Here is a 144,179-nt window from a genome sequence, read left to right on the forward strand (position 1 = left end):
CCGGCGAGACCCAATTCAGCCAAGGCATCACACTGGACTTCCGCGCACCTAAGGAAGAGAAAGAGACATTTATTAAACCAAGAAAGGCATGCAAGATAACAACAATATACAACAGCAATAAGACCTACCTGAAAGACTCAAAGCGGGCCGGCATCAGTGAAGTTACTAGATCCCATTCGCCCACAAAGGACAATGCGCCCCTGCCAAGAAGGCAGGACGGAGAGCACACCTGAATTAACAACAAGGTGAGGAGAGGCCCAGAGGGGTTGCGGGCATACGGGGTGGTGGGGGGCTGCTTACCCCAGTTTCCCAGTCTTGAACATTGCCCACCTGTATTCTAGGCAGAACCTCCCCGCTGGTCACACCTGGGAACCGCAGAGAAGGATACCAGAGTTCCTACAGCTGGGTGGCATCCCCATGGATACCAGGTGAGTGTAACAGAACGCAAAGCCTGCCAAACCAATCCAGAATTAGACCAATTGGCCCAATTGTTAGGAGAACTTCGTGCCGAGGTTCATTCTGCCCGACAAGAGACTAACGCTCTCCGGAGAGACTTATTAGTGACCAAAGAGCGCACCGAAGAAATTAGCAGGCAATACTTGCAATCACAAGCAGGACAGACGCCTCTACCTGGAAACACCCCAACAATGCAAAATCCTACGATGCCATCCACTACCTCTACTCCGGTACAAATCATGTTACCGGGAACAGTTCCTTTGGCACCACTGGAGAGGTTTGCAGGCGATCCACAGAAATACGCAGCTTTCATGAATCAGTGTCGCCTTCACTTTGTTTGCAGGCCTGGAGCATTCCCAAATGACCCAGCTCGGGTAGCCATTGTTTTATCATACCTGAGTGGTAGCGCAGCAGGTTGGTCAGTACCATTGGTGACCCACGATGATCCTTTATTACATGACTTTGGGGGATTTCAGAGGGAAATGGAAAAACTTTTTGCTCGCCATACCCAAGGCATCACACTGGACTTCCGCGCACCTAAGGAAGAGAAAGAGACATTTATTAAACCAAGAAAGGCATGCAAGATAACAACAATATACAACAGCAATAAGACCTACCTGAAAGACTCAAAGCGGGCCGGCATCAGTGAAGTTACTAGATCCCGTAATGAACGGTCACCGTTATTTGCATCTTCCCCATTCCCATTGAGCCCTATGGGGGCTCATTTGGGAATGGGGAAGAGCCTTGGTGAATGGGGAATTACCGCCCCGCCAACCTTGGAATGGGGCGGTGATTCCGCCATCCACCAAGGCGCTGCCGGTCCGGGTACGGCATCAACCAAGGCGTTAATAGCGCCATTGGTTAGCGCCGTACTCGGAATGAGGCCCATAATCACTCTTCAATAAACCTGGCTGTTGTAGGCCCCCACATTTTATGGCTTTACAATTTACTGACAGCCAGCAGTGCAAGGCCCGAGAGGCCACCCTGGGACACCTCTCAGGGGAACTGCTGACCTTAACTAAGTCTTGCTTGGACCTAACAGTAATAGATTCCTTTGATGTCTCCCGGGGTGTGCTAGCGACCCATATTAACATAGGGAGAGAATACCTTTTAGAATTACTTGTTGGCAATGTCGATTGGCACAAAGGGCTGGGACCCTTGGACACTGTTCTTGATGACATCCAGACTTATGTGTTGAACTGGCGGGCCTGTGACCCAAGCAAAAAGGTTGTGATACTCAGGGACCTAAACTCTGATTGCCTCTCTTCTTCCAATGAACCTGAGATGACGTGCTCCACCAGTAATAAAGATATTAAAAAGAGGAATGGCCATAGTTGGCTGGCTACCCTATAGGGTTTGGGTTTATGGTCTCTGAATGAGGCATTGCATTCTAAAACCTCTCAATAGGCCATACATGGCCTAATGGCTCTTCTAGCTCAACACTGGATTATATCTTTGTGGATGATGGCCTTGGAATTCATTTAACCCAATTTCTGGTCACCTTTGGTAACTCTAGTGACCATGCTATAATCAAGGCCAAATTCATGATCCCAGGAATTTCTTTTTGTTTTTGTTTTGTTTTATTGGTCAAACACTAAAATGTCAACCTTTAAAATACAAAAATGTGCTATTCCAATCTCACACTGATCCTCTTTAGGTGACTTCCTCATTACCCTGTTTATCGTTAAACTGTTTGTCACCCTCCCTTAGGGATTGAAAAATCTGTTCAAGCAGTTTGTGGGCGTCCAATGTCTGGCCGACTTTATCAGCCATCATAAGGCGTTCCCACCACTCCTCCTCGGTGGTGGTATCCAGCGGGGCGGGAGTGTCCTTCCAATACAGACTCCTTATTCTTTGGAATTCTAGGCAAGAGAGTGTCAAATGCCTCGTAGTTACCAATTCTTCAGGGGTCTTACGTAAGCGACAGCATGCGTCTTGTGTTTTAATCATTCTTCTTAAACGCTGTACTTCTCTTGATGGCAGTAAGTTAAGTCTGCAGCGCGTCAATAGGTCCCTGTAGTGGGATGAGGGGAATCTTGTAAGGTACTTGCGGGGGGAGGGTTCCGTTTTTTCCTTTCCCAGATGATGTTATGACAGTAGATATGTTGTTCCTTCTGGGAGTCTGTTTCAACCCAGTCCTTCTCCCGTAGAAGTTTCTTGGCCTTATCCGGATTTTCTTTGAGTTTCTCTATTGAGATATTGTTCTGTAGTAATAAATGACAACATTTCTGTTTCCAGATACGAAAACATTTCTCACCCTTATTGTTCCTTGAGTTTACCAAAATCTGAAAAGGGATTGGAGGGTTGTCCAATAGACATTTGCGATAGAGAGTGTTTTCCATAAGACTATCGAGACCATGGATTGAAGTCTTAACTCATGTCTAATTGTTGCCACTTTTAGGCAGTTTGGAAGTCTGAGAATTTTCCACCAAAAATAGGCCTTGAGTTTCCCCCATACTAACCAGCACAGGTTTAGAAATGTCTCAGCTCCGTGGGTCTGGATAGATACAACCTTTTGTTTATAAAAGGAGATGATCGGAATCATGGAGTAAGTTCTGTATCTCCAGTGCAAGGCCCTCACCTGGTTTGTTAGTTTAGCTAGTCTTTCACTGATGAAATTATATTGTGCCTGTTCGTTGATGTTTTTATTAATTCTGACCCTGAGGTATGTTGTAGCATCAACGATTTTAAAAACCTGTTTTTCAATTTTCCAAGTGAAAGGGGTCTTTTCTTCCTGGTGCCTAGTGCAGATTGCATTACCAGGATTCTTGATTTATCTGCATTGATTTTCATTTTGTTTTGGTCAAGATAATTCTTGAATTCCACTATTCGTCTCTGGAGCCCTATTGCCATTTTATCAATAAAAATGACGTCATCTGCATAAAGGATCCAAGGGAGTCAGTCCCTTCTAGCTACGGTGGATATTGCTCATACTTTTTCCTGGGATGCTTTTATGTCCGCCAGGTACTGGACGAATAGAAAAGGGGTTAGCACACAACCCTGTTTGATCTCCTTAAATGTCAGGATCTTCTCTGTTGTGTCCCCTCCCTTTGAGAAAATTATTTGGATTAATGTGTTGGTATAAAGCGCTTTTATTGCTTCAGGAGGTCTTCTGGGCAGTGCCATTTTTCCATTTTGGCCCACAAATGATCTCTACTGACTGCGTCAAAGGCCTGATTGGGGTCTATGAATCCTAAATAAATGTTCCCTTTCATTTCTAATGCTCATAGCTTTAGCAGGTTTAGTAGAAACAAGTTTAAAGAAGTGCCCACCCCAGTCATGAAGGCTGTCTGGCGTTTGTCCAAAATATCTGCCTTAATAGCCCAGTTTTTCAAGTCTCTCAGCAAGATCGAGGGGAAGATCTTCCCAATGTAGTCTAAGAGGACGATAGGCCTGTATTCCTGGGGTTATTGCGGTCCCCTTTTTTGAAAATTGGGACAATCAAGGCTTCCTTCCAGGATTGCGGTATAGATCTGGTTCTTGTGATCTGTTGGAATAGAGTCAAGATAAACTCAGTCCATACTTCCCTATTTTCTTTTAGCATGTGATTATAAATGCCTTCGGGACCAGCTGCTCTTGAGGAGCTCAATTGTTTAAGTCTTGATAATATGTCTTCCCTGTCGATCTCTATGAGCCAGGGGAAGGTTTGCACTTACTTTGGGTGGGCATTGTGGCTTCTTGCACTTTAAAGAGGGCCGTGTAGTACTTCGTCCATTCTTCCTTTGAGACTTGGTTGGTAATTAAGGCAGGCTGGAAATATTTGCCCTTATTCATGATTTCCCAGAGGGACCTTGTGTTAGCGGTGCTGATCGCGGCTTGCATTTGTTCTGCATCTGCCTGTGCTCTTCAGATCTTAAAAGATTTTAGCCAGTTTTTATATCGTTATTTGCATTGCTTTAATCTTGCCTCGATGTCAGGAGAGTTTCTTCGTCAGATTCTTCTAAGCTCGGAACAATGTTCCCTTCTCCTTTTGACCAGATCTATGTTACATGCGTGTTTTCTTACATTTGCTGTGATTTTGTTTGTGTCTCTCTTAAGTTAATACTCCTTCAGCAGTCATCAATAGTCCACTGCATTTTTGTTTCTTTTTGATGTTATTGTCTAGGTGAGTCACTAATTTAGGGATGGCAGATGCTTTAATTCTATTTCTGCCCCATGATAGTTCTATTGGGTGTATGTTTTGTTGAGTCGCCTCTTTGGATTACCACAAACGTTCCACTTCCAACAGCGCGTGGTCGCTGGTAGGCTGTTTCTTTACAGTGAATGATTCAATCCACTTAAGTGTATTTCCTGCCACAAAGCAATAATCCAAGCAAGCACTACTTAGATTACAAAACCAAGTGTCTGCACCTGAAAGGTCGCCTTGTGTCTGCCCATTTAGCATTGTCATTTCTCTACTATTCATTTCTGTGATCCATCTATTTTCCCAGGTTTCCAGATGTCATCTTTGCTTCAATTGGCCTTTTTTGTCCAAAAGCTTCAAATTCAGATCTCCGCAGATTAGGATCAGTCGGTTATGATCTTTGAGCATGGACTCATCAATAGGTTCTGTGATATCTGAGAGGTACTTGTCAAAATCACAATCCTCTTTAATTAGTCAGTCAAGAGCCCAGCACAGGGCCTCCCCATTGGACCTTTCAATGAGGGGTTAATGAAGGCTTGGTATCCCTCACATAGTGGGCTTGTTCTTAACCAAGATTCCTGCAAACATATCATTTCAAACTTGCTCAAAAAGTCGCTTTCCCCTGAAAATAGATGTCCAAAGCCCCTGGTGTTCCATGAGGCCAGGAGAGGTCTTCGTTCGGTTCCATCCTGCGGGCTCTATTGCTTCTTTTTTTCCAAACGGATGTCTGGCTTTGTTGCTCTCTTTTCGCCCTGTGCCTGCTTGGTGTCATCAGTTCCTGAATGTTTCCCTTTTGATCTTGAGTTTTCAACCGTATATCTTAACTTGGTCCGAATGCTGCCCTTCAATCGGTGGATGGATTTCAGGTGGTCACCCATCTGGGAGTATTTACCGGACCTATCCCTGTGGGATTCTTCGGTACGGTGGATTTTTTTGGTTTGGGGGTTTGAAGGATGCATTTGCCGGTGCTTCGATGGATTTAAGTCCACTGGTTTGACTTTATGGTTGGAACTTTCTTGCCCGGTTCGAGAGGATTCCTTCGGCCATTGTCTTCCCCCCTCAACCTCCAAGATACTAAGCCTGAATCCTATGTCCCACAGCTTGTCCTTTGTTGACATCACAGAGTCCTTTACTCTCTGCAATCTTAAGTGATTGGTGATTACATCGATCTATGTTCGTCTGTAAATTCAATGATAGCGATATCATCGGGTAATAAGTTCCCTGGCGTTATCAGCTGATTCAGCAGTATTAGTGTGTTTTTTTTTCTATTTAAGAGGATCTTCTTATGATCTTTTGTAGTCCTTTCTAGTTTTACTTGGAAGGAATTTAGGGTCTTCTCTCTTGAAGAGTCCGGGCGGGCCGGCTCATCTCAGGACCTTTTTGGTATCCTCTCTTTCCCTTTCTCATTCTTACTGGACGACCTGGGGGATTTTGTTCTCTCTCGTTGTCTTTGTTGTCTTCGATATGCCAAACATTTTAGTAGATCCTGAGTTCTTGTATGCGAGTGGTGCTCAGTGTCGTTCCGATTAGACGGTCTTGCTGCCTCGACTTGGTGTTTAGTTCGTAGTGTTCTTTTATCCTCCATTTGTCGTAGGAGGTCATTCAGATTTCTGGCCTTCCTCAAAGGACTTTTACCCTGTGCATACTTCTTTCGGTCTTTCCCTCTTTTCTCATTCTTTTCCATTGTATTTCTGTCTGTGGGCTTTCTTTCCTTTTATCCACCAGCTTTGAATATTTGTCGATGACTTGCCAGTCTGTCAAACTGATGTTCTCCCAAGGTTCCTCCTCCTGATTGTTCTTAATTATTTCAATCAGGTCACTCAAACAATCAGAAGAGTCCAAGTCCACTACAGGGACTTGGTCACGGTCAGATCACCTTCGTGGAGCTGGTTCCGGTAGGGGCTGGTCGCGAGTCTTTTTACTTAGTTTCATTTCTCTTCTCCTCTTCTTAGCTGGGGGTATCAGTTATTCCTGGAGTGGGGTTTGAATATTTCTTAAGAAAGCTCGAGAGCCGTTCGCTTTTCATTTGGTTGCTTGTTTTTTGTTTTCTTTTGAGAGGACGTAGGGAGGGCTTCAGAAGGAGTGCAATCTATATTCATTGTTATGGGCTGATTTGCTTGATTTGGGTCTTGAAACATTGAGTAGCTTGGTTTTGCCTCGTTTTCGCCCAGTTTAGCATTAGAGGCGTTTTTTGCATTCCCAGTGCCTGCTTGGACTATTCCCAGAACCAGGGGTCCCCTGGCTTGTTTCGGAGAGTTCTTTGTAACTGGAAATTAAGTAGAGGCTTCCCCTGCTGGTTGTCTAATGGCCTCATACTCAAGGAAGCTTTTATCTCTGTGGATTTCCTGATCCACTTGTGATCTACCAAAATGGCCTCCATAAGTAGCTGTTTGTCATTTGAGACCTGACGGGCCAGATCACATAGGCAATTTTGCTATTGGCAAGAGATGTCTGATTCCTTCTCGAGTCTTGCATCCAGTCTGTTCACAAAACCGACAAGTTCATTTACCTGCTCCTTCACATTCCTGCTCGATTCATGGAGCTGTCAACGGAAGAGCTCCCTCGATCCAGTCGAGTGCTTAGATTCAGGTGGCTTTCTCTAGGTTGCACCTGTTCCGAGGTATTTGGTTCGGGGTAGGACTGCGGGGACATATATGCCAGTACGGCTGCCATATGCCGGCTTTCCCCTTCCACTTCATTCTCTCTGTCCTGAGCTGAATCATATTGCTTTTTAATTTGTGGCAGTATCAGGGGAAGGATGTTAATGGAGACGGTTGGATCTTTTACCCCTACTATGCTGGTAGTCAAAATCGAAAGTTCCTGTGTTGTGGTTGTTTTCGGCGCCACAACAGGGTCGATCAAGATGTTAGGCTGGTCTGGGAGTCTTAGAGTAAGACTAGGCTCCTCTATAGCCAGGCTCTCTACTCGTTCCGGTTTACCAACAGAGGGTGATGGGAGGTCCACCGTCTCACTTGACTCCAGAGCAATGAAGGGGCTGTCGTTGTCAAGAGCTCTCTCCCCCACAAGGTCACCTAATGACAACTGGGGCTGGACAACCAATTTGAGCCCCTCACCTTCTCTGGGGGCCATTATTTCAGGGGATGGTGAAGGTTCCACATGAGGCGAGCCAACTTCCCTGCCCTCCAGAATATCCAATGATCGATGGGTTGATGTCCCGTCCCTCACACCTTTATCTAAGTTTTTATTAGAAAAGGGAGGCGGGATTGTCTCAAGGGCAAGGGGACTTTGTGACTTGGCCGTGTGGCAGGCGACAGCGTGGGCAGGGAGGCAGGCACAGGAGGCAAGGCGCTTCCTTACCTGTTGTCTAGTCTTTATCCTTGATTCAGCCTCTGGTGCCGTTGAGCGCTCATCGCACACTTTCTTGGTCCCGTAGTGCAGCTCCTCTAGGTGACGATTCGATGCAATGGGGAGGAGAGTTCAGGCTTGCCTTCATCGGTGCCCCCGGCAACACTGTCAACACCACTTACGTACCACTTCCGCTCCGCTGACATGGAAGTGGGTGCTTTTGAGTGGTGGGCCAGGCTGCTGCAGGTGCCTCCTCTGGAGCCTTAAGGGGACAGGCTCATGGTGCAGCACGGCAAATCCACCTGGAAAAAATAGCAAAGTTACAGTTGCTAGGTTAAATCCAGGAGAAAATGTTCCAAATGATGCAGTGGTCACTGTGCTGCTGGTAGGAATCTCCCACAGTCAACACCACTTACGCACCACTTCCCAGGAATTTTCCATTAGAATCGGAAAATCATAAAATCTCAATGTGCCTCTGACCTGATTGTTAACATTGCTGGCTCCCAGGTCCGTTGGAACAAGGGCAAAGTGGATAGGGTGAATTCTCTTTTAAACAATTACCTCTGGACAACAGATTTCGCATGGAAATTCAAAATCTTCAACTGAAATTCCTGCTAATATCGGTGCTGCTATAGTGTTGAGGACACCGCAGGGAAATAAAGCCAGCCATAAGCATGCCCAAAATCATGAAGTGATTGAGCGTAAATGAGAAATACGTAAGAAGCTTAACCAATTAAAAAAAATGCAAAACAAAAAGCGCTGCCCAAATAGCAGAAGAAAGAAGAAGAATACGCCAAGGATATTGAAATTGGGTGAGGCAATTTAAAGCCTCTCATGAGCAATGGGACGGAGAAGCCATGCTCCTTTGCTTGAAGGATAAGAATTCCTGAGCTTTCTGACACATAATTAACACCGGTGAAGCACCACAATACCTGTTACAAGTAAATGGAGTCTCTGAATCAGGATGGGTCTCCTATTTTGGTCAGACCTTTTTGGCACTGGGGGACTCTAGTGGGAAAAGGGGCTTGACATCAGGGGACTTTAGTGCGGTTTTGCAACTCGACTTTGGAGACAATATGATTCTAAGTGTTATAAAATTGATTAGTTCTTCTAGTGTGCTGGGACCCAACGGCCTGGCGAACCTTGTGCTAAAGTCAGATATGAAATCTTGGGCCAGTGCACTTTCTGTTTTATTTAGAAACATTCTTGCCACAGGAACATTCCCTTCTACGTGGTCAACATCCCATGTCGTCCCAATATACAAAAGAGGTGATAGAGCCAACCTGGGGAATTATCGCCTGATAGCTCTGCTTGATGCAGACAGTAAAATATTTGCATCAAGAATACTTTACCATCTGGAAGCATGGCTAGTTGAGAAGGTATTACTCTCTAAATGGTAAACTGGCTTTAGATGAAATATGGGAACTTCACTCAATGCATTGATGATTAATACGATTCAGGATCTTGTACTAAATGGAAAATATACTGCTATCTACGGCGCTTCTCTTAACTTAGAAGTTTTTGATGCACTTGATCGTGAGTTACTCTGGAGTTACTCTGGAGGAAATTGGCAGGTTGGGGAATCCCCTATGATATTCTCAACCTGTTAATTGCGCTTCAGCACAACACCTCCATCCAGGTCTTATTAAATAACTACAGAAGGTTCTCTAGAGAGATCCCAACTGATAGAGGAGTTGCATGATTGCTATGTGTTTGTTTAATCTGTACCTGCCAGCTATCATGGAAGTTCTAAATGATGCTTCATTAATTGCACCAAAAATCTCGAATCTCTGTTTTCAGTGGCTTTCTCAAGCTGCCGGCTTCTTTCTATTTGATGCTACTAGAATAGGTCTTCAGTGTCTGATTTCGTCATTTGTAGCCTATATAAACTTCACAGACTCTCTGTCAATCCTGCTAAAACCCCAAAAATTTGATTTTCAAAAAATAAGAAGCGAAGTAGCTTTAAGTGGAACATAGGTACAACACCAATCCAGTGTGCAGGATCATTAGTGTATTTAGGATTCCCAGTATTTGCCAGACCAACATTGTATAAAAGCATGGTGTGGCTGAGTAATTTAGTCACAAAGTCAATCGTTCAAATGCGAATGATTGAAGCAATATTCGGTAAATTCTCCCTTAAACCTATAATTCGCTACTACGAGGCAAAACTTGTGCCTAAATTACTCTGACATTGAGACCCATCTCTTTGCGCTTCTAAAATACTTGCACACTGAGGACGGAAAGATTTGACAAGCTGTACTGAGACTCCCTTTAAGCCTGCCAGGAGCGATTGTGTGATACAAACTGGGCATCTCTTCTCTGCAATCACATGCCTACTGGAAAATTCTCTTATGGAAAATCCTGATCCCAACTAAGAATTCTCTCTTTGAAGATTTTAACCAACTTTACATCTCACAAGTTGGCTCACATATGACTACAATAAGAACTTTATGTTCCACGATACAAGAAAACATTAGCTGTATGATCCAAGATCTGACTGACTCTCCAGTAATGGTGAAAAAGCTGCTTTATCAACATGATTGGATTTTGACCATTGATCAATTTCACTCTTACTCTTATTTTGTACATTTAAAAACAGATTACAATAGGCAAGGAGTCTTGGCTCCATATCTTGGTATCTATCCCAATAGGATGACTAGAATGATCTTTACTAATTTTTGATGGAATATGTTAAAGTCCAAACACATTCTCATCAGATATGGTAGGGTTTTACCACCTGACAGACTTTGTAGGTTCTGCAAAAAATGAAGATATCACTGAAAAGACTTAACACTGCGTGCTAGATTGTCCAGGGCTGGGATCTATTCGAAAACGTTATCTAAATAAAATGATACGAGCCTCAACATTTGCGGATAGAGATGAACTCTAGAACAGATACCTAGCGGGTCAAACCACAGCTGTTGTAATCGTTTCATTTGGTTTTATTCTAGAACTTTGCTTGGCTGAGACATCTGGGATTTTAACATTTTTTATTACTTCTGGAAATTCCATTAAACGAATTTAATGAATCAAATTTAGAAATCAAGATCTGAATTGTATGCATACTATTCCGTTGGTCATATATAAAACTATGCCTAATTGCTGTATTTGATTAACTTTTGATTTTATAGAGTTTTGTAAATTATTGGATTTTGCTATTTTATTATGTTGTACTTTTTTAAAAGCTGTATTGCATGAGTTTCTTTCTTTTCAAAGGTTGAGTTTTACTCAAATGAAAAACATGAATCAATAAATAAATAAAATGACAACATTTCAATTAAAGGGAAAGGCCTATTTCATTTTGTGTAAAAATAAACACTGGTTTCTATGTAATTGTGGCCTATGTGTGAATAATACCAAAAGTGGACTTATATTGGTCCAAACAGTATATAAAGAAAGATTGTATTGTAACCCACATGCCCAGATATAATATTAAATGTTACATATAAACACATCTTGCCAATTTAAAAGCTGTACTTTCAGAAGTATGGATGCAGTTTATTCCTTTCCACTTATAGGAAACTGCGACCTTAAGGCCTTTGGCTGAGGCCCTCTAGGAGAAAACAGGCCTGGGATTCAGTTAAATGCAAAAGAAATATAAAGAACTAGATCGAAAATTCTGGAGGATTCAGATAAGCCGGCCAGCAGAAACTACCTTTAAGGTCAGATTTCCCCATTCGCTGTGCATTAGTGGCCAACAGAAATTACCTTCTTAGGGCTTACTCAACCCCAAGAAATGGCCTTCAGAACCACTAATGTATTTTCAAACACTGTGCAGGAACAGGCCCTGTTGATAAACAGATGTTCATTTCGTGTCACAGAAGAAAAATTAAACTTATAAAAAGGTGGGGGCTACATATGAAACTTTGAACTCCCATGTGCTGCAGTGCCATAGATTAACATTGGGCCACCTTTTCTTTAATGAAAAGAGAATCTTGTCAATTTAAAAGCTGTACTTTCAGAAGTATGGATGCAGTTTATTCCTTTCCACTTATAGGAAACTGCGGCCTTAGGGCCTTTGGCTGAGGCCCTCTAGGAGAAAACAGGCCTGGGATTCAGTTAAATACAAAAGAAATATAAAGAACTAGATCGAAAATTCTGGAGGATTCAGATAAGCCGGCCAGCAGAAACTACCTTTAAGGTCAGATTTCCCCATTAGCTGTGCATTAGTGGCCAACAGAAATGACCTTTTTAGGGCTTACTCAACCCCAAGAAATGGCCTTCAGAACCACTAATGTATTTTCAAACACTGTGCAGGAACAGGCCCTGTTGACAAACAGATGTTCATTTCGTGTCACAGAAGAAAAATTAAACTTATAAAAAGGTGGGGGCTACATATGAAACTATGAACTCCCATGTGCTGCAGTGCCATAGATTAACATTGGGCCACCTTTTCTTTCATTAAAAGAGAATCTTGAGTCCCATCGAACTCATCCTGGGCTCATGGGGATAAGAAGCCCGTCAGTACCATGGAAATACGTATTCTGTGTGATGAATACAATTTGAGTTATGAAGAAAATCATGGTTCTGGCCTTCTCATATTTCCGGGGAAATGGAAAGTTGGTGCGGTGATAGATTGTGAAATTAATGTATGGTTGAATATTGAAGTCTCGAATTTTTTACTATTTTGGCTGAAGAGTAAATCAGAAAAAAATTATAGCTCCTCCCAGGAAGGGTGTGCCAAAATAAGATTCGTATTTTCTGACTCGCCATAAAATATAGAACTCAAAAATATCGAAATGCCTACAGTTATCTGAAAAATTAAGGCAGCTGCCATGTTTTAAGATTTTAAGAAGCAATAAAAGGGGTGATGGCTGGAAGGTTTAGAATGAATCTTAACCACTGGCATTGCTCTGGGCAACCCTCCAGACCATCGTTCTTCGCCTGCCAAGCCATTACTGAAGGGAAAATAGCATATGCAAATCAGGCTTGGTCCCACCCCAGCAGTTCGGGATGGACTGCCCCTTTTGAGGTAGGACCAAGCCTGATTTGCGTATGGTTTTTCCCCTTCTGTAATGGCTTGGCAGGCTGAGAAACAATGGTCTGGAGGGTTGCCCAGAGCTTTGCCCGTGGTTATGATTAATTCAAAACCTTCCAGCCATCACTTTTCTGTTTTGCCAAAGTCACCCCAAGTGGGGCGGGTATGCCCAGATGTGGGTCCCGAGTCTGCCGGGCCTAGAGACCCAAGCTACTCTTCACTGATGACGCCCAACAAGGCTGAAACATGTCTGGGGATGCTTGTGGTCTCGTGCAGAAGGGATGTGACCTAGCAGTTCAGGCTGGACTGCCCCTTTTGGGGTAGGACCAAGCCTGATTTGCGCATGGTTTTTCCCCTTCTGTAATGGCTTGGCAGGCTGAGAAACGATGGTCTGAAGGGTTGCTCAGAGCTTTGCCCATGGTTATGATTAATTCAAAACCTTCCAGCCATCACTTTTCTGTTTTGCCAAAGTCACCCCGAGTGGGCGGGTATGCCCAGACATGGGTCCCGAGTCTGCCGGGCCTAGAGACCCAAGCTACTCCTCACTGATGACGCCCAACAAGGCTGAAACATGTCTGGGGATGCTTGTGGTCTCGTGCAGAAGGGATGTGACCTAGAAGTTCGGGCTGGACTGCCCCTTTTGGGGTAGGACCAAGCCTGATTTGCGTATGGTTTTTCCCCTTCTGTAATGGCTTCTCAGGCTGAGAAACAATGGTCTGGAGGGTTGCCCAGAGATTTGCCCGTGGTTATGATTAATTCAAAACCTTCCAGCCATCACTTTTCTGTTTTGCGTAAGATTGTAAGAACACAGAAAAGGTAAACCCACCTGTCATTTTGGGATGATTAATTTTTCTTCTCCCTCAGCCTCCATCATCCACACCTCCCAACTCCTTGTCGTATCAGCAGTCAATGGGCATATATGGTGGGTGGGGAGGGCGAGAGCTAGCCAATCCGTATTGTGGGAATCATAATATGTAAGTGTCATCAGCTCTATAAGAGATCAGTTTTCAAACTTAGAGGGGACTTCAATTTTTCCACTCTATTCCTGGAGGTAGTCTACTTCTGGACTTTTGCGAGGAACAGCTAGCAGTGAGACAAGGAGAGCTACCAAGGCCATCAGGGTAAGCCTTGCCAGGAGAATAGCTTTTTACCTGGGAAGGCCTTAAATCTTGCATGGGAAACAGAAACTGGGAATTCTAGAAGTTAGCTGGGCCTGTCATCTGAGGTGCCAGAGGACGACTGGGTGCTGGGGACAATCTTTGACCGAAGCCTTTGACCAGATCTGTGCTGTTCTCAGGGGAGCCCTGCTGTTTCCCTAGATGCCCCATAACCAAGGTCTCCCATGTAAGTAGATTAATCCAAATGCCCAGAAAAGTGTGGCAGGAATCTGCCAACCTTAATCTCCATCTTGCATAACGGGTAGGGGGGTGGAACTAGGTAGACCCATGGCACATTTTATTAAATATAACTCAAATTATTTCCCCCATAGAAAACCACTCTATCCATATAAATGGAATTGTGCTGGGAACTGCCTGCCTTAATCCTTTTGATTAAATTGTAGGGGAGAGGTGAAACCGTGTAGACCCTTAGCACATTTAATTAAAGTTAAATCAATGAATTCCCATATTGGAAAATCACGGGATGAGTGTTGTTAGAGTTCGAAAAAACAAAGTTCATGCCAAGTGTGTTAGAGCCGGTCTAGACAATAAGTAGTTGGATGACTATTTCTCTGAAACCCCCGATTTCTGTTCAGAATGGGGGGGGGGTGCCCAACACCAAAAAGAAGTAACCCTAAAACTCGGCCTTTCAAGTGAATGTAGAGTGTGTAAAACAAATGTTCCCATTCCTTTTAAACAAGATTCCCAAAGCAGTGCAGTTCCCTTGTATGAGTGGTGCAAAATTAAATGTCCCATTTATTGTCGAACCAGAATCCCCAAAGCCTTGCATTTCACCTTATTGTGTGTTGAAAAACAATGTTTCCCAGAGCGTTCATTCCCAAACTATACCTTTTAGATAAAAAGCCAAAATGATGTTCCCATTGCACTCCCACTCCCTGTACCTTGGCCTCACACCAAAGGGGTCATATATGCTTGATGTCTGGAAGGTGGGGGTTGCTGGAAGAAAAGAGTGTGGTAACAAACTAAGCAATCACTGTGTGTTTTACAAGTTTCAACGTGTTGAATTGCAAGGCATCAGATGTAAAGTGATGACTGCCCATCTCTAAATTGTACCTGTGTGTTGCAGTATCTGAAAGTCCATTAGTCAGTCAACTGGTGCAAGTAATTTGAAATGGTGATGTTGTGGAGTCTCACAGCGTTGGTGGCTGATGTTTTTGGGACTATTCTAGTATTCTTTGTAAACAATATATATTCTTACAATACACCGGCCTGCTTCCTAGCTTATTGGTGGTAAAGAGGGTATTTGCTGAATGGTGCTATATAGGTTGGAGGCCTCCCTAAAGTTGAATCTGCAAAGCACTTTGTTGTGTGCCACCTGGCTTAGGGGAGGGCAGGCGGACTCTTTGATTTGACAGTGACCGCCCAATAAATCGTGACAGTTTGTACAATTCCATTATACAACCAGTGTGCAGTTCCATAATGTCTGGGGTAATCTCACAAATGCGTTTGCACAATTCCATTTCCCCCGGTTGCTGTTAAACAATTCTATTACACCACCAGTTTGAATCTGTAATTTATAAATGCTGTTGTCCCCCCCTTACTTTCTAGTGACCCTCCCCTCTGTAAACTGAGTAAGAATACACATTTTGAAATAGTGATTTTTTGGGGGGCACCGTCTGGAGAACAAATATGCTTGATTGTTTTCCCTTGTCAAAGGGGGTTTATATTGGGCTAGCCTTTTTGACTTGTTTGTTTTCTTTTTTTAGCCCATGCTTTGTTTCCTGTTTTACATAGTTTGAAAAGTAGGTCCGGCCCGCCTCTCCTCAACCACCCTTCAGGAAGCTAGCAGGTTATTTTGAGAACCCCAGCATGCTTTGTTTTTTTTGCGTAAAGCGTGCTAACGTTCTATCCCAGAAAGCGGGAATGCTCACAGAAGTGTCTAGAGACATAGCTTAACATGTAGGTCTTGTATTTCATATATGTGTTTTAGAAAATTCAGCAACGGCAAGTCACGGTCGAATTGCGCGCGGCTCAGAGTCGGTTGCATCTACAGGATTTGGAGGTGTGAGTAACCCGGAAGTTGATGGAGACAGCTGGGGTTAGAGAGAAGTCATCGGAGACTGACTCGGTTTATTTTGGACATGTGCTGCAGCAGGCTCTGCCCATTGTTCTGCCCCCTTTGTTTTTCTTTGCAAGACTGAGGCAGTCCCCTCCTGGAGTGCCCCTTTTAATTGAGCTAACGATTGGCTGTTCTGAGCAGGCTGGGGCCAGGGGGGGGGGGGTGGGGGGTTCCCCTCCCTACCCCCCCGCCGGGGGCAAATTATCTGCCTTTCGATTTGTTATTTTGCCATTCACTTATCCCCCCGCTGGGTTTACACACGCAACAAAAGGGCCCATGTGGGCTTACAGTGTCTGCTCACTCGATTGAAGCTAAGGGCCCTCTCCAGAACCCCAAACAATCACCCCCTTGAACTGCACACACAGTCAGCCTTCAGCAGGCCATTCCGGGAGCATAAATGACAGTAGGCAATATAACGGGCACAGAATAAAGCGCCTAGAAGCGCATGAACGCACGCGAAGACCTTCATGAGTGAATTCAATACAATGAGAATACTACTATACGGCCTCGAACATACCCAGGGCCTGATCTACAAAAACTTTTTACAAGGGCGGAACCCCATTTATTTATTTATTACATTTATATAGTTCACCTAACCCTCAGGCAACTGGTGTAAATGAGGCCCTGCCAGTCTTCCTAGAATCTAGCTGACGTAGGCTTAGAACTGCGCGCTCAGGGCCTGATTTACAACGAGTTTTTTAATTGGGGTTTTCCAATTGAAAAAACGCTTTTGTAAAGCAGCCCTGTCCTGTGTCTTTTTATGATTGTCTTCTCCCACCCCAGCACGCTTCCCTCGTTCTCCGCGCACCCATGTTTTTTTGTTAATAACTGGTAACAGCCCACTTGTGTGTGAGGAGGGCTCCAAGTCAGTTCCGCTTCATCGGACTCCGGAGGGCTGTCACGCCGCCTCCAGCCCCTCCCCCTCCAGGGTCCGCCGCTCCGGGAGGGTCTTTGCAGTGCCGAGAAGTGAAAGTGATGTCATTGTGCGGCCCTGGAGGGAAGGCCCAGCCGAGAGGAAATTGAACAATAAAGCCAGGCGGTCGCTGGGGTGGGACAGAAAGGGAGGCGAGTGTGTGCTAGGGCCATTACTGCCGGGTAATTGCACCCCGTTAATCGCCCTCCCCCACTCGTTGATTTTACAGCCCCCCTATAAAGGCTACTTAATTGAAGCACTTCATCAGATAAGATCGATTCTCGGAGAGTAAAAGAAAACAGTCGCTGCGCTGCCCACTCCGCCGCCCACCCCCAACACAAGCACATGTGCGTGGGCCTGTGGAGTTCAATGACATGCTATCCTGCTGAGGGGGGCGGGGAGGGGGGCAATGTCCGAGTTTTGCGGGAATTGGAAACCGCCAGAGGTTAAAAAACAACCATGTTGGGCACAGACTTGGATATATACTCATATGTGAACGGTCTTCCCTGCCACCCCAGAAAGTAGTAGCAGTCTCCGTTGAACCTAACACTACAGACGGGTACAGGTGCACTTGACTAAGTCAAGGATCCTCGTTTTATCAGGTGCTGGGGGATGGAAGACCCAGGCGGCCTTGTCGGGTCTCGCTACTCTGACCTGCAGGTCTGCACGCGAGCCGCTCGGCGGCACGTGCAATAACCCACTCGCTTAGCTCACACCATCGCCAGAGCCTGCTGCCTCTGGTATTATATGTGTAGCGGGCACGCGGTTATCTGTAGTACCCCCCTTCCTCCTGCATGTAACCAGCATTCTGGCCTGGCTTCCCCAGATTTACAGTTCAGGGGGCACCTCCAGCCCTGGCAGAGCATAGCCCTCGGCGGCGCACCTGTCCCCGTTCTTGAAAAATGCGCTCTTTTATTTCTGCGACCTCGTACTTTTCCTCCAAACTCGGGCCACGCGGCACCCCCTCTGTTGCTCACATGAATCCCTTGAGAGGGTGACCGGTGAGTGCTTTCCGCTTCTTGCCCCGGGATCCGGCCGGACACCCCCTCCCCTCCAATGCAGACCCACGCAGCCGCCTTTCACGGGGGACATGCGCAATGGACCCGCTTATGTGTTAATTATAGGAGTTCTAAAGAGGGAACGCGCCTCATTCGTAACACTCCCGAGCGAAAAGAACCTACTATTGTAAAACATCAAATCCTGCGCCGACCCACTGCGGCAATTCTCTGCCTGTCCGCAGCACGTAAACGGCGACTTCTGTGCAAACTGAGGGCCGACCCATGGAACTTTGAGCGCAGTGCGCTGCACTACAAAAATACACCTTGCGCCGCTCTGTGGATCCGGGCGATTGTTGGCAATGCAAAGTCACTTTGCATCGCTCTAAAAGTTCCATGAATCGGGCCGTAAATCTCCCTGGATTCTCAAGTCACACACTTTTTTCCCTATTGGGTCAAACTAGTCACACCAGGGGTAACCCGTAAATATTACGCAGAAAAATATGCAAGAATCACCCCGGCTCAAATTATGAAAGAGTTTAATATAGGAATGTCAAATATTCATATTATTCTATGTATGGTAATTATCCGACAGAGAAGCCCCCTCGTCGGATTTCCCCCCTAGTACCTCCTTCCTGGGCAGAAGTCATGCAGAGAAAGGAGACACAACTCCGCATTTTATCCAGGGGCTCCGCGTCTAGCTTTTTTTTTAGAAATCGGAGTTGGTGTCCCCCGGACTCCTGGTGGCACCGTGCCGGCTGCGGTGCACTTTACACGAAATGCCGTGGATTCACGGTGTTCCTCCGTGGCCGACCCTTTGCTGTGTGCTTTGAAGGACGCGGTGGCGGCTTTTGAACTCGATATCGCGTGTTATTCAATTCTCTGAAGCGTGTGCGCTAAATGCGCAGTTCATTTTCTAAGCAAAAGAAAACGCGCTTGGAACGAATCTTGAGCGCGGGTCACACGAATTCGGTAAAATTCCTGGCTTCCTCCGTGTCCAAAAAGTTGCCTATTTTGGCGACAATTAACCCAAATGAGATAGGAAAAACTGCTAACAAACTTTAAAAAATATAACTAGCTTTCGTGTAGTAATATTAAAAGGTAGCCTCGTTGGCCCTGCAAAGGGGCAGTCACGGGAAATATGGAGTGTCTTTTTCGTTGGATTGGAAACTGGAAGCAGAACTTCAGCGCAAATCACAGCAAAACTTCTCCACTCGAGCAATGCAACGAGGCCGGGGAGAAAAGCGGGCTTCAGGCGCGGGCGGCGTTCTGCAGTCGGAAGGGACTCTAATCGGAATTCACCGGGGCAATGGAACTGACAGGTTCCGCCTCTGATAGCGCCGGTGAATTGCTGTGCGGTATTGGAACCCAAGAGGGGCGCCTCGAGGCGCTGCATAGCGGAGTAGTGGAGAGAGGCCGAGGCAGCGATGGACTCTGGACCCGAAAAATTGTATGTTACCCAACGGTGTCCGGCGAGGTGCATAGCGAAAGAAATGGCGGGAGGGAACCTCTCTTTTGCTACCGAAGAAACAGCAGCAACGCCCCCACTTTAACTCCACGATGAGGGGAAGCCCTGTCGAAACGCGATAACTGCGCAGTGCCGCCTCGCCGGGTGCGCGGGTGGATGAATGAACGCTCGGGTGCCTACGTCGGGGGACGCATGAACGGCCTGAGCAGCGGTACGTAAGAGCGGCACAGATTCTGCTGGGAACCGAGCTCCATTTTTTGATAGGACGTGCCCGTAGGTGTGAGGGAGGCCTCGGGTGGTAGTGAGTGTGTGGCGGTGAAGGTGTCTCTGATCGGGTAGGGCATGCCATCTGCTGCTCTCGTGGCTGTTGGCCTCGGCTAGGTGCGCTCGCGCGTCTCCGTGTTATTCCTACATCCCAGCCAAAAAGGATGGCACTGTGAGTTTAGCGGCGTGAAGCCCGCTCTAGAGTGGAGACAACTGCCTGTTTAAACATGGGCGCACACGATGCCACCTAAGCAGTCAGCCCCGCCCCACATGCATGTAACCCGTATGCTGTGCGGCAGTGGCGAAGATGTAGAAAACATTCCACATGATTGCCCCGTGCCCCCGCCTGTGCCGCTGCGCAGAGATGCAGGGGTGTGGGGGTTGTATAAAAGTTGCAGAAGCGTCGTGGGGAAGTGCAGTCGGTGACGCTGCAGTGCAGTGACGGCGCAGGCCCTACTCTCACTTGGTGCAGAGCGCACAGAGGTTCGCCAGGGGGCCCAGTGAGAGGGGCTTGCCCGTGCTGCCCCTGTGCTCGGCACGTCGGCCATTTTAGGCACTCTTGGGACCCTGGGCACGGACACCTGTTGGCCTCCCCTCTACCTAACCAAGACAATGAAGGGATCCAAACCGGCCACATTTTTTATTTCACAGCAAACATAAATGACTATGTAACTATATTGCAACCTGTATATATATATTGCTAATGACCATGTAACTAAGCAACTAAGCTTTGTACTGTAACAAGTGCCACGATGTCCTCGGGCTGTTGTGCGCTATATAAATACGAATAAAACAAACAAAAAATGAACTCCCAAAAATGGCACATTTTTTTGATACACCGCTATCAAATCGATACATCATTTTTAACACTTCCGATTTGGCAAGAGGACCAGGCAGACCATGGCTCTCTGCCCCGCCGGGGCGTTGCATGGTGGTGAGGCCCTGCCCCCTCCATACCATGCCCTTCCTGGGAGGCGTTACCGGGAGGCAGTTCCCTTTCTTACCAGGCCCATATTCCCCCGACACGCCATACCCTTCCCCGCTGGGAGCCTCTGGTCGCCGTGCCCTATTCCAGCTCCCGAGTCCCCCGGAAAGCTATGTGTCCCCATGGTCCTCCCCCGCCTGTACACCTCTCCCCTCCTCCTCACAATAAGGGTGGGATGGGAGGGGGAAAAAAACTCTCAAATGGTCAAGGGCTTCAGTCCGGCGGTGCATGCGTGGCAGCGACAATCCCGGGCAAGACAAGGTAAGCATCTGTGCTCTCCTCGTCCCCCAGGGGTTTTATTTAAGCCCCAGATTGGCACCAGCGCGCTCCCCCATCATGCCCAAGCCCGCAAACCACCACCTGCCTACCACTTCCACCCTGGATGCCGCCCCCTCAACCTAGCAACCCCTTTCTGGCAGGAATTTGCCATTGATAGCCATTGAAAGCATGTGTGAGGCTTTTTTGAAGACCATAGTCTGAGAACAAAATCATTCTGAGGGGTGACATTTTTGAAAGGTTTAAGGACTGGTCATTTTGACAGGCTAGGCAATATGAGATTAAATGATATGAGGATCAAACAATGGTCAGGCAGTGATGATGGGATTAGTGCCCATTCTACAATGTCTGCAAGTTTCTTTTCCAGTTCTTACCATGAACTAAAAAAATCACATTTTATAGAAGTGACTTGGAAAGTAACAAGTCACATCACCCAACTGGACAGTTTTAAAACATGTTTTTTTTTTTATAGAAGCGTATTATGCAAAATGGGGAGGATTCTAGCTTCATTGTGCCCACAATCAAGGGAAGTATTTAAGTACTAGCAGTCTAATTGATGGGATCTTAAAAGATTTTTTCTGGGTTTCTCTTTTGTATATTAAAGCTTTAAATATTCCAGAAACACAGGCTTGTGAAATTGTTACTTATAAACGTGCAGATAAACCTTTCAATTGTACAAAAATGCAAACCGTTTGTGTCAAACGAGCAGACCATAAAAAATGCTTGCCAGAGGCCTGCAATATCTGGTCAGCTTTCTTCTGTGTAGAACCCTTTCCACTAAAATGGCCTATATAATAAGTGAGATCAGGTAATGGGCTAAACAATGCCACCAGCATGTCTAAAGGCAAACCTTTTCTCACAGAAGATAGCACAGTACTGTTGTGATAGAAGATGATGTGTCCAGGATCACTGTATCATCTGCTAACAAAGACAGGACACGAGAATGAGTGCCTTGGTTTCACAGTCTTGAATATGGTTACCTCATCACCTCTCCAGACTAACACTTACGCTCATCTTTAGGGGGTGGCTGCCTGGGGTTTACAACCACCCGCCTGAAGAAAACAATTTCTGATTTCTAGACCTTCACCATACTGATGATTTTTGTTTTTATAGCAACCGTTATCTGGTGCAGGTACATTGCTGATAATAGCACCTGATGTGCTACAAAACAAAGCACATATCAATTTAGGTTTATCAACTTCAGACATGGGAAAGGCTGAGTCGGCCTTGCTGGAATTTGGTTTTATAATCTTGTATATGAACACAGATCTCAGCAATGAGTGCTTAACACATTGAGCTACCTTCTGAACCAATCGCAGCACTCAAATGTACCAATATGCATTTCAACTTTGGCTGTTGTACATATTCAATAGGGTCTCCACAGAATGGTGAGAATGCCACAGGAGATGTGCTATAGCGAACGCACAAACTATGTATACCACAGTGAACACAGAAAGCATTAGAGGATGAATTAATCGGAGCAGATTGTTCTTGTCAACAGACAGGCAGTAGGCTTAGCTTCAGAAGCATGCCATCAAATATCTGAACCTGTGCCATTTATGTTTGGTCAACAATGGAAACGGACTTCTAAAGATCATGCAGCCTTGTGGGGCCACCCTCCAAACTGGGGGCCTTGGATTGGATTTTGCACTCCAATAAAGACACCTTTGCTTGGCACTCTGCAAGGGAGCAGGGCAGTCCCCAGTGGCAGCCAGAGCGGGCTAGAGCACTGGGACAGGCACAGCGCTTCGACAGAAGCCTCAAAAGCCGTAATAAAGGTTTTGAATAACCAGACTCAATGTGGAGTGTGTTCTGGCAGTGTTGGAAATGGACACCATTTGTTTGGGGAGGAGTGTGGGTGGGACGGGGGGCGGACTACTTTTCTAATGAAGTGCGTGCCCTGAATATAGGATGCTGGCTGCTTTGCATAAAAACACAGTGCATTTTGGGAACATAGAAGGGCCATCAATGTACTGACATATCTGTGCTAGTAATTCAAACATTCATTTGATCTGAGAATGCGATGCACAATTGGTATGGTGCTCATGTCCTCTATCAGAATAGTTGCCCTGACAGTAATATGTGTGCCAAGCATGAGACATATATGCAGCTTTGGACCGTCTCATTGTTTGAGCTCGGGTTGTTGAGCAAAAGAAGACTTTCAGATGCAGACTTGTAGCAGTTTCCTGAAGCATTCAGGAGACTCGCGGCATTCAGCCAGGTCAGATTGGCCCCTCGGCCTCTCGGCCCGTGGCTGGGCCGAAATTGTCCCTGGGGAGTGCGGGCCGTCCTGGGCCGGTTTGGAGAAAAAAAATTTGAAAAAGATTTTTTTTTTACAATTTCCTTTTTTTTCTCCAAAAAGCCTTTCATCCATCCTAGGTCGATAAATGAGTACCAACACAGTTTGGGTGATATTTTATGCATATTTGATCTATAAAAAAGAGCTTAAGCGTAAGTTCTATACAATAACATGTTATCATTTGGCCTTGGACGTCTGCTTGGATTCACAGTAATTTAGTGTACTTAGGGACAATGCTATTTGATGCCACTAACTGTTTTGTCAAGGTGTGAAAGGTCATGTTTCATCGCTTCCCGGGATGTTACTTTGGGGTGGGGTCAAATGATATCACTTCCAGTGAGGGTTATGAGGCGAGAGGTGGGCCGCTTTTTTAAGGCGAGGGGTGGGCCACTTTTTTTTGGGTGACTGGGCCTATTTCTTGTGCCAGTCCGACCTTGGCATTCAGGGGCAGAGAGCTTCTTCAACTTGGGGGGATGGGGAGGTTTGGCCTCCTTTCTTCACAGAGCTGCGCTCTGGCACGACAGTCTTTGCCAGAGCGCAGCTCCATCTTGTTCCAGCCCAATTCCTCCCCTGCCTGATTGTTTCGCAACAGCCAGGGGCCTTCCTTGTTCGGTGTGGCTTGCTTTGTAGTCCGGAGCTAGGCCATGCAGCGCTTTGTGCACAAGGCCATGTTTTGCTATCCTTGTCCTGCATCCGCAAAGGTGCTGGGTCTGCAGCCTTATTTAGAAAGAGGCTAAGCGGGGACCTCATTTTATACAAACCCAATATATTCCTATGACATCACAACAAGTGATGCAAAACTATATATTGCCGAACCCCTGGATCGTGGCCAGTAGGTTGGAGACTCCAAATAATAGCTACGCAGGGTTCAACAACCTTTTTGAAGTCATTTGTTTATTCAATTGAAAAGGGGCAGGTGTGTTGCTCTTACAAAAGAGCAGATTACCATAGACATCATTATATGTAGAGTGAATGTCAGTTGAAGGAGTAGACTTCATGCGATTGTGTAAGTGGTAGGATATACAGTAGAAATTTTAAGAAATTGATAAACAGTGTACACATATTTTGTACGTGTCAAAAGAGGAGTACACGCAGGGCCCCGGTTCATGGAATGCTTTGCCGGGAGAAAAGTGAATTTTCACTGGTGCAAAGTGACTTTGCTCTGCCAACAACCACGCTGATTCATGGAACAGTGCAAAGTGTCTTTTTGCCATGCAAAGTCACTTCGCACTGCACAAATACATTTTACACTGCTCCATGAATCAGGGTGGAGTAGAGCAACGTGCATTTTTCCGGTGCAATGTGACTTCCCACTGTCAACAATCACGCTGATTCATGGAGTAGTGCAACGGGCCTTTTTGCCGTGCAAAGTCACTTTGCACCGTGGAGAAAATTCCATGAATCAGGCCCTGAGATTTTGAGTAAAGATTGCACTTAAAGTGAGACAATTAAATTGATATTTTTTCATATTTGTGTCAGAAAGAATTGGCTGTATAGGCAGAACATATACATAAACCTAATCTGCTACAGGCCAATGGGAGCAAACCCCCAAGGTTCTTGTATCACAAGAAGTGATGCTACACGACCTTTGACCCTGATGGCATCACAGGAAGTGGTGTCACATGCTCGTTGGTGACACACCCAGAAGTGGCAGTGTGAATGTAACCACAACTTAAATAGGCGTACACCTGACATCATAATAATGAGATGCTAAAGCAGACAACATATTATTATTAGTGTTGCGTTTAGTTTATTACAAACCATTCACATTATATTCCCATAGCGTACATAATCAAAAATACATCATCACACAATTCCTCTAAAATGTCATACTGCATTTAAATTCATCTACTATAACTGTATTCAAGTTCATCTACAATTGAGAGAAAAAAGAAAAAAAAGAAAGCACGCATTAAAAAAATATAACAGAACCTCCAAAGAGTTACATTCATTCTTCACTCTTTCAAATACTCTCTGTAAAAACTAACAGCAGCAACAGTCACTGGGGCCTCGGATCCAGGCAAACACTTTCCCACCAATCATCGGCAGTGCGCGCAACATACTTTGTCAGAAAACGCTCACAATTGTTCTCAGCCCCGTTAAACCGGAACAAAATTTAAAAAAAATGTGCTTTAGCGTCTCCTTCTGGCCACTATTGTCACCGTCTCTGGATGTATTATCTTTAGCGCCACCCGCTGTTCGAATAGTTAAAGTACACGAGTTGTAAAAAAGTTCAAACGTAACCTAAAAAAACCGACTCCTATAATGTTTATTAGGGAACTTTGTTAAATAAGAAGGCAGAGTATTCAACGACTTTTCCGCATGATTAAAATGAGAATAGCATCTTCTAGATTATTCGCAGGTCTGTGTCCAATCGTTGGTCAACAGTTTCTTTTTTTTTTATCACTTCAGGTTTTGCAATCACCAGTTCTACAGCCTTTAACATTTCCAAACAACCTTATTTGTACTGTGCCAAGGTTCTATCACAAGCATTCATGACTGTTCTATGAGGGCACGTCTTCCATATTATTTTAGTTATCGGCCATACGTTAGCGAGGGTGCTGCCTCGATGTGCCATGAGTGGGCTCATGATATGGCAGAGGTACACGAAGGAGAAACAACGTAGGCGATGGGCACTGCCTTCCTGTGCCAAAACAGCCCCTTATGGTCAGTTCCTGCCAGCGGTTGCGAGGGCAATTCCAAGGGTAAGAAGGAGAACCGTACCCCTAAATGAAGTCCCTGAGGGAAAGGCGAGATGTCTGGGATCCCGTCCACTTTCCACTAGGGATTCGGCATGTTAAGACACACGCATTTTCCAGCATTCTCTGGCATTCGAGTCTGTGTAAGGCATGCAAAGTTTGTGTAAGGGATGCAAAGTCTGTGCAAAGGATCCCAGTCTGTGTAAGGGATCCCAGCTCTCTCTAAAGGATCCCAAGTCTGTGTAAGGGATCCCAAGTCTGTGTAAGGGATCGCAAGTCTGTGGAAGTGAACCCGTTCAATACACATTTGCGAATAACACTTAGCAACTTTTCACAAGAAACTGTTTGGGAAGTATCTGTGGTGTAGCAAATGGTGCATTTGAACGAACATTGGGCCAGTAATTAGACCAAGATGGCAGATGCTCAGTGCACTAAATGATCAAACTGGCCCAGAAAACTATCCAATGCTGGCCTGTTGCACTGGCCCTTTGGGGGCGCAAGCTTTCACAGCCAGCGCAACCTCCTGCGCTTTAGAGTGCACTTGAGGCCACACCAATGTGAGAGGCTCAAAGTCTTGCAGAAAATGAGTGCACAACCTAACTACCACCAACTTCACCAGGTGCGTCCTGCCCCCTGAGTGATCTGATATGCTACACTGACAGTGTTACCACAGGTGTATCTCCAGCTACCCTTTGGAAGTTTCTGAATGACCCCCTGGAGGATCCCTCGCAGCCTCCTTTTTCTTACCAAAGGTCCCCTGGGGGTGTTCGCGGAATGTATGCTGCCTCTCGGATGGTGGTGTACATTGAGTATTCTGCGGCTGTAAAACTAACTGGCTAATGACATTTCCTCACAATGGCGGCCCTGACACCTAGGCCAGGGAGGCGGCTTGTGTGGCGTGGCGGCGGGACGAGGAGTCAGGATCAGCTAAAAGCAGGAAGTCCATCTGGTGCCGAGCAGCAGGATGATGTCACTGGCGGGCGCCACCACTCAAAGCTGGAAGTATGGTTTCAGGGTGTCTCTCTCAAGTGGGGTTAAAAGGGAGGGAGCGCAAGGTGCTCTCCCTCTCTTTTGTTGTTATCTCCGCCCGAGAACGACAAGCTGCAGAGGTAGCTCAATTATTTGTTTTTCCTGTCCGCCCACCCTACAGATTTTGGGGGTTGAGAGGGTGTGTTGCGTAGGTTGTGGTACATTACATTGAATTGAGTTATAGGCTCAACCATTTGGGTCACTGGGGGGGGGTTTATTGCTGATTCCTGTTATGGTCCAACGTTCAGCACAGAACAGAAAGGTTTCATGCCAGAGGGCTCAACGAGGGGGTGGATTGGGTCTGGTGGTTCTTGTCGGTTTATGGGGTCACATACTTCCCTCACGCCTGTTTCCAGAGTGTGGGGGGCTATGGCCACGCCCAGCCCCCCACTCTCAGTAGTTAATCTATGACATGATGATGATGTAACCTTTTCATGATCATGTTACTCATGAATGGCTCTGTTGCATTTCCAGGTCATGTATTGTAATAAATACGGCCTATTGCGGCCCATGGCCTTCCAAAGAATATATGTGTCTGGTGTCACTCACTGGCCCTGCCGCCTGCGTTGCCCACAGGTAAATGAGATCCCCCTCATTTATTTGGGCACTTCCCCATGCTATTGAGAGAACACCCAGTGGCTAACGGGCAATGCAGATGGCAAGGCGGATGGAAAAAGTTCACAAGACAGTTTTTGGAAGCCATTTGGCTGTATTTATTACAGAAAATGCAGCAATTCATAATTTACAGAAATGAGTAAAATTGTTCATTCAAAGTCTGTCATTGCAATTTTTAAAAATAGTTGAAAAATGTGTTTATACCCAAAAACCTGTATGCTTGGATCCTTTGGGAAATGACTGATACAATCAACACAGCTGGACGATGGGAAGTCCCTGTCATCAGGCATTCCCCCTCAACCGGGGACCGGTCCCGGGAAAAAGAAGTTTGAAGCATGATCATAGCAGGGCAAGGCCTAGTCCCGCTCCACCCTGCCCCTGTGTACCTACCGGCTTTGCAACGACCACTAAGCGCCCACATGGTAAGTTCCCCGGCATGTTCTGAGCACCTGTACTCCACTATGAGTAAACATCATCTTCCCAAATGTACTAAATATTTCAGAGTCCTGAAATATCTCAAAACACTTCCACCATGGAGATCCCTCGTTACCCCTAAAATTGCTTGTGTAATCAAATCTAAAAAGAGGGGGAAAGTGGGTAACACAAATACTCTGATCATGAGTGAGTGCCAGGGTCTGCAGGTGTGTCGGCAACAAAGAAGAGTCGCACCCACAAATTGTTCTTCCTCGGCCCAGTACCACGCCTCACAAAAATGCCAACTCAGCAGGATGCTGAAGTTTGCTTAGAGGATCTGTATGGGTGAACACCTGTCAAAGCCCCCGCGCTCTCTCCCTCCGACTCTCTCTGGGCCTAATTCACAGAAGCGTTTTATAATGGCAAAACCCCAATGGAAAAAGCTCTTTGAATCCGGCCCTTTGGCTCCAAGCGCTCAGGTCATCTTAGCGAGCCCCACAAGCATGCCAATGCAGCATTGTTGGGAGGCGCAGTGACTGGCAAAAGGGGGGGATGCTCAGAATGACAGTCCGGCGCTGAGTGGCGTGAAGATGCCATTCTGGGGCATTGCTGCTCTGTGCCGGAAATTCTCGGTCTCGAGGGAGGCAGGCTGGGGCCTATTGGAGATGGAGCAAGGTGGTGTTCCTCCTCTTTTTCCAGTTGCGCCCTAGAATCCAGCACCTTAGAGGGCAGCGCTGCTGCTCGCATCGATTTGCCCACCCACCCACATTCTGAGTTTGGATTGAGGAGAGGTGGAGATTTTGCCCTGGGATGAGCAGTATGTTGAAGCACATTGCATTGAACTGGATTCTAGGCTTAAGCAATAGAGGACACTGGTAGAGGGATGATCCTCCTAGTTCAGGGTCGAAGCTAGTCACAGAACAGTCAAGTTGTCATTCGGGGAACTCACTGAACTGTGCCGATCAATTAGGTGCACAGAGGCAGGCAACGAGGCTGGGGGCCTGACCCGTTCACGGGGCACCTTATTTCTCCCAGGAGAGTTCCCGTGGTGCCCGGGAAATGGACCCCAAACACTTCCACATGCTCAAGTCATGACTTTTGGGGCAACAATATTGCATATTCTACGGTATCATGTCTGCACTAACTGTTGAATTTTGTAAATAAATGTAGTTGAATGTCTTCCAAAGAAGCTTTTGCTGTGACTTTCTCCTTGGACGGCTTTCGCCACTTCGATGCACGCGTCGGAGAGAGCTGGTGAGCAGCAACGGCCTGCAAACACTGTTCTGAGAAGAGATCAGCAGGCCTGGGACACTCTCTCCCCGTCTCTTTCTAATTGAGCTTCATAACTTTTAGGGCCTGATTTGCAAAAATATTTTCAATGGGACTTTTCCAGGTTAAAGCATTTTCGTAAATTAGGCCTTTGGCCTCACTCTCTGCCAGCCATTGTTTCCTTTCAGTGTCACCCGCTTTCTCATCCACCCCATTTCTCCTATTACCCCACCTTACTTCTCGCCTTTTCTCCCTGCCTCTGCTCTTTACTGCTGCTATAGTGCTTTGAAGCTGTCTGTAGCAGTGTTCATCGATAGAAAAGAAGCACGACACAAGCATACTTATCAATTTATCCAGAAGCATTTTTATTTTTATTTTTTAATATTTTTTTAGCATTTTTAAAGCGCTCACACAGCCCGTGGGCATCGAGGCGCTGTTACAGGAATTGTTCGGTTTTTTTTTGTTGCGTAATTGTTTTTTTTTTGTCTTAGTTGCGTATTTATAACGCGCTTAAACACCCAGAGGTTTCTAAGTGCGGACCAAGGGATCAAACCTATGTTGCTTCGTGTGCTTCCAAGGCGCGCATGTTGCCGTTAAGCTATCCTCCCGGGACATTTTTAGTATTACAAAAGGGAATAAATAGGTATGCAGTCTTTATATCGAAAATGTTATGAATAATGCATATATATTGACTCTTTTATAATGAAAAATATAATGAAACATATGTCGGGGTGGGTTAAAGGGTTAAGTCTTGTGGGGAAACGGTTTGGGTGGTTTTTTAGGGGTGGGAAATGGGGGATTGCTGGGGGACCCCCACAAAAAAGTTCTAATTTTCGTCATAAAAGTTTTGTTGTAAGTGCATTCTTCATAAAATGAGTCGTTATAAAGACATATAACTAAATAAATACTGCCTGCGGCTCTTGCTCGGAAAAGCGAATAATGTGAGGCATTTAGTATGGTTTGCACAGGGGCAGTGCATTTCATACGTGAGCCTGTGGCTGAGTAGGCAACCTCATCACGTCTGGTTAACCAGGGACCCCATCTTACTTCTTGTCCTGTAGGTCAGACTACCTGCTTTGGAGTCCCTCTTCCATCCCAGACAGCAGCAGGCTGGGCTCCCTTATCAGCCTTCATAAACACACACACACTCTACTGTTTAGGCTGGAAAATAACTGGGGGCTTTGCCCTGTCTCTTGTGTGAACGGGAAGAGGTTGTGGGTAGAGGGGAGGGGTGCGTCTGGGGTACAGATGGAGCGAGGAGCAGGGATGCAGAGAGCAGTGCGATGTAAGATGATACTATTGATACTGTTGTAACATTACTGCAGCACTTCTTGCTACGGGGTGCTATCTTCGAGGCTAGTAACGTATTACTCCAACCCAATAATACTTGTTTTTCCATCCACAGAAGAGCAAAAGACATCCCAGGAATTAAACTCACAAGCTAAAGCAGCCAGCTTGTCTGAAAAATCCTGGTTCCATTTCCAATCTGCATTCAAAGGCATAATTACATACAAGTCATTGTATTGTACTTTCAAATAGAATGATAGTTGGAGAGTGTGCTTTAAAATGCCCTGCTTCGACCTGGTGTTGGGCACAGCTCCTTCACCGCACTCAGTGCGGGAATTTCTTCCCCTGTAGAGAAAAGCTTTTTAAAAGTTTGCCCCATGCACCTGATCACAGTGTGCTATAGTGGGAAAACATTTGCATTAGCAATACTTCAGTTCCCTCATCCTCCAATAGGTGGTTAATTTAAAAATGGTCCAACCCTGGGATTTAAAGGAGCCGGTGAGATAGCGTACTAGCCTCTGACGCGCTGACGCGTGTTCAGCCTGCAGTCTCCGGTTCGAATCCCGGTCAGGCTGGCGCAGATATTCATATTTCCCAGGTCAACAAACAGCGTGCCATTGGTTTGGGTAATAATTACACTGCCTCAAGCGCCAAAATACACATGTGGTGGAAGCTATGTAGATGTTGTTTTATTAGGATTGTAGCACGCACCGCTGCCATTTGCATGTTCTCCAGGCGCGCCAGATGGCGAATATCTTGCTTTACATTTCATTAAGTCTTCAGTAATTAAATTAGACAATTGTGTGTCCACAGAGCCCTCCCCTTTCTTTAATCCAGAGAGTTTCCCTTTCATGTGCAGTGCTCCTGCACATGCACAAAACATAGATACATGCATCATAGGAAGTTTGGGGTTCAGCTTATAAATTGATCTGTTTCCACGTTTTGGTATAAATTAGACAGCCAGACAATAAGTCATGCATATTTATGTATTTATTAATTTGTAAAGTGCCTAAACCCGCAGGCTTCAGGGCGCTGTTCCAAGACCATTTACACACAGCAAGACATTATACAATATAAAACAGTACATATGTCTTAAATGAATTCACATGTGCAGGCTTACTTCTGGCCAGGGCATGCCATGCCAGGCCCAAAGTAAAGTGAACAATAGAGATTTGAGGGCTTGCAGAAGGCCCAGTTTGCCTATATGCTATAGTATGAATGTAATATGCATGTAATTGCATGAACACGTACTGCTTAATCAGTCATTTGCAAGTTGTAAGGATTAAAGGATTGTGTTTTTCAACGCAATCAGTTTAACTTGGGTTAAGGGAGTAGTCCAAATAGCGGCAGTTACAGGAGAGACTTGTGAAAGCCTATTTTAAATAGTATCTGCAAGTGCTGGAACTGTCGTTTCACTGCAGTAGCCTTAACAAGTCTCATTCGACTGAAATGCGCTGTAATTGAATCTATGAACAGGTGGTTATGGGAACTTCTCCTGTCCAACTCCGAGCACAAACTGCCTTCCCTCTGCTAAGGATGGCCAATATATAGGTTTCCCGGCCAATCGGTGCGACACTTTCCACTCCTCTCCCGCCCCATTTCATTCTTCAGAAGCTCACCTTTGCAGCGCCCCCATTGGCGGAGCGAGTCGTCTTTTGAGAAAAGGCGGGCGGGGCAAGCTCCGCATGCAGGCATTGTCCCACGCGGATGGGCGTGGACGCGCTCCGGGACACGCCCAGCTGCCCACGTGGGCGCGGCCAGCTCCTCTCAGCGCCAGCAGCAGCCGGGGCTCAGCGCGGCGCAGTAGAGCGACAGAGCCGAGAGCAGCCGGAGTGCTGCGCTCCTGACGCAACCAGCGGCGTGTCCGGAACCACCACAGCGCCCGCGCAAAGGGAGGCACTTGCGAGCCAGGCGCCGCCGCGGCACCGAGGGCAGGGCGTCCAACTAGACCGGGCGGCATCTCGCAGGCAACTTCACCATCAGCCGCTCTGCGACCCGGCAGCAGAGCCGGAGAGAGATGCGCTAGCGGAGGCGGCGGCAGCAGCCTCTCCACGGATGACAGCGGTGCCAGCTCTGCCAGCAGCAGGGGCGGCTCCAGCACCTCGCGCTGCACCCACTGCCCGGGCTGGCAACTTCCTCCTCGGCAGTACCTCTGGCATCACGGCAGCATTCCCCACCCCGGCTCTGTTTCTTCACTGATGGCACAGGACCGATGACCCAGGAGAAGAATGCGGCTAAATTGACCTGGTTTTGACACTTCCTACCAGTGCTGGCGGCTTTCGGTTTTGTACACTTCGGCACCTCTCTAACAGTGGGCTGTTGGAAACGTCCCCTGCTTGGACGACCTGGCAGGTGCCCTCCCGCCTACCCACCCGCCTACATTTCTGCATCCAGGTTTTCGCTGAAATTTGGGCAGCGCCGCTTCCACTGGCCTGGCAAGGATCTGTAACTTGCCCAGCTCCATGCAGCCTCCTCCTACATTCTTACACAGGGGGTGGTTCCCTGTAACTTGCCCAGTCCTGGTGCCCACACACTGCCTGGGTGCCTGAGTCCTCGTGGTCCCACCCCTAGTAGGAGTCTTCTCCCTCCCATGGGGCTTTAGGCGCCCCAGCCCTTTGACATTCCCTGCACATCCCCTTCCTGTGAAGCCAACGGTTGGTCTCTCCAGGTTCTAAGTTGCAGAGTTCGTAGGTCTGACCTACCCAGGGCTTTTAAGATTTGGTGCCCTCGTCTTTGCCAAGTGGCACCCACCTCTCATTGGCAGTGCCTCCATTGCTGCCACCAGAGCTCACCCTCCCTCTGGCCTGGGGCCCTGCGCCCACCATGTGCTGAGCCATGTCGGGGTCCCCATGGAAGTCGCGCCCCTGAGCTGCCCCTGCTCCCCGGATGTGGCCCCCTGCGGCCTCCTCTGCCTCCCCCCGGTGAGGCGGAAGGCCCTGCTGCTTTTCGTCATGCTTTTCCTCTGCCTGTACCTCTTCTACGCGGGGTCCTGCTCCTCCCTGCACCCCGGGGTGCTGCTGAAAGAGGCCGAGGAGCAGCCGGGCCAGGCAGGGCTGCTCGGCAGACTCCTTCTACTCCGGCCCCAGGCGCAGGCCGCCCAGGAACGGACTCCATCGCCTGAGCCACCTGACGAGCCGGACTATCCCGAGCCCCGCGAGGTCGGGCCCCTCACGAGCTTCTACAACGGGGCCGGCAGTCGCAAGCTCCCGCAGGCCCTCATCATTGGGGTGAAGAAGGGGGGCACGCGCGCCCTGCTGGAGTTCCTACGAGTCCACCCGGACATCCGCGCCGTGGGAGCCGAGCCGCACTTCTTCGACAGGAACTACGAGAAGGGCTTCGCATGGTACAGGTGAGTTAATGCCCGGGATATTAACGCCCTTATTAATCCATGTCGACGTGTATATGCTGTCTTTGTTGCCGGCAATATATTACTTCACCGGCTGTGTAGGTTCTACGGTGAAATTGCCTGGTTGAAAATGGGCTTTTGTGGTTATAAAGAGACCGACTCTCCGCCACGCAGTGCCAAATTTCTGTATCCCACGTGAGCACCTGGAGCAAAAAGGCGCTGTGTGCAGACAGGACGGGGTTGTGTGTGTGGTCATTCGAAAATGAGTGGAGACCTGCTTCACCCCCTTGTTGGGGGCGCGGTGGGTGGTGGGGGTGCAATATTGCAGAAGAGCTACACGTCCTCGTGCCCCCGGGCGAGTATTGCCGAGAGTTTGCAACAGTGTGCATGAATGCTAAAGGAAACCACGCGCCGTCATTATTTGCGGCGCTGGTAAATGCGCGGAACGTGTTCTCTTGTGTCTGCCGCTTAAGCTTCCCAGCAGAACTTGGTGGCATGGGCGTGCGCGCAGGCTCTCCGGCGGAAGCGCCCTTCGCAGGGTCGCCAGAGGTGCTGCAGGCCCCGAGGGCGCCCCTGGGCTTCCCCCGCGCACGTGGGCTCCAGGCAAGAAATGCAAACCTTTCCTCTTGGCCAATCAGTGGCATCGAGGCCCCCACCGCTGGCGCCCGTGGGCTTCCCTCGGCGATGGGTGTGTGGGTCCCGTGTGTGATGCCCCATAACCCCATATGCAGGGCTGATCGTGGGCGACCGGTATTAGCGCCATGAAAGTTTCGATAACGGGAGGGACTCCAGTCCGCGTGGCCGGGGCAGGTGATAGTACGCAACGGTTTCCCAAAGCGTTTTGGCTATTAGTTTGCCCTATATCCACACCACCCCGCTTTCCTCTGTTTTTTGACAAAGGTTCGCGTGATGCGCGGATGTCGATCGAGGGCTAATGGTCCGCCATTACACATGTGAAGGGGCCCCGGGGGTCCCGCCAGCTGGGCGCACCGTATTCAGACCCCCATTAAACTGTCGTTGCATTGATTTTTCCTCTGCCCTTTTTCAGCACACTCCTGGGAAATCACCCGGCGTGATTTAAAGCCCGGCTAGATAAACACTAACCTCTCCCTTGCAATCAGCCCGGGCAAGCGTAACGAGGTGAAACAACCCGACCGCGAGCACTCGGGCCCGCCGTGCAGCCTGCGCCGGGTCCCGCTTCCTGCGCGGATCGATAGTGCAGTCCAGCGTGCGCACCTTTCGCCCGGGCGATGTCAAGCACGCGGTGCTGCGCGCGGACGCCACTCGAGGGCTGAAGGCGTGCGCACAGTGCGGACTAGCCCGCATGCATTGTAGCTGGGCCCCTCGGCCGCCAAGCGTGGTCTTATCAGTCGTGTGATTTGGCGACACTGAACCGCGGGCGTGCACAACATTACACAGTAATACGGCGAGAGATGTGCCCAGAATCACACGTTTCTGCTGAAGCCAGGATTTGAACCCGACGTCTCAATCCAATTAGCAAGTAGACCTCCTCTCCCCCAAGCATATTATAACATCAGTACACCATGCATTTGTTCGGCCTCTCGCCGCCAGTAAAGAAGTGCGCCTGGAAGCCTTATGACTTCCCTGGTCCAATACGAGTAGCCAGCCACCATGACCACTGTTGACGGAAATAAAACGCTGTGAAAAACATATGTTGGAAACCCATCCTTTAGCTTTAAAGGGCCATCGGGATTTCCGGCTTCTAAACCTGCATGTTTATTCTTGACTGTCCTCGGGTGTTAAGGGGTAACATTTGTGCTTACACCAATGTCGAGTTTGTCAGACAACCCCCACCCCCCACGCCTCGCCCCTTTTAGTCGTTTATATGTTTGCATGTGTGTTGGGGTGTGATGGAGGGCACTAGGTCATCCCGCTTCATCCTTGTGCAGCTAGGACCTCGGAAACAAACTTTGCTATTGTGCTCTGGGTTGGACGGGGGGAGGGCGGTTGCGTGTTTGGAGCTGATAACAATGTTTTAGTCCTGCTTCTGAGTAAGCTTCTCAGTCAGTGGTGCTTCATGGTATTCAGTGCCTTCTTTTGGGTGGCAGGGGATGACTGAAATCCACAAATTTGGCATATGCGAGCGTTCCATGCAGGTCTTGGGCAGATGGCTGCGTGTGGATGCAATAGCGGAGCCCTAGGGTGGGCAGAGAGAGCCCGTATGTGTCCGATGAAGGCCCTCGCCCGTCCACAGCAGGGCTGCAGGCGGCACAGCAGCCGGAGCCCCTCGACCCCTTAGTGCACATGGCTGTTCTGTTCGACGGGCGCGCACTGATCTCTGTTGGGTAAAAGCGGCACTGCAGTCATTGGCGGATGCACAACACAGTTTGCATGCAGAGCCGGCTCTCTTCTTCCTCTACTCGGCTCTGCACACCACAGCTTGCATGCAGGACCGGCGCCCCTCTTACTCTACTCGGCTCTGCACACCGCAGCTTGCATGCGGCAGGCGTCCTTACTCTACTCGGCTCTGCACACCACAGCTTGCATGTGGCAGTCCCGGCGCCCTTACTCTACTCGGCTCTGCACAACCCAGCTTGCATGCAGCAGTCCCAACACCCTTACTCTACTCGGCTCTGCACACCACAGCTTGCATGAAGTCTGGGGGCCCTTACTCTACTCGGCTCTGCACACAGCTTGTAAGCGACAGTCCCGGCGCCCTTACTCTACTCGGCTCTGCACACCACAGCTTGCTTGCGGCAGTCCCAGCGGCCTTACTCTACTCGGCTCTGCACACCACAGCTTGCATGCAGCAGTCCCAGCAACCTTACTCTACAGCTTGCATGCGGAAGTCTGGGTGCCCTTACCCTACTCAGCTCTGCACCCCACATCTTGCATGCGGCAGTCCCAGTGCCCTCACTCTACTCGGCTCTGCACACCACAGCTTGCATGCGGTCCCGGCGCCCTTACTTTACTCGGCTCTGCACGCCACAGCTTGCATGAAGTCCCGGGGCCCTTACTCTACTCGACTGTTGCCGCCTGTTGAGCAATTTTTGGGAATGTTTCTAAAAGTACCTTACTCTACTCGGCTCTGCACACCACAGCTTGCATGCAGTCCCGGGAACCCTTGCTCTAAACGGCTCTGCACACCACAGCTTGCATGAAGGCCCAGTGCCCTTACTCTACTTGGCTCTGCACACCACAGCTTGCCTGAAGGCCCGGCGCCCTTACTCTACTCGGCTCTGCACACCACAGCTTGCATGAAGTCCCGGCGCCCTTACTTTACTCGGCTCTGCACGCCACAGCTTGCATGAAGTCCCGGGGCCCTTACTCTACTCGACTGTTGCCGCCTGTTGAGCAATTTTTGGGAATGTTTCTAAAAGTACCTTACTCTACTCGGCTCTGCACACCACAGCTTGCATGCAGTCCCGGGAACCCTTGCTCTAAACGGCTCTGCACACCACAGCTTGCATGAAGGCCCAGTGCCCTTACTCTACTTGGCTCTGCACACCACAGCTTGCCTGAAGGCCCGGCGCCCTTACTCTAGACGGCTCTGCACACCACAGCTTGCATGATTGCATGAAGTCCCGGCGCCCTTACTCTACTTGGCTCTGCACACCACAGCTTGCATGAAGGCCCGGCGCCCTTACTCTACTTGGCTCTGCACACCACAGCTTGCATGAAGGCCCGGCGCCCTTACTCTACACGGCTCTGCACACCACAGCTTGCATGAAGGCCCGGCGCCCTTACTCTACTTGGCTCTGCACACCACACCTTGCATGAAGTCCCGGCGCCCTTACTCTACTTGGCTCTGCACACCACACCTTGGATGAAGTCCCAGCGCCCTTACTCTACTTGGCTCTGCACACCACACCTTGCATGAAGTCCCTGCGCCCTTGCTCTACTCGGCTGTTGCCGCCTGTTGAGCAATTTTTGGGAATGTTTATAAAAGTACCAACAGGTTCTGAGACAATCGGCTCAAGAAAGAGTTTCATAGATTGCACTTTGTTTAAAGTGGGACTTGCGGTTGCGCACCCTCGCCAGTATTTTTAAACATGTGGATGTCGTGGTTATTTTCTTTAACTATCACTCGAGCGTCCCCATCACAGCTCCGTGTTGCCTGACTCCTACAAGTCCAATTGCTGCTCTTTCTTGCTTTATTTAGACTTGGGGAGGTAGGGGAATTAAAAATCTGATGTAAAAAAAAAAGAAACTTGGAAGGCTGTTCGTTCAAAATACCGCAAAAGAAAAATCAAATAAAAAATACATGCGAGTCCTACCCACCCGCCTGCAGTGCAGGGCACCTTGGAGATTACAAGCGGGAAAGGCAGAACGCCCAGAGTGCTTTTTCCCCCGCTTTCAATGGGGTGATGTTTTTGGAAAACCTATTTGGAATATGTTAAGTTAGAGAACGACCAAAATGACACCGGTGCTGAGTTCACTCTTTAGTTATCTTTTTGCGAGTGCAAGCCACACAATTCCAGTCAAAATGGGGAAGCCAGTATTTGTTTGGGGAAATTCAAATAACGCCACGCTTAAAATGGAGTAAGTGCCCGGGCGCACTATGGAAGTCGATGTGTTATATATATAAGGAGGGGTACAATTAAATTAACAAAGAAGAACACGCTGCAGGTTTTCCTGAGAGTGCGTATCGCAAAGTCCAAGATGCCCCCCCCCCTCCAGCGACACCCCGCCCTAAGTGTCAGGATGAATCGCTCCCCAGCCATTTTTGCGAATATCCCGAATTCCAGCCCTCAGAGTGGTCTGTGTTCTTGCAGCGGGCACCTCGTGGAAGCCGCCCGCCACATGTGGAAATAATTAGCCCCTCCTCTGGAGAGAAAAAAGTGTAGCAGTTTCTATGCCTCAGCGCCCCCCTCCTACGCCCCCCCCCCACATCCCGCTAGCCCCCCTCCGCGACGGCCATAAAATGTTAATTTTACCAGCTCAGATTCTAAAAAGAGAAACAAGTCCTTGTGTTTTTCAAACTGTTCTGACCTGCCCACTTGATCCCTGACATGTGCGCTGATTGACATGTATGTACCATGTGGCGTTTACATCCTGCACACATGAGCTGTGTGGCCGATGAAAGAAAGCTACCACCCGTCCTTCCAAGTGGCGAACTCCCTGCACGCCTCGGTTCGCTTCCAAGAAACAGACCGACGGTGGCAATGCGGGCATATACGTTAATAGAGCGACTCTCTGCCCACCTCCTAAGAGGGCGGAATGACAGACACTTCGATAGGGCATTCATGTCATGGCAATGATGGGGGTGGGGGCAGGGGGGCTATGCCAGCCAGCCATCTTGTGCGGTTTATATAGGTAATCGCGAGGGCCCCGACTCTTTCTCCTCAGCATTCAATCATTGACGCCGTGTCCGTGATGAAGCAGTGCAGCCTGGGGGGGAGGAGGGGGCAGCAGTTCGCGAACTCTTCGAATCTATTCGCGAGCCATGTTCTCCGCTTCCCAGTCTGCGTCATGTCGGGGTGGGTGCGATAATCGGCACCCTACAATCAAAGTCACACGCTTCCTGGTGGGACAGCGCCCTGGGGCGGCCCGCGCCTTTTGGTGGATACAATGGGGTTGATTTATAAAAATGTTTTGCATGGGGGGTGGGGGGAGTCCTATTGAAAACATCTGCGAAAATTGGACACAATGACTTGTTTTAGAAGCGCCAAGACACCATTCACTTTATCAGAAGCACTTATATTGCCGATATTCACCGCGCCTACAATTTACAAGGCTGGTAGGCGCTATATATATATAAAATAAATCTGGCCACATTGTTGTTGATTCTGGAATCGGTAGCCTGTTTTTCTTCGGACCCCCAGTGGTCGATAAATCTGCGCCAGCCCCATTACCAACATATAGTGACCGACGGCAAAAGTTTGCCTTATGTGCACTTTTAATTCCACAAACCTGCAAAGCTCTCTGCCCTCCCCCAGCCCCAATTCCTCTTATTAGGACCGATTTCACTTCTCACGAGCAGGTCATTACGTAGAAGTGTATTAGGCACACAGAGGCTTGTGCATTGGGGGTGGGGGGGGGGGATACTAGCATTTGTTACACCCAATGATATAAAGCAAACTGCAACACACGGCTAATGAGCTGAGCTGTGAGACTGTGCTGCGAGATTAAGCACTAATCTCCATTGAAAAGAGCCTGCTTAGAGCGGAGCCGAGGCCCGGCCCTGACTGCCAACTACCTGCCCGGGAAGGAGCCCCTCCTCCTACCCCACGCAACTAGAGCCGCGAGGATGGCGATCGCCAGCACGTGGCGCTATAGAAATACCTGTGCGTGTGTGTGTTTATTTTTTTTCCCAAAGCGTTCCTGGGCTAGTTCCCTCCCCACCGAATCCGCACCCCCTAGCTCGCAGCTGTAGCACACGTTTGGGTATATTTGATTGTCAAGTAGCGCTTGCTGTCACAACCTTGTCTCTCTGGTTTTGTGTCCCTGTTATGTGATAATGATTTCACCAGGCTCGGAGGGATGAAAGGCTGAGCAGCTCAGCTGGATCAATACACCTCTGTTGCGAAAACATTCGGAGGCCGCCGGTCCATTAACCCACTACACTTTCGCACTGCGTTGACATAACGGGAAGCCGTCAATGATGTGGAAACCCCTCCCCCACGCTGCCATGCTCTGGAGGTTGGCTTGCGGTGAATGGCGATAGCTTTTTTTTCCGCGGGGTGCGGGGTGGGGGTGCATATTGAAGAGGGACGGGGCACGCAGCTTGAATGTGCAAGCCAGCTAAACTGCTCAATGGCGGATTAGTCGAGGAGAGAACTGCGTGGCAGGGAGACTCGCTTCATTGTCCCCAAAAGTTGCCTTTGTCTGGACGGCTTTTTGCGTTTGGGGGTGTGGGAGCCGAGCGTGAAGGGGGCTGTTTTTCACCTCTCCCGCGAAATAATCCTGCAGGCAATAAAAAACCGCGTGTCTCCCATTGCCGGTACGCAAGTGCTAAACGTATTTATTTTGTGTTTCATGGATCAACCGGTTTGTCTTTGCTCCAGAAACAATGTCCGCGATCCTGGCACTCTTGTTGGCCGGCTTGCCATTTTTCTGAACGCCCACTGTCACTTCTCATTCCTTCTTAAAAGACTGCTCTTTGGTGAAATGTCTTTCTCTTTACATTTTCATATTGGATTCCTGGTTTTGGGAATTGCACCCCTCGAGAAAAGTCCCAGGATGTTTTAAAACATAGTTCGGTAACAGTGACCCAGCCATACCAAAACGCACAGGCCCTTGTGCTTTGAGATGAAGCGTAAGTGTGACCCCGTTGTTGTTTTTGGTAACTATAGCCATGGACAGAGTGGATGGGGTGGGGGCTGAGAGGTGTGAAACGGCGCTGGGGCCCGGCAGGTTGTAACTTCTTTTGTTACGAGGATGTTTCTGGTGAATGCTGTTTCTCGTATAATTAAAATGGCGGCGGAGGAAGGGGTTGTGTCACAAAGGAGTAGCAGTGTTTGCAACGCAGGCAATTTACTATCTGAGAGAGAAAGGTACGCTCCGATGTGACTGACTCTGCCCCAGCCTCAGCCGCCTTCCATCCCTGCAGGACAGCACTCGCGAGACATCGTCGTGATCTTTGTCGGAAGAATAGTGCCTGGTTCTGGAGCGCTACAGGTTTCTCTCAGCGCGCGTTGTGAGTAACGGGCCTGCGAGGACAGCAGTAGCTTACAGGCCAACAGGTCTTTACAAAGAGTTTTTCAATGGGATTTTCCCAATAAAAAAACGCGTTTGTAAATCAGACCCCGAGTCTCTTTAGATGGTGTGTTTGGGGGACCCACTGCAGTGGGTGAGCCTCTCCCTCTACTAACTGTTGGTTTAAGCCTGTACTGTCAACAAATGCCAAACCCCCCCCTTTAGCTAAGAGTTGGAGTTTGTTTAGAAGTGGATTAAGACGCCGTCGAAAAACAGAAGGGAGAGAGGCCTGCGGGCTCCGACTGGTACAAAGTGGTAGTGCTAATTGAAACAACCTGCCGGCGCACCAAAAGTCCTCTTTATTTATGTTCTGGCGTGTTTGCGTTGATACTGGCTTCCTCAATTTACCTCAAAATGGCGTCTGCAGCTCTTGTTTTAGTAAGAAGCCCTCTCGTTCATGAAGCTAGGGCGGCCAGACGGTTAGCACAGTCCAAGCTCGGCTGGCCAGTACGGACATTGGGAGGAGTGCCTGCTGAATGGCCAGTGGGACTGGGTCTGGGGTTGAGAGCGGGAGGGGGGATGACCCGCCACGTCTCAGGCGCTCTCATTCAGAATGGCCCTTCCGAGATACCGTTAACATTCTCCCAACCAAAACTATAGGGCATTACTGACATAGTAGCCTGCTTCCAACCTCACAGCACAACAGTCCTGTTTGGACCCGTGGCCCCACCAGGGTAGTGCCCCAGGAAGGCCCTCTAACACTGTTGACGCATGCACATGATCCGAAGTGAAGAGCAACTTTGCACGTGTCGCTAGTTGCACAGAAGGATCAATAACAAAGCAGTGTCCAACTTTAGGATGCAAATATGCCCGCTTGGTAATGGGAATTGCCTTTCCACTCCCTGAAAACATAGGGAGTGAAACTCTCCCACTGCAGCCGCTTATCTGGAGCACTGTTTTGGGGCATTACGGTGTGCGTTTTGGGGGAAGAGGGGCACCCACAGTCTGCTGCCGGCTGAGATGCATCTGTAGTTCTTTTTCGGTACATGTCCATTTCGGAGTCTTCCCCTGTGAAAAGACCACCTTCCAACTCTGCAGGAAGCATTTTTCCACTCTGGCTTTGGCACCTCGTCAATGAAGAGGGGCTTAATCCAGGGCGCCCAGTAGGAATTATGTACGTATTTCTTTACAGCTTTGAAATTAGGTTTTTATTTTAGAAGTGAGTTAATTAAAAGGCATTTTATGAACACCTGGCATTCTCTACTGCTACACATGCACGGACAACATGTAGACACTACTTACATATCACACCATCTGCCTACATATGTAATACTCCACTCACCCACCTATAAACTGGACCAGCTACCTGCAAAATCCTGCATAAACTGAATAAATACCCATTATATTTTATCCTCACCCAATAACCTTTGCCGCCACTCATGACTTTCACCCTGTTCCAAACAGGCCTTACCATAGACGCATGTGCGCTAAGCAACATAAGGGAAACTGGGCAGCCGTTCCCAATTGGACATCACTGTGGAGTAAGGATGGATTTAATCCGAGCAAGACTAGTGCGTCTGTATAAGGGGAGGCCTCACACACAGGACAAGCTCCCCAGATAAACATGGCCTTTATAGCAGGAAACTGCACCAATAAAATGTGCCATTGCATCAGTTAAGCTCTCGACAAAGCCAGGCCCGACTTTATACCTGAAATTAGCCCAAGTCAGGCTTGTCTTGAACAGCCTCAGCCAAGCCTTACTACATACTTTGGATTAGCTCTTAACTTAACTTTACATCAAAGGGCACAAGCCAGGCCTGAACTTAAACCAAAGAGAACCCTCACTTGGGCGTGACTTGATAGATCAGACCCTGCAAGGCCTGAGTTTGCACTCCACATGTGTCCGACTTTGTGCCTGAATCAATTCTCTGTTGAGCCTCACTTATTGACTGGAATCAGTCCTATGGTCATGCCATCTACACACCTGGGCTCTGGCTGGGTGCTTCTGGTGTTTAAAAGCAGCCTGCACAGTGCAGAAGTTGGACTGGCAGCTAAGATGGCCACAGCCGAAAGAAAGGCCCATAGCCCATCTGGCATATCACTAGTCTGTTTCATCCCTGTTGTTCCTCTTCCAAAGCTGGCCTATCCGAGGACCTCTGCGAAGAGTGGCAAACTTTCATTGGTAACAAGAGCAAGTTGCTTGAGTTCTTGATTGCTCCATCACTTCATCTCCAACCAAACCCGAACCCTTACCCGTGAGAGGAGAGCTGCACTCTGGGCAACTATCTGACGGGGCGGGGGAGGGGGGGAAGCCGCGACAGCATAAATTGAATGACCCGAGCTCTGGCTATATGCCTCCTTGGAGAGCCATTTGGCCACTGTGGTCTCACTGGAGTCAAGAGCTCATCAACTTCTGGATTTTTAGAGGCATAATAGCCTCATCTCTGAAAAGTGATCTGACGCAACTCTTGCTGAAGATACTTCTTCAAGACGTTGAGCCATTTCCCATCAACTGTCCGAACTCCCGTCATCCCCTTCTAGGCAAAGCAGTGTAAATGGGTGTCTTCTACCAGCTACTTCCCTGTCTCAGAAAAGCTGGCTTCTTGGACATGTTGTCTTTCTCATCATGGACTAGAGCGTTGGTTTGCCTGGAACCCATTACAGGGGTAGCTTGTCTGCCTCAGCAGGCAGGATTGCTCATCAGTCGTCCATATGATTGTACATTAGCTATCACATCAGTATCTTGCTAACAAGGGAGGAACATCGTGAAGTGTCTATTGCCTTGCTTAAGGCAAAGGGCATCCTATAACTCTTGCACCTGCTTCTAGCCGTTCATTCCTGGACTCAGTTTTTGCACCCCCATTGTTGAACGTGTACCGAAGGTGTCTAGTGGATATCACTTGGTGGCCTGGGGTATTATGCTACTTGTATGCCGATAAGGCGCACATCTATATCATAGTCATGTGGGATGGTGTATGGCACACCATTAAATTGCTTTTCTGTAGTTGCCATTTGGGGAGTATAGAACTTTCCAAATGTCAACCCAACAAAGGGTGAGATCCTGATTTTCTGGTCTGGGTCAAGACTGAAAGTGCAGCAGCCGAGGACCAGTGTGTAAGTATTTGCCCTGCTGCACGCCCTCCATGGTTCATATGTCTGCAGAACGGGGTTCTTGCTTGATGATTCTGTGCAATTGCACATCCAGTTTAGGTAGCCATGGTGGCTTTTTTGGAGCAGAATATTTGCACCGACGACTGACCCCTTCAGCAACACAGAGATATATAGGCGCTCAGAATCTGCACGGCTGTGATTCTCCAAGATTCTCTTCCCAACCTCAGGTGTCCCGGCAATTTCATTTGCATCTCCAAGGATTTGCCGCGCCCACACAGTGTGGGGATTGGAATGCACGATTTTGCAGCTGCTTCCCCTCTTACTTTGGCTGGAGCTTCCCCTTGTCATTTTCCAGAGTTTTGTGCTGCTCTTTTAAGAGTGAACTACTTTTTTCACAATTGGGGGTGCTAGTCCAGCTCCTCAAAGAGTGGCTGAGGGGGATTTTAGCCTGGTAAAGCAGACTCCAGTTAGTGCAGAATGCAGCAGCTCTTATGAAGCAGAGCGTTTGATGATTTAATGCTCCTTACTTTTATTTCCAAAATAGGCAGCCATTCTGTTTGCTGAACCTCAAGTTGGTTCTATGGCCAGCCACTGTAAAGATGCTGTAGTCCACTCGTTTTCTTGGCCATGGAATGTTTGATACATCTTCCCAATTCGTAGCTATGTTGAATGCTAAGAATTTCAAGCTCTGATATAAGATGTGCAGCCCTGCAGATAAGGGGTGTATCAGCCACTTTTACTCCCTAAAAATTGGCAAATATTCCTAAAAAATAAAAGCAGGGCGTAAAAATAATCCCATCAAAAATAGGAAAAAGACATGTAGAATCCAGCTCCATGGTTATGTTTGGACCAGTGGTGCACTTAGTACCACAGGACGAAACTATTTTAACTGCCTGATTCGAAGAAGTAAACGTGTATCTTTTAATCTGCATGAATAAATACAAATACAAATAAATGTTACAAAAACATTCAGGCTAAAACATATTTCTACTCGCTTATAAAATACTCATATTGGGAACTGGACTTACATTTCTACTCCCTAAAAAATCATTTTACTCCCAACTTTAAAAAATAGGTAGTAAAATACTCCCACTTCGGAATCTTATCTAGAGCTCTGAAGATGTGTATTAAAATATAGAATTTATTGATGCCTACTTGGCTAGGTGAGATGAGGACCCGTGAAGTGATGATGACATTAATAGATCTCGAGCAGTGACACCTCCATGCTTCACGGCCTCATCAAAGGTCAATATCACTCTTTGATTCATTCATTTAAAGTCTATCAAAGTGGGGCCCGGGAATCAACGCAGCACATTATCTGGACTCTGTTATGGGTGTGTATCGACACGCTCGGATCAATGACCACGATCTGCTGCCCTCTCCATTGACTCTGATATAGATTTTGTCATAGATATTGATCACAGATAAAGACCGCCAAGCATTTCTAGTCTGTCCATTTGCGGATTGGCCAAAAACCCTAGACTCTTCTCAGTCTCCAGCTCTGTCTTTCCTCTTGCGGTGTTAAGCCTCCCATTTTCATGATCAGCCCTGGCGTCTCCATGGATTGGCCTGGTTTTATCATGATAATTAAGATCGCTTTACTTTGCTTCCGTACACATGAATTTGGAATTCTTAGAGATTGTGCCCATCCCCTATCACAGAAAGGACATTCCATGCTGTTACTAGACTTCTCAAAAAATAAAAGCTCCTTATATTGCTGCCGATGCTGCCCTTCCACAAGTCATCTCGGGATCCCTTGCATTAGTCCGCATACAGGAGTTAAACGTTTAGTTTACATCTCCCTCCTGCACTGTATTTATACCTCTATGGTATTACAGTGCCTTTCACATCTCCTCTCTCGCTCGGGACTGTATTTATATACCGAGGTATTTAAATGTCGCTATCTTATCTCCCTTCTCCTTCGTCCACTGTATTTATACCCCTGAGGGATTTACAGGCCAATATCACGTTTCCCCTCTTCCCCCTTAAATGCCCCCTGTAAGTGGCAGCCCCTCCCCCCGTCCAGGAGGACATTGAGGGCCTATTTATATGGGTTACAAACAAATTAAATGTGGCTCATTTCTCTAATTGGGGGGCTGCCCCGGTTTGCAAGTTAACATTGTTGGCACCTGCTCTACGGCCGATACCAATTTGAACCTCCTTCGACGCAAGGGTTTCTGCGTTTTTTTTTTCTCCACCAAGATTTTGAGTTTCAAAATGTTATGCGTCTATGGTATGAAATGTTCATAACTCATTATATTGATTGATAGTTCAGCAGGAAGTGACACCACCAGCTGAGTATGGAAAGATCATATCTTGGTTTCAGAATGAATCGTGGGTTGGATGCATTAAGTCAAGTGGAGCGATATCCTCGGCTTGCAAGGGAAGTGAGAGTTCCTGTCTCCTACGCTGTTCCCCGTTTCACTCCCGCCTCCTGATTTATAGAGTTAAGAGTTGATTCACAAAGGTAATGGCACGCATAATTTATGCCACGCATAGGTTTGCCTCATAAGTTACAATAGGGACTGAAATTTCCGTATGTCGCGGACAGTCTTTCTGATTAACCAAAACATGCACTTATAACTGAGCATTTAGGCTCAAATTTGCCTGCTCGCTGCACTGCTTATGCAGAAACCTATGACTTCAAATCTCAAATTGATTTCTGTCCCCCCTGGTTGTAAATCTTATCCCATGACTCCCTTCACTTCCTACTCGCATGCTGCCAATTTGATAGCAATGGGGGTACTTTCCCACACTTGGAGCACCGCTTACACCTACAACACCAAAGTGTAAGTTACTGCCACATACCGTTGTGAATAATGCAATTACCCATGTAATTAAGAACTTGGTGTGTACTCACCAGCATTTGAAGACCTGCCTACTTGTCTTTTTTGGCACACCTAGGCGATTGCCCACTTATGGAAATTTGGTTGCACGCTATCTGTGCATAGCACAGCCAGACTTTTGTAATTGTAATGGGTTATTTATAATGCACTTCATACACAGAGGTTTCTAAGTGCGGACCCAGGGATCGAACTTGTGTGGCTCCGCGTCGTGTTTCCAAGACGAGCGCATTACCCCTGAGCTATCCTCCCGAGTCTTTTCACAGATTGTTTACCCTGTCTTCCCTTTACTATTGCTGGTAATCTATTATTAATTACATGGCTATGTTTCGAAGGAGCACGTCAGAAACATCAGTCTTTTGGTGTTTAACTGATCAGTATGTTGGATTACCCACCTAAAAGTCACCAACTTTATCCACCACGGGACCATGAAAGGAAGATTAGTACCTGAAGAGGTTCCAGGGTGCAAAATGTGTCCCTCTGATATTTGAATCTTAAGGAGTAAGAAATGGTGTGCTGTGTGTATTTATAGAATTGAGGTGGCAAGTGATTTTGTTTGGTTTGCTAGTAGCTTGCAATGTGAATGTTTTCCTCCTGGAGATTCGGTATGGTTACTTATGGATCATATATATGTTCTCAGCAGAGACTGGCCAACCGACCCCATTATGTTAGCAGCTCATTTAACTCAATGCTCCTGTCTTCGGTTGCCCAACCAGGTCCCAAGTCGCCCCTTTCGAAGGGATTCAACATCTCCTGGGTTGTCAGGTCAATACAAATAATAGTTATTCTAAAAGTGCCCCTGGTTCTTGCTGCCTCCCCAGTGGCTAGTATTGCTGCAGTAACGCTGTGCTCCAATGACGTGTCTTAGATTTATTGACAGCGGAACATTCCAACAAACTTCTAAATTCCAGGGTTTGTCAAATGTTTTGCAGTGTTAAATCTTCAATTTCGGCGTGTTACATGAATTGGAGTCCCTTCCTTTAACCGCAGTTGACAGTGGAGTAACTTAGCTGAAAATGTTGGTGGGGGGGGGACATGACATCTGAAGTAAAGGTGCCCCAGCCAAATGAATGGGAACAAAATGGTGTGCCATAAAATTTGGGGGGGGACAAACACCCCTGTCCCCTCCTAAAATCACGCCCATGGCAGTTGATAACGTTCACAGCTCTGGAATACGGAATCCCCACCTGTTTTTAGAAACTTGTTTTCAAAATGGTGTCCTCATAATGAATGCAGAACGTGTTTTATTCTGGCACCTGTGAATCCTTTTCTTTAATTTTTAACTATTGAAGTATTGCATTTTGGAACTGGAGCTGCTCCCTGATTTGCTAATAACTGCTTGTTTGAAAAAGCAAACGTGGGTGGTGTGCACCGTAAATATATTTTCTTAAATAATTGAACAAGAATTCGGAAAGTGTAATGTCATTTTATTAGTGCAGTTTTTCGATTTAACATATTTTTTCAGCTTGCCATAAATGTAGGGAACAATTCTTTTATCATGTGAAAATACGTTACCCCAAATTTCAAGGTTCTAAATCTCAAATAGGCGATTTGTGTCAGAAAACTATCACTGCTAGTACATTAAAGCCAGAGCAGTGTCAAGAACGCTGATGGCATTGTACTGCCACAGCGTTATCTGTTTGGCGCAGTCTGGTGTGGCACTCGTGCACCAATGGAAACTGAGCACATATATATTAATCCCGCTCAATTGATGCGGGTTCCCTGTTGCTTTGCATGGTGGGTAATGCAACAGATTGTCTTGAGTCACTGCGGTTGCATATCCCCATCCAGCCCTGACGCATTCAGCGATGTTTTCCAGGACTATGTTTCGCCTGTTTATTTTTTATTTTCTTTAAGCAGAGCGGACGGTCACGCATTTAACCCAAAACAGACAGCCTTCTGTGATGCCAGTGACATAAAATACCCCAACCGTAAACGATACTTTCCCAAGCGAAATGCAAGCCGTGTCGCAATCCCCCAAAAGGCCAAGCTGTCTTCCGCGCCAATGATGTCATTTCTTGCTTCCGGTGGGTTGACGTCAAACCAGCAACGCCATCTTAGCACTCGTTGCTCTGCAGCGGGGTACGTTAGTTTTCTTTGGCCTCTATTGGGGTTTTGGCTAAATTTTGGTATAAATCTCCTCCTTTACAAAGACGTGAATTCACTCATGCATAAATGTGCTAAACAACCACACATTGGTTTTTAATGTGTTCCCTCTTGCTACGCCCCTCTAGTTTCAAGAGTTTCTCAATCAATGATTCTCACTTAGAAAGTCTGCGCTGACTCCCAGGGTTTCGAATCTGCAGCTGGCAAGTGGGATATGGCCCTGTTCACAGGAGCGGGAATGCCTGGAGCTGTACTCTGTAGATGCCAGACACTCTTCACAGGTGGGTGTCATCCTGCATAGAATAGACATCTCCCACTTGTATCATTTCCCCTAGATAGGCCTTTAGAAAAACACGGATTCTGTTGACTTATTTCAGAAAGTAAAGATAAGAATATTAAACTGTAAGGGTGTCACCTCCTCCTTTTATGAGTACTTTGAAAAATATGTATATTTTTGAAAGCCTATGGGGCTGATTTACAAAACGTTTTTCAATGGGAACTTTCTCATTGAAAAAACGAGTTTGTAGATCAGGCCACCAGCCTTTATGTCAGAACTATGACTTTTCATGAAACACCCTGCTCCACAACCTGGTCCGAATGTCACTCATACTCATCCCATTGTAAGATGCTCACTGCTTCCCATCAAATCTGATTTCTTGTCTATTGCACGTCCTTTTTTGATCAAAAGAGCATTGTTCCTGCCTGTATATAAATAAATAAAATATTTTTCGGGGTGTAGTTCCTCCTTAAATTCGTAGCTGAGTTGTTGTATATGGTCTAGAGTTCTGGTCAGTGGCTGAGTTGTTGACTGCAGAACAAGGAATTCCGGTTTTGTGTGACCGTAGGCAAATTCCTTCATGTCTGCTTGCCTCCATTGGGCAGTTAAATGTCATTGCTTACATGCATAGTCGCATTGTGCTCATTTGCTGAGTATTTAAAAAAGACACAATAAACCAATTTGATCCCAACAAAATGCTCTTAACCAGGCTGTACAAACCTTTTAAAACTGCTTTTTTTCCCACCACGGACTTATCGTCCACCATGTGGCGTTTTTGTCATTCTACTTAGGTAGGTTTCTGGTTGCAGTTTTTAGAAACACCCCTGTATGCAGTTTTTCATAACTCTAAAAAGTAGATTTATTTTCTAGGTAATGAGTGGAAAATGGCTTAAGATTTTTTTGTACACTTTTGGACAGAAAAAACAAAACACAAGGGCTAGGTGGGTGGCTCTTTCTGATCAGACTTCATGGTGGGCAAACTATATGCCTTTTTAATACGACGGTAGGAAAAATATTTAATGCGGGTTCTTGAGGGCTGCAGTTGTGCGCAATCTGACGCACACATCTTTTGTAGTTTAAAAAAAAATCCCATAATCTCTTTCTGGAGTTACAGGCGATCTCCTACTGTGAGCGAGCAGATCAAAAACACAACTTTCCTATGCAGAAACCTGCAGTAAAAACACTATGATCAGCTGATCGAAATCCTGCGCCCGCTGGATGTAGTTTCTATTGGTTCATCTGTTCCCAGTTGCCGCTCTCAAAGATGATAAAATGCTTAGTTAACTTTTTTGTTTTCCACCTGTGCTTGATTCTTTCCAGACTTAATTCAAGGGATCTGCTTCCATTTTGGAACCGATGTTTAAAAGTCATGCGGTGAATGAGATCCTATTCTGGAGAACCCCAGTTACTTATTACATTATTTTGATATGCTGACATTTATTTATTAGCTTTTTAATAGTGCTTAAAACAGTAGGACAATTCAGAAAAAGACTGAATAAAATTGCTAAAGCATTTTCATAAAATGGAATAACATTTGATGTATGTGTTTGGGTTTGTTCAAGCTAAAGTCTTTATTTAGGTGGTTTGCTAAATATTACTTTTATTTTGGTTGTGAGGGTACTGAAAATTATTTTCAGGCATTTGGCATACATAGATTAAAACATCTACTTTAACAAATCTCACTGTAGAAGTTTTAAGAACCTGAAGGTTTTTAAAAGGCAAACATGTCGATTACTTTTACTTTGCAAAAATGAAAATTCCCTCCCGTTTTCTAAAATGTTTGTTAAAAAGATTTATTTCGTAAGTTTCAGTTACTTTTGCCCAATTATAGAGTAACATTCCTTTGTCTGAGTATTTTTATTTCGCCAATCAATTCGAACATCATGAGGCGCTCAGTGACTCTGAAGCCATATTACAAACTACACACAGCAGAACGAACAGAAGATGTGTAAGCTGTCTCTTATTTTCAGATCTTATGTTTTAGGCCCTACCAGATCCCACCAATATCCCACCGCCGGAAACTTTCCAGGCCAAAGGGAAACCCAGGACCCACCAATAGGGCTTGCCTGAAATAAGAGGAATGTTTTTAAATTGATATCTGTGACTCGCGACTCCCTGGTGACGTACAAAGACCAAAGAAGTTGCGCCCTAGAAGAGATTGGCCAATTTACTGGTGCCGCTTTCATTTGCCATATTATCCCTTTCTGTTTTCATGCTCTTGAAATCAGGGATTTTTGTTTTTGTTTTTTAAACTATTAATTTAAGACAAGATGTGCTGTTGGTAAAAAAAAAAAGAAATCTATTGTATCACCTGCGACAGTTCATTCTAACCAGCGAAATAATCCCTTTAAAGCAAACCCCACAGGGGGGAATACATTTGCTAATTTCCTCCGGGGGTTGGGGGCTGTGATTAGGGGAGTTTGAAATTAAAGAACATTCTTAAAAAAATAACATTTGGAATCATTTCTATCTGGCTTGGGGTAGATGGGACTTCTTTTATGCTTGCAAACAATATTTAGAAAATGGCTCTGGGATTGTAACCCGCTGGAACGCGCATGTGGGGTTAAAGCTTCATGCATACAGGGGTGGGGTGGCGGTGGTGGTAAGATACGCCGTGATCCTGTGGAACGGAATCCTACAAGTGTGCTGGATTTTCCTGGTAATGAGGACAGACTTCCCATGACAGCAGAGACACTGGATATGCTCATAATTGGAAGCCATTATGAGCGGCAGATGGAATCGGGAAGCTTTAATGCGCTCAGGTTTTTCGCTCCCCGCTTCAACTTAATGCAGAACAGAAAGTTTGCTTGGCTTTGCGGCGGCATTCCTTAGGGGTCTTCAGTACATCATCTAAAACACACCCGTCTACAGACTGGTGGACTGTGCTAGTGGTATGATAAAAACCTAATCCCTCCCACCGCCGTAGGGTCGAAGGGGTGATGTCATGTATTCATTAAAGGAATCTTTTTACTGTCACTTTGTAATATCTAAAGATGTGTCTCTTTTCCCTTTTCTTTTGGAGAGTTCATTTCCCACTCTTTTTTTGTGTTCTTGCAGTAAGTTCTCAACTTTCACTTGGGCTGACCTAATGGTTCCTGGTGCTCCCGACGAGTATTGATGGCACATGTATTGCTGCAGTGCTTTTCTGGCCTTTCATCTTCGGAGAGCACAACATTGGCAAAGCGCAGGGGCACCTACTCGCCATCGAGTACAATCCTTTTGCCAGCCCCAGTCACAATGTATCGTGGGCTAAGTCAGAAAGCCTACTGGGTCTTGGATACAAGGAGCAATGGGCCTCAAACACACATCACCCTATTTCTTTTGGCACAAGGTGCCATTGCTCACACAGACAATATATTCAGTATACAATGTGCAGTGGGTCTTGAATGAACAGGGTGCTTGATGGAGCATGCACATGATGTGTGCCTTGAAAACAATGTGTCCAGTTTCTCGGATGCAATTTTACACTGGTCTCAGACAAGTGTCACCGCAAGGAATTATGGGCCTCAGGCCCAGTGCATTATGGGACCAGGATTGTTGCATTGTTGGTCTCGGGCCTGGTGCATTGTGGGTATGGAGCACAGTGCACTTTCATCTAAGGCTCAGTGCATTGTGGTCCAAATGCATCCTTCGTCTCAGGCCTAGCGCATTGTGGGCCTCGGTCTAATACCAGTCTGTGTGCCAGGCCCAAGGCATTGTGGATCTTGGACCCAATGCATCGTGGCTCACTGACTCAAGAGAATTGAATGATAACATTCCAAGCAGAAGTCCAGATTGGGCCTTTTCTCTTCTTTTTGCTGGCCATAACATTGGATTTATTTGTTATTAACCACACCTTATCTGTGGCTTAGGAGTGGGCAGCCAGTCTGGGTTTTGGGAGGCTCAGGTTAAGGGGCTGGCTCTAACTCAACTTGAGTTTCCACCATTGGTCGTGGAAGCGCAAGTGGACACCCACCCTACCACCCTAGGACCATTTAAAAGACAACAAGAGTTGCCAGTTGGGGGGGTTATCTGCCTGACGATCTGGCCCCCCCTCCCAGCACAGAACCTCCCTCCTGCAGGCGTCACACTCTTTTGCAGTGCTCCGTGGCCTCAGGAGAAGAGTGTCCAGTAGGAGGTATGCAGGGCCTGGCGAATATTCTGTTATCATCCACTCTGTTCTCAGCAGTGGGGACGGATCATTGATTGCGACAAGCCCTCGCAGTGTGAATATAGGTTGGGCCCATTGGTGCTCAAAAGCCACCACCCCAATGCTCCATTTAACTTCCCCATGCTGTGCAATGTTCTGCGCAGTCACAAAATAAACCCCACCTTCGTGTTTAAACAGCCCAGTTTATTTCCATGATTGTTTTTTAACAGACCAAAAGGATTTGATTTTTGAGGAACCTAACATATTATTCCCATTATGCGCAATAACAAGCTGCATTCGGCTTTGTCAAATATTGCTTTCAAGCAGGTGACCCTGCCACATAGTTTTATTTTGCTTTGCTCTGGTACTTGCTTGCAGGATTGAGAACACACTGCTAGACCCTTTTGCTGAACATATTTGCATATGCCAGCTTGGGTTATGATATGATTTGTGTACTTTCCAAGTCATCTCTATTAAGCTGAGTGTTGTTTTATCTCTTTATGAGTATCTGCTAGAGTTGAGAATTGTGGTTATTTGGGTATTTTGTAGTGCAGACCTAGCATTGGGAAGCAAGGGAGCACTTTACAATCATAGGGGGAAGAAAACAGTGAGGGAAGCGGGGAGCTAACAGGGGTGGCAAGGGTGGGCAATTGGCAGATGGAGGGGAGACAGTGGGGAGCAGATCACTGAGTCTCAGGTAGGGGGGGGGTGCCGGGTGTGTGGACCTTGGTGAAAAGGAGGAGCCATTCCTTGCAGAGGAAGGTCTTGATCTCCTTCCTGAACTGTAGAAGTGATTCAGCAAGTCTGATGACGGAAGGAGGTTCCAGAGTCTTGGAGCGTAGACCAAGCGTACTCCCTATTTGTATTTTTTGGGGAGTGTTTGCCTATTTTTAGGGAGTGAAAGTGGCCGATACACCCCTGTAGGGCTGCTTGCATCATTTTCTGCCCCCTTCATGCAGATGAGGCATCATGAATTGCAAAGTGGAAATTCTTAAGTGAATACAGAATTTTGCAAGGTAAAGTATCTTTGCATTGCTATCGAGAGGGATGTCCATTTGTGTAGTATTATTCCTTTGGGCACGGCCTGATGCCAACAGGGGACGGACCTTTGTACAGGCCAGCCTTTTCATTCTATCTGGAGGGTGAACAATTTCCAAACCAATTTCCAGATCTGGTGCTTTCGGGCATCTCGATAATTACGGTTGTTACTGGCTAATGTCCAATACCGCCAACTCCATTCGATACTGTCATTCCAGACAGAAAGGGTGGATTTAGTCTGAATCAAAAATTCAAAATGTCGGAAGTGAAATTCTCCTCGCTGCAATGCAATGATCCGTTTTGAAGTTCCCTAATTCCGTTCCGGGCGCTCTGTGTTTGCAGCTAGTTCGACGTGTGCTTGGAGCTGAATGTCCCCAGCTTCAGGAAAACCACTGTAGGAGCAACATTGTTTGTGGAGTTTGGCTCCAAGGAAAAAAAACTCCCAGCAGGGAGTGGGACTAAAGTTAACTATTGTGCTTATTGCGCTTTCGAAACTAAATCTGGTTACTTTTATTTCTAGAGACACTCGCCCGTATCTGAATACCTTGGAAGCAGGGCCCCCTCAACATTCCTGCTTTTTGTTGAAAAGCTTAATTTTCCCTCTTTGCATGACTGTCTTGAAAACTATGCTCTCAACTAGCTTTCATCTAACCCCTAAACTAGTGAAAGAGGATCCTGGGACCAGAACCCCATGGCATCTTTCAGCAACATGACTGAAGTGCTTCTTTCTCATTTCACTCCAGCATGGTAGACCATTGTAAAGTATTTGGTAAAACTTGCACAGTGGAACAGGCAGTAACTCCTTTTGCTCATAACAGATGGCCTAAGAAGTTTAACTCTGTTTGATGCAAATGTAAACTCGACCCATTTGTATTCATTTTAAGTCGGATCAAATGTTCTTTGCTTTATCGGTAACTTCCATTCCATAATTTATCTTGCCAATTTCTCGGTCTGGCTGGAAGCCAGCATTTACTTGCCAGCTCAACTCTGTTTGTTCTACAGCAATTGTTTGCAACTTTATTGTATAAAATATTCATATGCTTTCATGGAAAGGAAACCCCATCCTGGATTTTTTGATGGCACTTAGTTCTGTTTTTAGCATGCAGGCCAAATCACATGTCCCTTGGAATGCACAAAAAATCCAGAACCTCTCCCCTTGGTATCGCGTCCTTTTGCCAACCCTCCTTTGGCAGGAGTTTTGCTGAAAATTCCCATCTACATTTTTGGGAGGGGGGGGTAAATAAAAAAAAGAATTAAATTAGGGTGCTTCGGGGCGGAACACCTCCCAAAAAATAATGTAAACAAAATTTCTATTACGTTCTTCGGCAAAACTCCCGCGGCAAAACACCTGTCGGAAAAAAGGTTTTGGCGAAGTGACATGGACCGCCACTTTATTCCGAAGACTGTATTTCAATATATTTTTTACATTTTGGTGGAAACAAGCAGGAACTAGGGGGGGAGGTGGCGGTGGGTGCAGGCTCAGGGGACGACTATGTTATCAACAGGGGAGTTGCTAGGTCTGGAAAAGATCAGGGGCTATAGCCCCCTCACCCCCCTAACCCCCTAGCAACGCCTCTGGTTATCAATAGGACGCCTCTCGGTTGGCACTGTCTGGACATGCATTTCAAAGAACTTCTGCCTTTTAAAAACACTCAAGAGACATATGGCATGACATCAGCCATGTTCAGAGAGTGCGACTGTGGCGAAAAACATAATAGAAGATAAAAGTAAATTTACTTAAACTTGTAGCAGAAGCATTACACAAGGAAGCCTATTTTGAACGGAGCTGCAAACACGGGTCGTCATTTTTTCCATTATGGTGATAATGGCTACCTCCGCTGGCCGCACAGGCTGGTAATGGCCGGCCTCAAACTTAATGACGAGATCAAAGCGTGGGCATTACCAGGGGCAGCGGGCTGTTACCAGGCCACTATGGCCAACTGGTGCAACCATGACGAGGTTGCCCACTGGGAGGCAGAGGAACAGTAGCAGCGTGGGCGGGCCGGGCCGATGGAGGGCAACAGGAGACGACGAGAGGGTTCTCAGGAAGAGCGGCAGAAGAGGAGCGAGCATGCTCGGTTACTGGGAGGATTGTGGGCTGAGGCAGTTGAGAGGCAAGGTGCGTGATAAGGGGGAAAATAATGTCGGGGTGCTCCACAGCAATTGAACACACAGGGGACATAGGCTTGACTTGGCGGGTAATGCCCATGTTCCCCACCCCCTGATTGGACATCGTGGCGTTACTTGGTGCTAGCATAGTTAATTAAGGATATCTTTTTCCTGTATGTGTGGAGTGTTGCTTCTAGGCACATACCACATTTATTAACTGGAGGCATAGCTACAAAAATTGGCCTTTTTTCCGATAAAGGTGCACATGAAATAGATGGTTGCGTCAATGTTGGGAAATCATATCCCTGGAAACCAGCTCGGATATCGCCTATGGGTCCCCGATATGGACAGGGGGGGCATCTTTCTGTGCATAGTAAAGGAGTCTAGGAGCCATATTCTGGGTGATAATGGCAAGTAACACCCCCCTCTTACTGCTTTGAAGAGGGAACGATCTCTTTAACACGAGGAGAAAGGTTTTAAGGTATCCCTACCACCCTGGCACGCCTCCTAAGCCCCTCCTGTTTGCAGAAGCCAGAACAATTTCCCCGAGGCGCCAACACGTTGGTGATGTTCTTTTAAATCAGACCGGCGCTGTAATCCAAACTTACGGAGCTAGAGGTGAACTTTTAATGCGGTTCTGCATCATTTTGAGTCCATGTGGCAAATTGTCGGTTATCGTGGTAGTATACTGCTGACGCATGCGGTCCCTTTTGGGCCTGCTGTCTATTACTGAATCCCCATTGGCTAACCAGTGCGAGGCTGGTACTGTAGTGTTTTGCAGACTGCGCTGCCGTAAAGCCCGCGTGTTGGAGGGCCACCGCGTCGATGCCTTCCTCGTTGGACGCCCTTGGATCATCTTGGCTCATCTTCTGAAGGGGGATGCTCTGTGGCAGGCCGTGGTGGAAAATCTTCTGACTAGTTTAAAACCTAACTGAAAAATTCTGTCTGTGTGGTTTTGGATTGATGTGGCACACAGAGATGGATGGAGTTGTGGCGCGGGGGAGAGGACGGAGGATTTGCAAAGCTATTTTCAATATGTGCAATTATATATTGTGATGTGGCAGCATGGAGGCTGTTTTAGATTCATAAATCATGATGGATAGTTAAAAAAAAATAGTTTGAGCTGTTTCTGTGTGTTTGCACTTTGAAACTTCTTTTCTTTCCATTAATCCTCCTACTTTCAAATAGCACCTGCCCCCATGAAGAGGAGGATAGCACAGGGGCAACGCTATGGTCTTGGGAACAAGAGCAGTGCCTTAAATGTGTATGAACCAAATGGAATAGCACACACAGCATAACAAATATCCACAGATTCACAACAGCCAGAAAACCAATATACACTATACAAATAATGCAGTCGTGTGCTGATTCAAATATTAGGATGGTATAGTTTCATGTTATTTGATGTATTTACATTACTATGCTGCTACAGGCTAGTACAATACATTAATTTCATATCCGTGATGTATTGCTTCACATGGATCCTCACAGGCCTGCATGCCTGATTGTAGGGGGCCTGCATGTTTAATGCCTGGTCGATTGCACATGTACCCTGGAATCCAAGAGGGGGGCCATTATGAAACTAGGAACGGGGGCATATCCCACAAGATTGAGTAACCACAACCCAATTCATTGGCCATGGAAACTTGTAATTGGGGAGGGGGGCAGCGACGGCTGTGGCGAGGTAGTGGGTTGTAATGACGAGATACTCGCAGTCACTGTACCCTTATTGGGTACTAATGCCAACATTACATGTGGTGATTTCCAGGCCATGCTCCCAAATATCATGAAACTAAATCCGGCAGTGCAGGCCTGTTGTGAAGTGTATACTGTGAACCCTTTGGGAGGTGTGGGGGGGAGGGGGAGCCAGACCTTGTAAACACTGGTACAACCCCAAATTTCAGCAGCGGGAGGAAGCGAATTTCCCACCCGTTGTGTAAAAAAGTGTCGGCCTGCTTTGCACTTTTCACACACACCATTTCCTGAAATATTTAGGTCTGAGAGCGGTGGCCTTTGAGGGGAGCAGCTTCTATATTCTTGGAGTCAAAGTACAATTATTAAAATATTTTGATATTTGGTGTAGCTAGTTATTTTACTACTCCAAAGAAGTCAATATAACCCGCTTCTATAAAACCCCCTGAATCACTTTTGCTATTTTAAAAAAAAAAAAAAAAACTAACTGGACTAAATCATTCTAGTTACAGGATGTCCACTTCAGAAGCACCTTTTTATATTGCTTGTGCTGTAAAATACTTTTATTCAACTTCAAAACCTAGGCAACTGTTGCATTTTGCTACATGCAGTAAAGTAAGTACTGCAGTAAGCAGTGAAGTGCAGCACTATTTTCTTCCTATCATAAAGATTGCTTAAACAAAATGTGCACACCCCTAATTGTGAACTCGCCTTTCTGGCCTGTATAATAATACTTTGGGCCCAATTCATGGACATTTTTGCACGGTTCAAAGTGACTTTGCACTGCCAACACACACCCTGATTTACAGAGCGCTGCAAAGTGTATTTTCGCAGTGCAACGTCATTTTGTACTGCAAAAATTACTTTGTACTGACTTTGCACTGCAAAAATACACTCTGTGAATCAGGGTTTGTATCGGCAGTGCAAAGTCACTTTTCGGCAGTGCAAAGTCACTTTAAACCGCACCCAAAATTCCGTGAATCGGCCATTCATTTATCTGTAAAGAATTGTGAAGACACATGGCACCTTCCAACCAGCAGGTGGCGCTACAGTTGGAGAAGCAGATGCTTTGGCTGCAGGGCCCTCACAGCAGTCTCAGGATGGTTGCAAATAGCGTGGCGCGTTAATAGTTAATGACTGCTATCACTAGGTGCAGTACCTTTACAAAGAAACGGACATGGAAGCATGTTGCAGACCAAGCCCACGATTTACAAATATCCATTTTTTCACAAATATCTTTTTAATGTGCGCATGTATTGCTCATGGTCACCTAGGTAAACAGGACTTGATTGTGGATGCTTCTTGCACAAGAGTCTCAGGGGCCAGATCACAGACCTTTTGCACTGGTGCAAGTGCTAAGGTGCACAGTATTAACACTAAGGCAAACTTTACCCGGGTGAATATGTGCATATGTATTTTTTTTGCACTAGGGCAATTTTTGCCCTGGCGCTTATACCATGCCAAACTACACTTGTCATGGTGAAATGTTTGTCTAATATGTCCCAGTGTTTTTAAAAATAGGGCATACCTTGCCCTAGTGCTCATACCGTGCAATTTTGTGCTTGCACAACGTTTCTGTAATCTGGCACTTGATGTTCATACAAAACTGCGCCTTTGTGTTTTTGTTGGTCAAGTGAGGCAGATTCTAAAACGCTTTTTGGAGCAAATGAGATTTGCCCCCCAAAAAGTGGTGCCCTTTTCCTGAACGCATCTGAATGTACTCACAACAGACATACACATGCAGGTGCCCGTTTCCAGCAGCTTTGCACGCGTGCACAAGTATGGTGCGTTTCTGGGCATTTCAATGCACATCCCAAATTCACGAACAGGATGCACTTTGCAACGCGTAGAAAAGAAACCCCTTTCCCCTGCGCCTGTTTATAAGAGACCCCCGGCCTGATTTACAAAAGCCCTTTGGAATGGGGGGAAAGTCCCATTAAAAAACACTCTGTAAATCAGGCCCTTGGTGGATGCACAACACATGACAGTCATTTCAGAAGCTTTCGTGCATTTCTCAATGAACTGCCACTGTTCCCACTTGCATTCCATAATGATGGTCCCTTTAAGGGCCGGGAACGCGCTTCCATCGCCCAGAGGGTGCTAGGATACTATGGTGTATTCGTTCTGGGAGTGCTCTCCCAACACTAAGCTATCTAAGGGGGCAGGGCAGAGCGCCGTAAGCGTTCCTGGCAAGTCTCACTGAAATAAGTAAGTCACCTTTTCAGAATAAGGCGACCGGCGCAATCCTCAAATTAGCTGAACTAAAAAAACAAACACATCATCTGCACAGTAATGATTTTTGCCCCAGGTATTTTCCACCCGAGTGACCAGCCATTGCGGGAGCACGCTACAGAATGTTTCTTTACGCACATTAGCACCACTAGGCCCTGGCACTGGTAGTACAAGGTAGGGCGCCATTTTCACCGCTCCTTTCTGGGCACCATGCCCTCACCTCATGCCTTTACACAAGCATTGGCCTCTTTAAGACTTGGGTCGGGGAGCTTCGTGCCTACTTGCGTCAGCTGGTTCATGCTGCTCCTACCGCCAGGGGGGCAGGGGAGGTCCAGGGCAGTGCATATATAAGCAATGGGTGAGCACCCTCTCCTTGCACTTAGACAGAGGCCGATAGTCATTGTCTCTGCATAGTGCCCATTGCCAGGTCTGTAGAAGATCTGGGGCTATGCTAACTCGGGGCTAGCTAGCCTTTTGGCTGTAGCCCCTGAGCTTCTATCAAAGGTTACAACCAAAAGACCCCGGGCTATAGCCCCCCCAGAGCCCACTAGCGAGGGCTAATGCTGGGAGTCGGGGCTAGCCAGCCTTTTGTTTGTAGCCCCTGAGCTTCTATCCAGAGTTACAACCAAAAGACCCGGGGCTATCGCCCCTCATAGCCCACTAGCGAGGCCTCTGCCCATTGCCATCTGCTTTGTGGAATGTTCATACTGACCACATGCTATTTAAGACTGGTCACTCCCCGAATGCGTCTGTGGATCTCGCGTTTTGCTCGTAAACTACTTGCTGTATGGATGCTTGCGACTTCAGTAGTCATTTGTACCACACACTAGGGTTGTGTGCTGTGCATTCCGTGTGACATTGGTCAAGAGGGTCAACTTGCTTACATTTTCTATACCTTAAGGGACATAGCAGACCACTGCCCTCGTTCACTTTGGCAGAGACCACCAGCTCTGTTCCAAGGAGCCAATGGGGACTGGCAGATGATGGTGACCTTTGCCCTCCATTGACCTTGCCTGCATTCTTGTTGGCGACCTGTGGGTGAAAGGCTCTGGGTGACACGGTGGGCATGTGCCACTTTCCCTTGCGCTAGGCCCGACTTTCATGGCCAAAGAACAGCAACCTGGCCCTCCCACCCCCCCTGCCGCCAGGAATGCAAATAGACCAGCCTGCACCCAATCCACGAGCCCTGGGGTCGGTATGTTTAGGGCTACAGGGGCAGTCTGTGCACAGACCAGTGCATTCCGGAACCTAGAATAGCACAGCCTTGTTGTCCTACATGCCAATTATCCAACTGTGGCACCACGCCAGTGCCAGCGCCACCCAGACCAGTCCCTTTACTCATCAAATCCGGCGCTGCACACCTGTCTGCGCCATGAGCAAAATACCAAGGGCAGATGATAAAAGGAAACTGACGCACACACTTGCCAGTTATGCTGCTTGCTCAACTCAGCAGCACCGCACACCCTCGCTTGCGCACATTTTATCGTCTGTGCAAGACAGAAAGTTCTGGGAGTCCCTGCCTAGATTTGAACTTGTAACATGGTTACACAAAGATCACAGAGCCAGTTGCATTGACGTATTGAGCCACCTTTCCTGATAACAAAATAAATAAATATATATATATATATATATATATTAGAGACTTCCTTGCTCGTTTTTTCAATGGTGCATTCAACACTAGGTATTTCCTGCTTAGAGAGGGCATTCACAGCCTATGCCTGGATAAACTGCTGTGGGGGTTTCCCAGGGCTTGTGTGTTTCTACTTCACCTTACAGTGGATGGGTATTGTGTAGTGGCCAACCCAATAAGTAGAATGTTCTATCCCCGTCTCAATCGTTGGTAAATTCTCAGTTTGCTGCCAGTCGAGGTGTTCCAGTGCAGTGTTGCCGTAACCCCCTCCCCGTTTTTCGGGTACCACCGACTGTCTGAGAGTGCCCGAGTTTGGTCCACCATAACTCACACCAGTGCCCCCTCTCCTAAACACTAATAGTTCCTCTGACACAGTCTTTGACGAGAGTTACTCGGCTCCACGCTAAACACAGACTTCAAGTGCACGCCGTTGTCTCGGGGAAATGACTGGCGTGCCAAGGCCGGGCCTTTCATTACTCTCCCGCCCTGTAATTAACGCTGGTAATGAGCGTTTACCTACATCCGTGCTCGCGGTCCCTGCAGGGCCGGTTTGGTAGCCGGAGAGCCGGTCTGAGTAGCCGCGTGCACACAGTCATGAGAGGGGTTTATGAGGTGGATGGCAGAGGCAAACTGGCCTAGACTGAAACCCAAGGTCCTAGGCTAGGGTGAGCCCGTGCTAGCGCAGACTGCGTCAGTCTGGCAGTCCGTCTTCTGTTTCGGAGCCCTACCTGGGCTGTGGATAGCAGACTCCTTGGAAAAGAGGCCAGTGCTTTCCAGAAATGTTCAGCTGCACATAATTTTCGTCCGCATGCTCCTCTTTTAAAAAAAAAAGATACATTATTTAATAGGGAGCTGGGGGACACGCCCAGTGGCATTATAGGGGACAAGGGTGTGGGGGACACCCCTGCAGCCGGCGCCCCCTTTGTTTACTTTAATGACACCCAATAGGGGATTTATTCGACATTTTCAGCAGTTTTTTTTCTCAGATTTCATACTTATATATTGCCCACCTGCCTCGGATGCTAACTTCCACTCAACCGCGAACACTGGAGCCCAACAAGAATGCGACCGTGCCAACGGCAACGTTTCAGCAGGTTCAGACTCACTCAGGGGCCCTTTGCGAGACTCTTTTAGGGTGCGCTGAAATATCCTCCTCACATAGTGACCTGGCTGCCACGCGTGAGAGACGTGCCAGCTTCTGGGGGGGTGGCAACATTGGGAGGGCTCTGATATCGCAATCTGTGTCGCCAAATGAAAGGCCGTCGGCAGCAGTTCCCTGCAATCCTTCCCGGGTGAAGTGTCTTCTGTCAAAGTAAACCATGCACCTGGTCTTAAAACAGTGATTCCATTTCAAGACTGCTCCTTTGCCGCCAATGCCACCCTCCTCATCAAAAGACCATGCTTTTATTCACAAGCAAGAAAGGAGGAATTAGAAAAAATGGAACAAACAATACCTTTTTTTTTGGTTCCTACCTTTGGAATTGCTCTCCATTGTCTCAAAAGCTTCACTACGTTTTCCCAGATTAGCAAAATAACACATGTATAGACGAATTGAAATCTGTAATCTATGCCTTCCGTGCATGCACACTCCTCAGGCTCCATCTGAGTTCTGTCCGCTGCGCGTTGAGGAGCCAATGAGCTGAAGAAGTTATGGAGGCAGATACGTCTGTCATCTGGATGCTAACCATTGAACACTGAGACCTCCTTCAGTAGATTATGGAACCATAGCTGGGAACACCTCATCCGCTCTCCTATCTCCCAATCCAACACTATTTGAGTTTCTTACAGGAGCACCTTGTCCATAATGGGCTACAGGGTAGCGACTCACGACCCCTTGTGTATGAGCCAAGACAGCCCAGTGTAAACACTGAGCATGTTGCCAGCTGCTCTGGATGTGCACCTGGGCTTCCTTTCACAGTACTAGTACACCAGCATGCATGCCCTCTGGACCATGCAAGGCTGGGGGTGTTTTGGCTTCTGCACACTTGCATGAATCAAAGAGATGCAGGCTTTGATATACTGTAGGGCCGAATGTGCATAGGGAGCACCCCCGCGCATTCAGAAGCCCTGCGGGCAGAGTAATGGACGTCCTTCAGCTCCACCAGGCATGTGCAGAAACCTGGAAGCTCTCCCTGCTAACTAGTTCCTGTTGCTTGCTGTGCCGGAGTTAGAGGATCTTCGTTGTCGCGTGTGGGAGGTGGAATCATTTGGATTCCGGACTGGGATGCAGTTATGAAAAAAACTAAATGTTTATGTATGTATCTTTGTGTGTATGCATTCATGCAAGGGGTTGGGTCTGTATGTGCGCATGTGAATGAGTGTGTATCTTGTTTGGGTGCACGTGTGAATGAGGGAGTGAGTGAGGGAATCAATACTGAATGGGTGGTCCAAAGGGGACTCTGAAGAGTTGCTTGTCGTTATTGCTGTACAACTGCACTTGTGCCGGGCTTGCAAGTAGGCCAAATATTTGGGGCCGTGGCATCCATTTATGCAATGGCAACCAATCTGGGCCTGTATTCTTACTACAGCGTGGCACTTTTTGCTGGCTATCCAGGATAAAGCAACATGAGTATTGTAATGTAGCCATACTAGCCTACATTGGTGCAGCTAGTCTGGATATGTTTTCCCACTGCAGCATATTTTTTTTACTGGCATCAATTCTAACGCTAGCTATATGTGTTCTTTCATGTCTGTACTGGACTACATTGTTGCAGCTAGTCTGGGAAAATTGTCTTGCACAGGCATACCATTTTTCACTGGGCAACAAGGGCAAGGCCAACATGAGTGCTATTATTCGAACACACTGGCCTATATAGGTGCAGTAAGTGTGTGCATATTTTATTGCTGTGGCATGGCATTTTTTGTATGTCTCAAGGGTAAATTCAGCATGGTGACCGTTCTTACGTGACCATATTGGTCTGCATTGGAGCAGCCAGTCTGGACATATTTTTTTACTTTGGCATGGCAATTATTTCAGACATAAGCGTAAAGCTAACATGCCTAGTGTTCATAAGGGGCCATTGTTATAAACATTTTAGAGAATTAGATTTTGTATCAAGGCTTATTGCTGGGACAAATATGATCTTTTAAGGGCTTCATGCGTCAGATTAGACCTCAAATAATTTTGAGAAACTCGTGTTTAGGTGTTACAGAAGCAGGGGGAGGAAGGAGTGGTGAGGGCGCGGAAGGCGTTTTTGTGAACACCACAAATCTGGACACCGCCCCTTTTGCAGTTTTGACAACTGACTGCTCTGAGCGTGTCACCCGAGTCTGGCAGCCAAGACTTTATCACGTGCTGTCGCGGCTAAGCCGACCTACGTTGCGCATTATCAAGATGTACAGGATTTCTCATAGCGGCTCTTATTAGAAGCGGATTATAGATCCCAAGCATGCACTGAGCAGGCTCTCTCTGCATGTGACAAGTATCACCTGTGCCCAACACTGTCCCGCCCGGCATCCCTATTCTCCGCTACGATCCAGGACTGGTAAAGATACCTGACACGGGCTGCCCCAAGGCAGTCGCTTTGAAAGTTAGTTACAACGAAGAGACTTTCTATATGAACATCAAGCTGCTATTTTTTTTTTAAAACTCAAGATACATAGAAAGTGCTGGCAGGAAGAAAAAAAACCTAATACAATGGGTAACCCATATAGGACTTAATTTACAACGCGTTTTCCATGGGATTGCACCATTGTAAACACTTTGGTCCATAGTGTTCCAATGCCACAGCCAGTTTTTTGGAGACACACGTTATTTGTCCTCTAGGCTATCCCTTACCACCGGGCTAGTTGCCAGGCTGGAAACTGTGTTCACGTAGCACTGCGAAGGCGCCCCATTAGAAATGTGCACCGTCAATTACATTCTAAACCTCAAGCTTTTTCTTATGAATCCATTTATGGGGTGGCTTCCCATTTTTCATTTCTAACACAGAAAATATAGCTTGGCTTTGTAAGGACTGGAGGCCATATTTCACCATGAAAGCTGGCCTTTACCCCAGTCAGTGGCAGCCCAGGTCACACTGAAGTGATGTCACAGCGGAAAATAGATATTCCTGTCCAGTAGAAACAATTTTTTTCGTATGCTGAGGGGAGTGTGAAAATGGCATATGTATTGCAATCAGCGGCTACAAAAACGTTAGATTCCAAAAGCTAGTCACACTCAGGGGTTATGTGGCAAAAGCGGATCCATATAAAATGACATGTTACTAAAGCACAGCAAACAAAATAGGCATTTGTGGAAAACTCTGTTTTATATCAACATGTGTGAATATTCATTATTTTTCCATGATGACTGTCTCCAGATGTTAATGCTTTTAAAATTGATTTGAATTATTACGATACCCAGATCCTCCTTACCCTCATCGGCAACTATGACACTGACTCTTTGACCCTTAACAATCTCTACAACACCATACAAGCCTGGATGGCAGACAATGGACTATGCCTCAACTCTGACAAGACTGAACTCCTACTGGTAGGTTCCCCTGACACGCTAAAAAATCTTGACTCCCAATTCAGTCACTTCACCATCGACACCATCAAAATACCTGTCTCAGACTCAGTCAAAACTCTTGTAGTCTATTTGGACTCCAACCTATCCATGGACAGACAAGTCAACGCAATTGCCTCCTCAGCTGCATATCATGCTAAACTTAACGCAGTCAGGTCTTTCTCTTCAAAGAGAACTGCACAAACATAGCCAGAGCCATTATCGGCTCCAGGCTAGACTATTGCAATGTACTATTTCTAGGAACATCAAAAAAAACCTGGAGAGGCTACAAGTCATCCAGAATAGTGCTCTCCGTGCAGCCCAAGGCATTGCTAAAAGAGACCACATCTCGGAGGCCAGAAAACTGGCTCCCAATAAAAGAGAGAATCATGTTCAAAGCGCTGACACTGACACACAAGTGCATCCATCTCACTGCTCCCGACTACCTCTCAAAGAATCCACCCCGTCGCCTCTACAAGACCAACCAGATCACCCTATACCAACATGCTCTGTGTGCCACTAGTAAAAAGAGCTAGAGCGGGTGGATCCAGCTTCCCATATCTCGCACCTACTCACTGGAATGCATTACATCCCACCATCCGAAGTGAAGCCTCCCTCCTCGCTTTCCGTAAAGCAATGAAAACCATCCTTTTCTCATAAGGTCCTTCGTTGCGGCATGAATACCAACCATAGGACCCACTGCTTAATCTGTATTGACCAATCAAATAAGCTGTAATGATACCTATGTCTGTGTTTGTATGCAATGTGCCATTTACTGCTACCACGTCTGTACCTCTGTAACTAAGCTCATGCAAGTAACAGCGCCTCAATGCCCTTGGGCTGCTTGCGCGCTATATAAATATAAATAAATAAATAAATTACTGATATTTCTGTAGCACTAAAATTCTAGCATTTGTAAGTGCAGGGTGCTTTGGTGCTTAGTGCAGAGTGAAAGGCCACAAGGAAAATAATCACATGATTGGAAAATAATTATTAAGCTGACGTCACTACATTGCGTCAACATGACCAAAGATCTGTTAATAAAATATGCATTGGACGCTCATTGATGTGGCCTACCTGTGGCTCGGAATAACCTAGAGGGGGAATCGGAATGTCTGAATTTCATAAATACTGCTTTGTGAATCGTGTAATCCCAAAAAGAAAAATCCTTTGCTTCCTTACTCAAAAAGAACTCTTCGCATGTAAAATGCAGTGTGGTGGCAGTTAGCACTCTGAAGAGTTGCTTGTCGTTATTGCTAGACTTGGCGCAAGATTGTAAACGACTCTGTCCTTTTCATTCTCGATAATTTCGGGGAGGGAAGCGGCTCTGAAGCCCCTTTGAGACCCAGGCCTCCGTGAGGCACACTTAAGGACTAATTGAGGCCTATGGATGACTGAGGCCTACTTGAGAATTACATCTAAGGGGGCCCTTTTTTGACTACTAATTACTCGAGGCCTAACGGAATCCTACTCGAGGCCTGCTTTTCACTGAGGCCTATTTGGAGCCACTTCTAAGGCCCACGTGTGAAGAATATCTTCCCTTTACATCTACTCCGTCAACGGAAAATCGCTGCGCACTTCCTTTGATGTCAGGAAGGAATAACACACTACAAAGATCAGCTGCTAGGGGATTTTTGAGGCCTGGTGGCACCCGTTCCCAAAATGCAGGTAGGCCTCAGTAGTTCAAAGGAAGCCACGGGGCTCTAGGCTGCTCCTTTAAACCCTTGACAGCTCGCCCTGCCTGCCCCACTCGGGGGAGAAGGCACAACAGGGGGACAGGCAGGAAGTACTAACAGAACACTAAACCAAGCTTGCTGCTGCAGGGTAGACCTGTTTGTGAACCATGCCAATTATAGTAACGTTTTGTAGGAAGATGTTGATATGGCAAGAGTCTTCTCCCTCTTGGACTTTCCTGACATGTGGCCCTGCCGTTAGCCGTGCCAGCCTTTCACATGCACACTCTTGACATTTCAATGGCTCTTTCCCAGCCCTATTGGCTTTCTAGGTGTACTGACCCGTTTAGGGCCACCAGACAGACTGGAATCTCATCGGACATCACTGTCTGCACATAAGCTTTAATTTCCCAAATCAATGCATTCTGGCAGTTGTAATGGTTAATTTAGACATTTTGACTGAACTAATCAAACCATTCAATTGTTGAAGAAAAGCACAGGAGTGGAAAAGTAATGTCGCTGTCATCTGGCTATCCTGGTGTTTGGGTAATTTTGCTTCTTCTCTCCGCGCCCCAGATCACTTGAATGTTCGAGAACATGTCATTTCATAAGGGGACAGTAGATAGAATTAATGAATGAATGATTTGCAGTACTTGTGAAGCACTGCACTGCCCTTGAGGGTCTTTGGAGACCATGGAAAAGTGCGCAGAGATCCCGCAAAGCCTGTGCGCCGAGAACGCCACTGCGCAACCCTGAGTGCGGAAGTTATTCTGCACGCTCCACGTATTCATGGACATGCCCCCACGCAAAGCAAAAAGAGCCAGATACAACTAGCTTTGCGTGCTGCCCGGGCACTAACACATTCACCCTTGAAACATTGCGTGGGTCCCACACAACCAGGCCTGCACCTCGGGGACACTTCCTGGGGTCCCCCGTAACTATTACTGGCACCCCGACAACATGCATACAAATTTCCGCAACTCTGGTAAAACTCTGGAAAATCTGCGTGCAAACCTCTGTAAACCATTCCTGCACCCCGCTACACTGCTTACGTGTACTACAAACTTTTATCAGAACCCCAACTGTGTGCACGCACCCCTAAATCCACCATGCAATCTTACCTCTGCCTGGTGATTCCTATGCGCAAGTGTCTGTACTCCTCCTTCGAGTGGTGGTTACATCGAAAGCTTTGCATGGTCATTTCCCTGACGTGAGATTACCCAGTCAGATCCATGAATACGATTTTACTTGCTCATTTGTGGGCGTGCAAATAAAGTTGCTTAAGACTCTAAAATGGCTCTGTGGTTGGAATGTGCGAAGTATTCCAATTCCGTACTTTAGGGAGGAAGACACATTTATAAAGTGGGGCAACTGGAGTAAAACTGTGTCCAGAGATGGAGCTTCTTGCCCTGCATGGCCACAATGAAAGGAGGTATTTTCCCCTGTGAAGGGCCTGCATGGCCACAATGAAAGGAGGAACTTTCCCCTGTGAAAGGCCTGCATGGCCACAATGAAAGCCAGACATTCCTGTGAAGGGCCTGCATGGCCACAATGAAAGGAAGTCATTTCCCCTGTGAAGGGTCTGCATGGCCACAAGGAAAGGAGGTAATTTCCCTGTGAAGGGCCTGCCTGTCCACAATGAAAGGAGGTATTTTCCCCTGTGAAGGGCCTGCATGGCCACAATGAAATGAGGTAATTTCCCTGTGAAGGGCCTGCATGTCCACAATGAAAGGATGTATTTTCCCCTGTGAAGGGTCTGCATGGCCACAATGAAAGGAGGTAATTTCCCTGTGAAGGGCCTGCATGTCCACAATGAAAGGAGGTATTTTCCCCTGTGAAGGGCCTGCATGGCCACAATGAAATAAGGTAATTTCCCTGTGAAGGGCCTGCATGGCCACAATGAAAGGTAGCCATTCCCCTGTGAAGGGCCTGCATGGCCACAATGAAAGGAGGTCCTTTCCCCAGTGAAGGATCTGCATGTCGGGCTGTAGCTTCAAGAGCGCGGAACAGTTTGAGCTATTTGAGCTCTGCCTTGACTGGTTCATGCTTTGGGAGACCTGGCATTCCTGGCGCCCAGTGGTTAATGTCAAGCCAAAGAACATCATTAAAACGTCCAAACATAGTCCTTGTTGTTATGGCGCCGGCTGACCCTGCTGTTTATGTAGTCTGATGGGGTTCCTGGCACCTTGTGGCAGCTTTACGGGTAAATTGAATTGAGTTAGGGCTGCTTAAACCCGACGGGGGTCTTGATGGCTGTGACTTGTCCACTGTCGACCATCCTCCTATACCTTGCCATTGCCACTTTATCCCTCACAATAGTACCCTATTGGTGTGAAAGCAGTCCTTCACACATCCAGCCTTGACTCTCTGGACACATGCAACTAAAAAGCAGCTCAGCGAGGTTGTGCACGAGTTCAGCACCCGGTTCTTTTCTCTGTTCATTACATTGACTGCGGCCATTAGTGATGCCATTGTGGCTTATGCACGATGTCCAATCAGTGTGCAGACACATCCATCACTCTCATAAGTGTTTGCACTTGGCCTCTGAAGTCTGTATGTAAGCACCCTGTGTTGCCTGCACCCTGCAATGTATCTATGTGGGATGCCAGTCGAGCTTCCCTGTCTCCTATGGACCAGCATTCATGGCTGTTCCCCACTTATACAGCATTACACTTTTGCCGAATAATTTTTTTGATGCTTTTTTTTCCCCACTTTTTTGTTATACCCAAACATGAAGATGATGAGATGGTGTAAGGTATAGAATGGGGGCGGAGGGTTGAGGGTATCAAGGTGCCGCAGGGGCCTCTCCCTGCATTTTGCAATAAAAAAAGTGGTAAAATCGGTTAAAAAAAAAGAAATATGCGTAAAGGTGTATTTCAGCTAAAAATAGTCGGGGACCCTTCATTGATCCCAATCAGAGACACTGCAATATTTCCTTGGAGGCTGAAGAATTGGGAATGTTGCCATTTTGAGGAGGCGATGGGCCAGGGTGTCTGGAGCCCTTCCTCCTGCAGCCACCATCATCTCTCAGTCTGAGTTGAGATGGTTTTGCAAATGGGTTCTTGCAAAAATGCCCCCATCTCTAGAGGGCACCCGTCGCTTCCTCTGCATCATGACCGTGAATCTATGATGTGGTAATCCTTAGGCAACCATGGGAGGGGTCTTCTACAGAAAACCAAAGTCCAATAGGAGGTTCTGCGGCCTGTGGCCCACTCAGGAGGGCCCCACTTATGGTTCAGCTCCCTGTTCCATGCCAGAGTGGAATCCGGATAGTCTTGGGGGCAAAGGGCCGAAAACTAAATCCGCCCTCTTCACTTTGGGTTCAAAGCCCAATCATTCAACATTGGCCAACAATATGGCCAATAGTGGCCAGATAAAACCACGTGACATAGATAAGGGCCTAGCAGAGTGAGCAGACAGCATCATGTGATTGGCGTGCATACAATGTATCTTCATCTGGGCCTAGCAGAATGGCGGCATAGCACCACACCATGTGACATGATGCTAAGTTTCCTTTTCTGGGCCTTCTTTCTTTAAAATAAAAACTAGATCTCCATTGTGAAAAAGTGAGACAACTCCGTGAGTTCACTAATTTAAAGGAAAAACCCAGATCGAAAATGGTGGTCTCGGTGACAGTCATCTGGTTGCGATGTCCTTGCGAATGGCTACAGTGGCAGAGGCAAACTGCCAATTATTTGGTGCTTGAAGAAAAAAAAATACCCTTCCCAACATCTCTCAATTAGACACTGCATGTCCCACACTTGGCCAGTCGCAAGGACCCCACTGACTTAAACCATCTCAATCTATTTGTCTCATGTCAGCTGTGAGTAGTCCTCCTCTCCCATTCTGGTTTTCCTTTATGGTACTTCTAGGCCTCGTTTATGTGAAAAGGAAAACTATGCAATTTGCACCTTGTACGAAACTCTTGGGGCCAAATTTCCCAAGGCCGCAGAATGCAAACAATGCTGCGTTGTGCGCGTGCTTGTGCTAAGCCTGCCTTAACATCACATTTTGAACTCGGGGGCGTTTTTGTGGTGTATGGAGGCTGGGCTTGGGCGAGAAGGCAATTACTGTGTGTACCATACATCCCCGCTCTGTCTTCAAAAACCACATGGTTTTTACCCCAGCAAAGGTTCATTCTGGGGTAAAACCAATGGATTCCTTCGTACACCACCTGTTAATATCACCTGCGAAAAGCAGGCGGATTGCATAGAAATCCATTGTGAGTCCCCCCCCTTACCCCTCCCCCCAGCATAACTTGCGGGAGGCATTTGCACTGTTTCCACTTCGTAGTGCAAATGACAGACCATGCACGGAGAGGACTGATTTCCCTCCTGGGGCTAAGCTTTTTTTCTGATCCAACATTCTTTTTCCCTCTAATTCCGAAATCCCACTTTTGTGTACTCCTAAAACCTTGAACTCCTATCTTGCTTATTCTTCTGCCACTGGCTGCTGCACCCCCCCTCTTCCCCCCCCCCCCGCCCAGCCGGCATCAACTCCTCAAGATCCCCCCTCACTTGAGATGCGTCAATAGATTATCTGCGTAGACAGAAAGCTGCCACAAAATGGCATTACACATCCCGGGCTTGGATTTCCCGGCTTCCACCTGTCACTCCCAGTTTGCAGAGCTGCGTCTCTGCATCAGTGCTTGGCGGCGACGATGCATGCGCGAACTTAGCAGAGGACTTTTTATTGTCTGCCACACCAGCTCATATTTAAATTTATTCAGTTTTCGAACCAGTTACTTACTTTGACAAAGGCCTTTAATACCTTTAAGTGGCTAACGAGAGAAGTAGGCCAATCCCTCGTTAGACTAAGCCAATTGCTCGCCCGCCCGCCGTGGGCACAAGCTGGCAGCCATACCGAGAAAATCAGTGCGGGAAGCAAAGCCCTTTCCCCGCCCGTGGGGGGTGGGGGTGGGGGGGGGGGAGGTAGGCAATGCAGCACGGACCCGGAGACCAAAGCCCGAAAGTGGAAACGGGGGGAAGAATGCAACATTGGGCGGAAGCCTGCGGGATTTCAGAAGGGTACATTGAAGATTGTTTCCAAAAGGGCCCGAAAGCGGCTCAGAAGCAATTCACAGGAACTATGTAATCATCAGAAATACAGTCGATTCCCACTCCCCCGACCCCCTTTACAGCCTCTGTTCCACTTCTCTCTCCTGCTTTCCCCTTCTTGCACTCTCCAACCCCGCCCTTCCAGCCTCCATTCCACTTCTCTCCCTGCTCTCGCACTTTCTTCCACTCTCCCTCTCCTCCTTCCAGCCTCCGTTCCACTTCTCTCTCCTGCTTTCCCCTTCTTGCACTCTCCAACCCCGCCCTTCCAGCCTCCATTCCACTTCTCTCTCCTGCTTTCCCCTTCTTGCACTCTCCAACCCCCCCCTTCCAGCCTCCATTCCACTTCTCTCTCCTGCTTTCCCCTTCTTGCACTCTCCAACCCCCCCCTTCCAGCCTCCATTCCACTTCTCTCCCTGCTCTCTCACTTTCTTTCACTCTCCCTCTCCTCCTTCCAGCCTCCGTTCCAATTCTCTCCCCTGCACTCACCTTCCTCCACTCTCCCTCCCTCCTCCCAGCCTCCTTTACACTTATCTCCTGCTCTCGCCTTCTTCCACTCCCCCTCCCCTTCCTGCCTCTGTTCCACTTCCTCTCCACCTCTCCCCTTGCTCCCACCTTCTTGCTCTCTTCCTCTCCTCCTTCCTGCCTCTGTTCCACTTCTCTCTTCTTCCGCTGTCCCTCTCCTCCTTCCACTCCCCCTCTACTCCCTCTACTCCTTCCACTCCCCCTCTCCTCCTTCCTGCCTCCTTTCCACGTCCTCTCGGCATTTCCCCTTGCTCCCACCTTCTTCCACTCCCCCCCCTTCCAGCCTCCGTTACACTTCTCTTCCTGCTCTCACATTCTTCCACTCTCCCTCTCCTTCTTCCTCTCTCCCTCTCCTCCTTCCTGCCTCCTTTCCACTTCCTCTCGGCATTCCCTGCTCTCTCACCTTCGTCCTCTCATTCGTTGTCTATTCCCGTCCTCTCAGTCTTCAACTAAGCTCACTTCTCACCCTTCCTTGTGGGTGCTTTGCCCATCCCTCTTCCAGCCCCCTTCGCTGGCCTTCTCACTATTGTGCCCTCTGCATCACTTGCTCTTTTTGTGGGGAAACCTGGTGACTGGCATACCCAATACAGCCATCTCTACATCCATGCTGGCATGACCCCTGCCATTGGGTACATTCTTGCCGACGCCTGCTTTTTTTCTCTTTTCACTTTGCTACTTGTAGTTATGATTTCACCATAACGCAGAATGCAGAGAGAAACAAACATTGTCAAGGAGAACACGTTTTGGCAGACGGGTATAAAGTGTAGCGTGGGGGTGCAGCCTCAAATGACCCAATGAACCCCTCGGCATGACTACAGGCGAGCAACAACATCACACCATTACAAGTGAGAGCAATCCTTAAAATACTAAACGCGAAACAGGCACCCACTTCAAGCAAAAAAAGAACAAAACAAACATTGTTGTCAACCATCAGCCATGGGCTGCTTTCCCTTCCACTGGCAAAATGGGCAGCAGATTGCAAGAAAGACACTGCATTGTGTTCACTGTTCAGCGAATCCCATCTCAGAAACATTCCAAATGAGGGAATACTTACGCCTATTGAAGTTGTAAGAGTTTTCATAGACATTTGCCATCTAAAATGACCCCGAGCAAAAGTATTTGCTCTGTCTGTCATTAGAACAACACTTCTGAGCCCAAACCTAAAAAAACAGATCTGGCTTGAGTGCCTCCGTAATGACACTGGGATGTCTGCGTGCATTCCCTCCTAATCGCCCTATCCTTTCTGGAAAACTTTTTTCTGTAACTTTATTTTCAACTTCCACCTTTTTCAATATTTGAACCATGTAAGGAGGTGCCCCGAGACTCTCTGGGTGGGGCAGCGCTAAACAAAAAATCAAATAAATAAATCCCCCCTTAGCATGCTTGCCTGCATTCATATGTGTCACTTGGATTGTTGGCCCCTAATATAGAATGCACTACTTCCTCTCTGTTGATACAAATGCAATCTCTTCCGTGCATATTCATGGTAGATTATAATCTTCCAGGTGTCTCTGTTGGCATATTCCTCTTGTCTCTGCCATTCTTGCAGGGCCCAATGTACTAAAATGCAACATACTATTCTGTGCTATTTTTTGTATTCCTTCAAACAGTGGAGTAATTTTGCTGAAAATGTTGTGACATGGGCTCAGGGGCAACATGCTCACCTTGGAAGCAAGACAACACGGAGCAGCACCAGTCTCCTTGGACGTACCTGTGCTTGAGCAGCATGACGTCTCTTTGGTAACGCGAGAGCCTTGTGCAGGCCTCGTTTTAGCTGTCACTCCACCCGCCCTACCCCCCATCCATTCCCAGCCGCAGGTAGACTGGCTGGTAGGAACATTAGCAGATTTCCTGACAGGCTGAGGCCTCTGAAAAGCGGTTATATCAGAGGTTGGGTTTGGGCAAACCAGCATGTGGCTGACACCCAACACCCCCACCCCAAGACTGCTCATGTGTGTACTAAATATTGTGCATACCCAATGCAATCTCTGATTGGATAAAAACGGAATGCAATCTCTGATTGGATAGTAAAGGAAAGGAGGAATTATTCCTCCAACATGTGCCTCGCTCAGTGGTTTTATGCATCCACTGTAGGCACCTGTAAGCACAGCATGTCATTCTTCTGAGTCTCATAAAATGAGCACCACTTAGTTAGGGTGCAATAAAAAATTGTTATTTGGTGACAAAACCATGTTCTCCCCTCCCGCCCTCCCTTTCTTTTCTATGCACTTATTCTATAAGAATTGTCCCTTGACCTAGTATGATAGCAACAACGTTTGTCTCCTCCCCCCACACCCTTCCAGCACTATCTGAAATGTCATCAGGCCTAGTACAGTAGTCGCTTGTTTTGTTACTCTCCCTCCTTCTCATCCCTTCTCCCTCTCCTCTTGTAAAACTCTGGCTAGACCAGAAATGTCATCAGGCCTAGTACGGTAGTCGCCTTTCTGTTTCCCATTCCTTCCTATCTGTCTGTGTCTTTGCACTTGCTCTATCTGAAATGTCGCCAGGCCGAGTACGATAGTTAATTTCACATTCTTGTTGTTCATGGCCTGTAAGAATGTCATTGTATTTTTCCCTTGTTCCCTCCCTTGCCGTGAAGCGCTTTCATACACATTGTGCATAGGCGCTATATAAATAAACTATCCTATCATAATGTGGTAACAATGTGTTAAAGATTTTTTAATGTGTTTTAATTGCTTTTGAAGTACACGTGGAACATTTCTAATGATCTGACATGCAACTCTTGTTCTATTTTTTCCCCAGAGACCTCATGCCAAGGACCTTAGACGGACAGATCACTATGGAGAAGACACCAAGCTACTTTGTGACAAAAGAGGCCCCGGCCCGGATCTCTGCCATGGCCAAGGATGCAAAGCTCATTGTGGTGGTGCGGGACCCGGTGACCAGGGCGATATCAGACTACACCCAGACATTGTCCAAAAGGCCTGACATCCCCACCTTTGAGAACCTGACCTTTAAAAACAGGACTACAGGCCTCATCGACACCTCGTGGAGTGCCATCCAGATTGGCATCTATGCCAAGCACCTGGAGAACTGGCTCCAGTACTTCCCCATGAGCCAGATCCTCTTTGTGAGCGGGGAGCGGCTCATCACGGACCCGTCTGGGGAACTTGGACGCGTGCAAGACTTTTTGGGCCTCAAGAGGATCATCACAGACAAACACTTCTATTTTAACAAGACCAAGGGCTTCCCTTGCCTTAAAAAGGCAGAAGGGAGTAGCAAGCCACACTGTCTGGGCAAAACAAAGGGAAGAACCCACCCGAACATTGACCCGGAAGTGGTGCAGCGGCTGCGCGAGTTCTACCGGCCCTTCAATCTGAAGTTTTACCAAATGACGGGGCACAACTTTGGCTGGGATTGAGACTGGCAGCGTTTTACCACGTGAAGTTATTACTTAAATATAAATATATATATATATATAGATACATATATATATGTCTGTAAAATGTACAGAAATCTATTTTATAATAATTTATTTTTAATTCTAAAGCAATTAATTCACTGAGCTGCCTAACCACACAGAGTTTTTAACCCATGACTCGCTATCATTCCGCCAATGTGTCGTCATCGTCGTCAGTTTTGAAACTGGTGGTGCTTCCAAATGCCTGGACAAAGGACCGATTTACAAAGAAAAAAAGCACAATTGTTTTCTGTTTGTAACTTTTTTTTAATTACGGGTATTTGGCCTTCCTGATAACCTCATTTCAGCACTACCAGGAGCATCTGGAGGCGTGGGATTCGGACATTTGCTCTACTGCTGGCTTGATTCCTATGGGAATGCCTCTCTGCCGCCCAATGCTTCTCCTATGTTCATTGTCTGTGTGTTTCTGCTGAGCGGGGACGCTGTCACACCGAGAAGGCCTTTTGTAGCACCGCAGTTCTTTGCCAGAATGTTATGCCGCCAAGGATGTCCCACACGTTACCTCATATGCCTTAGACCGACCAGAGTATGCTGTACCCCTACACTTCACATTTGCAGGACAGGCCTTCCTCTTTTCCCCTCCACCCTCCTACCTCCTGTTTGAGGGCAGCAAGGTTGGGTGGTATGCCCATGTCTTGGGAAAGAAACTGAATCCTGTTGCTTTAAATTTCCATCTCTAGCCCGCTGATTTTCAGGGCTCCTCCTCATTGGCTGAGAGGATTTCTGAAGCATCAGTCTGGATGTAAAATCTAAAGAAGGATTGATGCCACTTGTTTTTCTTTTCATGCCGACAATGTTCTTTCTCTGCACTGAGAAGTGACTTGCTATGTTTTATTAAAACTGCACCTCTCACCAATGGACAGCACGTTTTATTTACTAGTTTGCATCTTCTTTTCCCTAGCGTTGGAAATCACAACTTAACTTAAAACCATTGATATGTAACATTTGCTAAAATGGCTCAGTGGGTTATTACACCAACTGAAGTGATCTATCTGCATGCAACATGTCGGCCACAGCTTGAATCTTGACAGGGGAAGACTGAGCCTTTAATGGGTTGAGTCTACTGGATAAAAGTAGGCCTGTTACATGCTTTAAGTGCCTAGAGCCTCTGGTGGGAGAACCCTGTGCTATGACTTTTTCCTTATCTCACTGAGCTATCTGCATTGCTCTCTGTAGTGGACGCCATCACTAGTGTTGGCTGATGCACTGGATCCTGCATTGATGTCCTTGGCTCTTTTAGTTGTGCTCCTTTATGTGTGCATAGGAGATGGGGCGATCAAGTATTTACTGAAACAAGCCACATAGCATAAAGGAATATTTCTCAGCAGCCCTGCTTGCCTTTTGCACATTCTTAACACAATGGCAATTTTAGTTGAAGCGGAATCATAGCTTGCTTCATGTCGCTGGGGGACTTTAAAGTATACATTGTTTGCAAAGTAGATGACAGGGATGGCTGTGACTGTAACGCGGGAATTTAATTAGCTCGTTTCTGTATTTCCTGATGTGGCATGCAGTTGAAATGGTTTGGGTCTATTTGACCTAAAACATTTGACCTTATCACATTTGATCGAATTTATTTGACCTTTTTTTTGGTCTAAAATGTGGCGGGAGACCCCCCCCCCCCCATAACCCCCACCCCCACTTCCCCTCAACCAAAACTGTACCCTTACCTACCTCCATAGATATCATGAACTCAATTTGACTGAAAAAAAGGTCAAAGAAAATTCGATCAAATGTTTTAGATCAAATGTTTTTAGTTCAATTATGCTAATACGGTTGAAAATCACAATAACATCCCAATCCATGCACCGTTCCAAGCGTTTTTATTCCTACTTTAAAAAAAAAAAAAAAGTGCAACTATGCAAGCCTCATCTCTCCTCGCCTAGACTCGAAACCCCCAACATGAGGTGAGTGGACATTGCACCATCAAAAGATGGCTGTAGGTCAGTTGACGAGAGCCCTGTTTATTAGTGGCCAACAAGGCTGGACATTCAGTCACATGTCCAGTCCTACTTCCGCCGTTCATGTGCACCAGTCTGTCTGACGGCCCCCTAGTAGCCCATAAGCATGTCAAACTCTCCTCCAAGTTTTTCCAATTTAAAATAGAATAACCAAACCAGCAATTTCTTTTTTGATAAAAGTCTTGAAAGGTGCAGCGAACAAACCTGTAAAACTGTTACCGTTATCCTCGCTTAATGTGTTTGTTAATCTTCATGCTAATCGGGTGGTCGTTCTGCAGCTCCCCGGATCGTAAAAGAAGTTGTAAAAACAAGTGTTTCACATTAACATCAGTCTGTACACCTTTTTTTCCAATCCAGTGGAATTTCGTTTGTTTTGAGCCAAAGTGCGGGCACTGAACGGACTAATCATGTCCGCGATGTATTCTCTCGCTCTGCCTCAAAGCGAGACCGTGTTTTTTTTAACGCCAGCATACATTTTTATTCAAGCTTTAAATCAATTGATTTCTATGGAAACCACTTGCTCTTTACACCATGTAAAAGCAGGCGGATTACTAGGAATCCCGTGTAAATGCCGCCTGCAGTCATTAATTGCGTGAGGCACAATTACAACACGTAGTGGAACAGAAGGTGTTAATGCGATTTTCACCTGTTTAGACACTTTTTTTTTACCACTGCGTGCTACTAAAGAGTACATTTCGTGGTGGGGATCTTTTGCACGGGAGTGCAAACAAGTGTCCCCTTAAATTTCAGAAAAAAAACCAAGGGGATAGATTTAATTGGAAGAGAAATTGCATTCCATTGGAAAAAAAATACAACTTAACATTTAGTTCGATCAGTCCCATCAAAACTGAGCAGAGATGGAAAACAAATATTGCCCACCCCCCTCATCGTTCAAACCTGTACAAACAACTAGCCATTTGATTGTGCCCAGGAATGTATGTTCTTCATTGCTGCTTCCAAAAGCTCGGCTTGTTCCAGGTTTGTCCCTCACACGCTCGCTTTTGGTTGCCTGGCCAAAGCCACCTCTGAGGGCTACTCTGCCTGGCAATCCTCCAGCTCGCGCCCATCTGCATGCCATTAGAATGGTTCTCTGGGGGGGTTCCATTAAATGCTGGCATATCCCGAGTGGCTGACATTGTTTTGGGTTCACGGATGCCAATTGTTTGCCAAGGCTTAAGATCACCATAATACATGCAAGTCACTAAGTCTCAAGGCCGACGCTGGCTGATGGCCCTTGCTCACATGGTTACACTAGATCATCCCAGACACTCTTGTTTCTTGTCCTCTGTGTGACCCTTTCAATGCCCCCTTAAAAACTCCAAGGCACAGCATACATTGAAATGAATATCCTAGTTTTTATCTATTTATAAAAAGGATTGGAGGGCCACCTAGGTTCAGTACTCAAATGGATTTAACAGCAGCCATGTTGAATTATGTTTTTCCGCAAACTGGAATATAGTTCAGTCTGAGATATCCCCAGGGAAAATCCCTCAGGAAATGGAATATTCTAATTGTTGGATACATGTCTTAAAGTGTGTAGATTCCTACAATGCTGGCTACAATTCTAAATTGCTAATCCTGCGTCGGTGAGCACGGCATTTCTGAAATCATCCAGACCTTTCTGAAGTTGCTTCCATTTCTGGAGCAATCTAGAACATTTCAGTGCTGGCATAGTTTCTGATACCAGACTCCTGATTGGGTTTCAAATGAGTGTGAGGTTGAGGGTATAATGCGTGGGGGCAAAGCTGAAGAGCACATACTGTACTATTGGTCAACATATCTTCAACCAATGAGTGGACTTCATTGTAGGTGCTATAGATTGCAGCTATTATCGCATTGATGTACATGTGGTAGTGTATCAGGAGTTTTTTTTATTCAATGCAGAAATTAGCTTTATCCTTGATTTAAGTCATGCCTGTCGCTATGCCAACCCAGTGTCCGTTACACATTTGTGTATGTTTTGCCCCCACTGTTTCTACACCCATTTTCCTTACCCATAGGGTATCAAGGGGAGGCCCCTGCAGTTCCTGCACAATATGCATCGGGATTTCTTCTGGTAAATCCAGCACTCTACTAATTTTGTTTTGAATCTCCAAAAAAGGCATTGAGGTGTGGTTAGAATTCTCACAGCGTAACATGCAATTATGGCTGAGTTTTAGTCAGCTAAGTATTAAAGTACATATTAGCGACTTGTTCTCTGTAACCTGGTACATTAGAATAGCAAGTTTCTAAGATATATATACATAAATATATATATGAAAACTGTACATCGAGTATTTTGTGGTATGTACGACACAAATTAATTTTACACCGAGAAAGATGTTTCTAGGGAAATGCAATTCTGATAATTCATACTATTTGTTTGTATGAACAAATAAATATATTTTACAAAGTTGTAGCGTGGTTTTGTGTCATTTCATCCTCTCAAGTGTTTCAAAAAGGCCCATGGTCCAGTTCTTTTAAAGACTGATTTTTAAAAGTGTACAGGCACAAACACATATACGTTGACATTCAGTTTGTAATGCTGTATAATGCTCCATACATGGACCCCGTTGAATTATTACCAATGGAGAGATTAAAAGATGTAAACAGAAGGATGCACGTGTCATGGTAGGTATGTCATGGTATAGTTTGTAGCATATACATTAGTCGTTCACTGATCCGCTCCCAAAACAGCATCAAATACCCACATGACATCCTCATGTAGACCCCAACAGATCCTTGTACACCCCCAGCAGTACCTCACATAGCCCCAGCACATGCTCACATTTCCCCTAAAAGAGTCTTAAAAAGCCCAGAACAGTGGGACATCACAAAGTGGGCCATTATTTAGCACCCAACAAACCTTCGTGTATCATCCAGTAGAAAGTTAAAACAGCTCCGTAGACAGTTAAATCACCCAAGCAAAGGACCCTTGCATGGTCCAGTATGATTTCTCATTGATACCCACAGACCCTCTTATAGGCAGAGATATGTGATTGAGTTTTACCCACTGCTCGTGTCCTCTCCGGGGCAGTCATGTTATGGAACCTATTTGTTTTTAGGCAACCTCTGACTCGCCAGAGGTTTTGGACTTGGAATTCCATGATCTTTCACTATTGTCTATGCTGGCTTGGACTGATGGTAGTTGTAGTCCAAAACATCTGAAGAGCTAATGGATGCAGACCGCTGCAATAGAACATACCCACTTGACTGTGTTTATGAACATACATAGCTGTCAACATTCTCTTCTGGTAGCTTTTCCCCCAAATCATCAAGTTGACCATCAAACTCTTAAGCCAATTCTTGGTCAAACAAAATAACTGGTTGATGTCAGTCTTCTAGATTCTGCCAGCAAAGTACACCCTGGTTTCAAACAAGCCGCAAGGTACAGTGGCAACATTGCCCTAGTGTTATGCCACGTAAAATTTTAAATATGTCTTAATTGAGGGAAATCCTATATCTGTAATGTGTTAACATCTAAAGCGAAAATTGTTCTACAACTAGCTCCTACAACCTATATGAGGAACAGGAAATAATTTAGTTGTTATCGTTCAAACTTTATACTCACTTTAAGTATGTGGCAAGTTAATAAAAGTATCCAGCTGAATAGGCACATGTTGCAGTAGAGTAGCCAAGTTACAGGCTTCAAAGTTCTGCCTTTCCTCCTTTTTCCTTAAAGATGTTAGATGCTCTTCGTAAGGGCATGGCCAGCCTACGTGGCATGAACGCAATGTCTCTAAGCTATTTAAAGTCAACAGCAATTCTCAAAAGGTGGAACAATCATTTTAACTAGTACATTCTCTATGACAGTGCAAAATGTGAGGTATAATCAAAGGCCCCGAACTAACTGAACTGAAGGGCCCAATGGGAAACTGACCTGCCAGCAATTTACACCAGAAATTGACCTATTAAGGCAGACTGTGTAGTTTCTTCGAGTAACACAGGGAAGGGACATGTGAAAAGGCTTACCTGTCACTACAAAAGGAAAAGCAGAATTTTAATTCATACAAGTAGAAGAAATTCAAAGGTTCCTTTCACATGAAAAACAGGATTTTTAAACATTGACCCAAAAAAGGCTTTGCGTGTGTGTTTGCAAGTTAAAGCAAGACATGAGAAAAATGTCCCCCTGCCACCATAAAGACGTCGGGGAAAAAGACAGTGGGCCTCATTACACGGAAGGCGGTGAGCCATGGCGCTATTAGCGCCATGGCTCATGCCGGTAAAATACCGGCACCGCCTTGGCGGAAAGGGGATTTACCGCCCCATTCCAAGGTTGGTGGGGCGGTAAATCCCCCTTCCGCCATTGCCCTTCCCCATTCCCATTTCTGCCCCATAGGGCTCTATGGGAATGGGGAAGGCGCTAATTACGGCACCGCAATTTTGCGGTGCCGTAATTAGCTCCGAGGTCCCTTAGCGGGTTGGTTTTTAACGCCTGCAAAAAGCAGGCGTTAAAGCACCAACCCGCTAAGGGACCTCGTAGTAAGGCGGTAATGGTTAACGGTCACCGTTACCATTAACGGTGGCCGTTAACCATTACCGCCTTCCGTGTAATGAGGCCCAGTGTGTTAACAAATAGTAAGGTAGATTATGTTTCACATAGAAAATACCGGAAAACATTTGAAAAGAAAAGCCCACTTGCTTGCTGTAGGACAAATGTCACAAAGAACTCCCCCAATGGGAAGCCTGGCTTGCATCCCAGTGGTTTACAACAATAAAATGAGGCTTGCCTGAAAGGTGTGCAAACCAAGTGTCCTTTAGACTTGCTGTCTCTAAGGCAGTTAAATACAGGCCAATTGTTTTGAATGATGCGCAACCAGAATGTAAGAAGGATGTGTGAAAACCAGGGCTACAATTAAGGGAGGCTGAAACTCCAACTTCAAACAGCAAACTCCAAACTCAAAGAGACTAATAAATACTCTGGTTACAGGTTGGCTCCGAGAAGCAAATGGCGTGAGGAAGGGAAGCACATAAGAAGATTCCCTTTGTTTAAAAGGGCTATTATCATTTAGGCATTTTTCTCAGCAACCATAAATTGGATTTTCTGTGTAATTTTTTTAGATGATTTCCAGGCAAATTTGGTGTTATAAAATTCATCCACCTGCAACTTGGGGAAATGTAATGGGCAGTTAAACTAGGTTATTGGCTGAACATGCCCCGAAATTTAAGATAAGAGTTTGCAAACAGGTGGAGGGTGAAATTAGGAATATGAATAAATTGCCTGTTCCTAACAATTATGCTATTTTGTAAAAACTGCATAACATTGCCACATGGCCGGGCAACATGGTGCAGACCTTATTAAATTCCACCCGATTAGCTGAAGCAGAAAATATATATATAATGTGGCAGTTACTAGTAAATCACAAAGCTTAACTCGTTTTTGCCAAAATTGTGACATACGAACAAATGGTGATTACAAATGGGAATTGCCATATGTCTACTCAAGACTTCTAAACCAATTCAATTGACATTGCACTTTGCCTGCACCTTGTGATTTTAAAAGATAGTCCATATTTTCATGCACACTCATCCTGACATCTACAGCGTGTTTAGCAACAGTGCAATATGGGTATCATAGTTAAGGCGGGGTCACTTGCAGCACCTGCAGAATTTCAGGGGTTTTGTTGAATTAAATAGGCACTTAAATTTCACTTTAAGTAATGTTTTTTCACTGAATCTCAAGGGTTTTGTTATGCTTTACCTCACACAACCTGTAATTCTGTCTTTTTGTTTCTGATAACATTCCTGAGGTCATGTCATTTGTTAAAAATACATGTTTATGAGCTATGCAACATCAGGTATTTCATTCTTTTTTGTTTCCACTAGATTGGATTAGTAATGGTGTACTGTAACACGGTAGGGTTAGTGAGAGACTGTGATGAGGAAGACTGAACTTGTGTAATTGGGGACTGTGACAAGAGTGAGGTGGGGTAGTTAGGAAATATGATGAGGAAGAGTGAAGTAGGGATTGGGGACTGTGTAGATGACTAGCGAGGCATGGCTAGTGTGAGGCGCCGATAAAGAAGAGTACATTGGTGGTAGTGTGGTACTAAAATGAGGAAATGATGTGGTGATATGAGATTCTCTTTACAAAACATTAAATCATTGCTACTTCACATCTGAAAAAAATATACCTTACACATTATTAGCACAAAAGCCATTTTAAGGTCTACATATAAATATGAACCTTTTTTTCTTAAAATAATAGTCAGATCAAGATCTACGAAAGTACTGGGATGAGATGGTCTCGGGAGGATAGCTCAGGGGCAATGTGCTCGCCTTGGAAGCAAGATGACACAGAGCACCACAGGTTTAATCCCCAGGTCGGCGCTTAGAAACCTCTTGGTATTTAGTGTGTTATAAATAACCTATTATATCATATCCGGTAGAGGGATGCGCTGATATGAGATCTAGATTCATGAACATTATCCTCATAGTCAAAACATGTGAAATCATTGCTTACTGGTTTTTATTTCCAATTAACTGTTAATCAAGAATCTAGATCTCATACCAATGTAGCCTTCTTTCTCTTCCCAGTAGTTTATTAGATCGTGAAGTCAATACAGAAACAAAAAATACTTCTCAGAACACAGAAAACACTGAAATACATTTAAATTTCAAAATCTCGCCTCTTTTCATTAGTCACTCATCTCCAATCACATGTTGATTATTGAGATTGAGAATTAACTGACAAGGAGAGAGAGATAAAGAAACTATGTTAATCGAGAACCAGATAACATGTTTTCAAAGTTTACTTTATTTCTATCCCCCACCCAAAACAAATCGCAAACTTATGTTACCAATTTTTCAGATGATACCGAAACAAGGAAGAGTAGGTTGAGCAACAATGCTACAAAATTCTCGAATCAAAAGATTCAAGTATACACACAATGAAATAAAAACTGTATCTTAATCTTCCGCTACATTTATTTTGGTGTGAAGGGAGAATGTAAACACTATAAAAAAAATAGATTATTGCACTCCTTTTTTGGAAAAAGTTGAATAAAAACCGAAAGAAATGGCACTGTTCTGCTTCACTTTGCAATTAGAACCGCAATATGTGCAGCAGTAAAATTCAACGTTCTATTCTCAAATCGAGGTTCGTCAGAATATTCATATAATAAACAAAATATATGTAAAATTCTTAGAAATAAGTATTTGACACACCAAATCTAATCAACAACCAAATTGACATGTAACCTATTCAACAATCCATACTGTAAAGAGTATGCAAATGTACTCCTTTCTTTTCAATTGCGAATCACAGGTGTAACCAATTTTAAACGGATTGGCCTTAAGGCACATGCACGGTATGAATTTCGAGAGCTGATTGGTTAATAGATATGCAGATCACGAATCACATACCTATTTATACTCCAGAAAACCTTACACTTTCTAATTGCTTAGGAGACAAATTCAGATAGGACAGTCGAAATTTTCGTTGACTATTTGCCCAAATAGCACTATTTCTTACACAAACCATTTCCCTGTGTGTTCTGACTTTGTTTTAATTTTCTGTTGGTTTGTTTCATATTAGCTTTTGTTTATTTCCTTTTTAAGGATTTTTTGATCTTTTTTATTTTTATTTTCTTTCTGGAGATGGAGATACAACATCCTGAGGCACCCTCCAGCGAAGAGATCGACCGTGTCACTGTCCCTGAAGACCCAGAAGATGTGCAGGAAGAGGATGTCGGATGGTTAATACTGCCCCAGGAGTTTTACCCCTTCCCTGTGCTGGCAGTACTTCAAGGTCCCTAAAGTCACTCCACTTTCTGACATTGAAAAGGGACAGTGCACATTTTGTGGCGAGGTACGCAGGAGATTATTCTCTACAGTTGCTTGGGCATCACAGTGTTCACCAACCACCTAATTTATTACAATGGTGACAAGTGGACAAATGTTTCAGAAGCAGGTTCTGGCAACAGGCAATCTGCTTTGGTTGCAATGCTATGCAACACACTGCCGAACCTGCAAAGCCACAGGCTGCAGAGGGAGCAGAACCACCACCAAATGCGTCATCATCAGGACTGCTCCAGTCAACTTCATCTGGTGCCATTGATGGGATTGTCTCCTCTGCTGCCCCGGCATTGGAACCTCCATGACAACGCGCGTCTCCAGAACGTGGTGTTTTCACCTGCAGGAAGTGCTATCTGGTGATAGCACTTAATGCAATCAGTTTTGAGGCAATGCCTGGGTGGAGCATTAGTGGAAATTGCCAGTAGTTATTTTGTTTTTTGAGAGTTTCTTTACTCCCCTTTTCAGGTTTGTTTTTATCTGACTTTTAATTAAAAAAAAGGCAACACCCCACCAAAACAGAACCGTATTTTAAAAAAAAAGCTACTTTCCACCTATCTTTCTGCCAACCACTCCCTCCCATTTCCTCCCCAAAAGGGCTCTTTTCAGAACCACCCTAAAGTTTAAGAAAGATCTAAACTGGAGAGAGGTTGGTTTTACATTAAGAACTTGAGCAACAGGCTAACTATCAGTAACATCCCATCGCCCAAGTCAAAGGCCCAAATGAAATGACAGTCTCTTAACACAGGCAGTGATACCATTACAGAGAGTCGTGGCCTGCTACAGCTGAACATTTTGCCATTAGCATCTGTGTAATTTCCTACAGAGGTGCTATGGGTTTAGGATACACCCTAGTTCCTGAAATCCGTTTCCTCTGTGGATGACCTTGACGTCATCAACAGGGAAACTGACCTCAGAAGGTACAGCACAGTGCCACACTGGAAGGTCATATTTATTTTGTTATTAAATACCCTTAGAACCCGCATCGGAAACTACACGGGTACCAAAAGGTGAGAGGGGAGTGAGGACAAGAAAGGATGCTCAGGGGAGAGGGCGCTGGCCAGCAGCACTGAAGCTACTGATAACACCGGCATATTCCAGAGAATACAGCCTGCATTCTGAGCATCCTGAAAGGCTAGCGGCCCTTCCCAGGAACTAATGAAAAAAAAGAAAAACTCACCTTTAGTTTATGGTGCATCACTGCTCAATCCTACTGAATTCTTTTTTGTATAAATATAAGAATAACAAAGTTAACACACCATCAGTTTATAATATGCAAATAAGCAGTGTGAATCGAGCATGACAGTTCTCAAACCAATACTCAAAGATCTTTTGTTTTCGCAAAATAACATTTTATAAAACACATCTTAATCACATTTTTTACATCTGACAATTCACCTTTTTTACATTGTATTCTCTTCGTTAGTGTGGATTGATCTCTGTGCCCACTGCCTTTCCCAAAACTGACAACACTAAGCTACCTCCTTTATAGCCCTCTCACACTCCCTTCAAACAAATCAATCATAAAATCAGCCTTTACAACTTCTGTCCAAAGCCTGTCTTCGAGAACCGCTCTGAAGAGAACACTGACTTGAGATGCGTTCCTTAAGATCACATGAAAACCTCATTCAATCAAAACAAAACACAATGGGCCTCATTACGAGTTGCCCGGTAAAACCGGGTTCATTACCGGCATGCCGGAATGAGCGGGCCCGTGCTCGTATGAACCCGCTAATAGCGGGTGATTACGAGAGCGCGAGCACGCGTGTCCCCCCATGCCGGTAGTGGCAATACCGCCATGCCGCTAAAGGGCCTCCAACTCCCTTATACCGGCATCGCGGGACCCGCCCATAGCGGTACCGCCTCATACCAACCCCTAAATACCGGCATGGTAATACCGGCATGGTAATACCGTGTTCGCCAAAAAACTGACCCGGAAATTAAGTAATCGCGCAGGAACGGGAAATGGGCTGGCGGCCATCTTTAAAAACACAATCCATTGCCATCCTCCATAACCACCAGCCGATACTCGGAGAGAACAGTGGAAATCCATAGAGGATATCAAAGGCTACCAGGAAGACCACCCCCCGGCTGCGTAAACAGCGTTACTCAGACGCAGAGCTCACCATATTAGTGGACAATCTAGCTGCACATGCAGAGACAATACAATCCCACGACAAGAAGCGGGAGGTGCAGCAACAAAAGTGGCAAATCTGGCAGGAGGTAGCCCGCAAGGTATCAGCCGTAGGTCCCACCCCGCGCAGTGTGAGGGACTGCAGGAAGCGGTGGGATGACCTCCAGTTGAGGGTACGCAATATCATGGCCACCAATCGGAGGGAGGCCATGGCCACAGGCGGGGATGCCCACCCCCCTGCCAAATTGATGCCCTGGGAGGAGACGGCCAGCAGATTCATCAATCCTGAGTCCATCGAGGGATTATGCGAGATGGAGACGGGTGCGGCATCAACCGGGGAAGGAGGTGAGTGACCCTGCAGATCCCTGTAGGGGAGACCATGAAGTAGCACAAGTGAAGTGGTAGAGAGTCTAGGCAAGGCAATGCATGACCATACCCAAATACAGATGGCGGGCCAAACGCTGCCACACTGAAATGTATGCTGAGTGCCCATCCCTTAACCATCACACAGCCAACACACCTGGAGCTTGCCCATGTGATACTTCACACAAACCCAAAATCAATGGCATGCCACCTGCCATGCAGTGAATGCTTACATTCCCCCTCTGAATACCCTGCGTGACACACCTGTAAGACATGAAAGCATGATCAAATGAATAATGAACAGCACCGCCACTGCCATGTCACACCATCACTGATGCCCTGCATCTCTTCTACCCCCCCAGGCACTGATGAGGAAGAAGCATCCCAGGAGACAACTGCGAGGGCATCCACCTCACACCGTAAGAGGGCAACCACCACCACCACCTCCGCTGGAGACAAGCAGGCCACACCCACACCTCTCCAAGGGGAGTCCCTGGAAGCACCCGCCTCCACTGGGGAAGAACTTGATGCCAGTGTGGAGCCTGAGGGAGACACTGAGGTGACATGCCTGGCCACCCCGCGCCCCGTGCCCACCCCCTCACCCCAACACCTGCAGTCACCCACCTGCAGTGAAGTTGATCCCTGCCTCCGTGACTGTGACCTACCCACCTCTGAGGAGTCTAGTCCCGAAAATGTCATCCACATGACTGCACAACCCACCACTCCAGCCCCCTCCAGAAGCCTGGAGACACGATTGTCGATGGTGGAGGCCCAACAGGAGGCCATGTTAGACCTACTCCGCCAGTACATAGCAGACGGGGAGGAAACCAGGCGGGGTATTGCCACAGCAATTGCAGGGACCACAGCAGCCATCGAAGCAAACACAGCCGCTGTCAATGCATCGGCTCGGCTAATGAGGGACTGTCTGGGGGCGGTGACACAGGTGCTGACCTCAATGCTGCTTCATATGCAGCGGCCACGGCTTGCAGGAGGTGTGGAACCTGCCAGCGAATCACCTACTACCTCCACACCAGCTTCAACCGTCCCCACCAGCCCAGTGCGCCACACACGTAGGAGTGCAAGGCACACTGAAATGCCGCCTCTGGACAGGAAGAAGTCCCGGTAGTAGTGTGGGGGGACAATGGTAGTGGGACACAAGGTTGGGGGTGAAGGGATGCATTTTGTGGAGTCGATTGGGGGTCAGGGAGTTTGTTGGGGGGGACTGGGAGTTTGTTGGGGGGGTCAGGGAGTTTGTTGGGGGGGGTCAGGGAGTTTGTTGGGGGAGTCTGGGAGGGGGAGTGGGCACATTTTTGCTGTTGTAAATAATACACACGTTGTGATAAGAAAAATCCATGGCTGGACATTTTTATTTTTGTGTGCATCCATTTAATGTGGTACGCTGTTCAGCGCCCAACTCCCAACATTCCCTGTGTGCATTTGCACATTGGCCCAGTGTCTGACTGACACGAGTCTTTCATAGTCCCTGTATTTCAGAAGTATTCATGAATTAGTGCTTGGCGTACAGCATAGCCATCCCGTGCATCACGTACTGGCAGGGGGGCTACTTCACCTCCGTCTCCATCCTCATCATCCTCACCCGGTTCATGCATGTCAATGTCAGGTGGCAGTGGTACATTTCTCCAGACGCACATGTTGTGCAGCATGACACAGGCCATGGTGATCTTTGCCACCTTCTCAGGCCTATATAGGAGTGCCCCACTAGACCTGCTGAGGCAGCGGAACCGCCCCTTCAACAGGCCAAAGGTCTGCTCAATCACAACACGGGTACGGGTGTGCACACGATTGTACTCCTCCTCATGGATGTTCTGCGGGTTACGCACAGGGGTGAGTATCCACGGCCTCAAGGGATATCCTCCATCACCTGCAAGCAGATTCAAATAGGTGTGTGTCACTCTGAACTGCCACATTCAGGAAGCACAGTCATGGCGGCAGCTCTTTGGTGTGGCCATGCACATGGCCCTGTAAGCATGAAAAAATGTTATCTAGGTGCAATCTATACTGTCATGAGATGTGGTAGTCTGGATGGCGTTCAATAGATGATGCAGGGTGTAATCATGCATGCTGAGGCAGATATGCTGTGGTAGTGCAACAATGTTTTGACTCCAATTCATGCTGTTCATTATTTACTATGCATGGTCACACTGCCCACATTGCCACACTTGCCATCCTGATCATTCATGCATTGCTTGCCATCACCAGGGTGGCCTGGTTGTGCCTCTTACTTGTTCTCATCGATATGCATTATTTGTGATATGTGGCCCAGTGAAGTGTCATGTACTGTTTGGCTGGGTCAGGTGAGGAGTGTTTAGCTCTGCATTCATTCCCCACTCACTGGCTATTGCCACCCAGGTGTACTATTAGCCCCCCCCCCTTTCCCACCCTGGTGAAGCATCCCCCCCTCTTTCCCACCCTGGTGAAGTACCCCCCCCTTTCCCACCCGGTTGCAGTAGCCCCCCCTTCTGCATCTGCACACATGAGTACCCCACAGCATGGCCATGGGCCTTTTGTGCAACTCACCGAGCAGCCAGGCACGTGGTACGGCATGTCGCTCCATGTGACGGGGTAGCGTGGAGTTGCGCAGTACCATGGCATCATGTGTGGATCCAGGAAATCGGGCGCAGCAATGGGTGATGATCTTGCTGGAGTCACATATCATTTGCACATTGATAGAATGGTATTGCTTGCGATTGCGGTACACCGCCTCTATGGCATGGGGGACTACCAATTCCACATGGGTGCAGTCGATGGCACCAACATAATTGGGCATGCCTGCCAGTGCATGGAAGCCTACTTTGGTTTCGGCTATCTCCTGGGCAGTCTGTGGTAGGAATATGTGGGTGCTTGCGTGTTTCAGGAGGGCATCCAGCACTTGGTTCAGCATGCGTGAGAATAGTGGTTGTGAAATGCCATGCAGCTGACCCACTGTGTGTTGGTAGGTGCCTATGGCAAGGAAGTGTAGCACAGACACCACCTTTAGTAGTGGGGGGGATGGCAGTGCGTATTTGTATGTGTCTGGCAATGTCGTTCTGTATCATGTCCACTATGGTGGTGATAGTGTCACGGTCCAACCGGTACAGGGTGTGGATCTGCTCAGGGGTTAGGTTGAATGGGCTGGGTCTGGTGCGAGGGATTGGTGGCTGCCTACGAGGCGCTGGTGGCTCCGCTGGTGGTAATTGCTGGCCCTGTCTCACCCGCCTTGTCCTCCTGCGTCTCCTCTGTGCTGTCTGTTCTTGCTGCTGCTGTAGTTGTTGTTGTTGTTGCTGTAGTTGTAGCAGTATAGGCATGTCCTCCTGCGCCATGATTGAAAATGCTAGTGGTAGCATTTTGGTGTAGGAAGGGGTGTGGTGTGTAGGTGTGCTCCTTTTTTACTGGGCCACTCTACATTGCCTACACCTGTGGGGGGGGTTGTGGTGTGTGGGTGTGCTCAGTTCATACTGGCACAGCCTCCTTTGACTCCACCTGTGGGGATTCTTTGCACCTGTGGCAGCTGCCTTGTATCTTGGTTGCTTTTTGCGGGTGGTCCGCGATGCCTGTTTTACCGGCATCATGCAGCCCGTTATTACCGGGTTCGCGATGCCGGTATTTGCATGTTTGCGTCGGTTGTTATTGGCACCTATTACCGGCATACCAGTATTTCCTGCCCGAAGAGGCGCGTGTACGCGCCTATGCCGCTATTTGCGGCACAGTAAATAACGGTGCCGTTAATACCGGGTTTGTGGGTCAGAATAATACGGAACGTTAAATGATGCCGGTATTTACATACCGGCATCATTTTTCCCTTACCGGCATACCTCGTAATGAGGCCCAATGTCTCCACGGCTCAGCCACGAATGCGTCTCAGTGATGCATTTCATATGCACAAAAAAGTTAAATAAAACAGTAATCGATTGCATTACACAAACGCAGAACATTAAATCGTATGAATACAACCCCTACACAAGTTAATTTAGGAATCTTTTTTTAAATATATCATTAAAAAGAAAATCCGAAATGAACTTCCAATACTCGGCATCCCCTAAACAAAGTGATTGCTACATCTGAATTTGCATCATAGTTCTCGAGTATTACATATTTCTTTTGCCATTCGAGTCGCTTCTCGAGCTCAGAAAAATTATTGGAAAAAAAGACAACGCTTTCCCAAAGCCCCAAACCTTCACCAATCATCCTTCATTACCCTGACCACATGCTGCCTGCACTCAAACCCCCTAATTTACACCCTGCACCCTTTATATCATTTTAGGGCACTTTCCAATGTCGATTCGGAACATGGTTCTAGAATCACGTAATGGCAGAATCAGTACTGAAAAAGCTTGGCAGCAGCAGTGCATCATGGGAGATATGACTTAATTTGGATACAGGGGCACCATGCTCTGTGCCAAATAAACAAAAAAACTGGATGGATTTGCACCAAAATGAAAAATGATTTCCTTCTAGCACTTGCTTTTTTCTTTGATGCAAATCCGTTCAGCGGTCTGAGCTCTGAGTGTGAGCAAATATTGTCAATTTTCCCTACAGGAAAAATGAATGTAAAAGTGAAAAACACCCACCTTTTATGACCCTTTACATCTTTTGAACTATGACATGGATTTGCATGAAACTTTCTTCCAGTCCTGGGGGGCCCAGGCCCTAATATAGCAATGTCAAATGCTGTGCTGATTAGTCCTACAGCTCAAAAGATATTAACCATAGAACCTTTGCTTTTTCTGTAGATGATAGGTTTGACTTTAACTATAGGGTGGCTATCACTGTCCTATAATATATGGGTGGCTTATAACTTTTGTGGCGTTTGACGACTCTACATGAAACTTTTCAAAATATATATAGACCTGTCTGAATAGTTTCAGAAAGTTGAGTGCGGTTCATCAAGTTGTAGGAGGGGTCCCAACATTTTCAAAATGTGTTTTGACCTGAATGGGATAGGCCTTTCCATCTCACCAACAGCCCAAGCGGCTGCATGGATTTTCACCAAACGTGCTTTGGACAGGTCCTGAAATCATGCTTCGGCTCAAGGTCCCCTGTCCTCCTGTAGATCTCCCACATGATGTCATTTCTCATCTCATTATGTATCCCTGCTGTGATCTCAAGTTTGTGCTCATGGGCTGGGATACCAAGCCATGATTGCTGTCACTTCCCACACCCACTGAATTTCCTGGGTTTTCTTGTAATGAATGGATTAATTCTTTCTTAAAAACATTTATTTATCCAGTTTCAACTTGCAGCACATGGTTTCTCTGGATAACAGAACTGTCCACATATAGTCATAAACAATCATAATGCCAAATAGCGTACTAGACAACATTACACCTTGCAATGGCAGCGCATTCCCCCCTGTTCTGACAGGGTCCTACCACTCCGTTCCATTGCCCATCTTGGTCCCTCAGCCATCCCTTATACTGGTGGTTACCACTGATCCTGACTTCCCCTAACCCCACCTGAGCCTCCTATTTCCAGAAAGCAGACATATAGACCATCCCATGACTCATCCATACCCAACTAATTCCTCCCCTTCGGCCCAGCCCGCACTTGCACCACCTCAGCCCTTCAGCGAACCTCCTATGGCAGTCTAAGGTCTGAGCAGGCTTCAATCACGTCCCACCTTTCGTGGCAGGCACTGTTTTGCGAAGAGGTGTCCCTACCGAGGCCCATAGACCCATAGAGGACAGCACATCCCCTCTCGGCCCTGATCCACCTACAAAGTGCCCTGTTGCAGTCACCCATCCTAGGTCCAATATGTGCCTTCCATGCCATTGCTATAACACCCTTTGCCAGTATGAGGCCTAGCGATACCACTTTGTTTAGAGCCTTTCCCCGTTGGCCAGAGTGCCAGGAGTCACTACTGCACAGTCGGCTGAAACCTTACATTCGTCAACCCAAACAATTCCTCCAGAACCGTGGCCCTGAATCCTGCAAGTAGATCGCACCCCCACCATATATGCAGATAGTACCCTAGCGCCCTCCTACACCTGCAACCCATCAGGCCAGCACCTGGGACCATTTTAGCTGGTGTCAACAGGTTGATAATATGCACATCTCACCACCTTGTACTGGATCCATTGGAGCAAGACGTTCCTAGACACCCGCATCATGTGCAGTAACACTCCACTCCATTCCCCTCCAGTGAACTGTTCCACTATATATCTCAGCCATTTCAGCCTCGGGGCCACTGCCCTCACATCCTGCTTGGCACTGTCTTGTGTGTAGAGTTCTGTAACCTTCCTGCCACCACCCAGATTATTGTGTGAGCAACACAATAGTCCCGTGCTTCCGTGGCCTCTATGGAAACCCCTCCCATGCTACCCTTACCCTCGCCATCAGTGCGGCGAACTCCAGAAAGTTGAGGTGTAGAGTTGGGTGTGTGGCCCCACATTCTCGAAACATGATTGCTCTGTTGTCCTTATGTCTCCCAACAGCCCTCCTTTCCCCATTCACCCTTACAACTCCCTCACTTCCCCGTAAATACATTCCCTAGCCTGCCACAGGTTAGGAACATCTCTGGCATGAAGGGCATATTCTGCCCCAGAGGTTTTGTAGCCTGCAACCAAATCCGGATAACCGTACTTACAGAGGTCAAATGCTGGCTAAACGCCTTTACCTGCCCACCAAGCAGCTCCAGTAGTTCCTTTGGAGCAGATTCCACTTTAATCCAATCGATAACCTGGTCCAGATGTGGAAGAATGAACAAGTCCACCATATGCTGGAGCACACATGCCAATAGTAGGCCCTAAAGCCAGGAACCCCAATGCCCACCTTTCCTGTTGGCGGTTGCAGGTAGCCAATGCAATCCTTGGTGACCCTCACTACCAGTGTTTGGACAACGTCCTGTGAAGTGTCTGAAAACATGAGGCTGGTATTGGCGTCTGCATCACCTGAAATACGTATGAAAACTTTGGCAACATGATCATCTTCACCAGGGCCACTGACCCATCGGTGAGTTTGGGAACCTCTCCCAGAATGCCTCCAAATTGTCAAAGGCAGCCACTGCTCGCTCTGCATTCCTCCGATACACCCACTCCCAATTTTCACTGACCGTGATGCCGAGGTACCCGATCCCCATCTTGAATCTCTATCTGTAGGTGCATGAGTTTGTTCCCGGCACTGTATACATTGCTGACTTGGCATTGTTTACTACTAGTCCCGAGAGTCTCCCAAATTCCTCCACTGTTACCATAGCCCGCTCCAGATGTGTAGCCGGGTCACAAACATACAAAGGTACATTGTCCGCATATAGAGAGATACAGTGCCACTCCCCGCCCATCGGCAACACCATCGCTTCATAGCTCTTCTGATAGACCCGTGCCAGTGGTTCTATAACCAGTGTGGAAATTAGCAGAGACAATGGATACCCTTGTCATGTTCCTCGCTGCACCGGCCATAACCTCGAGATGGCCCTGTTCACCTATACCTTAGACGTTGAGCCCAAATACACGAGCCTGACCCAGCCCATAAACTGGACCCCCAGGCCTATCTTTCTCATTACCATCCACTGGAATAAAACAATTTACTGAGTTGAATGCCTTATAAGAGTCCAGGCTGACCACTGCCAGATTTTCTGTTGCATGCCTATATCTGTCCAGGATCAAGAACAGTCTTCTGAGATTCTGCATAGTGCTCCTTCCAGGTCCAAATCGTGGAACAAGCCCTGCATTCAGTCGACTAGCAAACGTGTTTACACAGGATCTTAATGTCCACATTGCTCATGGACAGCCAGCAGGGCTTCCAACATAGATCCTTGGAGGCTGTTACGCTTCTTGGTTTCCTGGAATACCTCCTGAGGCTTGGGGACCAGCAGCTCCTTATACGTTTTATATACCTCTACCGTAATCCCATCCATCCCAGGCGTTTTAACCCGAGCCCAGACCCTTAATGTCCCATTCTACATCTAGTGGCACCACATTTGCCCCCAATTGTTGCCTCTGCTCCTCTAATAGCCTATTGAGATCTGTCTCTTCCAGCTACAAGGCCACCTCTCCATATCAAACCCACCCTTCTCTGCATACAGACTGGCATAAAACTCCAGAAACACACCACTGATACACTCATGATCCGTGGCCAGCTTGCCCTTGCCACCCCACACCCTCTCATATGTTTGCTGCTCACACTCTCTCTCTTTACCAGCTATGCTAAAAGCCTGTCTGCCTTATCCCTTTCTTAGTGCTGTGTAGTGACATAACTGCAGTAATCATGGGTACTCAGTCTCTCCCTTACCTCCTGTAATTCGCTTGTGGAATCTGCCAGTGCATTCTGCACAGTCTGTCACCTAGCTAGATCTTGTTGTAGGGATGCCACTGTACTCTCAAGACCCAGAACATCAGCTGACAAGACTATGCATAACCTAACCCTTGCTGAAATACAGGCCCACCTAAGAAACCCCTACAGGGCTTCCCACCCTATGACCCTATTTGCAGTGGAGCTCCATTTGAGATCCAGAAACTGCTGAATCTAATCCTTCAGCGAGGATCAAAAGGCAATATCCAGCAACATCTTGTTGTGAAACCTCGACCTGGGGATTGGCGGTCTTGGCACAAGACCGAGGAGTAATGGTGCATGGTCCAAGAGAGTCCTATCCAGAAACTCTGCACTTGTAACCAATTCAAGCTCTTCCTCCCCTACAAATGCATAATCAATACGTGAGTAAGAACCCCACACTGGCAAGTTGTAGGAGTATCTGCGCTCCTGACCATGCTGTGCCCGCCACACATCCCACCGGCATAAATCATGTACAATTTTGGACAAGGTCTTAGATGCTGGCTCCCGAAGGCCGCACCACAGCACTCTCAACATCTAGCACTCAGTCAAGCACACAGTTGAAATGCCCTAGCCACATAATCCAGTCTGCTCTGTGCTTAACTACTAAATCCTGCATTCCCTGAAAGAACACAGCTTGTTCCACATTTAGAGCATACATCCCCATCAGGAATAAAGAGAAACCCAACGGGTCTCCAAATATGGCCACATATCTCCCCTCTGCGTCAACTAGTGACTGCCTGATTCTCAGCCCTGAGGCCTCCCTTATGCATATGAGGTTCCTTCTGAAGCAGGAGGCAAAGGCGGTTCCGATCATTTGGCCCTTCCATGTCACCCCCACCTTTGCACCCCATGAGCATCGAGGTAGGTCTCTTGAAGCACTGCCACATCCACTGTTCAAATAGGAGTGCACCTTACTCCTCTTCACCACATTATTGAGTCCTCACACATTCCAGCTAATTACATTCAACACAGCCATGAGAGAATCTGCCATACACTAAAGCACCCCTACCCATTGATGTGAACATTGTCGAGATCACCATAAGCATAGGAAAAGAACTAACAATTGACATGAACCCGTTGTGCACATTCCCTCCCTACCCACCACACTACAGCCACCTCCTCCATCTCTGGATGCAATCTAACTCCCTATCCCAAAAGCAACAACATACCCACCTTAAAATAAACCTTAAACCTTAAACAGATTCCACCCCGAGTACCCAGACCAGGCCTTAACAAGGTCATATGAATGGGCAAGAAGCAGAATACTAGAGCGGACTGCTCCCCACCCCAGTCCAGAACCCACCCTCACTGCCACCCCCTCATACCCTCCTGCACAGAACAGAGCATTATAGCCCCCTCCATATCCCGGCGCCCTCATGAGTGCCCCACAACCCCTGGGAGTCTCTCCCCGCCTTATCGAGTCTAGCCCCCCATTCCTGTGTCGGCTAGCCCTTAATCCCCGTGTCCACTGTATCACAACCTTGTCTCCTCCCTGCTGCCAAACTAGCCTCAAACAGAGAACCTGCATTACAGAAACCCCCTCATTTCATGCATTAATCATCATTCCCATGTCCACTGTAGGGTTTGGTGTGGGAGAGCAGCTGAATCAACCTCCTGTTCAGGATCACAGCCCCCAACCTGCAACATTTCCCTCAGTTCCAAAGTACCATCTTTGTTCCCACAAATGAGTCAGGTCAACATTTTGGAGGCTTCACATGACATCAGTTGGGGGATGGCCCCAGGGACAGACCAAGCGTGAACCTGCCCCTGCTTCTGGCTCCCGCCCCTTCAGACATTCCACTGTCAAGCCAATCCCAGACCTCTGCTGGTTTGTGAAAGAAGAATCGCCCCTTAGCAAGAACTTTCAGTTTTGCACGATAAAATATCATGTATTTATGGCCAAGCTCTCTCAATCACCTCCTTACTGCATCAATAACTTACGCTGCCTTTGCCCCTCCTGGTGCCATGAAGGATAGCATCCCTGTCCCAGAAGTTCAGAAGCTTCACCACTATAGCCATGGAGGTTCACCCATAGGCGGTCTCTTATCTGACACCCTATGCACCCTTTCAATGGACAACCACTTCGAGAGGCATTTCATTTTGAAGGTGTGCGCAAAGAGCTTCTCCAAGAACAGTTCCATACTAGGACCTTCCCCCCCCTCAACCACTCCAATAATTCTAACATTACTTCGCCTGGATCAGCCCTCAGCCTTTTCCTCCAGTGCCCTTGTGGCCTCTGTGAATGTGTTCACCCTGAACTGCAGAATCGTGACAGAGACCTCAACGTCTCCAACTCTCTTTTCCATCTCACCCTTTCCCCTACCTTCATCAAGTGCAACCTAACCAATGATAGCTTCACAGACACCATTTGCACCTTACTCTATAGTGATGACCAAGACTCCTGAATTGCCTCAAGTAGTCTTTCCATGATTATGGGGCCTTCTGAGGCTTAGGCACCATTGGCCTCCTTGGTGACCGGCCACTCATACACTGCTCCATCATCTGCTGCTGACCCTTCACCATGGTGAGAACGTATGCCCAACCTGATCCAGCACACCACCCTACACTCAACTGAAGGCACTGCTGCTGGGACAGCCCCCTGCAAAGCCCAGCTCTTACCGGTCCCCACCTGCAGGCACCCTCACCCCTTCCGCCTACGCCTCCAGATGTAAGCGACCTGCCAGATATTCTGCACTCTGTTCAGTGGTGTTCTTCATGGCCCAACTTCCCTCTGAAAGCCAGAGCCTAGTGCAGGACCATCAGCATGCTTGATCTCTCCAAAGAAAAAGGCCAACCACATCAGGTAGTGTTCCCTGTTTAGGCCCCCTCACTGGCAATTCACATCAATTCTCACCTCTGTCAGAGCATTGTGCCACCATGTTTACTTAGGGTTGTTCCCCGTTCGCCCCCTCCTCATATAGCAAGGGAGCCCAGAGGAGGTCCCTCTCCCTGTGCAGGCCTTGACAGCAAACATCCTCCAAGGGCCCTCCTAGCTGGGTCCTCAAATTTGCTGTGCTGCAGTACATCACAGCTCAGAGCCCCGCTTTGTCACCAGCTCCTCCTCGAGCTGCACTGTTTGAAGGGTGCCTGCCTCCAGTGCCAACTGGCCAAACACAGCAGCCGGGATGTCTCCCGGTCCCCCCTGCTGTAGAGCTGCTCTTCAGGGGGTCCAGGCAGTCACTAGTCTGCAACCAATCCTGCCACCTCCACCTGCCACCAGACGTCTGCTCCTCGGCGCAGGTGCCACTGTTAAATCAATGCAGCCTACACCATCTAAGTGCTCCAGGCCACTTTGTGGTGGCTCAACAGCACTTTTCCACAGTGGGCCCTCTCAGCCGGATTCTTAGATCCCCTTTGCTTTGGCAGGATTAGGCTGAACGCCGCCTCACCAGTAGCCGCTCATACACAAACCGCGTCACCAGAGGGATGCCATCCCTCGGCGCCACAGGCTGCTTGGTGCAGCCGGATGCTTCTGCAGGTCCTTGCTTAAGCAGGTTCACACCTCGGGAGACCCAGATGGCCCAAGCTCACTCCCAGCTGAGTCACCATCATTAGGCCTCAATCACCTGCCCTCCAGCATAGGTGCTGTGATGACACCACTGCAGCCTGCACCGACTGGCCGAGGCTCCACCTGCCACTCCACTGCTTGTCCAGTGAGCGCCATGCAGGGCTTGTCACCTAGGCCCTCAATGCTGTCTACACCGCAGAACCATCACAGGACACCCTTGCCAACTCTCTACACATGCTGGCGGCCCTCCTCACACCACCACAAACACTGCCATATGGAGAACCAAGATCTACCAGGATGTTGTGGGATGTCTTGAGCTGTGGCGCGGAGCTCACAGAGATGTGCCCATCTTTTTTGGGCTCTCTACTGCCCCATCGAATAATTGTAACTCTGTCTAAACTAAAGATTTATCCCTGAATTTCTCGGGGGCCCACTGTTCATGGCTTTCGTCCCTGCCCACTGTCCATGTTGCATCCATTAGTAAAAAAAATGGTGCTCCATTGGCCATGTACTTTGGGCATGGCCAGTGGCCTCATCCCATGGCCATGGCCCATATCCCCCTGCCTAGTAACTAACTAGATCCCATCAGCCATGGTCTTCGCCCATGGCAAGGGCTTTTGGCCATGTTCACTGTCCACATTGCAATAATTAGGCAAAAAGACTGAGGACCACTGGCCATGGCCTTTGACAATGGCCAGTGCCATAGCCTATAGCTGTGGCTCATATTCTCCTCACTAATAAATATATAGATCCCACTGACAACGGCCATTGTCCATGTTGCATCAATACAACTAAAAGGGCATGATCCACTGGCTATGGCCTTTGACCCACCCCCCCTTGTTTAATTTTTCTTATGCCTCTTGTAAACATCCGGTTCCTGTGGTAAGACGAACATGATCTGTCTCAAACAGACACATTTGGTCCTCTTTCCCCTTCCCCACCTCTACCCTAATGTACAACCACAGCTTTCACTCCTCCAAATATACTTTTGAGCCCTTTTCCTGCTCGGCTTACCACGGCATTATCACAAGAATTGCCTGTGTTGAGCCCACAAAAAAAAGACAAGCTTTTCATTTGTGAAAAGCCTCAATGCTGCACCCACTTCTCTGTTGAATTTTTGAAAAACAACACTCGATGTATTTCAAAACAAAAAAATGACTATCTGCATGGCCTTTGCCCAAGTTGTTTCTTATTTGGTGCAAATCTGCCCAACAGTTGTGCTATGGGTGTTCAAATGAATCACCTTTTTCCTATGGGAAAATAAAAGGGATTAGGCTGAAAACATCTTTATGTTGTTTTCTTAATACTGTTTGCACCGTTCAACAAATATTTCCCAAAATTCCCAGTTTGGATGGGCCAGCCGCCGCACATTTTTCAATTTGTCCTGCACCTCAAGTTATTAGCAATAGAATTTTGGAAAAAGTCACAGAAAATTATTTTTATCTCAACTATAGGCCAGCAACTGCTACCCTGTTATGCTATATATGTATATAGTGTATATATAGTTCTGAGTCTTGTGAATCTGATTAGGCTCACATGCTGGCCAGCATCTAGTGGTTGGCTCAGAGTATTACAATTAGTTTTTTTCTAACTCTAAAAAGGGGCATTGACAGGGGCGTTCCTCTCAAACTATCTCTATCATACGTTTACAGAGATCCATGATCCTTCAGGCATCGGCGTCCTTGGATTGCACTTTTCTGCCATATTTTAGCCAACTGTACGTGGAGTAGAGATAGATTTTTGTTGATCTTGGTTATTCCACTGCATCACTTGAGGCAGAATATGGAACAACTCTCAACACCGCCAGAAGTGGAAAAGCCAAAGCATACCACCTTCATGCACACAGTAGGGAGAGGGGATCATTACAGTAACTGGGAAGCATTGATAGAATGCCTCTAGTCCCCCCTCACATATTTTCCACGCCCCAGCTCCGTTATCTAGCCACTCCTGGAAAACACCCCTTTAGATTCTGCCTGGGGTGTAACCCGAAGTTCCCTTGTAAGGACACACACACCACATGTGTAAGAACTGATTTCCAAAGCAGCATGCAAGGATTGTTGCCAGGCATGTAAACAGATTAAGCCGAAGACTCTGAAGGAGTGCCAAACTAAGCGCTAGCCAGTATACACCATGTAGGCGGAAAAGGTGCAAGGCAAGTCCGTCATTTTGGTGCAGGGTTCTCATGGGCAACAAAAGAGCACCAGGATTGATTTTGACCCCAACGAGCTGCACGAATGGATGTCAGGAGGGAAAACCTTTCTTTGGCCCCCAGCCTCAAAGGGCAGGTATTGATTTTTTTCTCAGAGAAAAACACCTGACATCCAAGAATTGCATGTGTGAACAAGCCCAACCATAGGTGTAAGCATGGTTTGAAAATGTACAGAAGGTAGCCCCCACCTCAAACTGAATGTATTTTAGATAGAGCCCACCCCCCTCAAACCGAATGCAGATAACTTGTCGGGTTGATCAACTACTCTAATACTGCAAAAACCAGAAATTTAGTGCCTTTCAGAAAAGTGCTTTAAAGGGCAATCTATTTTGTGGGGTCAGAATGCCTTGCCCAGTAGAGAATATGTCAAGTAGTACATGTTTATGATACATTATCAAAAAATCTAGATTCGAATTTGACCAGGGACTAAGCTATAAGTAAAAATTGACTGGTCAGGCATTTCGTAATTTGATAAGCCATTTTGAGTGTGACGAAGTCAGACAAACTCCCAGGCAAACTCTAAAATGGATGCTAGGTACAAAATCCTCGATTTTTACAAAGTCATGATGATGTCAGTGGATAATGTTTTTTTATAGAAGTTCATGAAAAGTCCACTGGTGTAGAATGAGCTAGGTGGAACCTGTTTAGACTAGTTCTGAGTGGCCGTTAAGGCAGCCAACCAGGGATTGGAAAAGGGGTTGTCTTCAAGTACCAAAGCCAATCAGGATGTTTTATGTCAATTACTAAATTACTTCACTTTGTAAGACTGTATATATGAGATTGAAGTCAGGAGAGAGTTAGGAGTTGCAGACTTTCCTGCTGTGTGCTGTATGCTGTATCCTGTTCTGCTGAAAAGAATAAACATATGTCTTTTGAAATCCAGCCTGCGTGTCCTGATGTGTTTCAGCCTGCCTTTCCTGATCTTGGGGTGCCAAGGCCCAGAGAGGGTGTTGGGACATTCTCTTCAGAAATTTCAGGGACAATTTGAAAAACCAGAGAACCTGACTAGGTCCAGCCATTGAGTGGGTACCCCATGTCAAGCATTGTAAGGAAAAACCATTGGGACAGGAAAGTGGCCAACTCAGGGTTCAAATGTTTACCTCACAAAAGACACACACAGAAGATGGCTCATACACAGAGGGAGGGCCACCACCTATCTCTTCCAGGCAACAAAAGGGGGTCCAGCATTTATCCGATTATTGTACCAGGGGACCTCTGGTAAAAGTACTCCTGTAAAAAATGTAATCCAAAGATTGGAGCGTATGCCAAGCAAGAAGTAACACAAACATTTTGGACCGAAACAGCTGGAAAGCATGGTTCAGACAGCGTTGTGGAAGCCCAGCCATCAAGTGGGTACCCCCAAGTCAAACATAGTAAGGACAAACCATTGGAACAGGAAAGGGGCCAACTCAAGGTCCAAACATCTACCCTACAAAAGACACACACAGAAGTTGGCTCATACACAGACGGTGGGCCATCACCTATTTCTTCAATGCAACAGAATGGGGTCCTACATTTAAAGGAATATTGTACTAGGCGACCTCTGGTAAAAGTAACTCCAGTGAAAAAAAGTAATCCAAAAAATGGAGCGCACACCAAGCAAGAAGGAACACAAATGTATTGTACCTAAAACACTGGGAAGCACAGTTCAGACAGCCTCGTGGAAATTAACTGAATGAAATGAGCTGTCAAAGCTGCCCACAGCGACTGAACATTTTATACCTAATTTGTCAAATTACCATAAAACAATTTTAATACATTTTTAAGGCAGGTCACAGGAGCTGATTGGTGGGACTATGTCAGTCCCTATCTTAAGTGCCTCTCATGGGTACAACATTTCTTTGGCAAAATAAAATCACATTAACACCCCTTGTGATGTCACAAATGTTCCCAAACCACCCCATAATTATGTGATTGTGCTGATCAATCAAAACACCTGTTTGCCATTGTTTGACAATGCACAATATACAAAATGGCTTGAGATGGCAAGGGCTGAGACATTCACACCAAGTCTGACCAATCATGTGCACCCTGCAGACATCAGCAAGGACACTGTACAATCTTGCAACCTAGGGACACTTAAATCTCTTCCCACTGATTGGCTCCTCGTCCAGTGCCTTATAAGCACTACCCCAACTCACTGCCCCCCCAGCTCCCTTCTTACCCCTTGCTGCCAAGTGTAGTCTGAAAAAACTATACCAAACCATTGCTGGAGTTTAATTTATCATATTTAATTTCTATTCTTCTGATGATTCCCCTCATGCACTCAGGTACCTAGTTCATTGGCCTCAAAAGTATTTGTATTTATTGTTTTTATATAGCGCTTTAATCCAAAGCACTTTACAATTTAACAACACGAACAGTGGAACAGTAGAAGCAATAACAGTATACATGAATCAAACCAGAAAAACAGCATGTAGAACAATTTGTATATGAGAAGGAAGAGGAGAGGAAGGGGTGGGGAAGGAAAGAAGAGAGAGAGCGAGTAGGGAGTAAAGTGAGTAGGAGGAAGAAAGGAGATCTTAGGAGAGACAGGAAAATATAAAGAGAACAAAGAAGAGGGTACTAGAAGGGGAGAGAGAAAGGTGAGGGAGGGAAAAGGTGTTAGGGAGGGGAATGAAGAAGTAGTGATTTCAAGGAGGAGCGGAAGGAGGAATAGGTGGGGATGGAGTGGATAGAAAAAGGTAGGGAGTTCCAGTGCAGGGGGGCAATGAGCTGAAAGGAGCGGAAACGAGAAGAGACACAAGGGGGTGGTGGGACAGAAAGGAAGAAGAGATCGGCAGAATGTGTCTCTCACAGTGACTTCACTGTGGGTGCATTCTCCTGGGAAACCTCAGCCATGCAATATTTCAGCACACTCTTTCTGCTGCATACTATAAAAATGCTTACTGCTTGTCACACAAGGCCTTCATCTCCTTTCTTATGAGCTGTCTGAGCAAAATGATTTCTTAACGTGGGCCTACAAACAAAAAGAACTTCTCTAATGTTCACATATTGCTAAAAATCCCCCCTACGACATCTTGTACCCTGTGCCTGCTCTATACAACTACCCCAGCGTCCCCCCTTAACTGCGCTGCACCATGAGACTTCTCATGCTGTACCTGCTTCTGTGTCACCTTAGGCAAGCAGCTCTGCGTTCAATGACGTCCCTACCCCCGATGTCACAACCCAGGTCTTTTTTGATGACACTACATTACTTGCGCAACTGGTACGTGCACCCCCTTGACAGCATTGAATCTGGACCTGTACAACAGTATGATGATGACTGAAAACAGGAGGGGAGGCAGTTAAGGTCGAGACACACATCCTTACTCCTGTTTTTGCTAAACCAGCAAGCCAGACACAGTAGGTTTGTAACCTTGAAGATTTCAATGCCACCAGCTCTAAGGTTGTCTCCTTTATAGAGGGCAATGAACGTAGGGCACATAAGAGATTAAGGACACAATGTTTGTTGGTATACATCAACAAATAAACCTAAAACAAAAGTATCCTTCCTTTCAGAGAGACAGTAAAATGATTACCAAGACCAGGAGTAGGATGAATATGTTCCGTAGGATAACCCACCAGAGAAAGAGGATATTTCTAAACCGGGTGACTATCCTATTGTTTCTCCAGATGATGATTACCCTCCAGTAACAGCCTCTCTCCCCTACAGTGCTCCCATTGCACTAGTTTGATTAACTCTATTAATACATGGATTTCTCCCTCTTTGCAAAAGCCTGTCACCACTAAGGATGTAAATCCGAGAATAGAGAAGAAATGGGGCAACTTGTTACAGACTTGTTGGTGGTTACTTCTGCCCGAAAGTGGGGCATTGCACTACTCTCATCAACTGAGCAACCCCAAGATTGGAAGATTAAAATGATATATTCCTTTGGGAGGACACTCACCATCTCTGTGTCAGGAGGAAGAGGCAAAACTCCAAGAGAGGTGGCCACTGCCTTAAAGCAGAGACTTTAACTTACAAGATCCATTCAATGTTTCCTGGAAGGGGTAAAATTAACATAATTTGCCCACTCACGGGCTGGGATCATGTCCGACAAGTGGGTATTGAGCACAGTAAGGGGGGCTATAGCTACTATAAAGACCTTGGGCCTGATTCACAGAGTGTTTTCCAATGGGATTTCACCATTATAAAATGCAACTGTGAATCAGGCCCCTTGTTACCACCCTCTAAGCAAAAGAAAAATGCCATTAGATAATCTGCTGCTGCTACAAAATGAAGTTGTCAACCTGCTTCAAAAGGTAGCTTTTGAGCCTGTACAACACAACCAGGTAGACACAGGTATTCACTCTCTGCATTTCCTAGTGCCCAAAAAGTACAAACAAAAAGGCATTAGACCTTTGGCCAGAAAACAAATATGTCGAGCCACAAAAGTTTAAAATGATTAACCTCCAAGAAGTAATTCAACTTAGAAAAAGCGGTATTACATGGAAAGGCTGGATATGAAAGATGAATACTTATGGTAGCCAGGGGAACATAAGAATTCATCTTTCATATAGCATGTTCCCATGCCTACTGCAGGCACTGGATATTCAAGGAGGACAACCAACATTTCCAGTTCAATGTATTCCTTTTTGAATTGCACAGGCACCTCATATATTCACAAAATTGCTTGCAGTGGTGCCAGCATATATGTACCACCAGAACGTTTCATGTACTTTTAAATGGACTACTGACCAATAACAGAGCACAGCAATGTGCTTCCAGAAAACACCCAGAAGACCATACATCTTCTCCATCAGCATGGTTTTCGATGAAACAAAAAAAATCATGCATTGCCCCAAGCCAGATTAAACAGTTTCTAGGTGCAGGAATTGGTCAAACAAAGAGCAAATGCCTATCCCTCTCAAGAAAGAGTACAAGAGTTTGTATCCCAACTTCCTAGTTACAAGGTTGGTTAAGATGGTCATGGAATTTCTAGGGATGATAGCATCATGCCTTTTCATCATCCCCCATGCATGCCCCAACATGGGCCCAGTACAATAATGGCTCACATGTCAGTCGATGGGGCGATTTATTGGTGGTAAATGCACTGCAGTGGTGGACAGAGTGAAACTTGTTGTAAGGTAGATACTTTGTCCATCCTCCAGTGCAGATAACCATTGTTACTGATTCCTCGCAGGATGTTTGGGAGGGGAGGTACAATGTCAATAGCTGATGGCAAAAGGCAAATGGCCAAAACATCAAGCTTCTCAACATTATCCCCACCATCGTCGTCAGGTACTGCTAGCTAGTCTATGCAAGCAGATTCACAAGCCTCAGAAGACAAACGCATACCAAGTAATTGTCTTTTTGTGGCTTACATCTGCTTAGAATCATATGGTCTCCACACGGGAACAGAGGCACAGTACAAAATAGGTATCTAGTGATTTAAACGAATATAAAACAGAGAATAACTTTAATAAAGAAACAATAATAAAGACAAAATATCCACATGGGGTGTGGTAAGGGGTTAAAACTGGTGAGGAGGGGTCTGTGGTGGGTATAAGACCATAGTTTGGGGAAGGACCCCCCAAAATAAATATAAAATAAAAAATTCAATATTATTTTATTATTAAAGTTTTGTTATTGAAGCATTCTCTGTAATTTAATTTGTTATAATTACATATAACCGCAAAATACACACATGCTCATGCAGTACATGCATGCATCAAGCCAGAAAACAACCTGATAATGTCATATAATGTCGATGTATGTCGATGTATGAACGATCATGCATCCCTGTAAATGAATTATAGGAATAACTAGCGGTACCACCCGGCGTTGCATGGGTCTGTAGCTGACATATACGTGGGCGTCTCCTATAGCCTTGTGCATGTTTTATTGTGTCATAACTTCCTATTTGTGAAAAATGGCAAAATTGTCAATCTCCCAAAATCGCCTATACTGGCAGCACAGGGCCGGACCCTGCCCCTCCCCTATGCAGAGCAAATGGGTGGGGCTGGTCAAATTTCACTAACGCCAGCGCACCCAAGACTGGTATACTGACCTTGTGTCTTAACTCCTATTATTGTAAAAGTTACAAAATCGCCAATCTCCCAAAATTGTCTATACTGATAGGACATGGCCGCCCCTGCCCTGTGCAGGGCAAATGGTGGGGGTGGGGGGTTGATCAGATTCCACTATTGCCAGTACACCCCAGACTGGTATGCTGTGCTGACCTCGGGCCAAAATTTCAGCCCAGTAACAGTTGGGGGACTGGAGCCAACAATCGCAAAATCGGCAATCTCTCGAAATAGCCTATACCAATAGCACAGGGCCCAACCCCGCCCTGTGCAGAGTGAATGGGTGGTTGGTAAAATTGCACTATAGCCAGTACACCCCAGACTGGTATGCCGACCGTGGGCCAACATTTCAGCCCACCAACTGTTATGGGGCTAGAGCCAACCTCAAACATACACATACACTTTCACAAATTACAAAGTCTGCGGTAGTGGCCATGTAGTTATGGTTAAGTTGCTAAACCCATAGGAAGTCCACTTTTTGGGCGACTTATAACTTCACTCTTCCTGGACAAATCCTCACCAAACTTAGCAAAAAAAGAATATGGCCCGCTTTGAAATTCTTTGGTAAGTTTGGTGAGGTTTCGTGAAGGGGGGGGGGCAAAGTCATAAGAGAGTCCCAAAAAATGGAGACTGAATGGAGAAAAACTTTGTTTTTGCGTACAGGCGAAACCGGTTGACAGATTTTCACCAAATTTGCTGCAGGAGCGGCGGCGTGGTCCCAAAAGCGTGCTTTTGTGAATTTTGTGAAAATCTGGCCAGTCGTTTTTTTTAAAAACAGGCAAAATGTAGGTGCCAAAAATATGTGATATCTGGCTCTGCTTCGTGGAGCCATTTTCCTGTTCGCTCCGCAGATAGGTCTCGGTTGGGCCTGAGAGTCGCGTGATGTCCATGGATACACAATGTGATCACTGATTGGCTGGTCAGAAGCATGATGTGCGTCATATTTGTTTAGAAACGTCCACCATGTTGTATCAGCAACGACCAGAACTGGAAAACATGTTTTGGGTATCTGGTGGTGGGATGAGGGGCTGGAAAGGGTGTGGGAGTGAAAGATGGTTCACATGATGTATTTGTTCAGGTGGAAGAAGACTGTTGTGGTCGCAGTGGCCGCGGACCCTGCAGCAGTTTGTGGGTAGGTCCTGAGGCAAGTAGGTTATGTGATGCATACAGGCAGGCTTCATTATGGCAGGGGAGTGGAATGTAGATGATATGAGGATGTTTTATAGGTTGTATTATGCTGTGGTGGTAGTGACAAGCTGCTGGACTCTTGGGTGCATGGCCAGAGGCAATGCACCCAAGTGTCTGCCTACTGGCGTGAAGTAGTGTAATAGTATTTGTACAGAAGTGGACAGGGCCTCAGGCGCTCGCTTATGTGTGTGGGTTGTGGCCATTGTACAGATTGTTGGGTAAATGGCTGTATTATGGTGTTGTGATTGTGGCCAGCTACTAGACTCTTGGGTGCATGGCTGGAGAGTCTCGCCACTGGTTGAAGTAGTGTAATAGTATGTGTAGAGACGTGGAGAGGGTATGTGGCAGCTGGGTTATTGGACTGCCCCAAAGATTATGGCCACTGGGCAGATTCTTGGGTGCATGGCTGTATTATGCTGGTGTAATTGTGTCCATTTACTAGAGTCCAAGGGTTTGGCCACTGGTTGAAGTAGTGTAATAGTATGTGTTTATGGTAGGGGACAGGCATGGAATGTGAATGGTTGGAAATAGTGTAATAGTATGTGTGTAGAAGTGGATAGAGACTCTGGAGTTGGCTTATGTGTGTAGGTTGTGGCCAGTGTGTAGAATTATGGATGAATGTCTCTATTATGCTGTGGTGATTTTGGTGAGGTAGTAGTCTCTTGGGTTCATGGCCAGAGGCCATACCCCCAAGCGTCTGCCCACTGGCTGCAAGTACTGTAATAGTAAGTATACAGAAGTGGACCGGGTGTGTGGCAGTTGGGTTATTGGAGTGCCCTGAGGGTTGTGGCCACTGGGAAGATTTTTGGGTGCATGGTTGTGTTATGCCGGTGTAATTGTGGGCAGCTACTAGACTTTTGGGTGCAAGGCCAAAGGCCATGCACCCAACTGTCTGGCCACTGGTTAAAGTAGTGTAATAGTATGTGTAGAGAAGTGTACAGGGTAGCTGGCGGTTTAGGATAGGGGAGTGGAATGTGAATGGTTGGAAGTCCTGCAATAGTATGTGTACAGACATGGACAGGGATCTGGCGGTTGGCTTATGTGTGTGGGTTGTGGGCAGTGTGCAGATTGTTGGGTGCATGTGTGCATTATGTTGTGGTGGGTTTAGACAGCTGCTAGACTCTAGGATGACATCATCAACGACGTAGGTTGACGTCAGCAATTATGTGTTTTTGCTATAAAAGTAATGTTTTTTATTAAATGATACAAGATCATGCTGTGAGACGTCCGTTGATGTCCTCCCTGTATTAGTTAATCGACATTAAAACAGTTAAACTTTGCCAACTTCCTGAGTTGGTCTGATTATTGATGTTTGAGTATCTTCTGCATCCCCATCCATCTCAAAGTATTGCTACTGCGTCTTAAAGGGCTCGGTCAGGAATCCCTGTTCATGTGGTAGCAGAGAGATGATGGTTAAAGAAACTTCGACCTAGTAAGCTTTGGCGTCCCGGTAATATCAGATGTCCTCTGCCATTTAGCTGAAAGGACATGAAGCTCCCTAGAGATAGTGGAAATTAGCTTAAAGAATCTTGCAAATCTATGGAATCCCCTCCCGATTTCTACAGGAAGCTGAGTGGATGGAAGGCTGAAGCAGCTGGTTGAGGAGGCGACGATCCCGAGAGTTGGAAGTCAAAAATGTGAATGGTGTGTAAAACTGAGTGAGGTGGCAAATTGTGAATAGGCAGTGAGTAGAGAGAGTGATAAGGGGAAATAAGTAACGGAGGGTGGTTGGAGTAAACAACATGAGACGATGAACGTCAAGCTAATGGTGAATGGCTCGAGACAATGAGCGTCAAGTTATTAAGTAATTGACTTGAGACAAGGATCGTCAAGCAATTGAGAAACTGTGAGACAAGGAGCATCACAGTTAGATTAGGCCTATCCTGCGTCACAGCACATTTTCAGAAGGAGTCGTATCCAGAGTCCCAATAATGGATGACGTAGACTACGGACACATTTAAAGATTGTCTAAAGGGAACGACTCAAACTCTGTGGGAGTATTTTTAGGGGCAAGGATAGTCATTAAGAGCGTGAATAAAGGAATAGTCATGAGGAGCGTAGACTGAGATATACGTGGGCCGGCCAAATCTCTCAGTTTGTCTGTTTGTTTTATGTGTTGTACAAGTATATGTGGTAAAGAAACTGCGAACAATTTAAGAGACGTGAAAAAGAAAGCACAGAGATTTGAAATTTTATTATTTGTTTATCTAGTTGAACTGATGTTCAGTGAATGCTGAACTGAAATAAAAATGTGATATAAAAAGTTTGGAGCTGTGATGATTGGTGGACGCACATATTGTGTTATTTTTCTGAAACGTATTTATAAAAGTGTAAAAATGTAACGGTGAGTATTGACAGTCAAGTGTGACGAGTCAAAATGGTGGATTTACTCTGCTTATACATCTATGCAAGCAGTTGTCAAAACACGCACCCAAGCTTAAACAGTACAGTGCGGAATGGGTTACGGGCATGGCAGATAAGATGTTCATGCCATGGCCACAACGGGGATCACTATCAAAAGCAGTGTTGCAACACATGATGACATATTTGCACGCAGCATACACAGTAAAAAAGTTAGAAAAGAGGTTTGTGAGCTTAGAGCTCTGGAAGATGTACCAGGAGGAAAGGGAAGATCCACCTCCTGAAGACTGGATGCATAACCAGTGCAAAGAGGGGGTGAGGAGCCTTCTGCTCCCCTGCAGCACCTGTAGTAAATTGCGATAGTACGAAGGATGACGGAGTGTACCCACTGAGAGAGCTTAAGGCAGCAATAGGATACAGTAATCCGGCATATGAGTTGCCTGGGCATAGCAGCGATAAGAGTCCAGAGAAAACTCTGGAAAGAGATGTGATCTCTAAAGTCTTACGGGACAAGGAGAGAAGTGATCGACCAAGTACATCCTTAAATATAGGACAGGAAATAAATAGATGGAAAGGATAGAAAGATAAGGATGATGAGGTAACACTGATACAGAACAAATGGATGAGCGGTCAGATTTTGCTCAAACTTGATGGAAAGAGCATTGAGGAAGTAAGGCAAAGGGAAGATTGAGACGAACAAGATGAAAAAGGAAGAGAATGAGAGGAACGATTGAAATAAGATGAGGCTAGAAGAAAGGAAAGACAAAGACAGGAACAGCTGTATCAAGATGAGCAGCTACAAAAGCAGGAAAGGGCAGAGGAGCAATGGAAGCATGATAATAGTCAGAAAGCAATTGTAGAACAAGACAAGCTAAAAAGAAAGAGAGAGGAAGAGGAAGAACAGAAATTAAGAGATAAAAGAATACAAAGATGAATAGTCGAAGAGATCCGTAGGGCAAACGAGAGAAGTGAGGTGAAAATACAGGAAGAGGAAAGGGTAAAAGAAGAAGCAAGGGAGCAAAGAGAATTTGACAAAGAAATAGAACGTAAGAGAAGGCAAAGAGCATGCAACATTGATCATATATTAATGGAATCTAATGCAGTAGTAGAATATGAGGACATAGAAGAATTCTTCCCAACACATGAGTCAATGCCAGGTCCATCTAGAGCACATCTAGAGGATGAGTTTGATACAAGAAGCATTGGGGCCACAATCGATAAGGTCTATCTTGATATGAGGACTAAGAAAGAAAGTAGGCCTATTGAATGGGGTTGGAGAAGTTAAGATTAAACTGAAACCGGGAGCAATTTTGCCTCGAGCAAGACAGTATCCCATGTCTTGAGAGGCAGACAAGGGTATTTTTAAGACGATATCTGCCATGATGGATCAAGTCATCTTAGTGTAATCAGAGTCACCATGTAATACTGCAGTTTATCCGATTAAGACATCTAAAGGGGGGTCATGGCATTTAATTCAGGACATGTGCCCAATTAATCAGATTGTAGAAACTGAGTTTCCTGTAGTTCCTAATCCAGCGACAATCTTATGTAGCATCCCTATTGAGGCGCGATATCTCACTGTGATTGACCGGAAAAATGCTTTTTTCTAAATCCCACTGCCTAAGGATTCTCAAGATTTGACGTCATTTATGTTCAGACAAACCAAGTTAAAAAGCACAAGATTACCCCAGGCGTACTGTGAGTCTCCATCGATTTTCAACAGAGTCCTGCAGATGGACTTAAATAATATTGATTTCCAAAGTGTTGTGCTGCAATATGTCGATGACATATTAGTCTGTAGCACCTCAGAGGAAGAGTGCAAACGTGATTCAGTTCAGCTAATGTGTATATAAAGTGGACAAGGAGAAATTGCAGCATTGTCAAGAAGAGGTGTTATGCATAGGTCAGTTAATTTTGCATGAAGGAAATAAAGTTACTCCTGAAAGGGCTGTGGCCCTTTTGAAGACAGCAAAGCCACACACGATAAAGCACCTGTAAAGAATTTTGGGGCTATGCAATTATTTTAGAGCATGGGTATTCAAATATAGTTCATATATAAGGCCCCTGTTACAGGCTCTAAAATAGGCACAGGCAATTCAGGCAAAAAATGACTGGACTGAGAAGATGGAGGAAGGGTTTGATGAGTTGAAAAAGGCAATTTGCACAGCTCCAGTCTTAGGAATTCCCAATTATACTGAGGAATTCTTCTTATTTTCGCACACGAATGGCAAAGTCATGATAGCAGTACCCACACAGACAACCATGTTGGGGTACAAGCCTCTAGCATACTACAGTGGGATTGTTGACCCAGTAATGATGGGCCACTTTCCTTGCGAACATTCTTTGGCAGCCACCACGTTAGCCATTGAGAAAGCTGCCAGCATAGTAATGGGGTGTTCAATGACGTTATTTGTTGAACATGCTTTCTTTGCCATTCTGGAAAAACCTTAGGGTACTTTGACTTCTCAAAGTGCTTCTGCCTATGAGGTGCTAATATCGAATCCAACGATTAACATAGTCAGATGTAGAATAGTGTACCCTGCCATGTTTGTAGCAGAAATACTGACAGAAGACGAGCATGCACATGATTGCTCAAATTATGAGGAATTCTATGATGAGATCCCAAGGGTGAAAGAAAATGCCTTAGCAGCTGGGGAAATTCTCTTTATTGATGGTTCTTCTAGAATCGATCAGAATGATGGACAAAGATATACAAGTGCCGCTGTGGTTATGCACAGGGCCAATGGGGAGTATGAAGTATTGATAAGTGCATGACTACTGTCTTACTTTTCAGCACAGGCTGCAGGGCTAGTGGCGCTGACTGTCACGCTCGAGAAAAATGCAGACCATTAAGTAACAGTGTACAGTGTATCCGCCTATGTGACATCGACAGTACACGCAGGGCTAGCATGTTGGAAAAGGAGGGGCTACCTACGAGCGGACGGCACTCTGGTGCAACATGGGAACTTATTGGACAGACCTATAAGAGCACTACAATTCCCAGTAGCCATCGCAGTCCTTAAGTGCGCAGTTCACACTATGAAAGTCAACTTTATCTCACACAGAAATTAAGCCGCAGACGAGGAAGCAAAACAAGTTGCATGTTCAGAAGTTATAATGAATTTTGATACGCTTCATGTGAATGAAAGAATGGTGATGATGATGAGTGTGAATGACAGTTTGAACAGTTTGTCTAGAACTCAACAGATGGACATTCAAGGAGAAGCACTACAGGATGACATAGATCTGTGGACTCAGAGTGGGTGTTCTTTAACTCCTTCGAAGTATTGTGGTGACAGGAAAGCACTGGTAAACCAGTGATGCATTTAGCCTTATTAAGGGTGGCGTTGGAACAGCTGCAGTACCCTGCGCATGTCACTAGAGAAAGCCTTGCAGCAGATATTGCGGAGGACTGGTTTGTACTGAACCTGCTAGAACAGGTTGCATTTTATGTAGTAAACTGCATCGTATGCCAAAGGTTTACTGCTGGGCACACGCTGCATACAGTTGCAGGACTCATCACGTGACCTAATGGTCCTTTTCAGCATTTACACATTGACTATGTTGATATGCTGCAGATCTGTAATTGAAACAGATATATGAAAGTGGAAGTATGTCCCTCTTCAAGGTGGATTGAGGCTGGTCCTTGTACACATCCAGATTCCACCTGTGCAGCAAACTATTTAGTATGAGAAGTGTTTCCTAGATGGGGAATATGTGAAGTATTAAGGTCGGAAAATTACCCTCATTTTGTTAATTAAGTCTTTGAGCAAATAAGCTTGTTGTATAGTATTAAGCACAAGTTCTCATCGGCTTATCACCCGCAAAGCGAATAGGGTCTGTGAGAGACTCAACAGCCTGCTTAAGGAAAGGATAGCTAAATTGAGGTTTATATTGAAGAAAGGATGGTTACATTGCCTGCCCCTTGCATTATATGCATTGAGGAATCAACCAGGCTCTGACCATCATCTTATGCCCCATGAAATAGTGACAGGGAGGCGAATAAGGACACCCCTCACTCCTCCATCAAGAACTAGAAGGGATGCCTAAACAACAGCAGAATTGTTAGGTAAGGAGTTACATGCCTACTTAACGTGTGTGACTACAAGTATCTCTGTCATTTCCTATCAGTTCCAGCGGAAGTGATGTGGGGCTTAGAACGCAGATGGAGATCATACAACAAACAAACCAGAAAAATGAAATATTCCCAAACTTTAGCCCAGAGATGAGATCCTAATAAGGACCTTTACGAAGAAGTGGCACCAGCCCCGATTTAACGGTCCATTTGTCGTGGAGGACGTAAAACCATCAGTCATGACGGTCCAAGGAAGACGCGCATGGATATTTCTTGGAGACGTAAAGATCTACACCGCAGAGTCCTCTTCAACCCCCCCAGTCAGAAGAAAGCAACAGAGAAGAAGTTCAGCGCATGCTGACTAGTGCGATGACGAGGAAGAAGGATGCAGAGACTGTCCAATAGATAGATAAAGAGTACATTGACTGTGGTTCTGTCAGGACACTCTTTGAAATTGCTAAACAAGTAGTGAAAGAAAAGGTAATTGATCTTGAGCCACAGGAGTTTGTTAACATTGGACTGAGACACATTTAAGTCTTGATCGAGAAGGAAGGAGGCCAGATTTGGAATTCCTTTTCAATGACTGGAAGAGGGAACAGTTGCCTGATTCCTTTCTCACTGAGTTTCTCTTTGGAGACACCCATGGTAGTGCCTGATGGCCACGTCCACCGGATCATTGCTACGATTTTTGCTCTTCATTCTTCGTGCATACCCTGCACTTGTGGGTAGAACTACTAGTGTTCATCTGTTCCTGCAGGATCCTAAAAATGGTCCAATCATTAGGAGATTGCTTGCAGCTATTATAGAACAAGTTCTCAAGCTTCCTGAGTACAGTTTGGAAAACACAAATGCCCCTATCTGAGGACAATGCTAATAGACTAGTTGGAATGGTCTTTTATTTCCTGATTGACGAACAGCCACATCTTGTTGGAAGGCAAACTGATGTTCATACTTTCCTGAGAGATCTGAGAAATCTGTTAGTGATTAATCAATTGCTACGTAACATTATCGAGCACGTACATCTGTTTGCTGAGAGAATATAAAGAACTATCCTGAATGAGGCTTTCGATGGAAGAAATCCAGAACTTACTGTCCTTAGTTTTTTATTACTTACTGGAGATGCACCCTCATTTTGTCTGGCAAAAGGATGACTCCTTTGTGTATATCAGGAATCCTGTTAATCGTCCTGCAATCAGCCAGCTGCTTAAAGTAGCTTGTGGAGCAGATCCAGATGATGCTGGAGTATTTTATGATGTTGCCCAAATAAAGTTTGTTTTTTCATTCTTTAAAAAAGATTGAAAATGGGCAAAATCTACAGCAACAACGAAGTGGCTAACAACGAGAGGACACCACAATGAGCAAGGAGCTATTACTGATGCAAGTGGACTTATTTATATGTCATTTATACATGCATCTTATTCATTGTGATCCTTCTGTCACTTACAGTATGTACTGTCTACTACATGGATTCAAATAAAGCAAGTATCCCTGTGTATCTTCCTATGCCGAAGGAGGGTACAGATGTGACAACTACAAGACAGCCGAGACCTTATGTAATTGTCCCTAATCCAGAGGTACATTTAAAGGCACCTAGTCCTGTGACAGATAAATATAGTCTTCCTTTTGGGTGGAGATCACGTATGGAAGTCATATGGGACTCCCTGATACCATCATATTATGTCAATAGGATGAGGCTTCTGGAGCTTTCTCCTACACAAGTACCACATGTAAAAGCACCAGTTTCACTGACAAATGTTCCTGCGATTCCCCCAGTGAGAAGGAATTATGCTGACATACTTCATAAGATGGTTATAGAAGCTCATGATAAAAGGAGGAGACCTAAAAGAAGTACTAGGGAGGATGATCATGAGCTGAATGTTTACCTGGAGAGTACAGTGCATTTGGGAAATAACATATGGTATCAGCATATGAAAGAAGTGGGAAGGATAACCTTAAAGGATGAATCCTTTGTATGTGCCCTCCTGCCTTATAGTATGGGGAGGTCTAGGATTTTCATAGCTATTGAAATAGATGTCCAGACAGCACATTGTCTATCACACATTGCGCTCTGCCAGACAAGAGTTCAGTTCATGGGCCAAACAGCCTATCTCAAATGGGCAACAGAATGGACGAATCCAGAGTAAGATGATTATGTCCAAGACACAAAGACAAGGCTAAGAGAGCATACCAAAAATCACATGATCAGATACGAACAGCCTGGAGTAAAAGGAGCGGAATCAGATGTGAACCAATAGAATAGAGGCCAGATGCAGATTTGGGGATCAGTGCTTTCACCAGATGGATGGGAAGAAGGTGTGGTAATCTGTAGAGTGTACGTAGTCATTGGTTTCTATCAGCCAGCCATTGACATAGTACAGAATGGATGCAAACCTTTATGGCCGAAACTTGCTAAACTACTGACATTGGTCGAAGACAAAGGAGGACCTTTGCAGATAGTGCCTTTGGAAAGTGCAAAACTGTGTTTCAGAAATGATGGCACAAGAAAAGTTGGAGAAAATCAGAATTGTGGTCGAATCTTTGATATTCCAGGAATGAACATTGGGACAGCAGTGATCATGGATCACTACTGGGCTTGTGGGTCCAGAGCATTATATGAAGCTACCCAAAGATTGGGGAGGACGATGTTCCATAGTGCATGTTCATGTTCCAGCGTTGGTTATTCCTAAAAGTGATTTGAACATTGGTAGCTTTCCAAAAACAGATGTTCACCTGAGAAACAAGAGATTTGTAGAGCTGATAAGTCAAATGAAGAGAGAGAACTATTTCTAGCCAAGTCAATAGAGGCTTTTGATTCTATTCCATTTGAGCACAGATTATTCAGCCAGACCTCATTGATATTCATGATAATCTTTATGCCAAGGATCCAGACAGCAGCAAATACTAAATGGTTACAGATAACCAGATGGGAGTTGCAGACGATCAACACTACCATAAAGGGATTCAATGCTATCAAGGAAGAGCTGAGAGCCATACTACCGATGACTCTTCAGAATAGATACATCCTATACATGATCATAGCTATGGATGGAGGTGTTTGTGCCAAAATTGGAGAATCATGTTGATCGTTTATACCTTCTCATGATGATGAGAATGGCACCTTGACAGAGACCATAGAGATGCTGACGAAGTTACACATCCAAATGGTAGATGAAGTGGAAGACATTGCTGATGACAGTTAGTTTGGATCACTTTTTTCGTGGGTTTCACAATGGATGGCAGATATGTTCAAATTCATTGGAGCCCTGTTGATGATGATCATGCTTGGATTCTGTGTAATCAGACTGGCTATCTCACAATGCAAGAAGACTGCAAAGAAAGCCATAGGGATGAAGATCAAGATTGATGTTGAATCAGGATGGAAAACCAAAGAGCTAACAGATGAAGAAATCAAAAAGCACGTGAAAGCCAGCATCCATGCACCTGAGGGAACAAAATTCCTGTACCCAAAGAACCACAAGAATTATGTGGGGAAATGGATCTATTGCAGTCCACGGGGGCAATGCATGCTTATGACCTGGAACAAAGATGAGCATGTGGAATCAGCTGGATGCCTGAAAGGAGTAAACAAAATATGGGTCCCGAAAAACATTTCTTCAGAAAAGGATGTCTAGATGTGAAGGATGATGGGTGAATGGTCGATGAATTGCCTATGGGGTGGAGTGTAGAGAAGGAGCCAAGTACCCCCACCTCAAGCATTGCTCCCATGTTGCCTATATGTTGGGAGCCAGAATGTAAAATATGTGCAGTACCAGTGAAAATACCAATATCAAGGAGAATCCTGAAAGCAAGGTTCCCGTTGAGAAAAGTATACCTGCATACATGACAGTATAACAGCTATTTGAATGAAATACCAGAAGAAGTGTGAGAAATGAGCAAAAGAGCAGATTGATGATGTCACACGAAGCGAAACTGACGCACCCAGAAGAGATGTAGAGACAAGAGAACATAGATATTCTATAGGCGTCAGAGAAAGTATTGAAGATAAGTAACATTTGGGGATCGAGATTAAGATGTTTATGCTACAGAAAAGATGAAGACATCAAGTTATTTTACATGTGTACAGATGCAAAGAAACGCAAGCAGACAAAGTATTCTTAAGGCTAGCTATGTAGTGAATAGATTGCGACATGCGGCAACATATATATATAGGAGTGAGTGAACTATGGGCGATTCCACTACGCATTATAGCAGAGCTGGACCAGAAAAAGGAAGGCTTTTCCAGTGTGTCGCAGTTAAAAAGCAATTGAATTTCAGGAATTAATCTAAGAAGGGCGAGGCTGGACCTGCCCCAAGAAGCCAATGCCCCTTTGGTCTGGAATGATCAGACATTAGCTACAACCGTGTGAAAGAACAAACTCTTGCTCAGAAGACGTGCATGAAAGCAAGGAACACGTCAGAGGTTCATTAAATAATAGCATTCTAAATACACCAAGAGCTCAAAATCATGGTCTTCAGTCATGTGGATGGGTGAAAATGGACAATCATGATGATCCACACCTACGCAAGGAGACAGAGCATGCCTCTACTCTCTCGTATTCTCCAGAGCAAGGAACATTTCCAAGGCCAAGTACAAAGCCTTAATTGACGTGCAGACCACAAAGTTGATGATAGGTGATATGCTAATTGATGGGAAGGTATGGTCAAGACCAACCCCCCAGCACCTGGAGACTAGCCTGCTGAAAAAGTACTGATGGATGTAAGGGTGCCAACCAATTATAGAGGGCCACGTAGTAAAGAGCCCTATAGTTTGTGTGCCCAATGGGATGTCGTGTATTGGAAAATGTTCATAGTGACCTGTTTGGGGGGGAGGGTGTAGTTGGCCCACCTGATGCTAGAGAGCCTATCACTCCCTTAGACAAGTATTGAACGTATACCTAGATGTTCCCTAGACCCAATCACTTTCTCCACTAGGTTTTTTAGTTTGCCACATAGGATGACGTCAGCAACCATGTAGGTTGACGTCAGCAATGATGAGTTTTTGCTATAAAAGTAATGTATTTTATGATATGCTTCAAGATCATGCTGTGTGATGCCCGTTGATGTCCTTTGTACTCTCTGTTTTAGATAATTGACATTAAAACGTTAGTCTGATTATTGATGTTTGAGTATCCTCTGCATCCCCATCCATCTCAAAGTATTGCTAGCCCGTCTTAAGGGCTGGGTCGGTTATCCCGATTCACTGTCCTGAGATTCTTCGGTGTATGATAGTCTATGCAGTGGAAGGTAATTGTGGCCAGTTACCACAGTCTTGGGTGCATGCACCCAAGAGTCCAAGAGTCTGCCCACTGGTTGACGTACTCTAATAGTATGTCTAGAAAAGTGCACAGGGCCTTAGGTTACTGGCTTATTAGATCCAAAAGTGTGCAGACTGGTTGTACGTACTAGAATACTATGTGTACAGAAGTGGACAGGGCCTCAGCTGGTTGGCTTATGTGTGTGGGTTGTTGGGTGCATGGCTGTATTATGCGGTGGTGATTGTGACCAGCTACTAGACTCTTGGGTCTATGGCTGGAGGCTATGAACCCAAGAGTCTGCCCACTGGCTGTAAGTAGTGTAATAGTATGTGTTCAAAAGTGGACAGTGTGTGTGTGTGTCAGGTGGTTTGTTGGACTGTCTCGATAATCTTGGGTGTATGATACTGTATACAGTGGGGGGTAATTGTGGCCAGCTACTGTAGTCTTGGGTGGATGGCCGGAGGCGATGCACTCAAGAGTCCAAGAGTGTGCCCACTGGTTGAAGTACTGTAAATGTATGTGTAGAAAAGTGGACAGGGCCTCAGATGGCTGGCTTATTGGACTCAAAAGTGTGCCGACTTGTTGATACGATGTGTACAGAAGTGGGCAGGGTCTCAAGTCAATGCCTTATGTGCTTGGGTTGTGGCCACTGGGCAGATTCTTGGGTACTTTACTGTTTTATGCTGTATTGGTTGTGGGCAGTTAGTAGAGACTTGGGTGCAGTGGGCATGCATCGAAGTGTCTGTCCATTGGCTGGAAGTACTGTAATAGTATGTCAACTGAAGTGGATAGGGCCTCAGGTGGCTGTGTTATGTGTGTGGGTTGTGGTAAGTGGGCAGATGTTTTCATTTATGGCAGTATTATGCTGCAGTGGTTGTGGCCAGGGCCTAGACTCTTGGGTGCATTGGCTGAGGCAGCCAGAGAAATCGTTGTTTCGTTGTCTGGGATGAAAGAAAACATAACATGTTCAAATAGGTACTTTGTAATGTCGTATTGCATTGCATTTGCAGACATTTGGGTACTTTGTGGACCCTCATAAATAGTACTTCACAAGTACTATGCTTTAAACAAGTGCACTGTGCAATGTGCTCAGTTCATGTGTTTGTTCGCATAATCATTGGGTCTGTGGGAAAAACAAATCCATGCAGGATTAAAAGAAAATTCTGCGTTAATTTGTTGTTACGTGGAACACTCTATTTCAGTGACGTGTGCACTGCTTACAGTAATGTTTAAGGTACATAGCTATGTGTTATTCTGGTTATAGGCACTGTTACAGTAGGAGGAATTGAAATGGTGCGTGATTTTTCTTTTGGAAGCGGTGGTACTATGGTTGCAGTTAGATACCAGTTAGAGTATTCTAACTGTTTATTTGTTTTCTCTTTTTAGCAGTATTTGTTTATGGATTTACCTGCTGTTGATGTTTTCTAAGTACTGTGGTACTAATATTGCAGGATTGTCAGGGGAAATTGATATCTGGTGGCATATTCTAACTGTTGGTAGTTTGAAAGTTGTTGAGGGTATGTTTGTAGCACTGTGATTGCTGAAGGTTTATTTTGGCAGTTTGACCGCTGGAAGTAATATTGTAGTACTGCGAGTGCAGTGACATACCAGTTGGTGTCTGTTGGTTGGTTATACTTAATAAGTGTTGAAGGCTTTCCTCAGAAAAACTTTCATTTTTGCTGGTGGTGGATTAATGGGAAGTAATATTGTAGTATTATGTTTGTAGTTAGATACCAGTTGGCGTATTCTAACTGTCTACAGTTTCTCATATGTGATGGTGGGTATTGGGCAGTAGATCAGTGAGTACATTGGTTTCAAGAATGTTAAGTAGGCATTTGCAAGATTTGCTGGTAATCTCTGCTTCAGAGTAATGAAAATATCATTGCATTCAAACCATGCACATTTCTTTTTAATGTATGCAGTATAGTGACTTGCACTGGTTGTGGCGCCCGTGTGGTAGATTATGCCTACTGTTGTGAAGGTGTTCTTGCCAAGTGATACTTGTCCGTGTGTGAAGCTAGTAAGCTTGCAGTTGTCTTTGGTACCATCTGCATTGTATCGTAAAAGCATTACTATTACGTATTGGCTATGTGATTGTATCTGTAAGCTGGAACGATTGTCGGAATTGCAAGTAGTACTTAAAGTGCCATGGTTTGCATTTTGTACGAGCTGCTGCAATGGAATGGATTCACAGTTAGGTATAGATATACACACACAAAGCGCTCATTAGGGACTTGTTCCTGCACCACATGGCTGCGGAGAGTGCATGTATGTTTCCACATGTATGAAATCTGAAAGATTTCATTTATATGTATGTTTTTGCTTTCCAGTACTTGCAGTAAGTACATTAGACATTCTTGTGGATCTTCCTGTGTGTTTATAGTGAATCTCACCATTCCCGCACAGTAGCCCAATTTCTGCCTTCTTCCCGAGACACTCTAAGTTTTCCCAGGATTGTTTGTTGTATTTCTGTGAAGCATTTGCAAACACAACTGGTCCGCACGTTTAAGTAAATGTTTTCAACAATTGGTGGCAATTGTAATAGAACATTTATTGCTACATTGAATAGCAATTTACACCAGTTGTATTGGAAAATTTGAATGGACCAGACAGTTATGTGTCTGTCTTATTTGATAGAAGTCCACGTGGTTTCTTTGAAGAGGTTGTTCTCTTTGTTTGTGCAGTTGGGTAGGCATTTGCCTTTTCGGCACATCATTTTGTGGTTGTGGTAATTGATGGAGTACCAGCTGTTTTCAATTTCTTTGGTGATACTGTTGGGAGATCATATATTAGTTGTTTTTGGTCTAGTTATCGTTTAAAAAGTTTGCCTTTTGAGGAACAGGGTACATTTTGAGATGGGGTGTGTAGAGTGCACGTAGTCTGTTGTACTCTATGATGCAAGGAATGTCAGCTTTGACTTTACTTGCTTCAAAATTGTCTAATAATAGTCGTTCAAGTGTACATAGGCGGGACAGTGTTACGTAACTCATGCCTTCTTTAAAGACTGTGCTGCCAATGTCAATCAATGCTTGATCTATGGTTAGACCTTGCGATTTATGAATAGTGACTGTGAAGAGGAGGAGCCAAGTACCCCTACCTCAACCATTCCGTCCCTTTTACCTGTATGTTGTAAACAAGAGTATGTGACATACACAGAACAGTTGAATCAACAAAGGGCAGACTATGGACTCTGTGCAGTACCAGTGAAAGTACCAATACCTAAGAGAATCTGGTAGGCAAGGTACCCATTGAGAAAACCATACCTACATATGAGAAAATATCATGGCCATTTGAATGAAATCCCTGAAGAAACAGAGCAAATGAAGGGTCAGGATGAATGGTGACGTCATACAGAGCTGAACTGACGTGCATAGAAGAGATGCAGTGACCAGAGAATGCAGATATTCTATAAGGCATCAAGAAAGTATTAAGGATACGTGACATCTTGGGATCAAGGTGAAGAAACTTATGTCACAGAAACAGATGAACATATTAACCTTTTAACTGCCATCGGTTTTCCCCTCCAGTGCCAAGGCCTTTTTTGGTGATTTCAGTATTTCACCATGCAAAGCCTTCTAACATTTTCTCCTTCATTAACCCCTTAAGTGGCAAGGACGAGCTATCACGTCCTTGGCACTGGAGATGTAATCCGAAGGACGAGATACCTCGTCCTTGGCACAGATGCACAGATGCAAAAGAAACGTAATCTAAAGGCTGTCTTTATAGTGAATAGATTGCGACAAGCACCAATATATATATATATATATATATATATATTTGCATATGAACAAGTAAAAGGTGGATGTTTCCACTGTGCATTATAGCAGTGCTGGACAGTAGCAAGAAGGCCTAATTTCTCGTGTGTCACAGTTAAAAAGCAAATTGAATTACAAAGTGAATCTCAGCAGACGAGGCTGATGAGCCAAGAAGCCAAGGTCTTATCAAACTGGAGTGAACTGACATTGGATACAAAATCGTGTGAATGAACAAAACTCCTGTTCAGAAGACATGAACATAACAAGGAAGTCGTCAGAGGTTTATTAAAAAATAGTATTATATGCACCAAAAGGCTCGATTCCATGGTCTCTAGTCACATGGAAGTATGAAGTTGAACAAACAAACTGGTCACACATATGCATGAGGGCAGACCGTGCTTCTCACTCCCTAAATTTCTCAGAGCAAGCTCAAGGCCGAGCTCCAAAGCCTAATTGACACTAGACCACTGAGGTGATGATGGATTGATATGCTAATTGGTGGGAAGCAATGGTTAAGGCGAGCATGCTGGATGGCCAGCCTGCATGCTGCTAGACATAGATGGAAAAGTACTGATGAAGGTTGGAGTGCCAACTAATTCTAGAGGACCGTGTAATTAGGGGTCCTATAGTTGTGTAAAGCAATGGGACGTCGTGTATTTAGTGACGTTCATAGTGATCATTTTTAGAGGAGTGCTTAGTTGCCCCACCTGATATTAGGTAACCAATCACATATTCACACTTTTTTAGACTAGTATGGATCATATACTTAGATGTTCTCTCAGAGCCAATCACCCATACTCCTAGGTTTTTGTATTTTGACACGTAGGATGACGTTAGTACATACGTAGGTTAGCGTCATTGATGACAAGTTTTTCTTATAAGATCTCAGTTTTTACTAAGAATGTTTGAGTGAGATGATCGAACAAGTTCGTTGATGTTCGTTATGCTTCCTGTTTTAGATAATTGATATTAAAACAGTCTATCTTTTGCCAACTACCTGAGTCATTTCTATTATTGATGTATGAATAAAAATCTGCATCCCCATCCACCTCCAGGGTAATTGCTACTCATCAAAGGGACTGAGACTATCCAGTTCAACTGCGTATGCTAGAGACAGAGAAAACTGTTCCCTGCGTAGATACGTGTCTGTGAAAAGAAGGAATCGGGCTGTTGAGTGTCCTATCCTTTTAACTTCTGAAAGTTTGTCAAAGTGAATATTGACAAACTGAATGCTGTTGTCACGTGGCTATGTCTGGAAGCCAAAAACTCTACCAAGTGCTTCATTAACTAAACCTTGTTCCACATTAAGGTTACGCTTTAGCATTACTCCACAGTTCAAACACAATGTTGACATTTTCTCCAAACCAGTTGTGTTAGAGATAGAGTTCTGTAAGGTATTTAATTGTGCTGTGGCTTGTTAACACATAGGTACTGTCATACTGTGCACATCCAGTTTGTCTGTGGAGTAAATTTGCACTAGTGGTTGCATTTCTTTTTTCAACATTGTTTCATTGAATTGGGCACAGCTTGCTAGGGTTGGCATAAAGGACATACAGTTTACATTTTTGTATGCTAATTGTTCCATGACATCAGTAGCACATGTGTTATGCCCATAAAGCATATGAATGCGTCTGCTATTTAAGATAGACTGTGCTTCCTTAGAAAGCACACCAATGCGAATGCTTTTCAAATTGTTGGCATAGGTGAGGTCTGCAGACTGATGCATGTATTCAGTTATTTCTCTGTATTGCAAATGTTGCCAGAGATTTACATTTCCTATGATGCCATGTGTTTTACAGCACAGTTTGTGTCCTATGCTTTTAAAAATAGGTTAATTGAAGAAGATCTCTGAAAACAATAATTTGCTTTCCTCCAAAGAGTTCTCTGTAGTCTGCGTTAAGGACCTCTTGCAATCTAAGGTGAATTAAAGCCAACATTAGGTTGGAAACCATGCTTTCTGCTGAAAGTTTGTAGTAGTCTAATTTAATTTGATTTGCTGTTCTACTGGAATGAGTAGCAATCGGTGTAAAGTAACACCACCTATGTTGTAGGCAGCTAAACCTGTGGGGGCAGTTACAATACCTGAAAGCTTGTTGTTTGTCAATTGTTGGAGGAATTTGCTGATAACTTTTATCAAGAATGTTTTTCTAGAACCAGCTTGACCACTTACATGAAGGAGTACAGGTTTATAGTTTTGACAGGTACAAGTTTTACTTTCGTGCTGCACACCATGTTCAATTTCTTTAGTTACTTCTTGGAAAATGCTACGCTGCTCAATGTTTAGTTATGATTTCAGTAGAGCAAAGTTTTCTGCAGATTGCTCATACTGACACATGGTGTTTTATACTTCAGTCATGGCGAATTCTGCCTCGTTTACTATGAGTGGCATTCCAAGTGGTTCTTGGCTTCCTGTAAGAGAAGGTATACTGCTCTCAGTAGTGTCTACATTTAGTTGTGCTTGAAGTTCTTCTTCTTGTTGGTGTTTATTGTCCAACATGTTTTTGTACTGTGTAAAGTTTTTTTAATCTGTTATTGTGCTTTCAGTTGCATTGAAAGCATCTTCATAGGAGGCATGGGTGTCCAATAAATCTTCTTTTCTCCATGGTTTTAAAAGCTGCAGTAGGGACATATAGTACAATACTCTATGTTGAGGAGTTTTTAACGATAGCTTCATATGATTAATGAGCCGGCATTTGGTAAGTTTAACCAGGCTCCCCTCACAACTATGACTATGTATTTACCTTTTTTCTCATCTGGCTCAATATTATTTTTGTATGAGGAGTTTTGGGCTATGTGGTATAGGCACATGGATTCCAAAGCAGTACTCCTCTTTGGGTAGTATGTGTCCAATACATTGTTTTTAAAATGTCATGGCTGTTGGGATGGTTTTTGGCTATTGTGTCTATGTCTTGGTACAATTTGAGAACTCTTTTTCTGGATGCAGCAGAACGAAGGCTTAGCCAGACTATGTTTTCAGATTTTCCATACAAGGCAGTTCCGGTTAAATGGTCTGCGGCTTCGTAGCATCCATATTCTCAATGGGAGAGCATTTTTATGCCAAAGCTGTACAATTTTTGTGACAGCGTTTTGTCAGATGATATGTCATCCCAGAGGTATTTCAGCTCCCTTTTCTCCTGTAGAGAAGGAGCTAAGTACCCCCCACCTCAATCACCTCGCCCATCTTGCCTATATGTTGGGAACCAGAGTGTGAGACACGTGCGGTATCAGTGAAAATACTGATGCCATGGAGAATCCTGGAGGCAAGGTTCCCATTGAGAAAACCATACCTGCATACAATACAGTACAATGGCCATTTGAATGAAATTCCAGAAGAAGCAGGACCAATGAATGACGAAGATGAGTGGTAATGTCATACAGAGTCGAGCTGATGCACATGGAAGAGATGCAGAGACTAAGGAATGCAGATATTCTATAAGGCATCAAGAAAGTATTGAAGATAAGTGGCATCTTGGTATCAAGATGAAGAAACGGATGCTACAGAATGCTGAAGATGTCAAGTGAGTATACAGATGCAAAGAAACGCACGCAGATGAAGTATTCTTGAGGTTAATTAAGTAGTAAATAGATTGGGGCATGCGCCAACATATACATATATATATTGAAGTGAGTAAAGAATGGATGTTTCCACTACGTGTTATAGCAGAGCTGGGCTAAAGAAGGAAAGCCTTGTTTCCAGTGTGTCGCAGTTAGAAAACAAGTGAATTACAAAGTGAATCCCAGAAAGGCGAGACTGGATGAACCAAGAAGCCAACGCCTTATCAGGCTGGAGTGAGCAGATATTGGTTACAAATCGTGTGAAAGAACAGAGCTCCATTTCAGGAGCCATGAACAAAACAAGGAAGAGGTCAGAGGTCTATTAGAAAATAGTATTTTTAATATATGAGAGGCTCAATTTTGTGGTCTTCAGTCACGTGGAGGGATGAAGTTGGATGAACATGATGGTCACACCTACGCATGAGGGCAGAGCATGCCTTCACTCCCCTGAATACTCCAGAGCAAAGAACACTCCCAAGGACAAGTTAAAAGCCCTAATTGACAGTAGACCACTGAGGTGGTGATGGATGAATATGCTAACTGGTGGAAAGCTATGGTTGGAGACTAGCTCACCAGCACCTGGAAGCCCAGTCTGCGTGCTGTTAGACGTAGGTGGAAAAGTACTGACAGAGGCTAGAGTGCCAACCAATGGTAGAGGATTGCATGATTAAGGGTCCTATAGTTTGTGTAGGCAATGAGATGTCATGTATTTAGTGACATTCATGATTACCTGTTTTAGGGGAGGGCTTAGTTGCCATACCTGATGTTAAGAAACCTATCACATTTCTCCACTGCCTTAGATGAGTATGGATCATATACTTAGATATTCCCTTAGACCCTATCACACTTGCCATTAGTTTTTTGTAGTTTGCCACGCAGGATGATGTTAGTAATACGTAGGTTGACGTCACCTATGATGAATTTTTGCTATAAAGGAATGCTTTTTTCAAAGATGCTTTGAGAGATCTTACGCTGAGACGTCTGTTGATGTCCATTGTTCTCCCCGTTTTAGATCATTGATATTAAAACAGTTATGCTTTTGCCAACTACCTGAGTAATTTTGATTATTGATGTTTGAGTAATTTCTGCATCCCCATCCATCTCAAGGGTATTTCTATCTCATCTTAAAGGGCTGGAGGACCCTAGTTCACTCTGCTTTGGTTAAGTAGGCTATGACACACCGTGCAACTGCAGTGGAATTGTCTGCAGTGTACTGCACATCTATGTTTAGATTCCATAGGAGGGCATTGATTGCCTTATAATCATTGATGTACTTTGATGCTTCGGTTCTTTTTATGTAGTATGTGTTCTTAGGCGATTTACCTTTCATACTGTGTCTAACAGAAGATATGAAGCTGTTTACTTGCCCTTTTACTGAAACAGGTCTAGGGAAAGCAAAGCGACATTTGGTGTAGTAATTTGCCTTTGGTTTTCTATTTGCGCTGACAATACTTGCTGTACCTGTGTCTTTGAAACTGCAAAATGTTTGTATGTAGGTCACTATGTGTACATTCTGAAGGGATTTCACAAGTGGCATATTTATGAACGAACTGCAAACGGCATCATTGTCCTGACCAAATTTAAGAGCATTTCTAATCCACAAAAGCATGTAGATGTGTGGTGTTCCTCTGGCTTGATATTCTTTTCTCCAAAAGAAGTGTTCCACTTCTCTGAGGGGAGGAATTGTTTTATTAGAAATGAAGTGCAGCATGGCAATAAAGCAATGACGGAAGTACCTTGACGCATTTACAGGGTCAAGAGAGCAGAGTTCTCTTAATGTTTTCATGTCTATTGCTGCTTTGTTTTCATTTGCTATGTGTAGGAAATTGTGCAGGTCTTCCCATGCATACTCTGCACAACTTAAAGTGACAAACCATGGTGGTGGGCCAAGGTTGTGTAGCATACACCGTACGTCTGCGTGACGTCAGAACCAGTATTCTTTCATACCATGCATGTTGCCAAGAGATTTGTAATACTTGACTGTAAAACTTCATCTTTCTCTTGCACCTTTTGAAGCATCTGTGTAGCAGACATGTTTAGAACATTGGAACCTGTTTTCAATGTGTGTGCAACTCTGTAACATAGAGTTGCTAGTTCACTTTCAAAGAGGAGGTGGAATGTGTATTCCATGTTTTGTCTGAATCTGGGGTCTTCAGAATACATTCGTAAAGAGCCGCATTCTGATGCTGTTATTTGTATTCATCTTTCATCGTATCTTCCACCTTTTCCAATAGGAAACAGTAGAGGAAAGGTGCATGTTACAACACTTTTGTTTCCCATGTGCTGATTGAAGATCCTTTGGCTTGCTGCATTTGGTAAGTTTCCAGTGCATCGTCTATGGTGTCTTTAGAGTGAAGTGTGTGAATTGGATACTGATATAAAATATTGGAGGCTGTAGTAAGATATAGAAATTCAAATTGGCCAGTTGATGAGGAATCCTGAATTATGTTGGTGATTTCTCTCAGGTTTTTTTCAATGTATATTTCTCTGTAGTATTCATTGTTGTCTTCAAGATATTGCAGGGCTTCTCTAGCTTTGTGTAATTCTACGAGTTGCTGCCAATTTTATTTGCCTTTTGTAGGTAGACCATTCACTAGGATAATCAAAGATTGATCTATAGGCCGTTGCACTCCTAGAGTGTCTACATTTTCTTTGAGATCTAATGGCAAATAAACTACTGTGCCCCAAATGTTTTTTCAGTAATTCAGTAATTCAGAAGGAGACAATTTTGCTGTTTTCGTTTGAAGGCGTATTATCGCTTGAAATGGGTGCACTGTTTGGATTATAATGCTCTCACAAAAATTAAGCTATTGGAGTGGTTTTGCAGTGGGAATAATTCCAAGTTATTAGTGATAGCCCATAAAGGCATTTGGTTATTGCCAAGTTTTGCATTGCAGTATGTGCAAAGTATTGAGGCGTTAGTAATTTCAGAATCAATGTCTTTTATAAGATAGAGAGCTAACTGGAACCATTGGGCTTGCTCATTGTCTTCTATTTTGTACGTTACATCTACAGTTTTGGTGCTCTTTGTGTAAAAAGGTCTGCAGCAACACACACATACTTGGTTTGGTACTTCAGCAGATGTGCTTTTAAACTTTGCTATTTCTTTTTTGTGCGTGTGTAATTGAAGGTTGACATCTGCAAGGTTGTTGGTACTCTTTTCTAAAGTTACTGGATTTTGTAAGTGCTCTTCAGTTACAAAATATTTGTTTTGTATGTGGTCTATTTCTTTGAGCAGTTCTTTGGCTGTACCATGTAGGAGCATGTCGTTTAAATGCTCCAGTGCTAAAGTAGGACTTTGTGCATAGTACAGTTTGTGAACAAGAGTCTGTACAGTAAAATGTTGTGTTGCTAACATTTTGCTGTGGTGGAAGGTGCTTTTGCAAGCAGGTCCAGAAATGCAGGCTAATGAATGTCCTCTTAGTCCTGTGTATTTGTGCACTGGACAGTAGTCCATAGTGTGTCATATTTTAATTTTGCATTTGTCTTTGGCTTTCATATACTGAATGAGGAACTTCTGCAAATATTTGAAAGATTGTTTGCGCACTTTACACATTGATGTGCATGGCCATTTTTAGACGGGACTCATTGGTTCGGTGGAATGGAGAGTTGATTGTAAGTTTGTTGGGGATATTCTTGCAAGCAGCCTTTCTTCTTCCATAATGGTATTGTCTACCTTTTCATACCCTCGCCCACTGCTATGTATAGCAATCGGGTTTGTTTGCTCTTGTTTGTATGCCTCTTCATTGAAATATGGCTCTGTGTTGGTGGTGTGAATTCACTCACCTGCACAGACATTTGAAAAGGTATGTATACTGATATTACAGCTGTTATGAAGTACTGTTTATAGTTTACTAATTCATTTTGTTAGTGGTTTCATTTGGTTTAAAACTAATATAAATAATTTCCTTTAGTCTATAAGAGCTTCCAGGATCTGTTTTCTGCAGTAAGTTTTAAGGTTGGTGCGTGATTTCTCCCCCTTTTTTTTATAAGGTTCTGAAGTATTCTTTGGTGGAACATTTTTTGTAAAATACATTTTTTGGAATGCTTACTTGTGGCTATGTTACCGTTGGTAGATGTAGTGCTAGCACTACTGGTAGTTGCATTCTTCTTAATGCATTTAGTTTTAGTTTGACATTTTAAAAGAGAAGTCACTATTTTTTTCCTGGGGCATGGCTCAGTTTTGCTTAGTAATTGTACTAGCTTCTTTGTTTGAACGTTTTGTACAAAGTCTACTAGAGGTGGAGGGCCATTGTGCATGGCTTGAGTTTTATCTGCTCTGTTTCTGCATTGCTTTCAACAGAGTTGCCTTTTGGTAGGCATTGTCTTGGGTCTGGTGGAGAAAAAAGGAAAGTTTGGGCTTGGAAGTTATGCAATGCATATGTGTGTATTGTGCATGAGTGTCTGAATATGAGGGTAGGTATACATAGAGCAGAGTGATTGAGCAAAGGGCTGTTACTTTTTGATTGGGAAGGTTGTACTGCTATTTGTGTGTGTTCTAGTGGGAAAGGTTTCCCTCAGTGTGCATGAGGAAGTAAGGACGTTGTAATGGCTTTATAAAACTAGTGGGTATTAAGATATTGGTGTTCTGATGATAATAGAAACAGTGGACCTCGCAAGGTGCAATGAGTAAGTGTGAAGCGAGTGCTGTGGGCTTGAATAACATTCTCTAGGCTACAATGCAACAACACTGCACTATCTCAGTAACAGGCACAACACTACAACAGTACTGCACTTACATTTTTGGATGACAAGAATAGTTTTCTTCTTGGTTTTATCTTGCAATAGACACATCACTGGTTTTAGCATGCAGTTCTTCATTGCACTTGCAAAAGATGGAAGTTACTGGGTATGTGTGTTAATGGTACAGTAATAGCAGTAGAAGAACACATTGTTTTAGATCATAGGAGGATTTATTGTCAGGAAGAGTTAGTATGTGTGTGTGTGCAATTGTACAGCACTGCATACGAGTGGGGACTTGGGAGTATTAGCATTGTTGGTATGGGGGCCAGTGGTGCAGTGATAACTGTGTCCTATGGGGCTGCAGTTTTGAAGTGTGCGAGATGTTGTTGCACTATTAGTTTTGGAAATGGATTAGTGGAAGTCCTAGTACAGTGCAAAAAAGGGAGAAAGATGTAGAGATTGAAAACGGGAATGTTACTGCGTGTGGAATTATGTTAAGTTTGTCACACTTAGATGCTTGCTACATGAGTGCAGAAATTCTTTTCATCTGTTGCATTTATGTATGCAAATGTCCAATGTACATATGCATTTCTTTGCTTTCTTTCCAATGGTGCATTTTATGAATTGTGCATTGTATTTGATTGGCATGCTTTCCTAATATATATGCAGTTTCCCTTTTTTGTGTCCATTCTGGACATTTCACATAGGATCCAGCACTTGCATGTGCTGTGCAAATGTTCCCAATGTGATTTTTATAAAAGAAATCACAGGCAGTGGTGCCGAAATTGAAATATGTGGTTTGCAGCTGTTATGCTAGTGGGCAGTACAAGAAAAATGTGAATGCAAACAGTATTGTAAGTAATTGTCAGTTGATGTTACAAATGACAGTATGATTCTTTGGGAGGTTATGTAGGGCAAGTGGCAGGCACCCTGTTCAAATGCATGCAATATATGCACTTGCTATGCTTTGCTAACATACATGCAGTTTTGATTGTTTATGTGCATTACAAAACATACACATACCTGTAGTGTGTGTTGATGGATGTAGATGTGGATGAATCTGGAAGTAGAAAACTTGGAGAGTTTTACAGTCGTTTTGGATGCAGGTTCTTGGGAATCATAGGAGATCTGTGCTCTGACTGTTGAACAGTACATCTGCAGTGTTGTACTCAGTTGCTAAAGTTCGATGTAGAGATCTTGGATGTGATTGGTGGATGGTTGTGGGAATGTTTACTAGTAGCCAATGAGAGAGTACTGCAAACAGGGAAGTGGAAGGGGAAGAAGGGCTGCCTTGTGTTACGGGATCTGCAGACACCGCAGTAGTTCACAGATTCCACGTGCTATACCCGGGGATTTTCAGCATGCATGCCATGGAAATGGGAGTGTACTGTGGGGATTAGCCAATCAGGTGTTAAGGGTGTGGTTTACAGGAAGGGAGGGTAATACTTTTTTCATTGCTGTGTTGGTTGTGCAGTGAAGATGGCAGATTTTATTGAATGGATATTTGAAGATTGTTCTGTTTCTGATCTGGATAGGTAAGGAAAGAGGTATTTCTACCAATCTTGGGTTTCCAGGCCTGGAGGCTTAGTGGTGGATTGTGCCTGGAGGCCACGTGCGTTTACTCACTTCTCTTTGCAAAAACATGGCTACATTTGCTAGTCCTGATGTCTTGATGGTGCACTGTGGAGGAGAGTATTGGGGGTATATCAGTGCTCCAAGTTTGATTCATGTATTGAAGCCCTTTGTGGAGGAACTAATGCTAATTTTGCAATGTACAAAGGTTTTTTTTTCTGGAATCCTACCAAGAGCACAATGGAACTCCCCCAATGTGTTAAATCCCACCAAAACATTGGAAGGCGCCTTGTGAATAGAGGCATGGGTGTAGTTCTGCGCCGTGCAAACATGTCTGTTTTCTCCAATGACAACATTGACTCCCTTAGTGCGTACTATTTTACTGCTGGTGTTGTCGTTGTCCATTCTTGGAAATGCTTGTTTTTTCCAGGATGTAAGGGATGCTGTGCAGAGGCTGCTGTAAGGGAAAAGAAGATAACTCCCCCCAAAAAATACAAAATAAAAGGTGTTTGTTTTCAAGCACCTTTAAAAATATAAAAAAGGCTCTTTTCAGAGCCACCACCAAAGGGGAAATCTCCTACCATAGTTGAAATTTCTTTCCCCATACACGTGAATTGCGCGATATGTCAGTGTACATCGTGGCAGCATGCGGATCGCACGTGCCACACCTGGGGCTTGAGAGGATGGCAGGCATGGAAAGGGGACTGTGGAGGCCAGAGGATTGGCCAATAAGGTTTCATGGGTGTGGTTTACAAGGAGAGAGTGTGGCAGAAGGTTTGTTTGTTTACTGAGAGAATTGGAGATGGCTATGGATATGGCTCTGTCTTTCAGGATTTGGGGGACTCGTGGATACATTGGTTGCAGGTGCATGAAGAGCACTGTGGAGTGTCTGCACATCTTGGATTCCCTCATGTGGAAGTGCACTGGTATGGAGTGTGAGGCATGAGGTGGCTGGATTTGCTTCCTTTTTGTGCCACTTTGGTGACGCAGCATCATCCAGACTTTATTATTGTTCATGGTGGATGGAACAGTTTAGGACATGTTACTGGAATCTCATTGCAGTTTGCGATGAAGGAGGCACTTGGGAAAGTTGTGGACATGTTTCCACATTCCTGAGTATTGTTTTTTCTCGCATTGCCCAGTGACAGATGTGGCTGCTCTCTTCTTTATTTGGTCCACAAATAGAGAAAGCGAGGTGCAATGTCAAGAAGGCTGCTTGCACCTTTTTGAGATATGTTGGCATGTCCTCCTTCCCCAATGAAAATATTACATTTCGTAGCAGCAGCATTTTTCAAAGAAATGGTGTCCATCTTATGGATGCTGTTAATCAGCTTTTTTTTGGCAAAATATCCAAAATGTATTGAAGCCCTTTTTGCAACTGTAGCAACAATTTTTGCAGCTGGTGTTGTCCACTTGAAAGCTTTAACAAACAACAAAGAAACCCCAAAAAGGCACTTTTTAGAGCCACCATTTTCTCCTGGAAAAGAATGCAATGTTTTTGATAGCGCCCCCTCTACATTTCTGGGAAGTCCACAGACCACTGCGCTGTCCGCAGACTTCTCGGAAAGGCCCAGGGCCCTTCACCATTTCATTGGCACTTCTATTTTTAAACTGTGAAAGGTGTCTCTGAAAAGAGCCTTTTTTGTGGGGATATTTCAGTTTTCTGTATTTTGTTGGGATTTTTTAAACATGACACACAAGGGAGGGAACAGTAGGCAGGGTAGGAAAGGGGCACCAACCACAGGGATAAGAAAGGGCAGATGGAGAGAGGAAGATGTTGGGTGCGCCTCCTCGAGGCATCATGGTCCCAGCCCGCAGACTAAAAACCACCCCAGAACTGCTCACCCCTACAAAGTACTGCATCGCAGTATATACAAAAAATAGTGAACTTTGAAAGATAAGGATCCACTGCCATGCGTATAGCCTGCAAGGCTTATTGAGGAGTGTTCTGTGCCACATTAGTGTCCCTTTGGGGACAGGAGCAGATGTTGAGGATGCTGCACTGGAAGTCAACTTACTACCCTGTTTGAAGGGGACGACCCTCCGAACTGCTGCTGGATCTTAGGTGTCACTGCATTGAGGTAGTCCCATAACTGTACAGGCCAGGTTTGCCATGACTGAGTACCATTCTGCACTCATTGCTGCGGACCTTGGCTGCTCTAGCCTTTGGCCTACCATCTACGGTGGTAAAAAGCCTCCATACCCAAGACTCACGTGGGCAGCCAGGAGTGGGGACTTCCACTACCTCATCCTCATCTTCCTCTTCTTCTTCCTCTACATTGTCACTCCTGTTACACTCTCCAAGCATTTGGGGAGGTGGTGGTGGTGGTGGAGGTGGTGGGGGTGGTGCTGAGGTAGAGGCAACAGATGTAACAGCAGTGGGTGCCATTATGCAGTAATGCAGCTAAAAAAGGAACTCAGCAGCCAGAGGAACTCAGAAATCACAACGGTTTCTCCTGCATTTCCACATACCACATTAGTGAAATCTGCTATTGCCGCTTGAACAGTATTCTGCAGTGCATGCAAAATAGGTGCACAGGGCCTCAACAATACATACAGTGAGTATACAATTATTGCTGTCATACTTCTTTGTAATCTGCAATTTGAATTCTAAACACATATTTATGCAATCCATATGCCACTGTCAAAACGTTGAGTGCATGGCTGTATTATGTTGCGGTAGTTGTGACCACGGCCTAGACTCTCACCGCAGCATAATACAGCCATGCATGCAGCACTTTTTCGCTGTTTTGGGGCCCAGACCCTGTTCGCAAATAAGGACCAACGCTCAGCATGGGTGCGGTCACATGGTGACGTCGTGAAAGTTTGCAAATGGGATGGCTGTCCGTAGGACTTATTGTGCGGGATCCAATGTGCGCATGTGCATAGTTGTCCTAGGGACAGGGTTGGGATCCTCGAACTAATTAAAACTGCGACACACGTGCAGCGGACAGTTCCGAACAGGAGTGGTGTTCGTAGGACTCAGGGGATGAGATGCGCATGTCCGCTGGACATGACTTGGGTTCTCAAACTAATTAAAGTACATCACTGTTTTGCAGACATGCCGGTTCGGCAGGATGTTCGTAGGACTTCGGGGGGAGATGCGCATGCCCCCAAGAGTCCGCCGGACAGGGTCGGCGTCCCCAAACTAATTAAAAGTGCGACACACGTGCCATGGACAGTTCTGAACAGGAGCAATGTTCGTAGGACCCATGAGATGAGATGCGCAAACGCCCAGGTGTCCGCCGGACATGGGTGGGGCCCCCAAACTAATTAAAGGTACGTCACAGATTTGCAGACAGGAGCAGAGTACTGTCTGGTATGTCCGCAATTAATCAAAACTGAGGTGTCCTATGGACACCTCCATTTTGAATACAGACTTTCTGGACCGGTGCAGTGTCCACAGGACACCTCCGTTTTGATTAATTGCGGACATCCCAGACAGTACAGTACTGCATTCCGCAGACTCATCAAGGGGCTTTTAAAAAAGAAAACACACACAAACAGCAACAGTATACACATAGCACCTTATTTACACACATAAATACACAAAATTAGGAAAGGGAAGGGGTAGCAGAAATTATACAGGGGAATTAGGATTTTCCACAGGTTGGACATCAGGGGAGGAAGGGATTGAGGGCTCATCATAACGTCTTTGCTTACAGGGAATTCGTGGGGATGGTTGGCTGGGACAGCGGGAAGGGGTGCAGGTGGGGTAGTGATATTCCATATTGTCCATTATATGTCTCTGTACAAAATCTTTCAAGTCCGCAAAAGTGTTAATTAATTCCTTCATTTCCTGTATGTACTGTTAAAGAAAATAATATGTGTCAGGTACATGTGAAGCAATATGCATTAATTGGCTTACTTTTCAAACTCTATTGTGTACCAATGGAGTTTCTGTCTTCACTCATTTCATCTGGAGGGAAATTCTCTTCGAGCCATTCCAGGGTGCTTGCCATTTCTGTACAAAAAGAGAAATAATTTTTCCTAGTACTGCACACTGAACCAACTGCACAGTTATAGGACAAAATGTAGTGTCCTTACCACTTTGTAGTACAGTTCTGCTGTCAGTACTTTGCAGTTGTCCCGTTGACAGTTGCTTCTCAGTTTGTATGTAAAGCAGCACTGAGGTACTACTGTTGGAAGCATAGGTTATTTTACTTCTTGGTGCATTCCATTATGTTGCATATCCTATGCAACTGCACGGTTGCTTTCATAAGTACAGAGTTTGTAGACCTGCTTTATTTTTACTTCTAATTCACTTATGTGTTGCTCTTTGAACATGTTCAGTGTCTTTTCTGCATGCTACAACAATGTAAGAGAACCCCTGAGCTTTTGGGCAGTGTGGATGCTACCCGATATCCGTGGAATGTCACGCAGTCCGTGGTCCCTGTGGTTATTAGCATGGGGCCAGGGGGTTCAGTATGTTGTATGGTCCATCTATACAAATTAAGGGTATCCTGGTAAAAAGCTATGAAATTCAGTGAACAAAACATTGTTGAAGGGAAGTTATGGTTAATTTGCGCTAGTAAAAACCTATCAAATTCAGTGAAAAAACGTTGTTAAAGGTACGTTACGGTTAAGTTGCGCTATTAAAAACCTATCAAATTTAGTGCAAAAACTTTGTTAAAGGGACGTTATCGTTACTTTGCACTAATGACAACCTATCCATATTATGGTTACAAGTAAAACCGAAAAACCCCAGACATTCTCTAGTTATGGTAAGCTAAGCAACCATAACTAGCACCACCACTGTGCACGGCTAAGACTAACACCCATGACATCAAAGATGACATCACTAATGTCATTGATGACATCACTGATGACATCACATGTGCAGTTATTTTTCATGAAAAGCCCCTACAAGGGATCCTGAGTATCATGTTGGCAAAAAAGGTGTCAGGGGTGTTTGGGAGATGTATTATGAACTACGTAGTTCAATAAGGAATGTACTGATATAAACAACATTCCATTTTAGTGTTGTTTCTAGTACAGTAACCTACTCATACAGAAACATAGGTATTGGCTGCAACATGCACTATAGAGTTGTAATATTCATAATGTTGCAATGTTGGATAGTAAAATGGTGAATGCTTCTGTATCAGACTTTTGCATACTGTGCAACATGTAATAAATAGCTAATAATGCATCACTTACTACATACTTGTACTGTTACAAAGAAAACATAAAGAGACCACAATGCATACAAATCTGGGGCATATACAAGGAAAGGAAAGTAACCAAAAAAGAAGCATTATCATTAGAAACTGTTCATAACCTAAATGATTATCTTCATGTACAAAAATTATTGCTGTGTTTCAGGCCTGCTTCTTCCCCTATGTATATGCATCACAAGATGCGACTGAACCCTAAGGAAAGTACTGTAAGTACATATAAGAAGGGTTATGTCTACACATATAGTACCTTTTGAATTTTCAGCTTCTGATTGTCATTGAACAAAACCACTGTACACTGCTAATTAAAAGTGTGACACACGTGCAGCGGACAGTTGCTATCATTAGCAACTGTGTATAATCTACATGATTGTATTCACGCACAAAAATGATTGCTGTGTTTCAGGCCTGCTTCTTCTCTTATATATGTACATCATAAGATGCGATTAAATTCTAAGGAAAGTAGTGTAAGAACATGTGAGAACAACAACATCTATAAATATAATACCTTTTGAATGTTAAGTTTCTGACTGTCAGTAAATAAAACCACCTGGCCTACTAGATAAGGTCCATTTAACAAAGTTTTTTCATTTAATTTCATAGGTTTTTATTAGTGCAACTTAACCATAACATCCCTTTAACAAAGTGTTTTCATTTAATTTCATAGGTTTTTATTAGTGCAACTTAACCATAACATCCCCTTAACAACATTTTTTCATTGAATTTCATGGGTTTTTATGAGTGCAACTTAACCATAACGTCCCTTCAACAAAGTTTTTTCATTGAATTTCATGGGTTTTTACCAGTGCGTCCTATTTTCCTACAACTTACTAATATCATACTTACCCAATATAGCAATATTTGTCATGATGCCTACCCCTGGGGACCCAGACCAGGTCCAGCAACCCCGAAGCATGCATCAAGCTAGGGGCTTTTTGGGTGCGGTCCTGGTGCCTGTAGTACCAGGCTCATATGGAGAGTCAGTCCTGGCGCCTATGGTGCCAGGCTCATAGAGTAGAACTTACCTGATGCAGACCATGCTGCAAACTTACCTGATGCAGACCATGCTGCAAGAGCTCCAAGCCAAATGAGGCTTGGAAGGGACTATTTTACCTTGGGACTATTTTTTACTCGGGTGGGGCTGGGGAGGAATACTTACTTGGGTCTACTTTGGAGGCTTTTTAGACCACGCCTGAAGAGCAGCACATGCTTCGCGTTATTCTGCATCCAACAGCGTAACGCTCACCGTGTCTGCAAGCCTGCATCCAGTCTTCTGCCACGCCCGCCTCGAGTCTGCAGCTCCTAGAAAAAGGGGGAAAACAGAAGGAGAAAAGGTTAGAACAAGAGCAATACCTTCGATCCTTACCTGAATTCCGGATACACCGTGCCTTCGAGCTGGAAGAAAGAAGTATTTCACGCGCGCCGCCTCGCCTGCTGCACCGGCCTTTGCAGCATTCTCACGATCCACCGCATCCTTCTGCATGTTCCCGCCGCACTCCGGCACCTAAGGGGAACACAAGAACAGCAAAGATGAGCCAAGGGAATAAACAGAGGCAATAGTAACTACCCCCGTAGACTTACCTGATTTACCGCCGGGGGTACTATTCCTCTTCACGGGTCGGTGCAGTCTCCATAGCATTCTCGCCGTACCCCGGCCCCTAAGGGGAACAAAAGGACAACAAGGTGAGACAAAGGGACAATCAAGGAGAATCCTTCTCACCACAATAGACTTACCTAACTTTACCGCCGGAGGCATTATTCCCCGAACTTCATATTTTCTCTCTGCACCTGATTAAGGGAGAAAGCAACAGGTTACATTCTGGCCTTATTTTATTGAACTGTGTTGAATAAGACAAATCCTTACCTGAACTTCGTCAGCTACCCTGAGGAACTCTTCGCTGGGGTCAAGCTGCAAACTGCAAGGAATCCTGAAAGTCAGACATTTGAACTCTTACGAAGTACAATGTTCTGAACCTCACCAATTCCTTCAACCAGTGAAGCAACTGGTTATCTACACGCCGCTGCGCTCGATGCAGGATGGAGAGCTCATCCTTCCAAACCATCAGGTGAGACTTTAAGAAGAGACATTAGAGGCGATCAGTGGGGAGAAGAGCAGGGGGAGGTGGGGGTTAACTCTCAACTCCACGGGTGGTTAATTCCCTTTCTCCATTTACAGAAGAATACTCCTACGGGCCAAGCAAACCAGGCTGAGTGGGCCAGTCCAGTCTGTCATCTCGGCACTACACGTCACATTGGTGGAGACCGCAGCTGTCCAGTTCGGATTGGCGCCCCTGTGGGAGCCAGGTGAGCGTAACAACATTTGTGTCCAATTTACAAAGTGTCGCCTTAAAACTCAGCCGTTTCCCTCCTTCTAGAATCATTTTTAACACTTCTATACACTTTTTGCAACTATTTCAACTAGTTT

General features: G+C 45.6%; 1 protein-coding gene across 1 annotated transcript; it reads left to right on the plus strand.

The window, feature by feature from the left end:
- The first annotated feature begins 32,378 nt into the window (after window positions 1-32,378).
- LOC138582861 (heparan sulfate glucosamine 3-O-sulfotransferase 3B1-like) lies at window positions 32,379-82,265 on the plus strand. Its single transcript, XM_069654549.1, has 2 exons — window positions 32,379-33,962; window positions 77,230-82,265. Exons 1-2 carry the CDS (start codon window positions 33,463-33,465, stop codon window positions 77,846-77,848), a joined length of 1,119 nt encoding a protein of 372 aa, XP_069510650.1. The 5' UTR covers window positions 32,379-33,462; the 3' UTR covers window positions 77,849-82,265.
- Window positions 82,266-144,179: the final 61,914 nt, after the last annotated feature.

The sequence above is a fragment of the Ambystoma mexicanum genome, chromosome 3q, assembly GCF_040938575.1.
Source record: "Ambystoma mexicanum isolate Mex_15411 chromosome 3q, UKY_AmexF1_1, whole genome shotgun sequence".
NCBI lineage: Eukaryota > Metazoa > Chordata > Amphibia > Caudata > Ambystomatidae > Ambystoma > Ambystoma mexicanum.

Bases quoted from the DNA above. Each gene is read 5' to 3' on its own strand.
- LOC138582861 (XM_069654549.1), top strand. From the start codon at position 33,463: ATGGAAGTCGCGCCCCTGAGCTGCCCCTGCTCCCCGGATGTGGCCCCC. The intron at 33,963-77,229 runs GTGAGTTAATGC...TTTTTTCCCCAG, and splicing joins AAGGGCTTCGCATGGTACAG to AGACCTCATGCCAAGGACCT.